Consider the following 144,179-nt stretch of genomic DNA (forward strand, 5'->3'; position numbering starts at 1 on the left):
TGACGACATTTATTGATGACTACACCAGAATGTGTTGGGTTTATTTATTGAAGAACAAATTTGATGCTTTTCAAACATTCAAGAACTTCATGCATGGATTGAAAATGATCCACAATCTCATATTGGCTCTATTTGCACTAATAATGGAAAAGAATTTAGTTCAAATGAATTTGAAAACTATCTTCACCAACATGGGATCAAACATCAAACAATTGTGCCTTATAATCCCCAACAGAATGGTGTAGCTGAAAGAATGAATAGGACAATCTTAAATATGGTGCGCTCCATGATGTTTCTCAAAAATGTAACATTGATGTTTTGGGCTGATGCAGTTCTATGCGCTGTATATATAAAGAATAGATGTCCATCTAATGCTATCATAAACAAGACTCCCTATGAAATGTGGTATTGGCACATTCCCTCGGTAAAGCATCTCAGGGTTTTTGGTTCCACCTATTATGCCTTGATACCAAAGGTACATAGAAACAAACTTGGTGCAAGAAGTCGTAAGTGTGTCTTCCTGGGGTATTCAAACACCTCCAAAGCATACCGTCTCTATGATGAAGTCAATCAAAAGTTTGTTGTATCTAGAAATGTAATCTTTCTTGAAACATCCAAAGCTGACAATGTTGTTGAGCAGCAACTTAATCGCTTGGATAGATTCGCAAATGAAAAATCATTTCAAGAATTTGATAATCAGATTCGACATATTGAAGGGGGGATTCCTATACTAGATCAACCTGTGGAATCTTCTTCTGAAGCACTCTCTCGCCCGCATGAAGCTCCAACAACGGATGATAATTTAAGTGATGTGATTGATAGAATTGGGGGACTCAATCTTGATTCAATCCCAACTCAATCAATGGAGCAGCCTAGACCATCTGAGAAAGGTACCCAAAAGTGGCTGACAAAGACACTTGAAAGTGTTCATCCTGATGAGCTTGGAAAGACAGGAACTAGAAATCCAAAACGGAAAAATGTAGGTGATGTAGATGACTTTGATTCACCTGTTGATATGGATGTTTCTTATGATGGCGAATTGAATTTTTCTACAAATTTTGAACTAAATTCCTTCAAAGAAGTTTCTTCTCATGATGAATGGAAAGAAGCGATGCAAAAGGAGTATGATGCCCTGATAAAGAATGGCACTTGGAAGCTGGTTGATCCTCCATTAGGAACCAAACCAATTGGCTGCAAGTGGGTCTACAAGAACAAGTATAAAGCTGATGGCTCACTTGACCAGTAAAATGGAGGTGATGTAGATGACTCTGATTCACTTGTTGATGTGGATGTTTCTTATGATTGTGAATTGAATTTGTCTACAGATTTCGAACTAACTTCCTTCAAAGAAGTTGCTTCTCATGATGAATGGAAAGAAGCGATGCAAAAGGAGTATGATGCCCTGATAAAGAATGGCACTTGGAAGCTGGTTGATCGTCAATTAGGAACCAAACCAATTGGCTGCAAGTGGGTCTACAAGAACAAGTATAAAGCTGATGGCTCACTTGACAAGCACAAAGCCAGGCTTGTGGCAAAAGGTTTTGCACAGAAGGAAGGGGTTGATTATGAGGATACTTTTTCCCCCACAGCAAAATTGGCTACCATCTAGACAATCTTTGCCCTAGTAGCTCAAAATGGATGGAAAGTCCATCAAATGGATGTAAAAACTACTTTCTTCAATGGAGATCTAAAAGAAAAAAAAATTGTGTCCCAGCTTGAAGGATTTACTATGAAAGCACATGAACATAAAGTATGAAAACTTGTGAAATCCTTGTATGGCCTCAAACAAGCACCGCTAGCCTAGTATGAAAAACTAACTGAGCATCTTTTGAAACTCAATTTTGAACATTATGATCTTGATGATGCAAATATATTTGTCAAGAAAGTTGGCAAAATAGTTGTATATCTTGTGGTATATGTAGATGATCTTTTGATGACAAGGAACAATGAAAGATACATTGCATCCATAAAGAAGGAACTGAAGAAAGGTTTTGAAATGATTGATTTGGGTTATGTTCAATACTATCTTAGTATCAAAGTAACTTAACATCCAAAATCCATATTCCTTTCTCAAAAGAAGTACATTGGAGATCTGTTGAACAGGTTTGGCATGACAGAATTCAATCCTCTTACTACTCCAATGGAACAAAACATAAAGCTCACATCCATTGAAGGAAAAGAATCTAAGGATGCAACAAAATATAGACAGCTTGTAGGAAGTCTCAACTACCTAACTACTACCAAACCAGACATTTCATTTGCTGTTGGAATCCTGTCTAGGTTTATGCAAAAATATTGTGAGGGACATTGGTCTGCTGCAAAAAGAGTTCTAAGGTACTTGAAGGGAACTCAAGACTTTGGAATCAAGTCTACACAGGTGGACGACTTCAGCTTGATTGGATACTCTAATTCGGACTTTGATGGAGACAAAGAAACTGAGGTATCTACTTCATGTTATGATATGAGTCTTGGATCAGGAGATGTCCCTTGGATATCACACAAACAATCAGTTCCAACAGATTCCACAACAGACGTAGAATATGTGGTAGTAGTTGAGGCAACAAAAGAAATTGTGTGGGTCAGTAAAATTCTTGAAGATTTGCAGGTAAAACAAGTACAATTGACTCCACTCATGATTGACAATACCTCGGAAATAAAGTTGGCCAAAGACCCAAAGTTCCATGATCGAATGAAGCACATCAATACTAAATACCATCTGATTCGACATCATGTTGAGGCCAAAAACAATCCATCTCCGCCATTGTTCCACTAATGAGAAAATTTTAGACATCTTCACCAAAGTGCTTGGAAGAGAAAAGCTTGAAAGATTCAGAATGATGCTTGGACTCACCAACATCCCTTCAGATTAAGGGGGGGGAATGTTGACACCTAATCATCAAGATTGGGTGAATAACTGAAATTAATGCAAATAAATAATAGAAAATATGAATAGTCACCGGGAGATGAAATTAACAGTCTCTCCCTCATGTATATAATAAAGACCAACTTGAATGAATATCAATGAATTGATTTGAAGATTTACCTCTTGGTCTAACAATTTCCTTATACATTATTAGATAAATTAATTGAAAAGGATGGGAGAAAATAGTGTTTAATTATCATTTCCCATTGTTAAACCATCTCTGACATAAGCAATTGGTTAACCTTCCATATTTCCTGTTGGAGAACTTGAAGCATATGTCTACTACTGTGAAGGTTTCTTTGGATATAGAAACTTGTGTCACCAATCATGGCCTTATAAAATTAATCATAATGGATGCCTTGGAATGCCAAGGCCGGAGCTGGGAAGAGTTTATGAGTAGAAATACAAGGACTTCACACTAGAAGCAAGCTGAAACCCCCGCTAATGCTCCAAAGGAAGCTAGGGTGATTGAAGAGAAAGGGAAATCCTCTGGAAGCAGAATAAATAAAATGTCATTGGAAAAGCTAATAGGTGGAAGGACACCTAAAGGGAGGGTTAGAGCCAGCACCCAGCCATAGCCCTTGCTTCCATATAGAAAGACGTCAAGCAGGCATGGCTACTAAATTGTGGCATGAATTTAGGAAGTTTATAAGTACCCCTGATATGAGGGAACAATCAACCATCTACAGGATGAGGATTGTAATATTTTACCTCAACCTATTTGCACAGCTAAAGAGTGGAGCTTTGACTGGATTCCTTAAATGTACAGAGGATGGTAGTGCAAGTCTGCAGGAGTGTGACCCTTTTGGGTTACCTAATTTTGTGGTTGTTATTACATGGATTCCATAATATGCTCAGATTGTGAATTCAATGGGAGCCTTCTAGATAGGGTTTAGATTTAAGTATCCATTGATTTGGCTTCTAGTCGAAGAATATCATCCCCATTATCGATTGTGTGATTATGAAGAGGAATCATGGTCGCATCAGTTGATGGCTACTCAAGGCTACATACCAGTTGATGAAGAGACTACTGGTGCTTATAACTTGACAGATTTACAACAATGCTACAACAACAGTACCTGAAGATTCTACATGAGGACATGCATTCGCTTCAGTTTGGGTGCAGTTTTTAAGCATATCTTACACACTTTTTTCCCCGTTTTTTATCATCCTCTCTCTATAAACCTACAAACTTTATGTCCCAATTACCATTTTCCCTAGTTATAAGAGAAATGCTTTCTCAACATATTATTTTTCCACCTTTTGTTAAATATTGAATGAAGTGTTGTCTTTTTGAGATGGTTAAGCAAGGTAATTTTGGAAGAAGTTTTTTGGTTATTTTTCTTTCAAGTGTTGCCTACAGCTAAGGACTAAGGAGGAGAATCCATTGTTGTTGCTCGTTGTTACACTTTGAGGGTTTTTTGCTACATTCCAAATTTTTGTTGTTACACCTCGAATTTTTGTTGTACCACAACTACTAAAGAAGGTGGTAGTTGTCTTCAAAGAGAGTTGTCAAGAATCATGAATTATCTATGGATGGTCAAAGGATCTCAGCGGTTATGATTGTGGAGATGGTGTAACTTGAATTGGCCTTTTATTGGAAAACTTTTTGTAACACTTTCTATCTTTCTCTTAATATTGATCAGCAAGGTAATCATGAAATTCTCATGACTGATCTGTTCCCTAAATTTTGGGGCTTGTAAACTTTATAAAAAGGTTCGGTTCCATGAAAAGGGAATCGAAACACAGGAACAACATCACCATTTTGATCTTGTAATTTCTAGTAATTTTGAATACAAAACACTTCTGGTGATGTTCATACATATCTCGTGTTGAGTTTTTAACTAGTTTCCATTTCATCCCTGCATCCTGCTAGGGAGGAAGGGCCCTCCTCTTTAGCAGGGATTGCAGTAGTAGTAGATTAGTTGTTTGGTTTATCTTTCTTTTTAAGTGTGAATTCATTAATGTTGTTGTATGAATTGTAGTACTTATGGACTTTTGTTTTCAGATTCATTATATGCTATTACACAGGATTTGTTAGAACCATAATTTTTAATCAATTGATACATTTTTATTAATGATGCATGGCGCACCTATCCTTTTAGAAAAACATGAAGTGTGATGAGAGAATTTCAATCCTGTGGAATGTATTTTTAATTTTTGAATGAGTGATTGAAGTTTTGCAATTGTGTCCGACGACATTTTCTTTCATTTCTTTCCATGGATGTTATGTATCAACACAGATAGTGTAGACACCTTTGAAATAAACATACTTACCCGGGTTGACAGTTAAATGCTTCCAGTTCAATCAAATTAAAAAATTGTTAAACTAGCACAACAAGCCGGTGAAAGTGGGTAAATATGAGGGGATGCGTCGTTACAAGGTGGTATTAGAGTGGGTTATATTATCTATGGGAAATTCTAATGTTCTAAAGGTCATTGTCGTCATGCATGGGGTCAGGGTATATTTTTGGTATAGTCATGCATAATGTTATGTGTTGATAATGTTACTTATCCATATATGCTTATGTTTATACATGTACATGCTAATGTGGATTGATCTTGCATATGAGATAAGCCTCCCATGAACAACAATAAGGTATGGAATTTATTTTGGTATCTATTTGGTTTTTCTGACATGATATACTTGTATGAGAAGCACCTGTAACTCTCCTTACATATCAGTTGTGTAGCAAGGAGATGAGAATTCTCCTGGTATGGAAGATACATTGAGGAGCTTGAAGGTTGAAATCAGAAGTTTCAAGGCAGATAATGACAGGTTGGTTGAGGCTCAGGAAAGACTTGCGAGGACTGAGGAAAAGAATATAGAGGTTAACGCATCTGTCCTTCACATCTTGTCATAGTTGCAGAAATAGGGACAGATGAGGATCAGTCAAGAGAAGGAAAAAAAGACCAATGGGGCCTACGGTAGTAGGTCTTAGTCTGAGAACACGAAGCATAGAGAAGACATAGTTAGAGGTGGTAGATCATTAGACACACCTAACAGGAGAAATGGTATGTATGGAATCATTCTAGTTCCTTTTCTAGGAGAAATTACCATAGTCATCAGCATCATCATCCTTACAGGAAGGGTTAGTACTTGTCTGAGGAGTTTAAGAAAGTCAAGCCGCCTACATTTGATGGAGGGATGAATAATTTAGAAGATACTAAGGCATGGTTTCTTGGGTTCAATAAATTCTTAAGATTGCATAGAAATACAGAGAACATGAAAGAAAATATAGCTACTTTCAATCCTAAAGGGAAAGAAGACATATGGTGGGAGGATGTGAAGAATGTTAAAGGTATTTGGGAGGATGACTTCACTTGGAATGAGTTTGAGAGCCTCTCCAAGAAGAAGTATTTGTTAGAAAGGTACTAGGATGTCAAAGCTATGGATTTTTATGAGTTACATATGGGTTCCATGACAGATGATGAGTATACTAGCAAGTCCTTGGAGCTTTTGAGATATGTGCCTTACCTCAAGGAAGATAAGGCCAAGGTTCATAGATTGTTTAGTGGATTTCCAGTAGCATAGACCGACTTGAGTTTGATGAGCCTAGAAAGTTGAAAGCCATTGTTATGAGTAGTCGAAGTGCAAACTTGAGCCTAAGAGTTCCTTTAAAGGAAATGATAAAGTTAAAGGAAAACAACCACCAAATTGGGGAAGACCTTAATATGTAGGTGAGAAAGAAAATGTGGTCCCTTACAAGAGTTTAATATAGTTGAGAAGGGACATTGAGAGCAAGAGATTAGAGTCGATGGTAGAGCACCGTTGTAGTGTTGGATATGTGGAAAGGATCATTGTAAGAGGAATTCTCTATAGTATTAGGGTCGTAGACCCAAAATCTATAGTGCTAAGGAATTTGGGGATGTTGGTCATAGCATTCCTTGGATTTATATAGTTGTGGACAATAGGCAAGCAGATCATCACACATCTATCATTGAGATGGAAGGTAATATTTGTGATCAAGTTGTTTCTATTTTGATTGATCATAGATCTAATAATAGTTGTATTAATTCTGACCTGCTAGATAAGTGTGGTTTAAGAAAAGAAGTGCATGTTGAATCTTGGTTGGTACAGTTGGCTACAGGTACAAAGAAGAGAACTCACCATTGGGTAAGATCTTGTTCATTTGAGTTAAATCATATGCCTACAGCAACACATTTGAATGTATTACCATTGGGATAGTATATCATGCTTTTGGGTATGGATTAGTAGTACCTTCACAGGACCAAAGTCAATTTCTTCGACAAGGACATTGAGTCTCTGGATGATAATGGGGAAAAGAGAATTTTGTAGGGAAAGAAGAAGCCTACATCAGTGAGGATGGTTTCCACTATGCAACCTAAGTGTAGTTGCAGAAAATGTTGTGCGATGTTTGCAGTGCATATATATAGTGACAAGGGTAAAGATGTTAAGGATGCAAAAATATTTAAGAGGTACCTTGTATTGCAGTAGTATCAGGATGTGTTTCCATTAGAGATTCCAGACTTACATCCTCACACAGAAGTGTATTTCTCTATTGATTTGCTACTACGGGTAGCACTAACATCAGAGACACCTTACAGGATCAGTACCCCAAAGCTAGTAGAGCTAAAATTGTAGTTAAAGGAGATGCTTGAAAATTGATACATTGGTCCAAGTGTTTTGGAGTGTAGCACTATTATTTGTAAATAACAAAGATGGCACTCTCAGATTGTGCATTGGTTACATGAAGATGAATAAGGTGACGATCAAGAAAAAGTACCCATTATCAAGGATTGATGATTTGTTTGATTAGTTGAAGGGAGCAGTAGCGTTCTCTAAGATCAACTTGAGATTAGGATATCATCAGGTACGCATGAACGAAGAGGATATCTACAAGACTACCTTCAGGACCAGGTATGGGGATTATGAGTTTTTTTTAGTTCCAATTGGTTTGAATAATGCCCCAAGTACATTTATGTGTTTGATGAATAGTGTGTTTGACCCTTATTTGAACAATTTTTTTATTGCATTCATTTATGACATGCTGATATGCTCCAAGAATGAAGAGGAGCATGCCGAGAATTTAGCAGCAGTGTTGAGATTGCTAAGAGAACATCAATTGTATGACAACCTTAGCAAGTGAAGCTTATTTTAGAGAGAGGTGCATTACTTGGGAGAAGTTATTTCCAAGGAAGACATAGTTGTAGATCCAGAAAAGATAAGGGCCATCATGGAGTGGGCAGCTCCTAATAATGTGGATGAGGTGAGATCATTCATGGGGTTGACAGGTTTCTACAGGAGGTTCATTAGGAACTTCTCACGCATTGCATATCCTATGACATCTTTGTAGAGGAAAGGTAAAAAGTTTGAATGGATAAAAGAATGTGGAGCTAGTTTTGAGCAGTTGAAGCAATTGTTGACCGATGCTCCAGTGCTTAAGATTATAGATCCAGATAAAGAGTTTGTAGCGTGTTTAGATGCATGTAAAATAGGACTTGGTGGAGTCATTATGAATGAGAGATAGGTGGTGTTCTTTGAGTCGAAGAAGTTGGATGAGCATGAGAAGAACTATGTGACTCATGAAATTGAGTTTGCAACTATTATTCACATCTTGAAGATTTGGAGGCATTATCTTCTTGGCAAGAGATTTGTATTGATGAGCGATCACAGTGGGTTGAGATACTTGTTTGACCAGCCAAATCTAAATGCTAGGAAATCTAGATGGTTGGCTACCCTTGGTCAGTTTGATTTCATGATCATATACATTAAGGGAAAGGAGAACCAAGTTGCATATGTACTTAGCAGGAAGGTACAGGTGAATCATATAGTAGCCATAAGTTCTTATGGAATAAATTTAAATGATAGGATCTTGCAGGTAAGATAGAGAGATGATTGGTATATGGAGATTACGCATAAGTTATAGTAGATTACATGTACAGTTATAGGTGATCAAGATGTATACTATCATCTTACAATAGATGGTTTGGTGAGATTCAGGGACAAGATCTACGTGTCAGATTGCAATGAGATCAAGAAGCTTATATTGAGGGTTTCACGTCAAGCCATACTCGGGTCACCTAGGATATCAAAATATGTTGACGGTGGTGAAGAACTTATACTATCGTTCGATCCGAAGAAGGAATTGGCAAAGTTCATTGCTAGATGTTTGGATTATGAGAGGGTAAAGGCAGAATGTAAGCATCAAGGTGGTCTACTATAGCTTATTCCCATTCCAAAATGGAAATGGGAGGTCATTTACATGGATTTCTGATCCAGGTGGATATTGGTGGCCACCCGCCTATTCCACCTAGACCCCCTAGTAAGTTTTATATGTTACTGTGTTCATTTCAACAATTACTATTTTTAGCCATTTTCCGGGTCCTGAACTTCTGGAGCAATTTTGACCCCCTAAATGACGCTTTTTTGGGGCCTTCAACAGGCCCATATCCATAGGCAGGGGCCTATGGTAAAACTTGTAATACTTGGAAAGACCTTTCCAATAAGGTATTGTAGGCGCTAAATAGAGATAATATGACCAAGTTACGCCCCCGAGAATTTGGCTACCTAACTAACCCCAACGGGGCCCACAAACTCTTGGTGTTACATCTCCTGCGGTTAGGGTTTTGGTTTTTAGGTTTTCTCATGTTTTCTAATAATAGATAGGCTCTTGAGACTAATTGTAACACAGTTAAGAGGCATGTAGCTGCCTTCTCAGAGAAAATCTACCATCGCCCGAGCTATCTTATTACCATTTTGTTCATAAGCATAGTTCAGTATTTTTCTATTAATGAAATGAAGTGTTTTTTTGTTGCATCTTTGTGTTTATGATTATATCTGTAAGTTTTTGCATTCCTATTTAATTTTGGATCATTGTTATCATAGTGGTCTTCTCTTTATCTGTTTTTCTTTGCATGTCCCTAATAAGGTCAAGGTATAAGGAGTTGGGGCTTGATCTGGTTGAACCATTGCAAGATCAGCCTTGTAAAACACGAGGACCTCCCATGGCAGAAGAAAAGAAAGAAGAGGGGGTAGGAGATCCTTTCAAAATGTTGCTCGAGGAATCCCTTGAGTGACAGAGGGACACGATGATGGAAAACTTTGCCCAGATCCTTCGATGGCTACCCATAGGCGATGCATCTTCATCGAATAGCCACTCTAGAGGAACGAATCCATTTAAGGTACAAGTTAACTTCGATATTCCCATATTTTAAGGCCTGATAGATGTAAAAGTCGTAGATAAATGGTTAAATCTTTTGGAAGGATATTTTTCAGTTCATGATTTTTCCAATTGGGAAAAGATTAATTTTGCACTTCTCAAAACTGCCCCACACGTCAAATATTGGTGAGAAACCTACTATGAACAAAATGACAAGAGTGAACCCTCATTATTTTTAGCTGCACCCACTCAATGGAATCTTTTCTGAGATGCCATCAAGGAACAATATTACCCTGTCCGGAGCTATGAAGACAAATACATAAAGTGGACCATGCTATGACAAGAAGGGAAAAAAATGTGCCAGTGTTCACAAATATTTTCCATACCCTTTGCATGAAACTGGGTATTAAGGATAAGAGCAACATTTGGTGCTCAAGTATCATGGCTATCTACAAAATTACATCATGACGTGATGGAGTTCCTGTACATTTCCTTGCTCTATGCGGCATATCGGTACATTGTCAAGATTGAACAAAAGTTTAAATAGAAGAAGTGGGACTCTAGATCTGCAAGACCAAAGCAAGGAAAAGGTGCCCCCAAACTACAGAACAAAGGACTAAGACAGGGTGGGGCTACCCAAGATTTCCCGCTGAAGCCGCAAGCAAAGAACAACACCATGAAGATGAAGAAGGACACGAGAAAATGTTGTGAGTTCCATAAGAGCTTCACTCACAAAACAAGTGAGTGTCAGGCCCAGCAGTCACTAGTGGCCGAGTTGAAGGCTTCAGAATTAGATGTAGGTTCTTAACTCTAAATCATAACCTAATAAGGGAAATAATAAAGGGAAGTAGATCATTGATGTAGAGCCAAGTGCCACCATGGGAACCACTAAGATCCATACGATTGAGCCTGAAGATCCAGAGGATGGGGAACACCTCTTCCACTCACAGATGTCGGTGAAGGGTTCTCTGCTGCAGTTCATTATTGATAGCAGGAGCCAAAAGAACCTCATTTTAGCAAAGCTCACGAATTGGCTCGGCCTAAATACTACAACACATCCATAGTTGTACACCATCAGGTGGCTTCCCCAAGGATGATATCTTCATTACATCCAACAATTTCGCCTTCCCTATAGCATGAAGTCCTTCACAGATGAGGTACTGTGCGATGTTGCTCCTCTTGAAGTTTGTGATGTATTGTTAGGAAAACTACACTTGTGGAAGCGACATGATGTATATGAGTCTAGACCTCACTCTATGATTATTACTTTTTCTAATAAGTTGTACAGGATACAGGAGGTAGCCCTACCTACCACCCTCTCTTTGATCATTGCAAAGAAATGCAGTAAGATCATTTCCCAGACTAGGAAATTTATTTTCATTATGATTCACCCCTAGCGAAAGAAGAAGGTTGTGGCCACGACTTCCAGGCAAGGATCGTTTGCATAGCAACAACAAATGGACAAGATCGTGGAGGAGTACAGGGATATTTTCACCTCACCCACAGGGGTACCTCTACACTATCAGATTAAGCACTCCATCAATCTGACTAGCAAGAACCAGTACTGCAGTAATAATGCTGCAACTCCTGGGCTGCCTACTTTACTCTTATCAACCTTGTAGTTCGTAACAAACTTGGAAGCGACGGTGTTGTATGCACAAGTACTAGTTCTTATCGCAAGTTGTCACTTGGTCAGCCAGCGCAAGATCACTAGGAGCTCAAGCCAACTTCTATGGATTCCAGAAGAAGCTCTATATGTGATTAAAGGAAAGAAATACTATTCTACAAATCCTATTCTACTTGCAGAAAGGAAGACTGAAATATAAAGCAAACCAAGTAAATCCTAATTAACCAACTAATCCTACTTTTGCAGAGAGCACTATGAAAACCATGAAAATAATGCCATTATCTATTCAAAGAAGTAAAAAACATCTAAATAAGTTGTTTCTCGAAGTAAATGATCAAAAAACATCTTTTTGAATTTTTATGTATTTTTATGTGAATTTGTCATGCATGTAATTTATTTGTTTGTGAATGTGGCAACGAATAGGTGGTGATGGAGGACAGTTTTTGCACTTGAGAGGATGTAGGATGGTGTGGATGGGACCTAGGAGGTCTCAGATGTCCTTCTGGATGCTTTTCCCAAACTCATCCTTCAAAAAAAAACCTACGGGAAAATCTACAGGAGGACATAGGAAATCTATAGGAGGAAAAAACAACATTCTAGAGGAGGCCTATAGGAGGTGGCCGAGAGCAGTTTTCACCATTTTGAAGGTGTGAGAGTGGGTGGAAAAGGTATATGAAGGTTGGAATGAAGTTTTCGGGCACCTAGGGTCTACCAAGAATCATTAGGAAAGGGAAAGATGATTGGATTTTCCCAAGGAGAGAGGAAGAAATCCTATGGAAAATGCAGGAAACCAAGGTAGAATTAAGGGGAGACTTGGGCGACCTGTAGGGAATGGATCAGATGGAGGATGGAGTGGTTGATAGGCTGGCCTACTACTAGAAGATATTTTCTACATAAACAACTAACAGTCAACCAATGAGATCAAGCAAGCAATGAAATAAGTGCATCTAGAAAAACAAAGTTTTTGCATCAAAATAAACTATGATCTATGAAAGGAAATGCTGATAACCACTACAGGAAAGGAAATCATGAAGGAAGACTATTGTAATTAAGGAAATGAGCATGATGAAGAAGTTCTGAAGCAAAGGAAAACTATATTGTTAACCAACTAAGAAGCTGTAAACACTGGAAGTCCTATGAAGGAGGAAAATCTGTGTTTTTGGGGCAGCAAGAGAGTCTTTGCCTCAAATCATGGTCCCAAAGGGAGGAAGAGTGGCCAACACACTATTTCTAGCCTTTTTAATCTTCCTTTTATCACTACTTAATCTGCTATAGGAAGCACAAATGTAAGCAAACTACTGAATCATCAAAAGCAACCTATTCTTAATCATAAAAGAAATGCATCTAAGAGGAATCTAATCTACAAATTGAAGTGAAACATACAAATACAAGTAAAAAGGAGCTTGGCTTCTTGGATTGGGCCTTAACCCAAGATATTCAAACCTCTGAGGTGACTCAGTGCTAACTCAAAAAGGATTCCATCTTTATTCTCAAAACAATAGCAAGATTACATGAGCTGTCAAGATAATAAGCTCGAAGTTGAGCAGAGTTTACATAAGCAAAACTATAGCAAAAATACAACAAAAATTTGACCAAAATCTGACCCTAGTTAGGCCCTAGGCCTCTCTACTTATACAAATGAAGCTACCAACAACTTCCTTAAAATCAGGGAGGCTTGGCTCTCAAAACTCGAGATAATCATCAGTCATCCTCCACTTGCTTGGCTGCCTGCTAATGCATGACTTCGCTGCTTGTACTCCAAGCTGAATAAAGGGGAATTCGAAGTGAAGAGTAATAAATGGGGGGTATTCCCTCCTATAAGTCCTCTCCTTTTTCCACTTCTAGTTATTGCTGCCATTTGTCCACTAGATCCTTGACTTTGATCTCGAAATTCATAAATAATCTGCATTAAACACATATTAGACCACATGGCATCATAACTAACTCAAATCACTCTATAAGCATAAATATAATCAAAATATCATACAATAAGCTAAGAGAATGGTTGATTTGACTAGTTTAGGAGGTAAAATGAGCCCATATAATTGCCCATTTATGAGGCTCATCATCACCCCCCTACTGAAAGTGTTGCTCATTCTTTGAGAAACTTAGTCCATCTCCTCATCTTTTATGGCCCTGGTGGCCTCCCTAGAATTCGATGCTTCTGATGTGGTATCCTCTTCCTTGTCATAGAATCCTTCCTTCCTATCTATCTCTTCCCACTGCTCCTACTCTTCTTCTTCTCTTCTGCCTTCCAGCATGCCTAGCAGCAGTGGGGGACTCAATTTGAGGCCAATCCAATTGACCTTCAGCCTCTGCATGGAGCACTTGTACATTAACACTCTCCTTAATGCCTCTTTCATCCTCATTGGGGAATGATATTCCTTGATCTGCAGACTGTGTGGTAAGGTGTTCCATCTCCTCATACATGCATGCGCACAGTCATCCCCAAGTAACCTTTCCATATCCTCAAAATGTGCAATGGCTTGTGCCTAATCACTGATATATCTAGGGGTGATCTAAGGATTATTGGTAAGCAGGTTATGTGTGTTGATGAGTGCCATGGGATTTGATGGCTCAGCTCTGATCATTAATGGCTCATTCTGCCCCTTTATCATCAACCTTCTTATTTCTGCTACCCTTAACTCTTCATGGTTCATCCATGAGGCCATGGCCATTAGTTGTAGGTACCCTAACCTAGCATTGGGGTCCCACACATTCATGTCTGTGAGGGCCATGTTATGTAGGTAGAATTATGCCATCTTTGCCTTATCTTTTGATGTGCTTTAGTCACACAGTTCCATAAACTGTTTGTAATCTTGGAAAGGAATTGTGCCTCTTTGTGCCAATGTCCTTATCTGAAATTACAACCATTGGTCCTTGGGATACAAGCCATAGGATTTTGTTAGTGTCCTACATTGCAATGCCTCCATGGACCAGCTGGCCATGCATGCCAGTTGGGTCTCTTTCTCTTGCAGCTGCCTCCTTAGCAATTCATTTTCAGTTTCAAGGTGGCTTCTTGTGATTGCTTCTCTGTGTCTAACAACACTTAACTCTCTACCCATTTCTCTGAGTTTGCTCTCCATATGGCCAATATCCTCAACTCCCTTGGATTTGGCTATTTGCATCCACTTATGGGTCCTTATTCTCTCTTTCTCTAATTCAAAGAATAGTGGAATTGCAAATTTTTGTGGAATTATTCTTCCCCCCTCAAGAAGATTGTAGTAGGAGCCAAGACTGGGCTGGGGATCAGGTTCTTGTAGCTTTGTTTCTTCCTCCTTTCCTTGTGGCTATCCTTCTACCTTTTTCTCAAGCTTTTGGGTCTCCTGTAGCTTTGACAGGGTCTCTTGTAGAATAGTCTATGCCTCCTGTAAGATTGTTTTTGGGTCTTGTAGTTCTACCTTTTCTTTCCATGTAGGAGATCTAGGATTCCCCCTTCCATATGTGATAGGTTCCTCGGAAGGGGATTATTTTCCTTAGGCAGAGGGTGAATCTTCAAGAAGGCTGGGGTTTCCCTAATTTGATTCTTGTGCTCTTCCTAGCCCTAAAATACATTAAGGTCTGCCTCTTCCTCTCTTTTTTTGGCTTAATTGGTGTGCTAAGGGCAGTGAGAGTAGCAGTTGCCTCTCTTTCTAGAGTCTCAGGGGACACTTCTATCTTTTCTACCACTTTTCTCCTCCTATTACTTTCTCTGTCTCTATTTTCTCTATTTCTCCCTGCTCTGTTTCTTCAGCTCTCTCCTCCTCTATTTTGGTTTCATCCTTCTTCCCTTCTTGTTCTTCTAAATCACCAGTTGCTTCACCTTCTCCCCCTTCTGCTCTTCCTTCTCACTACTAGTAGGACTGATATCATAGGTCAGGGTCTTTATGTCATCTTTAGTTGTCATGTTTCGAAATATTTCCCATGCTATAGGGAGTGTAAATGTATGGAGGGCTTCTTCCACTAAAATTTTGATCAACCCATGGTGAGCTAGTTGCTCTGAATTTCCTGCTTTTACTTTAGTACTGGAGTCAATGAGGGACTGTAGGAGGAAGTAGGGGATGTTGAGCTTCTGAGGGGCTGGAGTGTCCATGCCATACCTTAATTCATGAAGGATTCTAAAGTGGTAACCATAGACAATGTTGTACCTCCCCTCACAAGAAATATACTTGATTATTTGGTAGCTAACCTCATCCTAAGGATATGGTATGCTAGACCTTCTTATGCCATTTTTATCTTCTACAGGGGTTTCATTGTTTTGGAAGAAGTTTTTCTTGGTAGCCTGGCCAATTGGTTTTTCATCCTTACTCCAAGGCAACCCAAGAGGAAGGGTAGTGACCCTACTGATAAATTCAGGGGTTATCTCCATGGAAAGGCCTCTAAAGGTGACAATGGTATGTGTTCTGGTGTGAGGGACCAAAGAGTGGGAAAACTCTTTAGAAATTTCCTCATCAAACCCTCAAAATTTCTCAAAAAAGTTCATCCAATTTGCTCTTGTGAATATGTCCATCACTTGGGGATGTGCATGGAGCCCGGAGGAGTTGGTGGGCTCCTTCCTCATAAAACCTCTTGTCATTTTGTTTATGCTTCCTTGGGAAACCAAATGTGGAGATGGAGACAACAATTTTTGAAGAAAAACAGAGAAACAAAGAGACTGTGTTTTTTTTAAGAAATAAGAAAAAATTCTTTTATGTATTTCCTCCACCTAAAGGCTTTATTTCCTCCTCAAAATTAAAGCACTGCTTACATATTTTGATATTCAATGGGGGTATGCATAGAACCTACCTCATCAGCCCAAGAATTTTGCTAAAACCTGTGTTTTCTCCCTTTAAAACACTTCATTGGCCCACCTGTAGAAGACTGTTGTGTCCTCCTATAGAATTCCTGTAGTTGCTCCTGTAGAACCCATAAGTGCTCCCGTAGAGAATGTTGAGAGTAGGAATATGGGAGAGATCAATGGAGAATGATGGTTACGAGGCTTTGGGGGCATGATAAGCTTGCAGGAGAAGAGTTTCGAGGAGAGAATGAAGGAAAAGGTGGTGGGAGTGCTCGGGGAGGAGTACTTATTGCTTTTTATGGATATTTCTGGTAATGGAGGGTGACCTGGCCAAGTGCACGTTGGCCATATTTGGATTGTTGGTCCCCACCTCCCTTTTCATCATGGCCCTTTCCTCATAATCATCCCTCATGATTGCATCGGAGTTCACACTTCCTTCACTACCTATCCTTGACATCTCTCTTGAGTTGACTATGCTTATGTGTGGGTGACATCTGCAGATGAGTGGAGTCAACTAGATGAAGGTGGCCAAGTTAACTAGCCACCTTTCCCTCATTTAAACTCAACCATCTCGTTGTTGTTTCATGCCTTCTAATTACACAAATGCAAACAGAAGAGTGGGTTAGTTACTTACCTGAGATCTGAATGCATTTGCTATGAGGTGTTGTGGCTCTCTCTCTGTTGCATGCCTTCGTTTCTTTTGATGCATGTCGTCTACTTGCTGATGTGTGGCTATGATTTGTACAGGTTCTTCTCTAGCTAGATTTGATCTTCAGGTGTCTTCTTCAACCTTCATATTTTCACCCTCTTGTTGTTGATGGTGGATTTTAATGGGATCAGCTGCTACAAGAATTCCTACAGGAGCAACTATAGTTGCTTCTCCCTTTGAAACTTCAGCTTCTTTCTATGCTTGGAGCTATGAGTATGATGCCGGAAATGTAGATAGAGATGAAAAGGTAATGGGTAGGTTTCAGGTGAGGTGGACGGTGTTGTTTCCTTTCTTTCTTTCTTTTTCCTGAGAAACTTTTTTTCTGTGTTTTTCTTGGACAGGAAGAAGAATGATGCTTGGGATGTGATTCAGGCTTATAAATGATGGCAAGGGGGTTGGAAGACTATAGGAGGGTTTTTAGATCTTTTATGAAGCTTCCCTATCCTTCAAACTGCCTTTTATATCCATTTATGGCTCTTTGTAATTCCTACAGGAGCCTCCTATAGAAAACACAAAGCCTCTTGTAGAAAACACAGTTTTCGAAAAAGAAGCACAGTGAGGTGAAAAAAAATGCCAAGAATGATGGATAAAGGTGTGGGAAAGTAGGATAGGTGTCGATATTGGTTTCAGGGCAGCCTTGGAACCTTCTGCTACATCGTCTAGTCCTCCTGCAAACCTGCAATGCAGCTGGAAATTCAATTTTCTTTTTCTAGATTTTTTTGTTTTTTTTAAAGACAACTAGGGCACCTCATGGGGGTTTTCAACCTAATTGCCTACCCTAGGCACCTCCAAGGGAGGTTTTCACCCAGGGATCTTATTTTTCTCTCTTCCTTTTTTTTGACATCACTGGGCCACCTTAGAAGAGGTTTTCAACCCAATGATGGGACTCAAGCGCCTCATGGAGGTTTTCACTTGAGTCCTTTATTTTTATTTTTTTCTTTTTCTTCAGTGAGTGGGTGAAGTGGAGGCTAAGATATGCTCCACTACCATCACTATCTTATTCAAATCTTCAATGAACTCTCACTTGGAGAGGGGTTTCTTGTATACTTTCAACCAGTGTCCATTGACAAGCATGGGGATGGCTTCATCATCAATGGTTCTAATAAGAATTGAACCGTTGTGACTGCATTTATCCACAGTGTAGGGTCCCAACCATCTTGTCCTCATCTTTCCCGTGAAATATTTGTATCTTGAATCATAGAGTAGTGCCCAATCTCCCTCTTGGAATTACTTTTCCTTGATGTTTCTGTCATGCCATATCTTTCTCTGAAGCTGAACTACCTTTGTATGGAGAAGGGATTGCATTTTGTGTTCATCCAATCCACTGAACTAGAGTAATCTTTCTTTCTGTGCATGGCTGAGGTCTAGGTCCAGCTGAGCTGCCATCCTTAGGGTATTGAATTCAAATTCTATTGACAGCAAAGCCTTCTTCCCATAGACCAGCTCATAGGGTGTGAACCCAGTAGTGGTTTTCCATGTTGTGTTGTAGGCCCAAGTGGCCTCAACCAATATGTCCACTCAGTCTGTCCTGCTGCTGCTCATTAAATTTGTCAAGATCCCTTCCAATGCTCTGTTAGTGACCTCCACCTTCCCATTGGCTTGTGGATAGTAAGGGGTTGAAGTCCTGTGCTTGATTCTATGATGTGTGAGCAGGTCTTCAATCAAATTGGAAGTGAATTGGCTACCTTGATCTATGACCAACTCTCTTGGATACCCAAACTTGTAAAATATGTTTTCTCTCAAAAATTCAGCTACTTTTTCCTCTGTTGCTACCATGATTGCTTTTGTCTCTTCTCACTTTGTCAGGTAATTGGTGTATATAATGATGTATTACTTCTGCTTTGAAGGAGGGCTGATAGGCCCCACAAAGTCCATGCCCCACTTCTCGGATATCTCATAACTCACTTGAGGTTGCATGGGAATTTCATCCTTTGGAGTAGGTTTCCCCATCCTTTGACACTAATCACACTGGCTGGTATATCTCCTCACAACTTGATGAAGAGTGGGCCAATAGTAGCCTGCTTGTAGTATCTTGATGGCAATTCTTTTCGCTGCAAAATGACCTCAATAATGCCTGTCATGACAGGTCAGGAGGATGTCAAAGATCTCCTCCTCCTTGATACATCTTCTCAAGGTCTGATCTGGGCCATGTTTGAAGAGACTGCCCCCAATCTAGGTGAAAGTGGCACTTTTCCTTACTATCTTGCTCTTCTCTTTTGAGGACGGGTGTGGTGGGAACTGTGTTGAAACCAAGTATTTTTCTATATCAACAAACCATGGAGAGAGTACTGACATAGAAAATAGGAGTTCATCTGGCATTTGATCATCCACCATTCCTTCTTCACCTACAGGCAAATTTACTCTAGACAAAAAATCAGCAACAACATTTTCTTTAACATGCTTATCAACAATGGTCAAATCAAACTGTTGTAGTAAAATCAACCATCTAATAATGTGAGCATTTACATTTGGTTTGTTCATTAAATATCTAGTTGCAACATGATCAGTGTGCACAGAGGTTTGATAGCTTGTGATATAATGTCTAAATTTTTTTAAGGAATGCACAACAGCTAGGGGCTCCTTATCGGTCACTGTATAGTTTAACTCCACCTTTGACAAGTTTTTTCTTATAAAGTATATGGCATAAGGCAACTTTTCATAACTTTTTCCCAAGAATGCTCTTATTTCTTTGTTTGAGACATCTATGTGAATGTGGAAACGTAGGGCCCAATTTGGGCCTCTCAAAATTGGGGCAGTCACGGGTTTTCTCTTCAAGGTATCTAGGGCTTCTTGATAGTTTTCCGACCATATTAACTCGACATCTTCACCTAAAAGGCCAAACAACGTAGAGGCTAGCAAGTTGAAATCTTTAATGAATCTTCGATAATACCTAGCTAAGCCTAGGAAACTTTTGACATCTCTCACCTTTTGAGGAGGTGGGACCATTTGGATGATGACAATTTTGTTAGGGTCCACTTTCAGTCCTTGTTGAGATATTGCATGACCTAGCACAATCCCTTCAGTCATAAAAAATTCACATTTTTCCGGACTAAGGGATAGGTTCATCACAATACATTTGTTTAGAATGTTTCCTAGATTAGATAAGGCTTCCTGAAAGTCAGAGCCATAGGAAGTCATCCACGTATATCTCTACTACATCATGAACTAATTCAGAGAATATACTCAATACCACTCTTTGGAAAGTGGTGGTAGAGTTACACAAACCAAAAGGAAGGACCCGGTATGCAAAGGTATCCCATGGACAAGTGAAAGTGGTCTTATCTTGGTCTCCCAGGTTGATTTGAATCTGATTGTACCCACTAAACCCATGTAGGAAAGAGAAAAACCTTTTCCCTGCCAGACCATCTAACACTTGGTCTATGAAAGGTAAAGGAAAATGGTCCTTTTTATTGGCTTTGTTCAATTCCTGATAGTCAACACAGATTCTCCACTTACCGTCTTTCTTTGGCACTAGCACCAAAGGAGAGACCCATTCACTGTCAGAGATGGGATAGATGAATTCTGCATCAAGCAATTTCTACATTTCTTCCTTAAAAATATCTTTAAGTGCTAGATTCATCCTCCTTTGATGTTGCCTGACTGGCTTGCAATCCTCCTTGATGTATATATGATGAGTGCCTACTGAAGGGTGCACTCCCTTCATTTCCTTATAACTCCAAGTGAAGGCATCTAGGTCTTTTCTCATCAAGCTACACAGTTCCTTCTCCTAGGAAGTGGATAGGGATATATTGATTTTCAAGGTTCTTTCTGGGCCAAACTCTATATTCTTAACATGGAGAGAGGTGGATTCGGTCACACAAAGATTAGTTGAGGATTTATTTTGGGTTTCTCTTACTATGTCCTCTAATGCTAATACACTAGGAGGTGGATTCTGAATCAGATTTTCAATCATATCATCCTCATCTTGTTGTTTTTCCCCATGGAAATTCCTAATGTACAAAGGGGTGCAGAATAAACTTCATCCTCATATTCCTCCTCCAACCAGAGAAGTAGATCATGTTCTAATAAGGGTTGGGTAGGCGGATATAGGATTAAATTCTTGGACATATGCCCATTCTTTATGGTCATGTTCCTAGCTCGATAGCTGATGTAGGAATCAACAGTAGCTAACCAGGGTCTTCCCAGAATGAGAGGATACCTAGTGAGCTTTTCCTTTGGCTGGAGAACTAAGAAATCAGCGGGGTACTCCCAAGAATCAATGGAGACCATTACATCTTCCACAATCCCCTCAGGGGTCAAAGTGGAGCGGTCTGCTAACTGTAGCATGGTTATGGTCTTCCTCAAGGAACCCTAGAGGTTGAGTTTGAGCATTGTGTCCTTTGCCATCACATTAATGGCAGCTCCTAGATCAATCAAGGTGTGTGGGATCATGGTGCCATTGATGTGGACATCAACTACTGGGCTTCCAAGGTCCATATATTTTGGATAGATTACCTGCCCCAACATCAGGTCGGACAACTACCCTATGACATTGATGGTTGGGGCATCTCTCTTGTGCCTTCCTGGATGCCTAAAGCACTTCTCTTTGATCAACTTATTATATATAGACGCTTCCTTTATGGCTTGGAGAAGTGGTATCTTCACAAATAGATGTTTCAATTCTCCTAGGAGTTTAGTTTCTTCTGGGGTAGGTTGAATTGTCACAAATAATCTCTTAGGAAAGGGTGGAATTGCTTTAGGTTCACTTTATTCTTTATCCTCTTCAACCTCCCTGGGTGGAGGCTGGCTATCTGGGAGAACTTTCCTAGATCACAAGTTAATTTCCTAACTCTCCACAATGTAAGTTGGGCATGATGGTTCCCCAATATACACTTGTTGAGCCTATCTGTTGTTCGGGCTCGGATTCGGCTGGGCAGGCATTTGGGGTCGATTTGGTGGAGCAGGAGGTAACAGTTGTGGTTGGGTAGGTGGTGGAGGCAAAAGAGTAGGAAGAGAGCTGTATTGGGGCCTCCACCCCTATGAGGTGCATTCCACTGAGGTGGTGGTTGAGCGTGGGATTGAAATGAATGGTTAGCTAGTTGGGCATGATATTGAGATGTGAAGGACCAAGGAGGAGGCATGGACTAGGAAGGATGAGTAGGGGGGCCCCAAGAAGGTATGGAAGTGACTTGGTTGGGGTTGTAGTATGCCTGAGATGTCCCTTGCATCCCCTTCTGGTATGGTCTCGGTCCATGCAGACTTCTTTGGTTTATGTAATAAAGTTGTTCAGTGACTCCCTTAGCCCCTTGATATACAACTTTAAGTCTGGGCAAGGAAGGGCACTTATTTGTAGGATTATTTTATTCTCAAACTGAACAAACCTCTATAGAGTTCAATGGCCATTCATTCTTGGTATGCCTCCTGGTGCATCTAGGGTAAAAAATGGCCAAAGCTCTCTCTGCTTCCTCTTGTTTCCTTTTGATATGCAAGGTATCCATTTGTATGGAAAGAGTCTACAGAATCTAACTCTTGAAGTCTTCCAGCATGATTCCAATTTGTCCTTTAATGGATGAGTTAGAGGAAGAGGTACTGACTATGGGTTGACTCCCCCTACCTTTCTTTCTGGCTGCTCTGGAATGGTTACTAAAAACAGTCTTTAAGTCATTAGATAGTTGGTAGATGTCTCCCCCAGCCAGTAGATCGAGGGTGTCTAAAAGATCTTCTCGAATTCTCGTGAGTAGGACCAGCTTCAGAGACTCAGGGTCAAATGTACACCTAGCCCTTTTGTAACTGACTTAGAACCTTTCCTCATAGTCTTCCAGGGAGTCGTCACTTCCTATAGTCGTTCGGAAAATTTCTTCTTTAGTATCTTTTGACCTACAATAGTCTCGATACTTGTTGTTAAAGGCTTACTGCATCTGAGCCCAAGTTGTGATACTATTGCTAGGTAATCCCATGAACCAGCACAATGCTACATCCTTGAGAGTAGAATGGAACAATTTGAATTTTTTCTCATCTTCTGCATAGTGACTGGTTTGACAGATAACAACAAACTCAAACAAGAAGGTGTTAGGATCTTCTGTAGTCAGACCATGGAAATGAGGTAGGGCAGAAGGTATTATATTCTCCATTTTGGTGTTCCCATTGGTCTCCTAAATGGGAAAGGTACCCTTTATTCTCTCTCCATTCCCCCTAGCATTTTTGTGTTCAGCCATCAGCTCCAAAGGAATGTTTTCTTCTTCTTCTTCCCCTATAGGTTCTTCAAATATTGTTGGCTATTCACCAAAGGGTTCTTCTTGATTGAAGCCACCGAAGAAGAGAGAAGGTTGGATGTGTGAAGCAGTGGGGGTGTTAGGCAAGAATTTTCCTAAATTATCTCTATTCCTACGAGGCATGAAAGGAAACCTTTTTTGTTGGTTTTTCTTTCATTTCCCCCACATTGATAGTACCTGCAACACTGAAATTGATTGAACAAAACAAATTGAAACTAACTGAAATGAACTTGCTGAAATGAAATTTGCAGAATTGAAGAGGAAAGGAAGAAGATGCAGAACTAAAAGAAAGGGAATGACTAATTTACTTTTGCTGAAATGGAAATTGCATAATTGAAAAGGAAAGCAAAAGAAATGCAGAATTGAAAGAAAGGAAATTATTGTTCTACTTTTGTTGAAATAAACTATTAGCAGAATGTTGCAAGAAGAAATAGAAGAAAGCAGTAATCATAGAATACTCTGACGCTTCCCCAGAAATGACACCAAAAATTGGTGACCACCAGTATTGCAGCAATAATGTTGCAACTCTTGGGCTATCTACTTTATTCTTATCAACTAGGTAGTTCGTAACAATCTTGGAAGCGACAGTGTTGTATACACAAGTACTAGTTCTTACTGTAGGTTCTCACTTGGTCAGCCAATGCAATATCACTAGGAGATAAAGCCAACTTCTATGGATTCTAGAAGGAGCTCTATATGTGATGAAAGAAAAGAAAGACTACTCTACAGATGCTATTCTACTTTCAAAAAGGAAGACTGAAATGCAAAGCAAACCAAGTAAATCCTGATTAACCAACTAATACTACTTTTGCAGAGAGAAAACCATGAAAAGAATGCCATTATCTATTCAAAGAGGTAAAAAAACATCTAACTAAGTTATTTCTGGAAGTAAATGATCAAAAAACATCTTTTTGGAATTTTTTGTAATTTTATGTGAATTTGTCATGCATGTAATTTATTTGTTTGTGAATGTGGAAGCGAGTAGGTGGCGATGGAGGGCGGTTTTGGAACTTGAGATGATGTATGATGGTGTGGATGGGTCCTAGGAGGCCTCAGGTGGCCTTCTGGAGGCTTTTCCAAAACTCAAACTTCAAAAGAAAGCTTACAAGAAAATCTACAGGAGGAAAAAATAGTGTTCTACAGGAGGAGGCCGAGAGCCATTTTCACTGTTTTGAAGGTGTGAGAGTGGGTGGAAAAGGTAGATGAAGGTTGGAATGAAGTGTTAGGGCACCTACGGTCTACCAAGAATCATTAGGAGAGAGAGATATGATTGGATTTGCTCCAGGAGAGAGGAAGAAATCTTATAGAAAATGCAAGAAACTAAGGCAGAATTGAGGGGAGACTTGGGCGACCTGTAGGGCATGGATCAGATGGAGGAGGTAGTGGATGATAGGCTGGCCTACTCCTAGAAGATATCTGCTACATAAACAACTGGCAGTCAACCAATGAGATCAAGCAAGCAATGAAATAAGTGCATCTAGAAAAACAGAGTTTTGGCATCAAAATAAACTATGATCTATGAAAGGAAATGCTGATAACCACTGCAGGAAAGGAAATCATGAAGGAATACTATTGTAAATAAGGAAATTAGCATGATGAAGAAGTTCTGAAGTAAAGAAAACTAGACTATTAACCAACTAAGAAGGTGCAAACACTAGAAGTCCTATGAAGGAGGAAAATCTGTGTTTTTGGGGCAGAAAGAGGGTCTTTGCCTCAAATCATGGTCCCAAAGGGAGGAAGAGAGGCCAAGGCACTGTTGCTGGCCTTTTGAATCTTCCTTTTATCACTGCTTAATCTGCTATAGAAAGCACAAATGGAAGAAAACTATTGAATCATCAAAAGCAACCGACTCTTAATCATAAAAGAAATGCATCTAACAACAATCTAATCTACAAATTGAAATGAAACATACAAATAAAATTAAAGAGGACCTTGGCTGCATTGATTAGGCCCTAACCTAAGAGCTTCAGCCCTCTGAGGTGACTCAATGCTAACTCAAAAGGTATTCCATCTTTATTCTCAAAACAATAAGAAGATTACATGAACTGTTAAGATAATAAGCTCGAAGTTGAGCAGAGTTTACATAACCAAACTATAGCAAAAATCCAACAAAAATCTGACCCTAGTGAGGCCCTAGGCCTCTCTACTTATACAAATGAAGCTACCAACTGCTTCCTTAAAATCAAGGAGGCTTGGCTCCCAAAACTCGAGATAATCATCAATCATCCTCCACTTGCTTGATTGCCTGCTAATGCATGACTTGGTTGCTTGTGCTCTAAGCTGAATGAAGGGGAATTCGAAGTGAGGAGAAATAAATGAGGGGGAATCCCTCCTATAAGTCCTCTCCTTTGTCCGCTTCAAGTTATTGCTACCATTTGTCCACTGGATCCTTGACTTTAACCTTGAAATTCATCAATAATATGCATTAAACACATATTAGACCACATGGAATCATAACTAACTCAATGCACTCTATAATCATAAATATAATTATAAAATCATACAATAAGCTAAGAGAATGGTTCATTTGACTAGTTTAGGAGGTAAAATGAGCCCATATAATTACCCATTTATGAGGCTCATGACTGACCCTGGGCACGTTGTTGCCCAATGGACCACACTATCAATGCTCTGTTCTGGAGAATGATGAGAACAAGTGGAAAATTCAGGAACTATTGTAGAAAGGGCACATCAAGAAAAGCTCATCACCTTGTGGGAGCCTGATTATATTGGTACAGAAGAAGGATGGGACTTGGAGCCTCTATATTCACTATCGGGCATTGAACAAGATCACTTTTTAGAATAGATACCCAATCCCATGGATTGATGATCTTCTGGACAAGCTCAAAAGGGCCAAATATTTTAGCAAGATTGACTTGAAGTTAGGTTATCACCAGGTGCCTATCGAACCCTTTGATGTGTGGAAGTCTGGCTTCAAATCAAGGGAAGGCCTTCTTGAATGGTTGGTCATGTCATTTGGATTGATAAATGCCCCTGCAACCTTCATGACGCAGATGAATAACATCTTGTGACCCTTCACCAATGCATTTGTGGTGGTGTATTTATATGAGATCTTGATCTTCAGCCAGAGTTGGGAAGAGAATGTCCACCATATTTGATAGGTCCTTCAAACCCTGCGACAATACAAGTTGTATGCTAAATTGGAGAAATGCACCTTTGGCATCACCCAAGTTCGATATCTAGGATACATCATTGATGATCAGGGTGTACATGTGGACCCATCCAAGATACAAGTCATTCGGGATTGACCTGCCCCAACCACTCTAACAGAGCTCCATAACTTTTTGGGTCTTGCCAATTTCTACCGTAGGTTCGTGTTGGGGTTCACTCATATCACTTTGCCTTTAAGTCAAGTCACCAAGGGCAGAGTGAGAAAAAGGTTTTTTTGGTTGGAAACCCAACAGAAAGAATTCTCTGAGTTGAAGAATTTCCTTTTTTCTATACCAATTCTCACATTACCAGACATGCAACAACGATTCGAGATTGAGACAGATGCCTTCGACTATGCTATTGGTGCAGTTGTTACTAAACATTGGCATCCACTAGCTTACCACAGTGGGACACATTTAGACATAGTCTAAAAGTACCCCACTTATGACAAAGAAATGTATTCCATTGTGCGGGCCTACCATTAGTGGAAGCATTAAATTCTAGGGAAGGAAACGATCATCCACACAGACTACCAACCTATATAGTTCATACAGACACAAAGGAAGCTGCAAAACGATCACCATCAGAAATGGTTCACCTATCTGCTACACTTTCAATTGAACATTAAGTATAAGAAGGGAAGCACCAATAACATCATTGATTGCATCAACCGACCACTAGTCATGGTGCTGATCAATGTGCTTGACTCCTGTTTTCATGAGACATCAAAGTGGCCGCATATTTACAAGAGCGATCTAGAATTCGGTAGCATATATAAGACACTCCTGGAAGGGAAGCGAGTTCCAAATTTTCACCTTCAGGATGCACTGTTATGCCACCTGGGACACATCTGTGGTCCTTCAAGTGAGCGTTCCAAGATGATTTGGTAGGTGCACTATATTTGGGTCGCTAGACATTTCGGAGTAGCGAGAAAAGTGGCAGTATTGTAAAAGTATTTTAATTGGCCGAAACATCGTCAGGATCTTGGGAAGTACATTAGGTCTTGCATGTCTGCACCATTGCCAAACCAACCATGAAGAAGCAAGGCCTATATACTTCTATACCTACTACTAGCCAACCCTGGGAATCTATCTCCATGGATTACATGTTGGGCCTTCCTTCTACTAAGCATGGAAACGATTGTGTTTTCATGGTCGTTGACAGATTCTATAAGATGGCCGTGATGGCAGCCTACAAGAAGAGTATCACAGCGAAGACCACTGCTAAGATTTTCTTTGTGTGAGTGTGGGTACACTTTGGGATCCCACAGTCCACTGTCTCATATCAGGACAATAGATTCTTGACTGCATTTTTCCCGTCTTTGGCTGATTTTGGATACAAAACTTACTAAGTCCATGAATTTCCATCCCTAATCTGATGACCAAATACAAGTTTTCAACAGGATGATCGTACACATTTTGCGCATGTACAACTCAAAGAATCCACCTACATGGGATGAAAGTCTCCCTTATGTCCAACACAGCTATAATAGATCTCTCTAGAACTCAACAGGCCACAACCTTTGTCAGGTAGGGCTGGGATTTCAGCAATTATACCCCATTGATGTGGCCATACCATTTGCAACCACTCAAGTAGATTCAACTCACATTCAGTCCGAAGCTGAAAGGGCTAAAAGCTTCACTGAGTGCATTCAACACATCCATTAATAGGTCCATGATATATTGGATAGATCCAATGCTAAGTACAAGCAACACCATGATCAACATCGAATTCTGCACAAGCTCCAGGTGGGTGACAAATTTTGGCTACATTTGTAGAAGGAGCGCATTGTTGGACCCCATCGCAAGCTTTGCCTGCTCTGATATGGGCCATACACCATCAACAAGGCCGTCGATGACAATGCCTTTGAGCTGAACATCCCAATGTTCCTTGTTCTTTACCCATTGTTTAATGTAGATCGCCTTCAACCATACTTTCCACCATTGTTGGACACATGTAACATTGCAGAACATCTCAAACCATCAGAGCTCAACCCGGACTACATAGAACATGCCACAACTGATTAGATCATGGACACAAAAATCAAGAACACTCTCCAACAAATGATATATTTATATCGAGTTGTCAAAGCAGGCCAACTCCTTCACCAGGGCCAATGGTTCACCAAGGACCAGGTTCAATAGAAATTTCCTCACCTCATGGTGGTTCTACACATAATGGGGACCATTGCTTCATAAGGGGGGAGGAATGATCCATGTGGATATTTGTGGCCACCTACCTATTCCACCTAGACCCCCGAGTAAGTTTCATCTCTTTCCTTGTTGATTTCATCATTTACTATTTTTAGCATTTTATTGGGTCCTAAACTTCTGGAGTAGTTTTGACCCCCTATACGGAAATTTTTTGGGGTCCGTAGCAGGCCCATAGTAGGAGGTATGGGTCTATGAAAAAATATATAGTACTCGATGAGACCTTTCCAACAAGGTATCGTACGCACCAAATGGAGATAATATGACCAAGTTACGACCCAGGGAAGTTGGCTGCCCAACTAACCACAATGGGGCCCACAAACTCTTGGTGTTAGATCTCCTGGGGTTAGGGCTTTGGTTGTTTAGTGTTTTCTCATGTTTTCCAATAATAAATAGGCCCTTGAGCCTCTTTGTAACACAGTTCATAGGCACATAGCTACAACATCTCTTCTCATAGCTATGCTACCATCACCCGAGTTATCTTATTTCCATTATTATTGTAAGAATAATTCAGTATTTTTCAATTAATGAAATGAAGTTTTTTTTTTGCTGCATCTCTGTGTTTATGATTATAAATGTAAGTTTTTGTGTTCATCTTTCATTTCAAATCAATTTCATTGCAGGTCTTCTGAGGACAGTGAGACAACATGATTCTATTATGGTTGTGGTCGATAGGTTTAGCAAGGTAGCTCACTTCATTCCGGTGAATACTACATATTTAGCTAGTGAAGTGGCACCAATTTTCATTAAGGAGATCATGACATTACATAGTGTTCCAAAGAATATTGTGTCAAACAGGGATGTGAATTTCACTTCCAAGTTTTGGAAGGAATTATTTGCAGCTTTGGGTATAGATTTGACCTTCAATGCAACCTATCATACGCAGGCAGATGGATAGACAGAGAGGGTCAACAAGATCTTGGAGGATATGTTGAGGATGTACGTGATGCACCAGCAAAGAAGATGGGAGGAGTATCCTCCATTGGTTGGTTTTCCATACAAAAATGGTTCTCAGGAGTCATTGAGGATGATTTATTTTGAGGCACAGTATGGGTGGAGTTGTAATACTCCCATCAGTTGGAGTGATCTAGTAAACATGGAACTTATTGGAATCGATATGTTGGCAGACATGGAACAAGAAATGTAGTTTATAAAGAAGAATCTAAAGGAAACATAGGATATCCAGAAGAGTTATACAGACTAGCACAGGGCATTCAAGGAGTTTTAGGTTGGGGAGGATCTTTATTTGCGCATCAAGCCCAAGAAGAGCTCTTTGAGGACTAGATCATGTGCCAAGTTTTCACCATGGTATTGTGGGCCTTTTGAGATCCTTGAGAGGATTGGATCGGTGGTCTATCGACTTACACTACGGATGAGTATCATCATTGGGTAATTATATGGGCCTTAATTCACCTCCTAGCTTAGTCAAACCAACTATTCTCATAATGTATTGCATACTTTTGATTATATTTTGTTTATGAGATGAGTTAGAGTTGGATATTTTGCTTTGTGGTCTAATGTGCATGTAATGCATGATTAAAGGATAAAAGCAAGGAATTTTAGCAAAGAACTTCGTCAAAAATCGAATGGGACAAGGGAGAGGAATTATAGGAGGGAAATCCTCCTCATTTACTACCCCCCCATTCAAATTTTCCTCCATCAGCATGGAGTGAAACCAGACAAATCATGAGGACTAGAAGGCAGCAAAGCAAGTGGAATTCAAAGCACCAATTATCTCTAGTTTGGGAGCTGAACCTCCCTAATTTTAAGGAATTCATTGAAGACTTTAGATGCATAAGTAGAGAGGCCTAGGACCTCTGTAGGATTCAAATTTTTGATTGTAAAACTTTACTTTATTTTCAAGCTGCAAGACTTGTGACATTTGTTAATGTAATCCATTTTTTTGATAATAAGAATGAGTTTTGTTTTGAGCCAGCACTAAGTTAAATTAGAGGACTAAAGCTCTTGGGTTAGGGCCCAACCCTCGCAGCTAAGGCTACTCTTTACTGTACATGTAAGCTAGCGTAGATCCATGGTTTAATCATTTATTTACTTAAATAGCTGCATTTCCATTACAGCAGTATAGCATAGAGATTCATGATTTAATCATTCATTTGATTAAGTAGCTACATTTTCATTACAATAGTGTAGAGTAGATTGGTTGTGTTTCAGATTTCTAGTTATCACATGAGCTTTGGAGTTTGTTGTCTGGATTCAGTACTTGGTTCATTTCATCCTTATCGTCTTCAATCAATCTCTTTCTGTAATATATCTCACTCGTATTCTCATTTCCTTTAGCACGAAATACTTAAGTGCGAACCAATAAATCACGTCTTATGCAGATTACACCCATAGATCTCCTTACCGTCCAGTCCACAACAAACCTAACAAATCACCGTTCGATTCATTTCAATGCATGACTTTATGGGCTCCAAATATCCACCGTTGATCTATCTAGCTTGATCAAATGGCTATCGTGTCGTCTCAATACTTTATGCACTCCAAATCTCCACTATTGATCTGTCTAGTTTGATCCAATGGCTATCGCATCATCTCAACACTTTATGCACTCCAAACCTCCACTCTTGATCTGTTTAGCTTGATCTAATGGCTATCACGCAATATCACGCGGATTCTTGCACGATCGATATTCGCTCGAGAGCACGCGAGAAAAGTGGTTTTCTCATGCTACATGTCATCCAATTAGGCTAATTGCACAAAATTCTAGAATTCCACTTACATCCTTGAGGGCACACGAGAAACTGCTTACCACCTACGGAAACCCACTCTATCATTCCGCACATTTTTTACCCTTCTGTTGCCATGTGACTTGATGTGATCCACCCATCTATTCACTTCATCTCCGCGATAAGATCTCCACCATTCATCTCCTGTTTAACCCTGTTTTTCCATCTATTCACTTAACCTATGCGATAAGATCTCTGTCACTCATCTTCCTTTAGTCCTATTCGTTCATCTATTCACTAAATCACCCATGATAAGATCTCTGTCGCTTATCTTTCGGTAACCCTGTTCATTCATCTATTCACTAAATTGCCCATGATAAGATCTCTGCCATTCATCTTCCAATTAGTCTTGTTCATCCATCTCTTGACTTAGCCTCCCGCGATCCGATCTTCGCCATTCATATTTCGTTATTCTTATTCATCTATATATTCACCTAATCTTCTACGATAAGATCTCCACCGCTCATCTCCCATTAATATTGTTCCCAATCGATCCAATGGTTCCTATGCACTTCTTCTTTGTTACGTCCTCCTTTCACTAATTTCGATCTTCTCTTGCTCTTCCACTTGGCTCCTTGCATGCTTGATTTTTCCAAAACAACAAAAATGTGAAAACAGACTTGCTTTAGTTTCCTCACTTACACGTTAGTTTGGTTTGATTATCTTTATTGCTGTAACTTAGATAATAGCATTAGGTTAGTGTTGATTTAGAAATTATGCTTAGTTTATCTATTTAAATGGTTAATTAGGATATGGTGTGATTTAGAATTACATGTTGTTTTCTTCATTATTGTAGTAGAGTAGGCTTTTTTAGAATAGATTTTCTCTTCTTCCATCAAAGAATCAAGCTTCTTCTGAATCTATAGAAGTCTGGTTTGGAATCCCTGGGTCTCTTGCCAGATGAACAAGTGACAATAGGCATGACCTTCACTTCTACTTATGCATATAACATTGGCACCTACGAACCCCGGGTTGATGAGTAAAGCTGGTAGCCCAAGAGTTGTAGCATCCTTGCTACAATACTAGCGCTCATCACTTTTTGGTGTCGGGGAGGTTTCAGAGTAGAATGTGAGTAGTGCTTTCTTTTCTTCTATTTCTATTCTTCTTCCTTTTCTTCTATTTCTAGTCTCCAATCTTCTTCCATTAGTTTATTTCTGCAAAATTAATCTAGTAGCTTCCTTTCTTTCATTTGTCATTATCTGCTTTCCTTTCCATTCTGTAAGTAGAATTTCAATTCAGCAAGTAGTTTCTTTCTGTCAATAGTTTTCATTCAATCAACAATTTCATATCTGCAAAGTACTTTCTTGCTAAAAAAATATTCCAAAAACCAACCCAAAAACATTTCCTTTCATTCCTCATAGGATTAGGGACAACTTAGGAAAATTTTTGCCAAATACCCCCACCACATCCAACAACCAACCTTCTCTCTTCTTATGTGGTTGCGAACTGGAGGAACCCTTAGGGGAGCAACCTGACATATTTGAAGAACCTATGGGGGAAGTAGAATAAGAAGAACCCATTCCTATTGAACCAATGGCTGAGAACCAAAATGGCAAAGGGAATAGAGAGATATTTGAGGGTGTCTTCCCCATCGGGAAAACCAATGGGGACACTAAGATGAAGAATATAAGCCCCTCTGACCTACCTCATTCCCATGACCTAACCACAGAGGACCCTGACACTTTCCTAGTTGAGTTTGTTGTTATATGCCGAACCTATGACTATACAGATGATGAACAAAATTTAAAACTATTTCCATCTACCCTCAAGGATGCAACATTGTTCTGGTTCATGGGTTTACCTGCAGATAGCATCACAACTTGGGTTTAGATGCAACAGGCTTTTAACAAAAAATATAGGGACTACTGTAGGCCAAATGATACTAAATAAGAGATTTTCAGGATGACCATGGGCCAAGATTAATCCTTAGAAGACGATGAAGAAAGGTTCCAGCTCAGTTATAAAAGGGCTAGGTGCACACATGACCCTGAGTCACTAAAATTGGTCCTGCTCAGAGGAGAAAGGGAAGATCCTTTGGATACCTTACATTTTTTAGTAGGAGGAGATATCTGCCAATTACCATATGAGGATATCAAAACTATCTTTAGAAACCATTCTAGGGCAGCTAGGAAAAAGAGTAGGGGTAGTCAACCTATGGCCAATACATCATCTTCCAACTCATCCATTGATCTGATAATAACCCTATGAGTGACCTCAGTTGAAGATTTATTAAACAAAAGGTATTACAAACTCATGTGATGTTGTGTGTGTTCTGTGTTATTTAAGCAACGGATCGATCAGATTGGCAATACACAGAAAATAAGTGGAAAAACAACAGAGAAATACTGTAAGCAACACAAAGACACAAGCAATTTTTAATAAGGAGTTCACCCTATTCTCTAGGGCTACGTATTCGGTCCAGCTTCAGTGGTGGCCTTGTTTTATTGTGTCTTTTAGCAGAGAAATTACAATGCAAGAACTCAATATGAGTTCTCCTAAAGTAGATTTTGCTTTGTAGGGTGGTTCTTGGATTCCCCAAGCCACTCGGAGTACGCAGACTCTTGTTCTTCCTACCAGCTCTGTGACCCTTGGTCTACAGTGGAAAGAGCCAACTACGGGGCTCAATCCGGACAGATTCCTCTATGGGAAGGCTTCAATCTTCAAGCTCTCTAGTGCTCGATGCTGCTGGTGGTCAGCTCAGCCCTTTGTCTCCTCTGCTTGGCTTTACTGCTCTTTGTTCTCAGTCCTCCTCTCAGGGTTCACTATTCACTATCTCTCTTGGTCGCTTGGACTCTTCTCTATTCCTCCTCTCTCTGAATCTCTATTCCTCACTCTCTATTCATGGCTTTAGCCATTCGATCTCCATGCCTGTTTGGTTCCTCTCTCGCCTACGTCGATTCAACTATCGCCTGCGTGCTTGGAGTTCCCTATTCGGCATCAGCATGAATGCTCGGGAATGTTATAGACATTTTTGGGCACTACAAACCCAAGCATGAAATCTCCATAAACCAAGGGCTCCTATGTCCCTAAAAGTGTTGTTCTAACCCTTAAAGGAACAAGGTCAACAGATTACAACTTCTCCCAGAAGTTCTCCATGAAAAATTGCTCAGAATTGGTCAAAACAGGATCATTTCAACTGCTCCACTAGCCAAGTGCATTGCATCTCACCTAAATACACTGTGTGGGTGCGTTGCATTTCAAAAATCCCTTTTATGGGGTGCGATGGGTGAGAAATGACAAATGGCAGTGTCATTCCGCGAGGTGGAGAGGCAATGGAAGCTTCCAGAATATTCTCCAGTGACACTTGCCTCTCTGAATTCTACCGAGGATGAGTAAGAGATCATCAATCTCCAAGTGGATGCAAGAACTATCAGAGGGAAGACACTAATCAAATCATAAGCTGACTCATCTCCATTACAGATATCTATATATGGATCCCTCATCCCAGAGATCCAGGGTGTTACACAGTAATTTGTCACCATCCCTGTTACTCCTCTTGTCATACCTTGGAGGACTCATTCCGGGAGTTATAAGAAGTGACAAGGGCTAAAAACACTTCCATTATGTTCCCCTAAGTATGTACTCCATGTTCCCTGAAGACGCCTTCTGCAGATCGTCCCTAAAAAGTTCTCTTTTTCCATTGGCGCAAGTCCACAGTATCCTACCCGAGCCAATGATGGAGATCCTCAAAAGAGGGCGCGACCATTGGCGCTCTATCTTAGAGCAACAGTCGCGCCAACCAAATTTAGTCGTGCTTTTTGCCTTAATGCACGTCCGACTGTTGTTTCCTTCATTACATGGAGCTTTTCTGAGGATAGAAAATCAGTTTTTTGTCGAGCTTTATCCATCTTTATGGCTTTTGCTAATTCCACGAAAGGTGTCCCGGTTCATCGCATCCTCCTCCCTTCTCCATCTATATAAGCTTGTCATTATGCATTGGACAAGCTAGTGCAAAAGAGAGAGAGTGCAAAATAAAGAGAGTGTTGGTGTTAGTGTTATGCTAGTGATTTGGTGATCGAGTGATAGTAGTGATGATTATTGGTCATGGAGTGTTAGATGTTGAGTTCTTGGAGGAATGCTAGAGAGTGATAGAGAGGTTATGCTACCGGAGAAGAGATGCATGTCAAGACACATATAGTTACTCGCCCAGCCAGGAGAAGGGTCGACGTCAGAACAATGGTTGTAACTTTTCCTGTTTATTAATTGATGAACGACTGCTATTATAGTTCCAATCTCATTATCTATCATGGTGATATGTTGATTTATTTCCTTTCTGACTGAAATATAGTTGTGCCTTGGTAGTTTTTATGTTGGTATCTGTCTCTTCCTTTGCATGTGCAGGTATTCGTTATGATCTGTTGGAGCAAGGTAGCGAGGATATCAACTCTGCTTCAATCATAGCGTTGGACTCCAGGTTAGTCTTCTTGATTCACCTTTGATGCATAACTAGGAACTTGCGTAGCAGCGTGGTTTGTTTGTGGCTAGTTCTGTGATAGGCTAGTGGGATCGCCTCTGTCCGCAGAGGGGATTTACCTTACCAACAAATTGGCGACTCCACTGGGAAGTAACTCTTTGATTTTTTTCTTGCATGTTAATTTTCTTCTGCTTGCTTGAGTGCATGAGCTTCCTGAGTCAGTTTTGAGTTGATTCTTTACTGTTTGACCCATCTGAGCACTGTCAACCCGACCTGAGGTCGTATCTTTTATCTTTTTAGTTGGCAAGCTTAATTGGCGTGGTTATTTCTCTGACAGTCGTGCCAGTTGGCGCACGTTGCTCAAAAGCAAATCGCGCCAATTCTGTGGTAGCGCAAGTTGCAGGCTGACAGTCGCACCAGCTCTGTAAATTTTTCCTGTGTGTGGGTGGAAAGCTCATTCAGTCTCTTTATATATCTCTTTCAGCCTCTGGAACTGTGTTGAACCTCTGCTTGACTGGTTTTAGCCTGTATCCCTCAGCTGTTTGCTTATTTCCAGTGACTTTGTATGTCTAGCCTTCTGTGGGAAGTTTCGGTCTCTTGATCATCCAGTCAGCTTGTTGATTGTTCCACACCTATCCAGTGCTTTGTTAAAGCTTGATCTTCTATACTCTGAATACTTCACTTCTAGCCTCTTTGAAGTTCACTAGTTTTTGTGTTTTTCCTTGCTTGCATGGTTCATTTTGTGTTTTAGAATTGGTTCTATTTCATTGAATGAACTTGGATTGTTTATATCTCTTAGAATTTGTTTACATGCATCATGCCATCTTAAAGGAAAGAAAAACAAAAAATCTCTTGCATTATAGTAGTTAGCATTTATTGTTATTTGTTACTATTGAAAAGAAAAAAGACAAAATTTTGTTTCTTGTTATTAGCTGCATTAGGATTTTTGTTCTTTGTTGAAGTGATCATTTCGTTTGTGAAAAAAGATCTCAACCCTCCTATAGATAGAATTCATCGAATCAAATGATTTAATTTCGGCATATAGTTTGCATGTAAGAAGTTTTCGAGATATCACATACGGTAGGACCAAAAAACTGAAACATAATCAAAGATAAACTTTAAAATGAACTCAATGAACATAACAACGCATTGGAACATAACGCAAACACTCTAGAGGTCTAGGTTAGAGACGTGTTCCGGCGTCGTTAAACCTGGTAGTTTATCGTCGAGTGTTTGGGTGATTCCTCCACGGTGAAACGGTAGCTGCCAATACGGACTGTGCTCCCACGTACCGTCGAGTATATATTGGGAGACCCCTATAGGAATAAAGCCTTTATCCATAGGAATCCGTGTCAGCCGCCCTACGATTCGCAATGCAGTGAACACAGCATTCACGAAGATCGACCACCCGTACCCTAAAAAGTATTCTGTGGTTTTGCGAAAAGTTTGGCACACCCTCTACCTAGAATTCCAGAGCAGTCACTTTTGATCCTTTTCGGACTCCTTAAACGAAAAGGTGCCTGTGAGCGTCTTGTCACTTCGTGCTCATTAAATATTCGAAGGAGACTAGAGTCATCTTTTACCCTTTTCTCGACTCTTAAAAAATGAAAAGGTTAAGTTCAGTGTCTTAAAATTTATTGGCCACGATAACATCTACCCAATTAGCTTTCGTTTGTATCAGTCCGAAGTAGGAAGTTATCTCGATAAAATTCTCAAGTTTCATCCTGGCAGAATTACTAGTTTCGTCTTCTACCGAAACACCGGTGGTGAGTCTTCCTGTGGTTTTAAGTATACAACCACTTAGTTCTCGTGCCCCGGGTGACGAGACTTACCAGTATCATTGGAACCCTACGTGGGAACCTTTTGAGGACGGTATCCCTTTTTGGGGCCATCCTTCCCCTCGTGGGTCAGTCCCACAAGTTTCATCCGACATGGATGAATTATCCCCTACTACAACCGATGAGTCCGTTGCAACGAGCGGTGAAATTCCCACCTCAACGGACCCTATACATGTTAGTAGTACACCTACTACTACAAATTTACCACTGGGTTATAAAGCTTTGAGAGATGCTACGCCTTCTAGAACTCCGTTCACAGGTCCCATGTGGTCATCACACACTTTTCCTGCTACGGAGCCTTTTACTCCACAAAGTCGCGGTCTATCTGTTACCTCCGTCACAACCGCTCCAACGGTATGTGCAACCCCCTTGACTTCTATTTATAGTCGTCCCTCAGCTTCTTTGTTTGGAGTCTTTGACCCCATGACAAATTTCTCAATGCAGGAGCCATATGATCCATATTTGTCATCTCAACCGGTTGTTGAGGTATCGGTCCCATTGTCAATTGATTGGACCTCCACCTCTTTCCATGGTGGTCAAGTTTTATCTGCGCAATCTCCAATACAACCCCCTCAAGACCAACTAGGGCAATCCATTTATGGAAACCCTTTCGTTACTGTTGCTCCTTTTTCCTCTTTGCAACCTTCTGGTGACTCAGGCCAGTCGTCTTTTCAACAAGTCCAACCTGGTATCCAACAAGGTTATCCCGTTGGACAAAGTGGTCAACAAACTGTTAACCCGAACCAATCCAATGTCCAGTATAGTCCAATGTCTGGACAAGGTACTCAACCACTCGGTCAACCTACTGTCCAATATTCACAACCCTCTGGGCAGATTGGTCAGCCCCAAACACAGTTGGGCCAACCAACTGCCCAATCTCCTCAACCATCTAGTCTGCTAGGACAACCTTCAACTGCGCAACAACCATTCCAGCAGGTAGGCCAACCTCAGTATCAGCAGGTCCAACCTTCTGGACAGATTGGCCAACCTCACCATCAACAAGGTTTTCCTTCTGGCCAGATGGCCCAACCTATAGGACAGTTCATTGGTACTGCTCAGTCTGGTCCATGGCCCCAAATGGGACCCCAACACCCATCTGGCCTTCAAATGCAGGCTGGGTCTCAATCACAATCTTTTCATCCAACCCAGCCTGGTCCTTCAGCTCAATTCGGAGCCCCACCACTGTATGGCTACCAACAACCTCAAGGGCAATTTCCGTTTGCCCCGTACCAGAATTACCAACAACCGCAAGCAAACCCCTCACAAAATTACCAACAGCAATACGGCACGCCTGCAGCATCATTTGGTAATCCTTATGCTGGGGGGCACTATACAAATCCTTACGTCCAATCCACTATGGGGCCAAATCCTTCTGGACAAACTCTATGGGGGCAACCACCACCTGGGTCGAACCCTGGTGCTCCACCCTACCAACAGCCCCAGATGCCTTTCAATCCTCAATTACCATTCTTAGTGACTTTAGAATTACCAAATGTATCTAAATTAACCAATGATCCTATCCTTCATAATCCTTATTGGCCTCCGGTTCCAACTAAAATACCTGGTGACTGTCCAAAATTCGATGGTAAAGCCAATGAAGACCCACAAACCCATATTATGACCTATCATTTGTGGTGTTCGTCTAATTCATGGCTTGACGATTCAATTCGGCTTCGCCTTTTTCAAAGGACTATCACTGGCTCTGCCGCTAAGTGGTATATCGAACTTCATCGCGGGTCCTTTCAAGATTTCAATTCCTTGGCTATGGCGTTTCTCACTCACTTCCAGTTGCCCATTCGATACGAAACGGGTACGCACCTCCTCACTTCCTCAAGACAAATGACAGCTACGCATATCTCTGATCATATTCATGAATGGAGACGGCATAGACGTATGATCAAATTTTGGATTCCCGGCCAGCTTCTTACCGATTGGTTTACGACTTCGTTCGTACCTCCAATAGCTCGGGATATCGCCATGGGGGCGTGTGTCACTGAAGAGCAAGCTATTGCTCGAGCTCAGTACCTTGACTTGGTTTATTCTCAGTCAGGTACGTTATATGATTATCTGCCTGATGTCCCAAGACAAGGAACATCTAAAGCCCCGCCAACACCCACTGTTGACGGTATCATCGGTTCGGTTAATTCACCCTCTAAGAAAAATACGAACCCTGCAAAGCAAAAAACATCTGCTTCGAATGGACAACCTTCCCAGGCATCGTCTGGTTCGAATGTTACTTCTGAGGTTAATGCCGTCCAATCTAATACGGCAAGCAAGGCTTCGAAAGAGAAGAAAAGAGGGAAAGCGAAAAATAAGACGGAGCAACCTAAGCAGGAAACCCCAAAACCTCAACCTGAGGACGGCACTAAACGCAAACCCAGATATCCTTGTCTTATTTGCGATGAAAATCACTTTACCAAGGATTGCCCGAGGTGGTCCGAAGTTAGTCGTTTATTAAAAGGCACCTCTGGGACTCCTGTGGTGCTCAAGGAGCCCTTTCCCACCCAACACACTCAAAAAACTCAAATGGTGGCTGACCCTACTCAGCCTCCCTCTTCCTTTGGTTCTCAAGTGTTTATGGCTGGTACAATACCCATTAATATCAGTACTCGAACGAAGGATTATTCGTCATCTGCCGGGAAAGAGCCCGAGGTTCCCCCAAGTGCTCCCCTGTTTAGTTCCGGTCCACTCCACATTGAGAGACCTACCACCGAAACACCTCTTCGACCCCCTCCAAAAGGAGTACTCCGTAAATCCTCGTATAATCCGAATGCTCGTGCTGCACAGCACTACAACATCGTTGAGGACTTAGCACAAACTCCGTCGGCTATGTCCGCTTTAGAGGTTCTCCAGAGCTGCCCTTCTCAGAGGAAGTCCATGCTATCTGCCATTGGTGGCATAGATCCGGCCGATTCGAATTTAATAACTTTTGACTTAGAACGCCACACTCTAAGACTACCTCCTCAAATCGCATTCCTCATACAGGTAATTATTGGTTCCAAGACAATTCATCGTACAGTTATTGATGAAGGTGCCTCAACTTGCATCATGTTCGTTGCCTGTTGGAAAGCGATTGGATCTCCGGCGTTGAGCCAATCTCCCACCACTTTGGAAGCTTTTGATGGAAGAGCGTCCCATCCTTACGGTATACTCCAATGTTTACCAATCTCTTTGGAAGGGAAGACGGTCGAGATGGAAGTTGAAGTTGTTGATGCTACTCTAACCTACAACCTCCTTCTCGGACGTAGCTGGATATACGCAATGCAAGCTGTTGCTTCATCTTTCTTCCGAATTATTCATTTTCCTCATCAAGGGAAGATCGTTACCGTTGACCAGCTCTCCTTTTTTGCTTCTTCTTCCGAAGGCACCATCCCGTTCGTGGACCATACTTCCAAATTACCTAAGACTCTGGGAGCTGGACTTTTCAAAGATCCTGATCTTATGGGTGTTTTTCCACTCCCTCCTATAAATGTCGCCTCTGTCAATATGATCGCTACTGGCTCTGATCCGTGGCTCGTACCCCCTACAGACCAAGTAGATTCCTGGGGCGACCAGATGCCGTTGAGTCTTGCCGAGTTTAATTATGTTGAAATCATTGCTGCCTCGGCTCCCTCTTCTGCGCTTACTCCATCCTCAGGACTTCTAGATGAGGCTTCTTCAGATTCTCTAGGAGAAATATTCCTCTCCGACGAAGCTATTATTGAGACCATGTCTCCAGAGGAACCTCCCTGGTACAGTTCTCACCATCATTCCTCATTTCTCCCTGCCTCGCAGCATTTCCTGACATGCCTCGAGCGGTTCGCTCCTTGTCTCCCATCACAAATCCTTCAAACGCCTATTCAAATTGATCAGGTTTTTTCTGAAGGAAATATGGCAAACATTACACGAACCCAACCCCTCGACATCTCTGTTAAACCCGGGATAGTCGAGAATCTTCATATCGGAGTCACTTTATTCCAGAGGAGATTCAATTTTATTCTGAACTTTTTCGCGAATTTCGTGATGTTTTCGCTTGGTCCTATGAAGAAATGCTTGGCATTGATTCTAGTATAGTGATGCATGAAATAATCAAGTACCCAGATGCTAAGCCTGTTCGTCAACGTCTATGCCCTGTACATCCTAAGAAGGCTGCGGCGATTAAGGCCGAAGTAGAAAAGCTTCTTAACGCCGGTTTTATTTACCCTATTCCTCTTACGGATTGGGTATCTAACATTGTCCCTGTAACTAAAAAACAAGGTACAATCCGGGTTTGTGTCGATTACCGTGATATAAACAAAGCCTGTCCTAAAGATAATTTTCCCACACCATTCATTGATTAGATCATTGATGAGTGTGCCGGCAGTGAAATGTATTCTTTTATGGACGGTTTCTCTGGTTATAACCAGATCAATATTGCTCCTGTTGATCAACACAAAATGGCCTTTATTTGCCCATGGGGGACTTTTGCCTATAAAAAGCTCCCTTTCGGTCTTAAAAATGCCGGTGCTACCTTCCAGCGCGCAATGTCGTATGCATTTCATGACATTCGGCATATTGTGCAACCTTATCTGGATGATCTTCCTGCTCATTCAGCTAAACGTCAGGACCACCCTAAACACCTTCGCAAAATCTTTCTTCGCTGTTGGTACTACCGAATCCGGCTAAATCCCCACAAATGTGTCTTCTGCGTTGAATTTGGCAGACTTCTCGGTTTTATCGTTTCTAAAGAAGGCATCCGTTTGGATCCCCTTAAAGTCGAAGCTATCGTCAATCTCCCTCCCCCAAATTCTTTGCATCAGTTACAAAGTTTGCAGGGGAAAGCCAATTTTTTACGCCGTTTTGTTCCCAACTATGCCGAAGTAGCTAAAGGTTTTACGCGATTACTGAAGCGTGATATCCCTTTCCATTGGGATACCACAACTCAGGAATCTTTTGAATGTCTCAAGAGTTTACTTTTTTCTGCTCCATTGCTTCGTCCTCCGAATTATTATCGCGACTACACCTTGTATTTGGCTGCCGCCGATACCACTATCGACATGGTTCTTGTCCAAACCGATGATGATAACACTGAACATGTTATTTACTATCTCAGTCGCAACCTGTTAGACACGGAAACTCGATATGCTTATATCGAAAAGTTGGCACTAGCCGCAGTTTGTGATGTACAATGCTTCCGTCATTATATTCTTCTGCGTACCACTACTATGATTTCTGATTGCAACCCCATGACATATATATTGTCACGCCAGTTACTAGGGGGAAAATACTCAAAGTGGATTGTTATCCTCCAAGAGTTTGACTTGGAATTTACCACTGCCAAGTCTAAGAAATCTCTTGTGTTCGCTGAGTTAATTTGTTCTTTGCCATCGTCATCCTCAACCTCGCCAGCAGAAGACCAAATACCAGATGAAACCCTGTTCCTAATTAGCACCCTCGATCCATGGTACGGAGATATAATCACATATCTGCAAACGTCCTCCTTCCGTCCGGGTGTGTCTAAAGACGCTCGGCGGAGGATTCGTCATCAATCTCAACCCTACCGTATCATCGGAGATACATTATATCGTCTTGGTGCAGACTCCGTTCTTCGTCGTTGTCTTACTCTAGAGGAAGCTGAACGGGTTCTCAATGACTGCCACGCTGGCGCTTGTGGCGGACATATGTCCGGATATGCTACAGCCCAAAAAATCCTTCGTGCTGGCTATTTTTGGCCCTCTATCTTCAAGGATTACATTCTTGCCGTCCGGTCTTGTCATGAGTGCCAGATATACCAGCGGAAAATGCGAGCGCCTTCTGCTCCGTTGCACCCTGTGGTTTTCGTCGGCCCTTTTGCAAAATGGGGAATTGATTATATGACCTGTAACCCTTGCTCGGCCGGGGGGCATGGGTTTATCATCGTTGCCGTCGATTACTTTACTAAATGGGCCGAGGCGATGCCTACATTAACTGAAGACGGTCACACTACGGTGCAATTTTTATTCAATCATGTTATTTCACGATTCGGTGTCCCTCAAGCCATTGTCACTGATCACGGAAATCATTTCCGTAATCATATGATGTCGGAGTTAACAACCCAGCTAGGCTTGCAACACGATAGTTCAACTCCATACTACCCTCAGTCCAATGGTCAAGTTGAAGCTGTCAATAAAATCTTGGTCACAATGCTTCAACGTATCATTGGTGTGCATAAATCTAACTGGCATTTGATGTTATTCCCTACCTTATGGGCTTACCGAACTGCCATGAAGGATGCCATTGGTTTCACTCCATTTCAACTAGTTTATGGACTAGAGGCTACCCTTCCAATTGAATGTGAAATCCCTTCATTGAAATTAGCCATCGAATTGCTTCCCAACACTACCCTGTTAGAAGAACGCCTTCTTTACCTAGAACGGTTAGATGAGACTCGTCGCCTGGCCTCTTTGGCCATCGAAACACAAAAGAAGCGAGTCAAGACTCACTTCGATCAGACCGTCCATCCGCGTTCTTTTGTTGAGGGAGACTTGGTCCTACTCTATGATCAAGCGAAAGATAAGCTAGGCGCAGGAAAACTCGAGTCTATGTGGCTAGGCCCTTATATTGTCAAGAGAGTCCTGCAGAAAGGGGCCTACGAGCTGATTGATTATGAAGGAAACCCTCTTGGGAAGCCCCGAAATGGGCTTTACTTGAAAAAGTACTATGCGTGATGCTGGTACATTTTATCATGTACATACATGTACTTTGGTGTGTTGTGTGTCGGTTTTCGAGACATAGCTACCACTTATTGTGTTTTTCTCTTCTTGTGCAGATGCCGGATGCACCTTATGTTGGTTTCGCTGATGGTGCCTACCGCAGTACCCGCAGTTTGTCTTCTGCGGCATGGGTAATCTACGATCCTCATAACGAGCTAATAGATTGCCAGGGTGTGTGTTTAGGCCATACTACTAACAATGTTGCCGAATACTGTGCTATAATCGAGTTACTTGCTAGAGCAATTAATTTCGGTATTCACGCATTGATAGTAAACCTGGACTCTCAACTTGTTGTCCACCAGCTCAACAGGCAATATTCCATCAGAAACCATCATATACTAAGGTTGTATTTATGTGTAAGGTTGTTGGAAAGACATTTTGATTTTATTACATATCAACATGTTCCGAGACAATTAAACACATTATCTGATGCATTGGCCAATCATGTATTAGATAGACATCTGCATAATTTGTAATTAAAACATTATGTAAGCAAGCACATGAAAACACAATAATGAACCATGAACATATGTATATATATATACGTGAGTGTCAAAATGTTTGCGCCCCGCGCATTACATAATCCAAAAAATAATACATGTCCAAAACTCATACAGCCGTCGACAACATGTCTCTCAAAAAAAACGTGCAAAAAATGAAACCTAGGCGTCTAATCGCGGTGATGCTCATGATAGCATGTCACCGCCCGCACCACACGTCTCAACAGACGATGGACACGAGTAGACACTCCCACCGTATGCCTCTGGTACACTCTAGGCACGTCCGCCAATCTACCATAATCTGGGATCCCTCGAGTAAGTGCCTCGAGGTTCTGTACTAGGTCATCATCATCACCCTCTACCTGAGGGTCCGCTGCAGGTTGTACTCTCCGTACGTTGTGAGGCAAGTCGGTTGGTCATTCTGCACCAACGTCTGCATACATATATAGATGTTGTAAGGAACAGACATAAAATTATAAAAACTCGAATATGCTAAAGTATTGAAAACATAAAAGGTCCTTACCTAGCTCCTCATCCCAGTCCTCTCCCTCAGGCAACGGGAGGTCTGGATCTCCAGTAAAATCAGTGCCCGCATAGGGCCAGTCCTCCACGACGATCAACTGGTGTTGGAGCCAAATGAAGAACTCGGGCCTCCAGGACATCTGCTGGCCCCCACCTCCTCTGGGCATAAGTGGTGCCCATCGAGCCAATCTCGGCTCCCGTGGCACGGGATCTGTCACTATACCTCCTGGGATCTGGAATATCGGTAGCCGCTCCAGAAAAAATGATACTATGATGGATCCATATCCGAACTGTTTATTGCCATCACGCTTACATTTGGTAAGCTGCCTCTTTATATATGTTGTTACTGCTGTGGCCCAATCAAATAATGTAGGGTGTAGGCACTCAGTTTCCAGCAGCAAATGATTCTTGCTGGCCTCGTGGGGTGCCTGTACCCCAGCCGTCCGAGTGATAGTGAATAGTACCACTCGTAGCACCAAATCTGGGATAGTGACAATTTCCACTTTGGCACTATTGGATCCAAAATGGGCCCCAGGACAAACTTTGGCCATTACCTCCCCCATCTTTTCCCCAGAAGGTCTACTACCGGTCAAGATGGGCCGTGCGCCCCGCCGAGATAGTCCAGTAATAAAATAAACATCAAAGACATCCAACTCCAATGTCTGGTCTTTCAGGCGAAATACCTGATCCTCAATATCCCAGGCATCCACAATAAACCTTAGTAACTCGGGCTGTGCACGTAGATATGAGGTAAGGAAGAATTTTTTCAAACCACAATCTCACAAAGCATCCATGCATGTGCCATCTTCCAATGCCAAAGCATCTATGGCCTCATGTTCCCTTTCTCTCCATTCTATAGCCATTTTGACCAATTCCTGCAACCAAAACACCAAAATGTCATCATAAGATCAATGGTGGAACCAAAAATCAAAGAAAATTGCATTTTCAACAGTCAAAATTATGTGTAAATTGGTTCGCGCAATTGGCACGACTATTTTACAAACAGTCGCGAAAATGGCGCGACCCCTTTTAGAAAAACAGCCCATTGGCGCGAACCCGCGTGGGAAACTCACGCCAATGGGCGCAACCCTATTTTTTGTAATACCCCTTACAGAGGATAATTCTGTGGATAGAAAACTGAAAGAATGGAATAAAAATGAAGCTAAGGATGAGGCCTTTTACCTGTTTCAAACGGCGGCTCGAATGGTCTCCTGGATTGGTCGCAATCAGCAGTTGAAATTTGCACCCAAAACCCTCCAACGGTAAACTCACAAGGTAAAAAGTGAAAAGTAATTTTATTTTTTACTATTTCACTATTTATAACTTCTTTTGGCTTAAAAAAACACATTAAAATCATATTTTTGTGAATATTTTTATGTCAAAGTAGGATTTTACGCTGTTTTTGTGTGTTGACAGGGATTAGTGCCACTCGAGCAACATAATGAACTCTTTTTTTTCGGTTTTTGAGCTCGGTAAAACACGAGAAAAGGTTACTTCAAGGTCCGCTTTCAGCTCTTTCTAACCATTTAAAGAGGAAAAGATTGCCGAGTCCCTCCTCTTGACTCGTTAAATGGTGATAAGGGGCGGTCGTGTTAAGTTCTTTTTGTCGATCGTTAAAACATAAAAAGATTACCGGGTTTTTGTCGTTTCAAACTCGTTAGTGGTTACGAAATGACGTGGTTTTGACCACTTTTTTACTTTTTCAGGTCGAAGTCACTAATCATGAAAAGTACTCCTCGATCGTAATGATCGGGCGGTTCTTTCGGGTATTATTTTATACTTTTTCGGACCCGAGAGACACAACTTTACGAAAAAGGACATCCCTGGAGTTTCCTTTTCTGCTGTCTTTTCAAACTCTCTAAATAAGAAAAGACGTCGAGTTCTTCCTTTGTCAGACTCGTTAAAACTTAATGACATCGGATTTTGTCACAACACAAGCATATGCTATCCCCATCAAGCTTGTTAAAAATAACTGGGGTACTCGCCAGAAATGGTGGGGGAAAATAATTTTTTTTTAACCATAATTGTTACCGTAACGGTAGTATGTCGCTCTTGAACATGGCACTTTTTGCTTTCGTGTCCAGGGTGGGGATATTTCATCTCATATCTTTCACTTGCTTCCATGTATTTGGGTACCCTATTTGACCTCTCATTCACTCATTGCCTCGTCATAATGACCTTTGATACATTGATGTCAAATACTGCCAATTCCGTTAATGTGCCGCCGATATGTTCAAGAGAAGTTGACCTCTGCAAATAAACCACCTCCCGCTGATAGTTCGCACAATCTTGATTCACGACATTATCTCTCTGTCTCGTGTCGATGATGTGGGAAACATTATGGCCCACCTTCGATCAAGGTCACTCCCTGTCGACTTCAGCTCATTATCCAGGAAGTTGACCTAGAGACTCCCTTCCGGTGCCTTGGAGCCTGCATGCCTCAATGGCAGGTTCTTCGCGTTCGACATGAGGTTTTCATCATTGGCCTCCGATCGAATGATTCTACGGGTGTTCGACTTCAGCTCATTAACTCACACGCCGTAGATTGTACCTATAGTACCTTGAGGGCCATTGTCATTATTGGTGGTACCTCTCGCGTCTGTTAACAGTTTCCATTATTGACTGGTAATCAGGCGATGTTCATGCATGTTTGACTTCAGCTCATATATTCACATGCTTGGACTTGTACTCTTGTTCGGGTCGAGATGGAGCGCAAGACCCTGGATTGTGTCTGTTGTAATCCAGGCGTGATTCTTGGTACTTGACTCATTCACTGGATGGCTGCGACCATACCTGAGTCAGTTCATTGATCCTAACCAGATGGTTGCGTCCATACTATGGATCCAGATTATTTATGTACTCTCTTATGGATGGCTGCGACCATGCTAGGTACATCATGTAATTGAACTATCAGTCATGTCTCTTAATACAGCTCCTCGGCGGCAGTAACTATATGTGCTCTTGTGTGCTCTCATGTGCGTTCTGGTAAAGCATTTCACCCCTCTCCACCTCTCGGACTTCATGCTTTAGGGGGCATCTGTTACACAGTAATTTGTCACCATCCCTGTTACTCCTCTTGTCGTACCTTGGAGGACTCATTCCGGGAGTTATAAGAAGTGACAAGGGCTAAAAACACTTGCATTATGTTCCCCTGAGTATGTACTCCATGTTCCCTAAAGACACCTTCTGCAGATCATCCCTAAAAAGTGCTCTTTTTCCATTGGCGCAAGTCCACAGTATCCTACCCGCGCCAATGATGGAGATCCTCAAAAGAGGGCGCGACCATTGGCGCTCTATCTTAGAGCAACAGTCGCGCCAACCAAATTTAGTCGTGCTTTTTGCCTTAATGCACGTCCAACTGTTGTTTCCTTCACTACATGGAGCTTTTCTGAGGATAGAAAATCAGTTTTTTGTCGAGCTTTATCCATCTTAATGGATTTTGCTAATTCCACGAAAGGTGTCCCGGTTCATCGCATCCTCCTCCCTTCTCCATCTATATAAGCTTGTCATTATGCATTGGACAAGCTAGTGCAAAAGAGAGAGAGTGCAAAATAGAGAGAGTGCTGAGGGCTAGTGCTGGAGAGAGTGTTGGTGTTAGTGTTATGCTAGTGATTTGGTGATTGAGTGATAGTAGTGATGATTATTGGTCATGGAGTGTTAGATGTTGAGTTCTTGGAGGAATGCTAGAGAGTGCTAGAGAGGTTATGCTACCGGAGAAGAGATGCATGTCAAGACACATATAGTTACTCGCCCAGCCAGGAGAAGGGTCGACGTCAGAACAATGGTTGTAACTTTTCCTGTTTATTAATTGATGAGCGACTGCTATTATAGTTCCAATCTCATTATCTATCATGGTGATATGTTGATTTATTTCCTTTCTGACTGAAATATAGTTGTGCCTTGGTAGTTTTTATGTTGGTATCTGTCTCTTCCTTTGCATGTGCAGGTATTCGTTATGATCTGTTGGAGCAAGGGAGCGAGGATATCAACTCTGCTTCAATCATAGCGTTGGACTCCAGGTTAGTCTTCTTGATTCACCTTTGATGCATAACTAGGAACTTGCGTAGCAGCGTGGTTTGTTTGTGGCTAATTCTGTGATAGGCTAGTGGGATCGCCTCTGTCCGCAGAGGGGATTTACCTTACCAACACAGGGGCTGGAATTTTGCATATTGTAAGGAATTGTTGTTGGTTTCTTGAGACAAACATCATATTGTTGGGTGATCTAAGATTTGTATGAGGTGAAGAGGGGCTTTCTTGCTGAGAGGTTGATGTTGGGCCAGAACAACTGGTTGTAACTCCTCTTGGCTCTTTCTTGTTTATCAATAAAAGCTATTCAAGTTTTCATCCATGCTCTTGTGTCATTGATGTTTGCTACATTTGTATGGTCAATTTACATCTGATCCTAGATTGTTTATGATTATAGATCCATGTCTTTGTATAGTGCTATGCTACTGTGATCTTACAAGTACTTTGTGAAGTTGGGTGTGCAAGGGAGCAGGTAGCTAAAGACTATCAAAGAAGAGAGGAATCAAATCAGGAGATTAGCGCAAGATAGAGGTTGGTCTTTCTGTTCCTCTCTATCTATAATTCATAAAGGAAAAACAAAATTAGCTTTTCTCTGTTTGTTTCTAAGGCAGCTGTCACACCTTAGTGGGATAGAGAAGTTCTATATAGACACTTTTACCTGTAACAAAATGGTGACTTCGCTGGGGAAGAATTAGTTTGTTTGTTTATCATTGTTTGTTTCCTGTTTCATAAACTTACAGGTAGCATTCGAACTGCATTTGCCATAACAAATGCAAAGTAGATAAATGCTAATTCAATCCATCTACTGGATCTGTTTATGATTTAAACAACTGATTCACAAACTATCTGATTGCCCTTGTGATAGATCTTAGATCCTCCTTAGATCTACCCCTGATTGTTGCATTACTGATTGCTTTTTTCTCGGCCAAAACCCAAGAACTGAACTACAAAATGTGACCCGGAACCCAAACAAAATCTCGTTTCTGGCCCAACGCAGGTACTATTCAGAGAATCTGAAATTCAACGCACTTCCCGAGTGGACAAGGTGCGCTGCATTTCAAATTTTGTGTGTTACAGGTGCGCTGATCAGACTAGGCTCTGTGCAGTTTTGGTTTCTGTGATTCATTCTTTCCAGTTCTATTCCTGAATTTTGCTACCTATGATCAGTATATGTCTGTTTGAAACCCCTTTTCCTTGCTGTTATTCCACCTCCTTTGTACAAAAGAACTATAGATTTTTTTTTGTGTTTGTTGAGTCATTTTCAGTTCTCCTTTGCAAAAGTAGCATAGTCGTACTGTCGTCCTTTGATTTGAAACTGTCGCAACTGTTGATTTCAGTCGTAGGAAAGAGTTTGATTGCTATTGATGGTCAATTATCCTGTTACTATTGTTTTTGGTCCGAATTTTTAATTTTCTAGTGTCAAGAACAAGTATTCATTTCAAAATCGTAAGGTGTTGTGATCGTCTCCATTTTTTATTTCGAAAAGAAACTTGTTGATATTTGTTGCTTGAAAAGAAATTCAGATTTGTGCATCAACTTTCTTTTTAGAATTCATATACTAAGAAAGTTGAAAACAAATACATGCATGTGCATTTGCATATAGACAGTCTGATTGGCTTGATTTAGGAAAGTGCATTTAGAGTGTGCTCTTTGCTCTTTGTGAAAAGATTTTGTCTTTCTTTCCTTAGTAGCTAGGATTTTCATTGCACAAAGAAGATAATTTTTTTTTTTATCATCTTCGATTGCATTTTAGGAATTACATCTACATCTCGCGGTGAACTTGAAAGGAAAACTTCATAAACAAGATCAACTATAAAATAAATCCAATGAATCTAACAACGCTTTGGAACTTAACGCACAACATTTAGAAGTCTAGGCTAGAGACGTATTCTGGCGTAGTAAAGCCTGGTAACTTTTGTTCTCACTGATGGTTGGGTGATTCCTCCACTTTGAGGTGATAAGTGCCAGTATGGACTTGTGCTCCCACGTACCATCGAGTATATTTTGGGAGACCCCAATAGGCTTAATCCTTTATCCATAGGAAGCCGTGTCTGCCGCCCTATCGATCGCAATGCACTGAACACAATATTCGGGAAGATTGATTGTCGTACCGTCAAAAGTATTCTACAGTTTTGCGATTGGTTTGGTAATCCCTCTACCTAGATTTCTAGAGCAGTCCCTTTCGTTCCTTTTCAGACTCCTTAACAGAAAAGGTCCATCTGAGCACTTGTCACTTCAGGCTCATTAAAAATCGAAGGAGACTAGAGCCATCTTTTGTTTTTTCTCGACTCTTAAAAATTGAAAAAACAAGTTGTGTCAAAGCGTCTAAAATTTATTTTAAACGGAATATCCATTACCCCTTTCCTACGTTGATCTTGGGTTGAGAAAATGGAATCCACCAACCAAGGAATCCCCCTTGGAGGAAATCGTAGTCCTTTCTCCTCTTGGGGAGATGTTGGTGCACCCCATATGGCCACATTGTTTCTTCCAGGACTGACAATTGGCTTGCCTGTATGGCTCTTCTCAACCTCTGTCGTTCAGAACACCACAATTCTTGAACAATCGAATTAGCAACTAGATGAGTCCAGAGTTACCCACCAACCTTCTACTTCCTCTAATTCTTCCTCTCCTCCTTCTTCTTCGCTTGATGGGGCTGGTAAAGCCAAAAGTCAAGTACCTGAGAAGAAGAAGGAAAAGAAGAAGAAAGAGAAGAAGAAGAAGGAGCAAAAAGCGAATGGGGGCAAACAAGTGTCATCTAGCAAAAATCCACACACTGCACCGACCAGGCCTAAATCGCCATGTGTCATTTGCAAAGGAGACCACTATCATAGAGATTGTCCTTGTATCCCTCAGATCTTAAGGGACTGGTCTCCTCGTTTGCACAACCCGGTGTCGTCAACCTCTGATGATCATGTTGAAAACACACCGTAAACTAGTGAAAGTGAAGCCCGAGGACAAAAAGGAAAATATATATTTTCTTGTAAACTGTGTGAAGGCGATCATGCCGTCCACTGTTGTCCCTTCTTAGACGAGGCTAAAAGAGTTTTGGACGATCGTCCGGTTTCAATGTTACGACTTCCTCCTGGATATAAAAAACTCTTGCCGAGTCCGTCACTAGTTGAAAATCCAGCTGGCCCACTCAAGTAGTCGGTTGAAGCATCTATCATTGAAGACAAACCATCTGAACCCATACTAGACGAAAGTCAAAAGGTCGAGGCGGCAGTTGACCTGGTCTTGCCTTCAGAGGTTCCATCTTCAGATGATATAGTCACCGAAAAGAACAAGGATGACACCGTCCAAATTCTTTTCATAAGCACAAACTCCAACGAACATGGGGGCAATTTACCCGTTCCTTTACTGCAGGAAGGAAGTTCGTTAGAGTCATACTCGACCGTCTATTCGGTGCCACCTCCAAGCAACCTAGTTGTCTCCTTCGAACTAGGCAGACCCCGTTTACCAGCTAGTATACCATTCCGAATCATTGTTCAAATATATAAAATGGTTATGGCCGGTACCATGATAGATGAAGGGGCTTCTGTGAGTATCCTTTCCTCAACTGCTTGGAAAGCGCTTGGTTCGCCATCACTTTTGCCTGAGATGAGGAATCTTTAATAAAGGAACCAGTCGACCATTAGGGATCCTTCCCAATGTGGCCATAACATTGAGAGGGAAAACTGTTCACATGAACGTGATGGTAGTTCAAGGACCCCTGGATTACAATCTACTCCTTGGATGAGACTATATTTATTGCATCGGAACAATTGTCTCCTCACTCTTTAGAGTAATGTGTTTTCCGCATGAAGGAAGAGTGGTCAAGCTCGTAGAACAGCTTTCATTCCCTGGTTCACGCATAGCAAATAGTCATATACCATCCCTAAATGGTATTTTCACGCAAGAAATGTCTCAATCCCCAGTCCGCCCACCTGATGAGCGCGAGTGATTCGAGGGACATGACTGAAACCCAGGGGGCCTACACCCTGGTCTACTTCGGTAGGAAAACTTCGGGTATAGTGTAGGTTTCCACGAGAGTATATGACCTTCGTACTCCCGTCCGTGATTGGAAGAGGGAGTTGGACTGGAATAAGATCGTCTTGTCAAATTTATGTGAGTTGGCGGGCATCGCCGCTCACCTTTGTTTATCTCGATAGACATCACCGAAGAGGTGTTTTGTTTACGCCGTAAATAGAACAACCTTTGGTAACCTGTAAGAGGTAGGCCTCTCTTGGTAAAACAAATGTTTTAACGGAAGAAAGAAGGGGTAACCTTGAAACTCTGTTTTATACCTGGGGGCATGCAAAGCTTTTGGAGTGCAAGCAAAGAGTGATCATTTATCTGTTTTTTGGATTGGTCGTTTCCTAACCTGCATAAAGAAAGGATGTGGGGAAAAACTCTAAAAATTGCCGTTTTTATATATGAGAAATTCTTATCACACTACTAGATTAAACGAGCAGTGTTACCGCAGGGTTCAAGCTCATTAAAAAATAAACCCGCATCGAGCAGTTTTAGCACATAGTTCAAGTTCGTTAAAAAATAAACATAAGACATGAGCAAATGTTTCCCCCCCGCATTTAAGCTCATTAAAAAATGAACTATTCACCGGTAAATAACCATCATGAATGTAGTACTTCAGCCATTAAAACCTTGGTCATGTTTGCACCATCACCTCCACTTTTGCATTGGCCGATCATTCACCTCCATTTAATTGTTTACACATTTTGAGGAATAGCTGCGAAGATTGATTTCACTAGCCATCCTTGTAACACTGCCATGATTGGAAAATTCCAAACCTTACCTGGAATCAGTTGCTATCCATTTTATCGCTCATTCCTCAAAAGACGAGTCTCCTTTAAGCTCTTTTCAACTGACTCGTAAAATATGAAAAGATTGCGGAGCCATTGGCCTCTCTAGCTCGTTAAAGGGACCGGAAGTGTTATCTCTCCTCTAAATTTTAATATTTTTGGACCTGAGAGATTATTACACAAAAAGATTGAGCGCTTGTTTTGTTCGGCTCATTAAAAGTATCGAAAATTCATCCCTTCTGTATTTTTTTATAATTTTTCAGACTTAAGGGATTAGATGACAAAAAAGGAATTTTGGAGTTACCTTTACATTCCTTTTCAGACTCTCTGAAATTGAGAAGGATCGAGTTATCTTTTTCGTTAAACTCGTTAAAAGTTTAATAGCGACAAACTTGTCTATAGACGAGAACGAGTTTCACTATTTCTAGGCTCGTTAAAACATAGCGATGGGTTTGCTCGAAGGGAAAATTATAGAACAAGCATATGTTATCCTCCTCAAGCTTGACAAAAATAAAGAGGTACTGGTCAGCAATGACTGGGGAAAATTGGGAAGAAAACTTGAAGAAACTTTGTTGGTAGCAAGTCGCTCTTGAACATGACACTTCCACTCCGCGTCCGAGTCGGGTTGGGTTGTCTCATTCACCAGTCACATCACCATGGTCCCATCATACCATCCACATTTGGGGTTAATGCTACCAATCCATCACATCAGTGTCGCTGATATGTTCAAGAGAAGTCATTCAGAGAATTCACCTGTGTCTCACCCACTACCATACATTTATACTCCATTCTTTCATGACCACCACCCTGAACCTTATATCACCAGATCGTTGTCACCTCCATTAAAATCATTTGCTCTGTTCCATGTCATTGATGTGGGATTCATTAAGGCCCTCCTGTGATGGATCACTTCTTGTCGACATCAGCTCATTATCCAAGAAGTTGATCTAGGAACACCCCATTCAGTACTTTGAAGCTTGCATGCCTCAATGGCAAGTTTCTCACTTCCGGCGACAGGTTTACATCAATGGCCTTCAACCGAAAGATTTTGCGTGGTGTTCGACGCCAAGTCCTTTATTCACACGACGTGAATTGTACTGCAGTACCTTGAGGGTCATTATCATTATCGGTGATTCCTCTCGCGCCTGTTAACATCTTACATCATTGGCTGGTAATTAGGTGATGTCTTTCCATGTTCGACTCCAGAACAGCTTTCACATGGATCGACTTGTACTTCGAGTGAAGATCGAACGAGATTGAAGACCCCAGATCTAGTTTCATCCATCCGGGCTGCGATATATATTCAGGGAAATAAAGACATCAAATGTACATCATTGCAACACAGATAATCATCGAATCAAAAGGATGATGGCTCTATCAGAATCATCAGTCTACACTCAGACGATTGTCTGTCCTATGTACATGAAAATGAATTTATAGAGCTGAGCATGGGAATTCCCGCCTCAACTAGATCATGAAAATATTATGAAGATAATGTATTGTATTTTATCTTATTACAGGTCTCCTCCCAGCTCGAAAGAACTTCGGATCCTCATAATAAAGCATTTCACCTGACATTAAAAGATTAGCGACCTCATGCTTTAGCGGGCAACTGTTATAGACATTTTTGGGCACTACAACCCCAAGCATGAAATGTCGATAAACCAAGGGCTCCTAAGTACCTAAAAGTGTTGTTCTAACCCCTAAAGTAACAAGGTCAACAAATTACATCTTCTCCCAGAAGTTCTCCATGAAAAACTACTCAGAATTGGTCAAAACAGGATCATTTCAGCTGCTCCACTAGCCAAGTGTGTTGCATCTCACCTAAATACACTGTGTGGGTGCGTTGCATTTCAAAAATCCCTTCTATGGGGTGTGATGGGTGAGAAATGAAAAATGGAAGTGTCATTCCGCGAGGTGGAGAGGCAATGGAAGCTTCCAGAATCTTCTCCTGTGACACTTGCCTCTCTGAATTTGACCAAGGATGAGTAAGAGATCATCAATCTCCAAGTGGAAGCAAGAACTATCAGAGGGAAGACACTAATCAAATCATAAGCTGACTCATCTCCATTACAGATATCTATATATGGATCCCTCGTCCCAGAGATCCAGGGGCTAGAATTTTGCATATTGTAAGGAATTGTTGTTGGTTTCTTGAGACAAACATCAGATTGTTGGGTGATCTAAGCTTTGTATGAGGTGAAGAGGGGATTTCTTGCTGAGAGGTTGATGCTGCGTCAGAACAACTGGTTGTAACTCCTCTTGGCTCTTTCTTGTTTATCAATAAAAGCTATTCAAGTTTTCCTCCATGCTCTTGTGTCATTGATGTTTGCTACATTTGTATGGTCAATTTACATCTGATCCTAGATTATTTATGATTATAGATCCACGTCTTTGTATAGTGCTATGCTACTGTCATCTTACAGGTACTTTGTGAAGCTGGGCATGCAAGGGAGTAGGTAGCTAAAGACTATCAAAGAAGAGAGGAATCAAATCAGGAGATTAGCGCAAGACAGAGGTTGGTCTTTTTGTTCCTCTCTATCTATAATTCATAAAGGAAAAACGAAAGTAGCTTTTCTCTGTTTGTTTCTAAGGCAGCTGTCACACCTTAGTGGGATAGAGAAGTTCTATATAGACACTTTTCCCTGTAACAGGGAAGTAGCCATGCATCCCCATCGGAACAGCGCCAACCTGCTTGTAGATTAGTTTCTTCGGTTATGTCGTGGATACGTTCTTTCTCCACTATGGCGGTCAATGGATTCCAAATCCCCTTAAGTCGCGGCTTAATTCCCTGTTGATTCCACTTCTGTCTATCGGGCATAATGTCAACCATTCGATCTGGGCTCCTCAAGATCCAATTTCATACACACGTCGAGCACGGTTGACTTGCTCGACTGATAACGTGTGATCACGATGGTTTTTCTCTCACCTCTGCTGCCACACGTCGATCGCTGAGTGGGATCGCTCCGCTCTCCTCTAAAACCTCTTACTGTTCAAGGATGCCTTGATAAAATCACTAGTTTCTAGTTCATGGGTCCCACTATCATACGTTGGCACTTTTCATTTCTTCGCCCACGGTCCTCTGGCTCCCAACGTGACCGAGTGCTTAAAGCCCTTCCATTTCGGCCCTGTTTTCCCAACAATGTGCGATTAGCGCCCATCAAAAATTAGCGCCTTTTCTCGTTTCGAGGCTCCTAGGGGCTACATCGACCTCCTACGCAGTCTCCATGGGCCTCGATCAGTGCGCTTTGACTGAGGTCCTCGTCGTTCCGTGCCGGCTGCCATGGCCACTGGTTCAGGGTGTTTTTGATTGTTGTTTTGGATTCTTCAAGGATTTGTTTCGTCCTGATATAGTCATGGTTCTTTGATAGTCGTTTATGGATCTGATTTGGATCATCCATCAAGGGTGAAATTGGAAATATGATGGAAGATTTCAAAAGTGAGATGCTGCAAACCCTTGCCTTGCAATTGGATACCATGAACATCAAAACGAGGCAAGAGGAAGCAAAGAGAGCCTTGGCCATCTATGCAGCAGGAGGCATCCTAGGAACAAATGTCCATTGAACTGCATTGATATTTACTCAGTCTATGAAGAAACCCAATCCATAGACAAGTTCCCTTCTTTACTCGGACTCAAAGATGTATATCAAGGAGCTAAAGGGTTCATTGAGTAGCTTTGTTACATCAACCAAAGGGGACATCCTAGGCCTAGACCATACTAGCAGGGTATGCAAGGGTCATCCCATGCATATTACAACCCCAACCAAACCACAACTATATGTTCTTAGGGACCCCTTGCTCATCCTTCTTGATTTACACCCCCTCCTTTGTCCTATGCATTCCAGTATCATTCCAAACAAGCCAACCAGTCATTTAAACCTTATGTTTAGCCATAACCTTGGTGGAATATCCCACACCAGTGGTGGAGGCTCCAATACAGCAAATCTCCAGCTCTATTGCCTCCACTACCTACCCAACCACAACTCTTGCACTCTCCTCCACCCAAGCAAACCCAGATGCCTACCCAGCCAAATACGAACAAAAATAATAGGGAGGCTCAACAAGTATACAGTGGAGAGACATCATACCTAACTTATGTTGTAGAGATCCAGGAGATCAGCCTAAGTTCTGGGAGAATTCTCCCAGATAACCAATCTCCCTCTCCACATAGGGAGGTTGAGGAAGAAAGAGAGGAAAGCAACCTTAAACTAAATCCACCCTTTCTTGAGAGACTAGCCCAACAACTCTAGCCTACCCGATAAGAACTTGAACTTCTGGGAGAATTGAAAAATCTATGTGTAAATATCCCCCTTCTCCAAGCAATAAAAGATGTTCCCATTTATAATAAGTTGATTAAGGAGAAATTCTTCAAGCATCCAGGAAGAAGAAAAAGGGATGCCCCTACCATTAATGTCATTGGGAAGTTGTTTGAATTAATGCTCGGGCAGGTAATATGTCCGAAATATTTAGACCCTGGAAGCCCTGTAGTAGATGTGCACATCAATGGCACCATTGTCCCACATACTCTGATCGATCTTGAGGCTGCCATTAATGTGATGACCAAGGACACCATGCTGAAAATCAACCTCCAAGGGTCACTGAGGAAGACCACAATAGTTCTGCAACTTGCAGACCATTCCACAGTCACCCCTGAGGGAATTGTGGAGGATGTGATGGTCTCCATTGACTCCTAGGAATACCTTGTAGATTTCCTAGTTCTCCAACCTAAGTCTAAGCTTACTGGTTACCCTTTCATCCTTTGGAGGCCATGGTTGGACACAAATGATGCTTACGTTAATTGTAGAACTAGGAATATGACCATCAAGAATGGGCATATGTCCAAACAGTTAGTCCTATACCCTCCTGCTCAACCTTCTCTAGAGCATGATTTACCTTTATGGTTGGAGGATGAGGAAGAAGATGAGGTTTATTCAGCCCAACTTTATGCTTTGGAAGCAACCATAGGAGGAGGACAACAAGATGAGGATGACTTAATTGAACACCTACTCCAAAGTCCAACTCCTAGTTCGTTACCATTAGAAGAAGAAGTAAGGGAAACCCGGAACAACCATCCAATTGACTTATGCTTGGCCAATTCCAATCCACTCCATGTCAAAACCATAGAATTTGGGTGATAGAAATCTTTGAAAATTAATCCATCTCTTTCTACTCTTGAAGAGGAGAATCTATGCAACATGTTGAGAGAAAATCTAGAAGCCTTCACTTGGAGTTACAAGGAAATGAAGGGAGTACACCACTCAGTGTGTACTCATCACATATACATCAAAGAAGGTTGCAAGCTAGTCTGACAACCACAAAGGAGGATGAATCTAGCTCTTAAAGATATAGTCAAAGAAGAACTGCAAAAACTACTAGATGCAAGATTCATTTACCCTATCTCTGACAGTGAGTTGGTCTCTCCTTTAGTGTTAGTTCCCCAAAAAAATGGTAAGTGGAGGATTTGTGTCAATTATAAGGAGTTGAACAAAGCCACAAAGAAGGATCATTTTGCCATGCCCTTCATTGACCAAGTGCTAGATGGCCTGGCAGGGAAGAAGTTATTTTCTTCTTAGATGGATTCAATGGGTACAACCAAATCTAAATCTGGCCAAAAGACCAAGATAAGACCACATTCACCTATCCTTTGGGTACTTTTTCCTATAGGGTCCTTCCTTTTGGCCTATGCAATGCTCCTCCCACTCTCTAGAGAGCAGTCTTGAGTATTTTTGTTGAATTATTACATGATGCATTAGAAATCTATATGGATGATTTTACACCTTATGGCTGTGATTTTCAAGAAGCCTTGACTAACCTAGGCAAAGTATTGCACAAATGCATTGAAATGAACCTGTTTCTGAGTTCAGAAAAATGTGAATTCTTAATGATGGAAGGGACTGTTCTAGGTCATTTAATATCCCAGCAAGGACTTCAGGTGGACCCAAACAAAATAGAAATCATCCAAAGGGTCCCACCTCCTCAAAAGTAGAGGGATGTTAGGAGTTTCTTGGGATTAGATGGATACTACCGAAGGTTCATAAAGGACTTCAGCAAGTTGGGCTCCCCTTTATTTGGGTTTCTGGCCAAAGATTCTGAGTTTATATGGTGAAAGGGCTATCAAGAGGCCTTAGACATTTTAAAGGGTAGGTTAACCACTGCACCAATTCTTCGAGGCCCAAATTGGGCCCTCACTTTTCATATTCATGTTGATGCTTCACACAAAGCCATAGGAGCATCCTTAGGTCAGTTAGAGGAGAAATTTCCCTATGCCATATATTTTATCAGTAAGAACCTGTCAAACACTGAGCTAAATTATACTGTGACCGAAAATGAACTCTTGGCTGTTGTGCACTCATTAAACAAATTTAGGCATTACATTACAGGCTATCAAACTTTTGCATACTGACCATGTTGCGATCAAATATTTAATGAAAAAACCATATGTGAATGCTAGAATTATAAGATGGTTGCTTTTATTACATCAGTTTGATCTAACTATTGTTGATAAGCCCCGTAAGGAAAATGTTGTTGCAGACTTTCTATCTAGGATGAATCTACCTGCAAGTGAAGAAGGAATGGTGGATGACCAGTTACCAGACGAGCATTTGTTTGCTATTTAAGTTATCTCCCCATGGTTTGCTAATATAGCAAACTATTTGGTATAAGCATAGTTCCCACCAAACTTTCCCTCCAAAGAAAAGAGCAATATAGTCAAGAAAAGCGCCCCCTTCACCTGGATTGGGGGCAATATTTTCAAACTTGGGCCAAATAAACTCTTGAGAAGGTTACAACATTCAAAGTGTTACAAGCAGGCTATTATTGGCCCACTCTTCATTAAGATGTGAAGAAGTACATTATTTAGTGTGATCGGTGCCAGAGGATGGGAAATCCTACTCGAAGAGATGAAATTCCCCTACAAACTCAAGTGACTTTCGAGCCATTTAACAAGTGGGACACGGACTTCATTAGGCCTATCAACCCTCCTTAAAAGCAAAAACAATACATTATTGTGTGCAATGATTATTTGACTAAGTGGGTTGAAACCAAGGCAATTAAGGCAACAACAGAAGAGAAGGTGGCTCAGTTCCTAAGGGAGAATGTGTTCTACAAATTTGGGTACCCTAGAGAGCTAGTCACAGACCAAGGTAGCTGGTATACCTCCAACATGATTGAAGAATTGCTCAGCCATCACAAAATCAAGCATAGGACCTCCATTCCTGTTATAGACAATTTTGTGCCTTGCAGCATCAGGCATGAATTGTCAATAATCCAAGGGATCCAAAGTCCCTTAACATGATGTTCCTACCCCTAGAGGAACAAGATCAGCAAACCAACAGCTCTCAGATCAGTTCTCCACCTGAAAACACTCAAAAACAAGCAATCTTGAAATCAAAGCAGGTGCTCCACTTGGCTTCTGCGCTAAAACTCAACTCCTCCATGGTGTACCTGCGTTGCAAAGCAGGTAGAACAAAGACCACCTGCGCTGAGCGAGATGGGACAAGTGGCACACTCAGTCATTGCTCTGGAATCTTCCAAAAATGACACTTGGATCAGGGATTTCGCCTTCTGATGAGTCAGAGGCTCTGTTTCTCCAAGTGGAAGCAAGGTTCTCCAAGTGGACTCAAGAACTGAAGATCAACAGAAGAGAGAGAGGACACAAGGCAGCTACACATCAGTTGTAAGCTGACTCATCCTTTCTCAATTCATCTATATATTGAGCTCTCTCCTATGAGCTCAGGAGGCTGGAATTTTGTGCAAAGTAATGATATGCTGTTGGTTTCACTATAGAACTATTGGGTGATTGCTTGAAGGAGGTGAAGAGGAGAAATTCTTTCTGCTGGGAGGTGTTGCTGGATTGGGGCCTTCAATGGTTGTAACACTCTCAGAACTTTACTTCTTCCATTAATAAAAGCTATTGAGGTTCTTCTATATCCACTTGTTTCAATGATGTATTGTGATAATTGTATATTTGATTTATGCTAATCCTTGAATCAGTTATGATTGCATGCTTCTTGTAGTTTCCTTCTTTGTTATTTTGCAGGATCTCATTGTAGCTGGGCCAGCAAAAGAGCAAAGAGCTAAGAGCAAGCAGCAAAGAGAAGAGATTGGAGCAAATATTAAGCGCAAGGCAACGGTTAGTGCATTTCTTCATTCTCTCTTGCTTTCATAAAGAAGTAAACCTTAAGTAGTTTTATTTACAGTTGTTGCTGAGGTACTATCACCCTTAGAGTGGGATAGGGTCATCCGAATCGGATACTTTTCCCTACAACAAACTGGCGACTCCACTGGGGATCGTATCTGTTTGATTGTTTGTAGTATTTTGCTATTCATTTCCTGAACAAAAGAGTACCAAATCGAAAAGCTTTTGACTATATCAAAAGCGAAGTAGAGGGCAGCTACTCTAGCTCATTTCTGAGCATGTTCATGATTTTAAGAGTTGATATAAAAGGATCCTCGTAAGCTCTTAGTGATAGCTTTTCATCTTCCTTGTCATCCCTTAGTGTGTGCTTGACTGATAGCTTCTGATTTGAGAAAAAACTGTGAATTTTTGAGAAAATTGTGACCCGGAAACTGAGAAAACGCAACTTTCGTTTTCCAAAGCAGGTAGTACACAGGCTACCTGCTTTGCAACGCAGGTCCCGAAGGGGCTACCTGCGCTGAGAGCCAGACTGGCTGTGCAGCACCTGCGTTGGCCCAATTTTGCCTTGTGCATTTGGGGTTTCCTCCCTTTTTCTTGCCTGTTTTCACTATAGATTTTGCAGCCAGTTACCAGTCTTGTACCTGTTCTGAAACCAACCTTACTTGCCATCATTCCGCCTCTGTTATATAACGAAATTGTACTTGTTCTTTTGTATTTCTTACATCATTTACAATTTCCCATAACGAAAGTGAACTAGTCTTGCCTTGGCCTCTTAGATCTGAACCTGTGTTAGGCATTTTGCTGGTCTAAAGAGTTAGCTTGTTTGCTGTCCATAGCTGATTAGTCTTTTTACTTTCGTCATTATGGTTTGATTTCATGCATTTCCAGTGTTTAAACAAGTAAATCTTAAGGTGTCTTTTGATTTTGGACTAGCTTGTTTACTTTCGCTTGAAATCGAAATCAAAGTTATATAACAACTTTCTTTTTGTAATACATCAACATTAAGAAAGGGAAAAGAAAATACATGCATTGTTCATTTTGCATTTGACTGTTTGCATACTGATTTAGGAAAAATTGCATTAGTGTGTGCTCTATGATCTGTGTGAAAAGATTTGTCTTTCTTTTCCCTCAGTAGTTAAGATTTTCAAAGTTGAAAGATTGAAAAGTTTGCTTCTCATCTTAGACTGCATTCAGGAATTTGTTACATACATCTCGTGGTGATCCTTAAAGGCAAACTGCTAAACAAGATCAACATTAAAATAAATTCAATTTACATAACAATGCTTTGTAACATAATGCAAACACATAGAGGTCTAGGTAGAGACGTGTTCCGGCGTCGTTAAACATAGTGACTGTCGATCTCTACAAAGGTGGGTGATTCCTCCTGAGAGTCGGTGGCACTAATACGGACTTGTGCTCCCACGTACCGTCGCGTATATATTGGGAGACCCCTATAGGAACAAAGCCTTTATCCATAGGAAGCCGTGTCGGCCGCCCTACTGATCGCGACGCAGTGAACACAGCATTCACGAAGATCGACCACCCGTACCGTAAAACGTATTCTGTGGTTTCGCGAAAAGTTTGGCACACCCTCTGCCTAGAACTCCAGAGAAGTTTCTTTTGGCCTTTTTCAAACTCTATAACTGAAAAAGTCCAGCCGAGCATTTATCACTTCGGGCTCGTTAAAACATCAAAGGAGACTAGAGTCATCTTTAGCTTTTTCTCAACTCTTAAAACATGAAAAAGCAAAGTTGTGTCTAAAGCGTCGTTAATAAAATTTATTTTAATCGGAACATAATCACCTGTTATTCCCACGTTGATCTTTCAGTTGAAAAGTATGGAGCCCACCAACCAAGGAAGTCACCTTGGTGGAAGTCCCAATCCCTTCTCCTCTTGGGGAGATGTTGGTGCACCTCATATGGCCACATTGTCACTTCCAGGATTGACAATTGGCCTACCTGTATGGCTCTTTTCAACTAATGTAGTTTAGATCACCACTAATCCTGAGCAGTCGAATCAACAGTCAGACCAGTCTAGAGCTACCCACCAGCCTTCCACTTCTTACAATTCTTCCTCTGATCCTTCATCTTCGCAAGGTAGAGCCGGCAAAAGTCAGCCTCCCATGGAGAAGAAGGAGAAAAAGAAGAAAGAAAAGAAGCAGAAGGAGCCTAAGGCGAAGGCGACTGGGGGCAAGCAAAAGACATCTGACAAAAATCCACACACTGCACCGACCGGGCCTAAATCGGCATGTGTCATTTGCAAAGGGACCCACTTCCACCGTGACTGTCCTTGTATTCCCCGGATACTAAGGGACTGGTCCCCCAGGTTGCACAATCCGGTAGCATCAACCTCTGATAGACATGTTGATTGCATTCCGTCAACTAGCGAGAGTGAAGGACAAAGAGGGAGACCAAGATCACCCTGCAGATTGTGTGAAGGCGATCACGCCATCCACCGTTGTCCATTCTTAGATGAGGCGAAGAGAGTTTTGGAAGATCGTCCAGTTTCACCGTTACGACTTCCTCCTAGATACCAAAAACTCGTGCCAAGTCCCTCGATAGTTGAAAATCCAGCTGGCCCGATCAAGTGGTCAGCTGAAGTGTCGGTCATTGAGAATGAACCTACTGAATCCAGACCAGACGAAAGTCTAAAGGTCGAAATGGCAGTTGACCCGGTTCTTCCTTCAGAGGTTTCATCCTCAAATGACACCGTCGTTGAAGATTCATCTTCAAATGAAACCCTCACTGAAGAGAACAAGGATGACACCATCCAGATTCTTTTCATCAACACAGACTCTGACGAGCATCAGGGCAATGCGCCCATTCCTTTATCGCAGGAAGGAACATCGTCAGGGTCGTATCCGGCCGTGTATTCGGTCCCACCACCAAGCAACCTGGTTGTGTCCTTTGATTGGAATCAACTAGGCAGACCCCGGTTACCAGCCAGTATCCCATTTAGAATCATCGTCCAAATCTACAGAATGGTGATGGCTGGAACTATCATTGATGAAGGGGCATCTGTGAGTATCCTTTCCTCTATTGCTTGGAAAGCACTGGGTTCCCCGGCGCTTTTACCTGAGATGAGAAATCTATCAGGTTTTGATAAAGGAACCAGTCGCCCGTTAGGGATTTTCCCCAATGTTCCCGTTACATTGAAGGGGAAGACAGTTCATATGAACGTCATGGTCGTCCAGGGACCCTTGGTGTATAACTTACTCCTTGGACGAGACTATATATATTGCATGGAGGCGATAGTGTCCTCACTCTTCAGAGTTATGTGTTTTCCACACGAAGGAAGAATGGTCAAGCTCGTAGACCAACTTTCATTTCCAGGATCACGCATCACAAATAGTCAAATACCATCCCTTAACAGTTTATTCACTCAAGGAATGCCTCCACCCCCGGTTCTACTTCCCGATGAATGCGAGTGATTCGGAAGAAAGAACTGGGACCCAGGGGGCATGCACCCTGGCCTGCCTTGGGCAGAGAAAACCTTGGGTATAAAGTTAATTTCCGCAGAAGAATATGACTAGTCCATACCCCGTCTGGCATGGAAGAGAGGGTTGTTCTAGGATAAAGTTCTTTTGTCAAAGTTATGTGAGTGAGATAATCAGCTTCTCACTCCCCTTGTCTAGGTAAGTAGGATGCCGAGGGAGGAGATCCATTTGTGGCGGCAAGTAGCCACCATCTTTGAAGGCAAGCCTCACCCATTAAAACATATGTTTTGAAGGATAAGTAGGGGCAGCCTACAAAGAAAGAGATGAAATTGCTGCAACAAGTGGTCACCATCTTTAGTAACCTAGTAAAAGACATCGCCGGAAAAAAGAGTTTAGTTTGCGGCAGCGAACAAAACCATTTTTCGGATAATAAGTAAGAGGCAAACCTCCCTCCGTAACGCCAATGTTTTATCTGTTGCGATCTTGCAAAAATCAAAAAGTGAACTGATGGGAAGACAAGTACCGTCGGCACCGAAAAATAACGAGAAGACAAGTATCGTTAAAAATATAGCAAGACGGCAAGTAGAAAAACAGAGGTGGGACAGAGGAGGGGTAGCCTTGAAATTATACTTTATACCTGGGGGCATGCGAACCTTTTGGAGTGCAAGCATGGGACGACTATTTATTTTTTTAAATTTTTAGGTCCTCCCTTTAAACCTATAGGTCTAACCCGTTAAACTCGTAGGATTAGCCGTTTCCATCTTGCATAAAGAAAGGATGTGGGGAAAAAGTTAAAACTTGCCAAATTGGAGTAACTAGTGAGGTATAGCTCCTTAAATATGACTACCTCACCTGAGGCGTTCCTTGTATTAAGACTGGTATAATCGAGCAGTTTTAGCACAGTTCATGCTCGTTAAAAAATAAACGCAAGATCCGAGCAGTTTTAGCACATAGTTCATGCTCGTTAAAAAATAAACATAAGTTGTGAGCAATCTTCCCCTAGAGTTCAAGCTCACCCAGAAAAAATGAACCGGTAAATAACCTTGGTAAATGTAACCTTTGACAGCCATATTAAAGCCCTTGGTCGTGTTCTTGCAGTCTCAGCTCCATCCGTTCATTTGGCCAATCGTTCATCTCCATATGCTTGTTTACCCATTTTGAGGAACAGCTGCGAAGAGTGATTTCACTTAGCCATCCTTGTGACACTACCGTGATTGGAAAATTCCAACCTGTACCTGGAATCTGCTGCTATCCCTGTTTATCACTCGTTCCTCAAAAGACAAGTCTTCTTTGAGCTCTTTTCTCCTGACTCGTAAAATATGAAAAGTTTGCCGAGTTTTGGCCTTCCAGCTCGTTAAACGACCGGAAGAGCTATCCCTCCTCTATATTTTAATCTTTTTGGACCTGAGGGTTTATTGCACAAAAAGATCGAGCGCTTGTTTTGTTCGGCTCGTTAAAGCAATCGAAAATTCATCCCTTCTGTATTGTTTTATACTTTTTCGGACTTAAGGGATTAGATGACGAAAAAGGAATTCTGGAGTTGACTTTATGTACCTTTTCAGACTCTCTAAAAATGAAAAGGAACGAGTTATCCTTGTCGTTAGACTCGTTAAATTCATTAAATAGCGACAAACTTGTCTTCAGACGAGAACGAGTTTCCCTATCGCTAGGCTCGTTAAAACATAGCGATGGGCTTGCCCGAAGGGCAGGTTATAGAAAAAGCATATGTTATCCTCCTCAAGCTTGACAAAAAATAAAGAGGTACTGGTCAGCAATGACTGGGGAAAAATTGGGAGAACCTCACAGCTTTAATGGTAGCAAGTCGGTCTTGAACATGACACTTTTTCCTCCGTATCACATCGGGTTGGGTTGTTTCATTCACCGGTCTCATCACCATGGTCCTTGCCACACCATCCACATTTGGGGTAATGCTACCAATCCATCACATCAGTGTCGTTATATGTTCAAGAGATGTTGTTCTGCAAAGAGTCAACCATGTCCCATCCACTGCCATACATTGTCCTTCATCCATTTCATGACCGCCACCCTGAATCATACATCACAGTTTGTTTTCACCTCATCACAATCACTAGCTCCGTTCCGTGTCACTGATGTGGGATTCATTAAGGCCCTCCTTTGACGGATCGGTCCTTATCGACATCAGCTCATTATCCAAGGAGTTGATATAGGAACAACCCCTTCAGTACTTTGAAGCTTGCATGCCTTAATGGCAAGTTTCTCACTTCCGGCGACAGGTATACATCAATGACCTTCGACCAGAAGATTTTGCATGGTGGTCGACGCCAAGTACTTTATTCCCACCATGTGAATTGTACTGTCGTACCTTGAGGGTCATCATCCTTATCGGTGATTCCTCTCGCGCTTGTTAACGGTTTACATCATTGACCGGTAATCAAGCGATGTTTTTCCATGTTCGACTTCAAGAAATTCTCACATGGATCGACTTGTACATCGAGTGAAGATCGGAAGAGATTGAAGACCCCGGATCTAGTTTCATCCATCCGGGCTGCGATATATATTCAGGATATAAAGACATTTGATATGTACATAATTGCAGCAAATGATCATCCTTCTTAAAGGATGATAATTTCAGCAGAGAATTATCAGTCTATCATCAGACGATCGTCTGTGCTATGTACCAAAATGAATTTATAAAGCTGAGCATGGGAATGCCCGCCTCAGCTAGATCATGAAAAAGTATGAAAAATAATGTATTGTATTGTATCTTATTACAGGACACTTCTCAACAGATTGAATGAACTTCGGATCCTCCTAATAAAGCATTTCACCCGATAAACGACCTCATACTTTAGGGGGCATCTGTTATAGACAATTTTGTGCCTTGCAGCATCAGGCATGAATTGTCAATAATCCAAGGGATCCAAAGTCCCTTAACATGATGTTCCTACCCCTAGAGGAACAAGATCAGCAAACCAACAGCTCTCAGATCAGTTCTCCACCTGAAAACACTAAAAAACAAGCAATCCTGAAATCAAAGCAGGTGCTCCACTAGGCTTTTGCGCTGAAACTCAACTCCTCCATGGTGTACCTGCGTTGCAAAGCAGGTAGAACAAAGACCACCTGCGCTGAGCGAGATGGGACAAGTGGCACACTGAGTCATTGCTCTGGAATCTTCCAAAAATGACACTTGGATCAGGGATTTCGCCTTGTGATGAGTCAGAGGCTCTGTTTCTCCAAGTGGAAGCAAGGTTCTCCAAGTGGACTCAAGAACTGAATATCAACTGAAGAGAGAGAGGACACAAGGCAGCTACACATCAGTTGCAAGCTGACTCATCCTTTCTCAATTCATCTATATATTGAGCTCTCTCCTATGAGCTCAGGAGGCTGGAATTTTGTGCAAAGTAATGATATGCTGTTGGTTTCACTATAGAACTATTGGGTGATTGCTTGAAGGAGGTGAAGAGGAGAAATTCTTTCTGCTGGGAGGTGTTGCTGGATTGGGGCCTTCAATGGTTGTAACACTCTCAGAACTTTACTTCTTCCATTAATAAAAGCTATTGAGGTTCTTCTATATGCACTTGTTTCAATGATGTATTGTGATAATTGTATATTTCATTTATGCTAATCCTTGAATCAGTTATGATTGCATGCTTCTTGTAGTTTCCTTCTTTGTTATTTTGCAGGATCTCATTGTAGCTGGGCCAGCAAAAGAGCAAAGAGCTAGGAGCAAGCAGCAAAGAGAAGAGATTGGAGCAAATATTAAGCGCAAGGCAACGGTTAGTGCATTTCTTCATTCTCTCTTGCTTTCATAAAGAAGTAAACCTTAAGTAGTTTTATTTACGGTTGTTGCTGAGGTACTATCACCCTTAGAGTGGGATAGGGTCATCCGAATCGGATACTTTTCCCTACAACAACTCCTTATCATCCACAAGCTAATGGGCAACTAGAGGTTACCAATATGGCACTGGAGAGCATCTTAACCAAGGTAGTGAGTAGCAGTAAGAGGGATTGGGCAGAGAGACTAATTGAGGTCACCTGGGCCTATAATAGAACATGGAAGACCACCACTGGACTTACACCGTATAAGATGGTCTATGGGAAAAAGGCTTTGTTGTCCATTGAGTTTGAATATAACACATTGAGGATGGAAACCCAACTAGATTTGGATCTCATTTATGCACAGAAATAAATATTGTTCCATTTGAATGGCTTGAATGAATTCAAAATGCAGGCCTTGCTACATACAGATTTAGTTCAACTTTAGAGGAAGATCTGGCATGATAGACATATTAAGGAGAAGCAATTTCAAGAGGGTGATTGGGCATTGTTATATGATTTTAGGTATAAATAATTCAAGAGCAAGCTAAAGACAAGATGGCTCAGACCTTATGTGGTGGAAAGATGCCATGATAATGGTTCAGTGCAAATCAGAACTATACATGAAGAAGCCATTCCATTGCTTGTTAATGGACAATAATTGAAAATGTACAAGAGGCCTTTATCAAAGCAAGAGTTCATTAATGATGGTGGAGCAAGTCCTAGTTCCTCCCTCATCATATCACTTAAAAAAAAAAAGAATAAGGACTCAGGTGAAAAACTCCATGAGGTGCCTGAGTCCCATCTTTGGGTTGAAGATCTCGTGAGCCAGCCCAAGGATGAAAAAAATAAAAAAAAGGAATAAGAAGATCCCTGGGTGAAAACCTTCCTTGAGGAACCTAGGGCAAACATCTAGGGTGAAAACCTCTCTGAGGCAACCTCGGTGTTTTCCAAAAAAAAAGGAAAAAGAAAAAAGAGAAAAAGACATAATTGTTATTTGCAGGTGGGCGAGAAGGACAATAAAGGAGAAAAGAGAAGATCCAAAGGGAACCCTGCCTCACATAATCATCTCCTCCACTCCTCACCATGCATCCCTCCATCATTTCTATCATTTTCCACTCCATTGCTTCTATTTAGGCGAAGATTGTGTTTACTACAAGATCCCTCGAAAACCTACAGGAAGCAATCCGAGGGTGAATGGTAGGTTGTTTAGGTCCTGCAGCAACCTATCCCACAGTATATCAACAATTAGCTATAGGTCTTCACTAGGATGATCCAGATAGTAGACAACAGACAGTAGAGGAGGAAGAATGGCCATGTAGCTAATAAACAATGCAACACCTCCGATATTCGACAACTGTAGCATGCCATCGAGACCACAGGTAAGTATCCCGCTCACTCACTCATATGCATCATATGATCAAAAGTTGTAAGAGTCCCTAGGTACTTGGTTTATAAGTGAAAAGGTGGCTAGTTAACTTTGCCAACTTCATTCAGTCATCACATAAAAAATTGGGTATCCTCTCACACGTGGTTATAGTCAACTCAAAGATAGAGGAGGAGTAGGAAAAGAAGTGGTTAACTACGGATCTATGAGGTGGGAGCTGATTATGAGGAATGGGAGTTGATTATGAGGAATCTAACCATAAAAAGGCATAAAGTGAAACAAAGCATCATTTTCATGCATTCGTACATTCCACCTCCTTGAAACTCCCTCACGCAGATTGCTCTCATAACTCTGACCACCCACCAGAAGCAAGGATCCATTGTTTTACAAGACAATTTCTACAGGAGCATGCACAAGAATTCCTACAAGAACAGTCTACAGGAGAAGTATACAGGATACATAGAGGTAGTCTACAAGATAGGAAAAGAGGGGTTCGAGAGGGAATATCATGATAATTATCCACTGCCACCATTCGAAAGAGGTAGGATCTAAAAATCCATCCCCATTTACAAGCAAATGAACTAGAAATACTCTAAAAAATAGTGGATATAACCACTGTGGGAGGTGAATTACATACATAGGAAACTCTATTTTCTCTTGAATTTAAAATTCTTGTGTCAAACATCTCATTTCCTCCTCAAGCCTCACAAGCAATATGACAAGAGGGTTTAATAGGAGATAACCCACAAATACTGCGAGGATACAAAAACACCCCCAAGTGCTTGAAATCTTTATAAGACACCAATGGATGAGGTTTTTCGGAAAATTCACAGGGTACGATGATGAGGTGGCTAAAGAATTTCCTCATTCCCTCACTCCACATAGCAGAATCCATGCCACTATTATAGTAAGAGGGCTCACTATAGATATCACTCCAAAGCTCATCAGTAGGATCACCACACTTCCCCTAAGAATTCCATGGAGAAAAGAAGAAAAAGTAGACAGTCAGGTGGTAAAATGGAAATTCTATTTAGAAGGCGAAGAACCCACAAAGGATAAAAATGGAGTAAGGAGGGACAGTCTGCCATACCCATGGAGTGAGGTAGGTTACCAACTCATCAAATATATCTCATGTGAGGATAGATACAATGTTGTTTATGGCTACCATTTTAGGATGCTTGAAGAATTAATATTTGGGGTAGAAACACCAGTTCACCAAAGACTCGCCATACCCTATTTCTTGATGCAATCACTCATAGATTCCAACAAAAAAGTAAAGGAAGGAAATTCCCAACAATTGGCTCACCATGGGTTGATCAAGATCCTCATTGAGGATTCCCTCCAAAACCTCAGGATCCCTATAACATGGTCAGTCTTCAGAGACTTACCAACAGAGGATGACATCAAAACCCTCACCTATGATGTTAGTCCTTCTGTCAGTGAGGAGGAGGCAAAACAAAAATAAGAAGATACAGAGCTAGATGGGGATGAGATGGATGAATAAGAAAATAATATAGAGGAACATGATGAAGGAGAAGAGAAGGAGGATTATGCTAAAATAGAGGAGGAAACTAAGGAATAAACTAATGGAGATGAGAAAGAACAACAAGAGGAAGAAGATAAGAAGAGAAAAGAGCTAAGTGGCTTAAGGGATAGAGAAGCAATAATGAGAGATCAACTTGAGAGGGTAAATGCGTGGCTGAGAGGAAAACTACAGGAAAGGGAAAACCAACTAGCATGTATGGCTAGCCTCTCCTTGGAAGCCATCCAATGTAGGATGCCAGCTAAACCCTATGCTCTTTACCTCAGAGAACAATGGCTGTAATTTCAAATTAAAACACTAGCACAAAGGGGAACCATGCCATTTCAGGACTACAAGCAGTTTATTGATCTTTGTGATCAAAGTACACTAGAGGATAGGGCCAAAATGGATTAATTTTACTTGCACAACAAGGCCCTCACAGACAAGAATGTTTGGGATCCTAATGTCGAGCTAGGAGATTTGCAACTAATGGCTTTGGCATCATGGATGAACCATGAGGAGTCAAGGGTTCCAGAGATGAAAAGAATATTGGCCAAAAAGAAGAATGAACCTCTTTTCATCATATCTGAACAATCAAATCCCAAGGCCCTAGTCAGCACCCATAATCTAATTGCAAATGATCCACAGCTAGAACCTAGATATCTTGCTTCCCAAGAGCAAGAAATTTCACATTTTGAGGATATGTTTAGGCTGTTAGGAGATGATAGTATACATACCTACAAGGAGATGGAACACACTACCATAAAGCTTGAATATCAGAGAATATCACTCCCCTCAAAGGTTTAGAGAGGCACTCAACATGACACCTATGTATAAGCATTCAACGCAAAGTATGAAGGTCAATTGTATAGGCCTAACACTTAGTCCACCACTACTACTAGGGATGCTAGAAGGGCGAAAAGAAGAAGAGGAAAAGAGGTTGTGGGTAGAAGTAGAAAGGAACGAAGGCTTCTATGCATAAGAATAAGAGACCACAGCAAAGGCATGGGATGTCAGAGAAGCTACCAGAGCCATGAAGGACATGGACATTGAGTAAGTTGCTCAGAGGATGAGCAACACTTTCAGTAGGGGGGTGATGATGAGCCTCATCATTGGGTAATTATATGGGCATTAATTCACCTCCTAGCTTAGTCAAACCAACTATTCTCACAACTTATTACATACTTTTGATTATATTTTGTTTATGCGATGAGTTAGAGTTGGATATTTTGCTTTGTGGCCTAATGTGCATGTAATGCAGGATTAAAGGATAAAAGCAAGGAATTTTAGCAAAGACCTTGGTAAAAAATCGAATGGGTCAATGGAGAGGAATTATAGGAGGGAAATCCTCCTCATTTACTACCCTCCCCCCCATTTGAATATTCCCCCATCAGCTCGGAGTGCAACCAGTGAAATCATGAGGGCTAGAAGGCAGTCGAGCGAGTGGAAGTCAAAGCACTAGTTTATCTCTAGTTTGGGAGACGAGCCTCCCTAATTTTAAGGAAGTCGTTGGAGACTTCAAATGCATAAGTAGAGAGGCCTAGGACCTCTATAGGATTCAAACTTTTGATTGTAAAATTTACTTTATTTTCGAGCTGCAAGACTTGTGACAATTGTTGATCTAATCCATTGTTTTGATAATAAGAATGAGTTTTGTTTTGAGCCAGCACTGAGTTAACTCAGAGGGCTGAAGCTCTTGGGTTAGGGCCCAACCATAGTAGTTAAGGCTCCCCTTTACTATACATCTAGGCTAGCGTAGATCCATGGTTTAATTGTTCGTTTGCTTAAATAGTTGCATTTCCATTACAAGAATATAACTCAGAGATTCATGGTTTAATCATTCATTTACTTAAGTAGCTGCATTTTCATTACAACAGTGTAGAGTAGATTGGTTTTGTTTCATATTTCTAGTTATCGCATGAGCTTTGGAGTTTGTTGTCATGATTCAGTACTTGGTTCATTTCATCGTTATCGTCTTCAAACACTCTCTTTCTATAACATATCTCACTCATATTCTCATTTCCTTCAACACAAAATACTTAAGCATGAGCCAATAAATCACATCTTAAGTGGATTATACCCACAGATCTCCTTACCGTCTAATCCATAGCAAACTTGACAAATCACCATCTGATTCATTTCAACGCTTGACTTTATGCGCTACAAATCTCCACCGTCGATCTGTCTAGCTTGATCCAACAACTATCGTGTCATCTCAATACTTTATGTGCTCCAAATCTCCATCATCAATCTATCTAGTTTGATCCAATGGCTATCGCATCATCTCAACACTTTATGCGCTCCAAACCTCCACCGTCGATTTGTCTAGCCTGATCCGACGACTATCACGCAATCTCACACAGATTATTGCATGACTAATATCTTCCTGAGAGCATGTGAGAAAAGTGGTTTTCTCATGCTACATATCACCCAGTTAGGCTAATTGCACAAAATTTTGGAATTCCACTTACAACCTTGAGGGCACGCGAGAAATTGCTTACCACCTATAGAAACCTACTCTATCATTCTGCATGTTTTTTACTCTTCAGTCGTCATGTGACTTGATGTGATCCATCCATCTATTCACTTCATCTTCATGATAAGATCTCTACCATTCATCTCACGTTTAACCCTGTTTGTCCATCTATTCACTTAACCTACGCAATAAGGTCTCTTTCACTCATCCTCCTTTAGTCCTATTCGTTCATCTATTCACTAAATCACCCGCGATAAGATCTCCACCACTCATCTTTCATTAGCCCTGTTTGTTCATCTATTCACTAAATCACCCAAGATAAGATCTCTGCCATTCATCTTCTGATTGGTCCTGTTGGTCCATCTCTTGACTTAGCCTTCCACGATAAGATCTCCGTCGTTCTTCTTACATCAGCCTTATTCATCCATCTGTTCACATAATCTTCTGTGATAAGATATCTGCCGCTCATCTCCCATTAATACTGTTCACGGTCGATCCAATGGTTCCTATGCATTTTTGCTTCGCTACGTCCTCCTTTCACTGATTTTGATCTTCGATTTCTCTTCCACATGAATCCTTGCATGCTTGATTTTTCCAAAACACCAAAAATGCGAAAAAAGACTTAGTTTAGTTTCCCCGCTTACACATTAGTTGGCTTTGATGCTCTTTATCTCTGTAACTTAGATAGCATCATTAGGTTAGTGTTGATTTAGCAATTATGCTTAGTTTAGTTGTTTAAATAGTTAATTAGGATATGATATGATTTAGCATTTCGTGTTGTTTTCTTCATTACTACAGTAGAGTAAGCTCTCGTAGAATAGCTTTGCTCTTCTTCCGTCAAAGAATCAAGCTTCTCTTGACTCTATAGAAGTCTAGCTTGGCACCCTGGGGTCTCTTTCCAGATGTACAAGTGACAACTAGCAAGACCTTCACTTCTACTTATGAATATAGCACTGTCACCTCCAAGTTTGTACGAACCCTGGGTTGATAAGTAGAGTTGGTAGCCTAGGAGTTGCAACATCCTTGCTGCAATACTAGCGCTCATCAACTACCTCCAACAATGAAATTCCATGTGGTTTTCCATGTTTCATTCTTTAATAGGTATATAAAGGATGTTTATCATGCTAGTTATTGGTTTGTGTTGAAGGTGGAGCAAGAAGGAGAATTCCAGCTGGAGCCTCAGTGCATATTGCAGCAGAAGCAGGTCATGCTCAGGAACAGAGCCATAGAGGAAGTTAAAGTGTAGTGGAAGTAGTTTGGGCCTGAAGAATCTACATGAGAGATGGTGGATTAGATGTGAGCCATGTATCATTCTTTGTTTTCCAGTGGAGGCAAAGCAGTTTTGGTATGATATTTGGTATAAGTTTTACATATGATTTTCTAATGTTTTGGTATATGTATATATGTATATGGATGTAAATACCACCACGAGCTATGTTATAAAGCTCCAATAAGAGATATGTTTGTTATCTAGTCATGTTGTCATGATGTTTTTCTATTGAGGAGGTCATTCATTGTAAATACTGCAACAAGTTAAGTTATAAAGATTCATGGGCAATATGTTTTCTTTTCAGTGGTTTTTTTCAGGTCTTGGTGTGGTTAACACTAAGGACGGTGTTCACGAACGTGGGTGGGGAAGGGTTTGTAATAGTCCTTGGTTAAAAGTTCATGTATTAAAAGTTAATAAAGGAAAAATAATACCATGGTTAAGGGACACTTATTCCAAGTTGAATTTTGGGAAAACATATCCTAGTGGACATCATTGGATGTGTTTATGGCTAAGGGAAATTGGCAAAGGCACAGGATAAGACATTAAAAAGGGGAAAAAAGGTATTTTGGAACATTTATTTATGAAAATAAATGAAATTTTGAGAAAAGGAAGGTGAAAGGTGATAGGTTGCATGTGAGGAGGAAATGGAAGGAAAATAGTGGAAAATGAATAAAATAGAGGCCTCATTGATAAAAACGATTCTAAGGATCTTTTTGTAACCTTTGGTTAGTTTAGTTTTGGAGCACTCTCATTATTCCATCTCTCTCACAGTCTTGGACACTTAAAGAGTTTCTCTTGGAGAATTATAGCTTTAGGGAATGGAATGGAAAATAAAGCAAAGGAAGGACAAGGAAAATAAAGGCAAGAAAAGAGCAAGCAAGGAAGAGAAGGATCAAGCAGAGTCAACAAGAATACTTGCAAGTAACATATTGCATGTGTGATTTCGTAGCTGGCTTTGACATGTATGGCTTTGGATGTTGGTATTGGGTTCTCTAGCTATTAGTGGCATGGTCTTGCCAGGTTATGATACTGGTTTTCAGCCTTGCCTTTCCTTTCTCCAGATAGCCATGGTATGATTGTATTGTTTCTTGGTTTTGAGCTTTGGAATTTTCAGATCATTTCGAAATTCTAGGTGAAGGTGGTCTCAAGAAAATTCCCAAAGGCCTAGGAATCCCTTGACCAATTTTGGTAGGATGCACGATAAAGCTTGGTGGTGGAGTCTTAGTTTAGGGTGTAGTGATTTGTTGTGGATTGTGGTAAAGCCTGAGAGACAAGGAGGTGGAAAATTCCTCAAGGATAGTGATGGAGTCTAGAGGCATTCTAACATCGTATTAGTTTTGTGATCTTGGGGTCGGTTTTGGTGAGATCACGATTTGGTGAGGGTGGAGGTGGTTTAACCTACGGATTCCCTTGTTTTTTTTTATTGGTTTATCCATGAGATCCCACATTCATGCTTGGAATATGGCACAAGGGTGACTGCATGAAAGAAATATTTGGTCCATTCATGCCTATGGTGAGGGTGTACGTGGAAGTCCCAAACCTAGTTGGCTCTTGCCTATGTTTAATAAAAGCTAAGTTCTCTTGATTTTGTACTTGTTATTATGTGGGCTTAGTGTTTTCTATCTCATTTTTATTTGCATGGTTTGATTCTCATTATAAGCATGGTTATATGATTAGTTATAATCACGGTTATTTCATGTATTTACCTGTAACTGAAAGGATAATGGATGCAATACCTAATTGATGTCAAAATAGTTAAGGGAAGATGGTGGTTATCTTTCTTCTCAAGTCTCATATAAGTTATCAATCATTTATGCTATTTCTTGTATTCATTTCATGTAGATTACATTGATTCCAAGTGTTTCAAAGAATGTCACTCCCAATTGTGGATGGTCAGGCCTAGTCTTGGAGATAGTTTTTGGCTTGAAATTCTTGTTGTCATGTAAATTATGGATTTTGAAAGACATAGGGGTTTCTAGGTAGCGACCTAAATTCTAGGCTTGAAAAGTGGCACAAATCTCGAAGTCGCATGCACGGGACTATGGAGAAAAGTCCCCAATCGCACCCATGCCTTCCTCTGGGAGTGACTCTAGCCTCCCAGTCACACCCTTGTCCATATCAAGGGAGTGTATAGGGGTTGGATAAATTAAAAATGTACTGGGATTGAGGGAATAGTAATGGGGATGATTAGGAAGGCTTTTGGGAGTCCTGTAGCAGGTATAAAATGTTTGTATTGTGGGTTTCCGTCGATTCCACTTCCTTAAGATGACCTAGGAGGTCAAGTCTTATCATAATAACACCTCATCATATGCTTACCCTAGGTAAGCTTGTGAAAGTGGGTAGATATGAGGGGAGGCTTTGTTACAACTATAACTCTTTTTATACCTTCTTTCCTGAACCAATATCCTCAAAACTATAGTGTGTGTTTCTTCTTCTTCTTATTATTGTTGTTCTGTAGAGTCAGGTTCTTCATTCGCCATTTGAAACTCTATCTTCCATGGCTCCTTTTCCATTGCTATGCCTATTTTGTAAAATAATTCACTTTCCTAAATACAACATCTTGACTATAAACTACCTCCTTTATTTTTGGGTTCAAAATCTTACAACCTTTTAAACCATCTTTATACCTGATAAAAATGCACCTTTCAAACTTACTATCCAACTTAGTCCTTTTCTCTTTTATAACATGTACATATGCATCACAACCAAATACCTTGAGATGTGTGAGAGAGCGTTTATTACCATTCCATAACTCATGTGGAGTCCTATCCTCTGATGCTAATGAAGGTGATCTATTAAAAAAGTAACATCGAGTATCTAATACCTCTTTCCATAATACCTCCCTAATCCACTGCTACTGAACATTATTCTTGCCTTTTCCATCAACATATTTCTCATCCTTTATACAACTCCATTTTGTTGAGGTCTATATGAAGTATTATTCTGTTGTGTTATAACACACCTCTTACAAAATTCTTCAAATTCCTTCCATAGCTCACCACCATTATCCATCCTCACCACCTTCATCTTCTTCTTTGTATGTTATTCCATTAGAGCTTTCAATTACTTAAACCTATCCAAGACTTAAAATTTATTCGTGAGGAAATATATCAATATATTCCATGATAATTCATTTATAAACAAGACATAGTACATATATTTCTCCATTCTTGGAATTGACACAGGTTCTAACACATCACCATGCACATCCTCTAAAATTCCTTCTATCCTGTTAGAACTAGAAGGAAAATGCACCCGATTCCACTTCCCATATACACAATATTCATAGAAATCAAAGTTTAGATAAAAATTAGATATACTTTCTACCATACCATTACCATTTCGAAGGCCCTTCTCTCCAGTATGTCTAAGTATTTGATGCTAGAGCATACTCTTTTCACCAGAGACTACAATAATTTTTAATTCACTTTTAAGAACCACAAAACTTTTGCACCCATAAATATCATTACTACCCAAAAAAATTTACAAGGTTATGATCTGAAATCCCCTCATCAATACCATTTCTCCTTGAACCATCTTGCAGGTATCTTTCTTGAAAACTATCTTTACACCTACATCATCCATTTTTCTTACATCAATTATATTTATGGCCGATTTTGGAATGCACAAAACACTGGGAAGTGTTTTAATCCTTCAACCTATCAGATTAAACTTGAATTTTCCTTGTCCTATGATTTTGGTTTTCTCGTCATCATCTAGGAACACATAACCACTATCATATTTCTCATATTCCTAAATACCCTCCATATGGGGAGTCATATGAAAGGATACACTTAATTCAACAACCATGCCTCATGATCTATGTGTGTACTTGAAGAAGAAAAGTACACATATCCACCTTCATTTGAGGTTGTTTTCAACTCTACAAGAGGAGCATCATCAGATCCTTTCCTTTCTCAGGATATTTAGATACATAATTTTTCTTGTAGTGCCCTTCTTTTCCACATTTCCAACATACCTTTATATATTTTCCTTGCAATTTATATCTCCATCTAGATTTAGATCTCCCACTTGAGGACATATTTCTATTTCTTTTCTAGGACCTCCCTCTTATAGAAAAAGAATCTCCATTCTATCTGCACATGCTTTTCCACCTGATCTCCTTTGATAACAATGATGAAACTATTTCATCAAATTTCAAGGTAGTTATATCGATACATATGGGAACAACTAGACTATCCCATGAGTTTGGTAAAGAATACAAGACACTGATGAACTTATCTTCATATGAAAATTTAATATAAATAGCTAATAAATGACCTACAATAGCATTGAAGGAATTAAAATCATATGTCACTGATTCTACATCCGTCAACCTCTAGTTATACAACATATTATGTAGGAAAAAATTATTCACCAGGGACTTGGACTGATACAAAGTCCCTAACTTGTCCCAAAAATCTTTTGTTGTAGCTTCTCCTAAAACATTAAGTAAAAATAGATCTAAGACACACCAACAATGTTGTCATTTTTTCCTTCCAATCCAGCTTAGCTCAGTCCTTTGTCAACATTGTTGTTGGTTTAGTACCTGGATGTACCACAATCCACTAATCTTTATCCTCCAACAGATCATCCATCTTTAGCTTACAAAACTCTCAACTCCAATCGTTTAATTTATAAATAATTATCTTTCAATTGTTCACCATTTCCTTTCACTACAAGATTCAATCCTTCAAATATCCCACTGTAACATGGTCCTCCATAGGCCTAAGAAAAATTTCTCAACTACAAAGGCATCCCCTTGAAGCCAAAACTACTCTAATACTAAATGAGGTTTTTTAACCTTGTACAAAGATTACTTGAAAATGAGTTATTAAAAAACAAAAAATATACAATGGCAAGAACAAAAAATATAAACAAATATTTTTCTTCTAGAACCTAAAAATAGGAAAACCATATTGACTTTTCATTATGTTCCTATCAATGTTACAATATATTATATACGTGTGGAAGCATTCATAAACCCCCAATCCATTAATGTTGGATTAGAGCATAATCATAATTCCCTTCATTAAATCTACAAAAAACCATGGGTAAATCCATCATGCCCAAAAATATGCACAAAAATCATGCTCGAAACCATGTGAGGTTCCACCCACCATCATTGGGTTCCCCTGCCAGCCTTGTGTCTACATGCTAGTCATGAAAATAATATAACACATACCCAAAAGGTTTTGTAGAAATTTATTAATCAATTTATCTTCATCAATTTGCTTGATTCTAGTGGTAGTTTCTAATGTGCATATATTGTAGGAAGATCATAGCATAGAGTCCTCTTCTTCCTCTACCCAAGAAAGAAACTCATCCTAAACAAGAGGTTGAGTTGGTGGATATAATACTAGTTTTGTTGTTCATTGCCCATTGTGATGGTCATGTTCTCATCTGTACAATGAATGTATGCATCAATAGTGGCTAACCAAGGTCTTCCTAAGATGAACTGGTAACCATTAAACTTTTTCTTGGAATCAAGGATAATGAAACTGGTGGGATACTCCCAAGAATCAATAGAGACCATTACATCATCCATGATACATTAGGGTCTACCATGGATCTATCAACAAGTTCTAAGACCAGAGAGGTCTTTCTTAGAGATCCTTGGAGGTTAAGTTTAAGCATGCTTTCCTTTGTATTTACATTGATTACAACTCCAAAATAATTGACAGTGATTAGAACTATAATGTCATTGACGTGCACATCTACAACTAGAATTCTAGGATCTAGGTACTTGGGGATGATTATTATCCCAAGCATAAGATTAGCTAACTACCCTATGACATTAATAGTAGGGGAATCATTTTTATTTCCCCTGAGCCTTCTAAGACATTCCTCTTTAATGATGTTATTTTTGGACCCCATATATGTTATAAAATTTTCTATCCAAACCTTCCATTTACAAGCCATATTCATACCCTTACAACATATTTCGTAACTATTATATTACAATTTTTCACTAAATGCATTCATTTTACCTTGTGGTTAATTATTAATGATTTCTTGTATTTTTAATGATTAAATGAGTTTTTAATATGATTTTATCAATGATGATTTACTAATGTGGTTATGTGGCCAAGAAACACGTTCCACTATGGAAATTTCTATCTCTGTATCAGTTCAACAGTTCAATAATTAATTCTGCACTTGCACGAATGGAGGCAACAAAGTAAAAAATTATTAAATATGTTTTTATTTCTCAAAACATGGTAAATTAGGTTCCACATGAGCTTAATGTGTTGGTAAGCCTTGGAATATACCCAACCCACACATGTGGGATCCTAGCACATGACTTAAGCTACAACCAAAAATAGGTAACAATTTTGAATTGTCATGTTCTTCCTCTATTTTTGTGCATATGGTGGAAAATATAAAAAATCCAAACAATGGGTTTTTGTAAAACATAGAAATTTACCTAGATCTCAAACTATTCTAAAAATTCTGCAAGGTTTAAAAGTTACAATTGGTTATTCGAAGCATATTTATCCAAAATTTCTTAAAAACCCAAATTGGCAAAAGTATTTAAATAACCAACTTCAAGCACGATTTTTGAGGCCATGGAATTAAATAAGGAAATTCCAAGAGAGGATTTTGTTTATAATATGAAAAATTAGGCTCCATAGAAACAAATCCCTAAAAAATATCATGGTATAGTAGATATGGCTAGTTCTTTAACACTGATTTGTACAAAAATGCACAAAAAACATATTTCTTAGATTTTTCTCTAAAGTTGTAAAAACAAATTGAGTTTAGGGGATTGAATCTTAACCTTCATCAATGGATTTTATGTATAAATAAATCCTCAAAGGGCTGACGAATGAGGTTTTCATTATTGTAATAGAGGAGATTGATGATTATTTTTTGAGAGATTTAGAGAGTTGATTTGCAACAAAGTTTTTGGTGTGAATAAAGAATTGATGGTTGTTGAATTATGGTACATCTTCTTAGCTTGATCTGATCTTTCCTAGCAACATTGACCACCTGAGAAGGGCCCCTTAGTGTGGGTAAGTGTTTCTATATTTAATTTATTCAATTGTTAGTATTGTATTGTGTATTTTAATTTGATTTCCTCTCTCCTTCATTTGTGTGGTTGTATAGTTTCATATTTTCTATTGTTTATATGTGTGATAAGATACATCATTTATATGACTGATAGTGTTTTGTCTCTCATTGTTTCCATTTGTTATACATAGGTTTGTTTGTGTTCACACATAATAAACCTAAGATTTGCATTGTGGTTTGGGGTCTAATTCCATTCAACCTCTTCATCATAACCCTATTGTTATTAGTAATTTCAATCTTGAATTTGTGTTTACTTGAAAATTGAAATATCTCATTTTGGGTTTGATATAGATTAGGTTTGAGAAAAGGTATCTACTCTTCCATACTCAACGTTTTATACTTTGAATCTGATAAGGTATTTCAGGGCCATACAAGAATAATATTACTATCATTGACAACATATTAAAGCTTATAACAAGACCTTCATTTGACCTTTGATAATACATACTTGTGAACAAGCCTCAGATCTCATTTGTGAAAGTATTTTTCTTTTGAACAAAGCTTTGATATCTTGGTATGATAGTACAAGGTGTGAGTTACTCATTGAAGATATTACTTTGAATCCTGTGATATATCTTGAATATAATATGAATGGATAATGATACTTGGAATGTTATGGCTATGTAATGATTTTTTTGCAAGTATTTTGATCTCACTAATTGGTGTGAATCTCATTTGGTTGCATATATGTAAAGAAGTCATGGATTAAAAACAATGTTTAGACTTAGGCTAGTTTCCTTGCTCGAGCATTTAGCAATTAGTCGCTAGCAATCTGTACTTCATTGCTTAGTATAGTTTTTGAATGAAATTTCCTTTCAAGAATTTACTTTACATGCCTTGTTTTTCCTTTCAACATTTGGTTTTAACAAGTTTTGGGACTAGAACTAGAACCTCTTTACTAGTTGATCCAACCTGAATTGAACACTTGAACACCTTCCATGAATAGTGAAAGATAGTAGTTTCGGAGCCAAACCAGGGGATCAAGGGTACAAGATAGATTAGACAAGCCTAAAACTCATCGACATTTCTATTCAGGCTTTCAAAGTTTGTTTTGTATTCTCAAATATATTAACATAGGCTCTAATTATGCTTTTCATGTGCTTTCATATCTAAATCTTATGATCCCAAATTTGATAATTAAATGTTTGAATTAGAATACATCTAATTCCAACAACAATTATTATAGATAAGAACATCCTTGATGGATTGAAGGAGATGGTTTTGACATAGATTGTTTATTTCCCATACAATTTCAGCTTCTTCTAGGGTGGGTACTTTGTGGGTTTTCAACCTTTTAGGATAGGGAGCATTTGGTTGGATGATTTGAGGCATAGGTTCTTCCTTCTCTTCCTCAATATTTTCTATTAGAGGAGGTGGATGAACCTCTAGAAGGAGTTTCCAAATCTTGAGGTTGATTTCATGGATTTCTGTAGCATAATTTTGGTAAGTGTTTTATCCACTTTATATTGGTTGAGCCCAGTGATTATTATTTGGATTATGATTTGGTTGGGTAGGAATTTGTGGTTGGTTTCGAGGAATATTTTTGGGTGCTTTATATTTATGGGGATTAGGCATTAGAGTAGTTTTTTTTTCCATTGAAAACCTTCATCCTTGTGATGGATTACCCCATTAAGGATTTTGAAGAGGGTATTGATAGAAGGGAGGAGTAACATTTTGAGGAGGTTATGGCCAAGGAGTGGTCGTAGGCTAGGGTGAAGGTTTAGGAGGAAACAAATTTTGATAATGTGCATTATAGTTAGCATTGAAAGGATAGGGGTAGTTCATACTTTCTTGAAACTACCAAGGGGATTGTGGCTCTCTTGGTTAAAAACAAAATAACTTCTCCATGCTCCCTTATGCCCTCTATTATACAACTTTCAAACACTACAAATATGGGAAGTTATCAGTGGAATGATTCTCCTCACATATAGAACATATTTCTATGACATTTAAAGGGCATTCATTCCAAATATGTCTTTTAATGCACTGAGGATATAATATGGATAATACCTTTTATGTTTCCTCCTATTTTATCTTGATTTGTAAGAAGTCCATATACATGGAAAATGTATGTAAGATTTTAGTATTCATGTCCTATAACATACCCCCTATCTCGTTTTTACTAATCAAGGAGGAGAAAGATGGACCTACCAAAATTTTTGTTTGCTCTACCTCCTATTCAAGTATCCCTTATAATATTCTTGAATAAATTTTTGATATCATCATAAGTAATCTCATGTGTGTCTCCATTGGCTAGTAGGTTGAGTGTTTCCATCAATTATTCCATGACTCCTTGTAGCAGTACTAACTTTAAGGAGTCTGGATACAAGGTGCAATTATGTGCCCTTCTATGAATCAACTAAAAGCTTCCTTAAATTATTCCAAAGACTCATTTTCTCCTTGGACTATTATGAATATCTCATCTCTAGTATCCCTTTATCTACAATAATCATGGTACTTGTTATTGAAGGCTTGTTTCTTTTGTTCCCATGAAGTTATTTTGTCTCCTTTTAGGATCATGAACCATCATGGTTGCATCTTTAATATTGGAAGGGAACAATTTGAGCTTCTGCTCATAAGTTGTATAGTAATAAGTCCTACACACTACAAAAAAATCAAACATGAAAGGATCAATATATTCTAAAATCAACCAGGAATAATGTGGTAGGTTAGAGGCATTAATGTTTTTCATTTCATCTTCTCCATCTATTTCTTTAATAGGAAATGTGAACACCTTTGGTTTCCTATCTTTAGCAATGATTTTGGTGGGCTGTGAAATTTTTTCTCCTTCTACAAGATCCTCCTAGATCCTTTATTGCTCACCAAAAAGGGCATAAAGGGTTCTTATTGACATGGAAGAAGACTTGCATTTAGCTGAAAAGGGTTTACTTCTAGTGAGAGTGGGGATTTTTAGTAATAATTCTCTTATTCTCTCCCTAACTCTTCGACGCATAAAAGAAAGAAATGTATTTTATCTATTTATTTATTTTTCCAAAAATGAAAATGATAATATTTATTTTTTCCTTTTGCATGAGATGAAATGAAATGAAGATTATACAAACTAAAGAAAAACACGATTTATACTTTGACACCTCCCTGGTAACAATGCCAAAAAGTCATGGCCCTCAATATTGCAGGAACAATGTTGCAAATCTCAAAGGTATTAACTTCAATTCTAAACCTGGGATTCATACAAACTTTATAGGTACCAACACTATATGTGCAACATGCATTATTTGTTCCCTTCTCTAAAATTTATGTAGGTGGAATTACTGAGATGAAATCTAGTTGTACAATGACAAATCAAATTATTTTATGCTACTCAAAAAAATAAATTGCAGGAAATGACTAGTAGAAAGAGATATAACACACACACCTAGGCTATTTGTATTAAATTAAGTAAAACTATTCTATATTCAATGAACTAAAAGAACACCTACTCTATCTTTCAATAAAAGCTAACACATTGTTCAAATAAAAAACTTACAAACAATAAAAATTAATTCGTGAAGAAAGAATCAATTTATACATCAATTTAAACAAATGAATATACACAGTCTCTATACTTCCAAGTTTTGTTCTCATGGTTACATGAGTGTTTTAATACATTGAAGAAGGAAACTCATGAGTTGGGTGTAAATCTGAGTGAGTTTGATAGGTAAGTTGCAAACTGCTACATGAGTCACTTTTTTCCACAGGAGAGAATCCAACGAGCATAAGAGTATGAGAAATGTAGGGTTGGAAGGAAAAAGAGGTTAATGAAAAAATATAAAAGATAAATTTCAAATTTCCAAGGCATCACATCATCTTTTGGCAGGGTTAATCTCCCGAGTTGTAAGGTTGTAGGGTTTCTTGTAGCTGCAAAACAAGGGACTATGCATAAACAACAAAAAATGACTAACCAATATCAAATAAACAGAAGTAAAGAAAGTGAACCAAACGTATAAAAAATAATTTTATTTGAAAAATGTAACCAATAAAAATTTCATCACCTAATGTTAAGATAATGTGCAAGGAAAGATTGCTCACAAAGTATCAAGATAACCATGCATAAAAGTAATGTTTAGAAATAAGTTGCAAAGATAAAAAAAATGCACGAAAATAAATGTTACAGGAAGGACCTTGAACATGTAGGGTGGGTTGTAACACAAGGAAGCGTAGAACCCTTAAGATAAATCCATACTAAGAGTTTAAATCCAATATCCATTCCATTAACTGAAAAATTATTTGTACATGGAAAACATTACAAAACTTGAACTCTAAACTTATCCTAATTCTCTATTAAATTATTACATCACTCCCACTTGTCCTCTTTGGCTAATCTGGCCCTTTATTTGTACAATATGGGTAGGGGGAGCATCGTCCTTGTGTAGAGGACTGATTTCCCTCTAAATTCCCTAAAAAACTAGATCATGTTTCCCAGATCACCACGTAGTCTTCAACCAGCCAAGATGGGAGTCTTATGTTGTAGGGAGAAGGCCCCATGAATATATTTTGTTTAGTATCCTCAAAATATGTGAAAAAGCCATATAAAATATTGCACGATTCTCATGAAAGGAACATAAAGTATAAAAAAATATTTGACACTTCGAAGAACTCATTAAGCTAGGAAAGTGTTTTTAAGTGCAAAAAGTAAGGTTTAATGTAGCCATCATGTACCTAGTAGTGGTTACATGGGCCTTATGTTTTACCTGTTTGGGTGGATCATCACTTATGCATGCATGTATGTCCACACACACACATATCTCTCTCTCTCTCTATATATGTGTGTGTGTGTGTGTGTGTGGTTTATTGTATGTTTTCTTTATATATCCAATTATATGTTGTTTAATTTTTTCACACTTTGGTAGCACTCACCCCACCCCTACAAATGCAGAAATGCCAGTTTTGACTACAAATGTTGCAATGGATGTTACATACTCATTTGGTACATCGCACACTGAATTAACGATGAATTAAAATTATCCATCATTGCAAAAAAAATTAAATGTTTTTAGTCCATATTATATATTATTTTATTTTAAGTATAATTCTCGTGTTCATTTAATGTTTCTATTGATTTCAATGATTATAAACAGGAAGCCAGGCAACCTGATACATACATGTCAAATCCTTCTCATGTATCATGTTTGAAGTTAAAATTTGTTTAAATATTTATTTCTTTATCTTATTTTTGTTTAATAAATAAAAAAATTATAAATGTGGGTCAAGGGACATAGAACCTGATACATACATGTCAAATCCTTCTCATGTATCATGCTTCAAATTAAAATTTGTTTAAATATTTATTTCATTATCTTATTTTTGTTAAATAAATAAAAAATTATAAATGTGGGTCAAGGGACATAGAGTAGATGGTGACAGGGTGCTCTATTAAGACACTCTGTGGTGTAAAGGTCATTGGTTTGAAACTGTATGGGAGAAAACCCATCCATGCTAAGTGATGGTGTGGCTTAGGTTGGGTGTGATTGTAATAACCCTAGTGAAAATTCATGTAATAAAAGTTAATAAAGGCAAAATAAGACCACACGCAAAGGACACATATTCCAAGATGAATGTTGGGAAAATATATCCTAATGGGCATCACTGGATGTGTGTTTTGGCTAAGGAAATTGGCAAAGGCTAAGGCATTAAAAGTCAAAAAGGCATTTTTAGCACATTTATTTATGAAAATAAAGAAAAATAGGATAAGAGGAAGGTAAAATGTCACAATTTGCATATGAGGAGGAAATTGAAGGAAAATAATGGAAAATGAAGAAAATAGAGTCATCATCAATAAAAAGGCTTCTGAGGATCATTTGGAAAGCTCTTGGCTCAAGATTTTGTCACTTAAACCTTTTCTCAATTCAAGTTTGGAGCTCTCTCATTACTCTCTCTCTCTCACTCACTCTCTTGGTCACTTACAATTTTCTTGGAGCACTCTGGTTTGGAGCAAGGAAAGAAAAGAAATCAAAGGAAAGGAAAGCAGGATCAAGTAGCTTCAGCAGGAGTACTTGTGGGTAACCTTTTGCATGTGTGATTTCCTAGATGGTTTGGACATGCATGGCTTTGCATGTTGGTGTATGGATCTCCTGCTATTGATGGCATGGTTTTGTCAGGTTATGAGAGTGGATTACAAACTAGCCTAACATTTTTTGTAGATGCCATGGTATGTTGGGATGTTTGTTTCATTTTTTGAGCTTTGGTTTGCGATAAGGATTTCAGAATAAGGGGCGGAGGTGGTCTCAAGTTTCATTCCCAAAGGCCTGGGAATCCCTTGATTGGTTTTGGTGGGATAGATGGTAAATCCTGAGGGAGCATTATTGGTTTAGGTCCTAGTGATCCAGGTTTGGATTGTAGTAAAGCCTAAGAGACAAGGAGACAGAGAATTCCTCAAGGATAGTGATGGATTCCAGATTGCATTCCAAGTTGTGTTCGGTTGTGATCGGAGTAATCGTTTTGGTGTGATCATGATTTGATGAGGGTGGAGGTGGTTTAAATTCTTGATTCCCTTGGTTGTTCATGGATTGATTGTTCTATGAGATCCCACAATCATGATTGGAATATGGCATGGGGGTGACTAACTAAAAGAGAGATTTTTTTGAGCTATGTCTATGGTCAATTGGTATGTGGAAGTCTCGAACCTGGTCGGATTTGCCTATGACTAATAAAAGCTAAGTTCTCCTACGTTTTCACTAATTTATATGTGCATTTAATGGCTATCATATCTATGATATTTATATGCTTTTATGCTAGTTATAAGCATGGTTGAATGATTGTTTCATTTCATTGTTATTTCATATATTTACTTGTAAATGTTAAAAGGATGGATGCAAGACCTAATTGATGATGTAGTAGTTCAATGGAGAAGGAGGTGATCCTATTGGTTATGTTTTATAAGTTCTTTCAAACATTTATGCTTTGTCTTGTATCCTAGACCTGCAGGGTGCATTGATGCCAAGTATTTGACATAATGTCAGTCCCTGTTGGGGATGCTCAGGCCTAGTCCTAAGGGTGAATTTTGATTGATAAGAATTGTTATCATGTTTTTAATGAATTATGGAAGTTACAATAAGCTTTGAGCAAAGGCCACGATTATGGGCTAGAAAAGTGGCTTAAACCATGGGGTCGCTAGAACAAAACTAGCAATTAAGGACCATAGTCACTGGCAAGCAGGTCTGTGAGAGCGACTTTGGGTTGCAGGTCGCTCCCTTGCCCATAGCATGAGAGTGACTATTGACTAAGAGTTGCAGAATAGCAGTGGGACCTAGGGACAGGCTGTCTGAGTGGTTGACTTGTCTCCTGAGGGTTTTGATGATGATTTTGGATGACTATATGTGATGTTCCATTGATTCCACTTCCCTAAGGTGACATAGGAGGTCAAATCTGATTGTAGTAGCATCTCTCCTCATGTTTTGATCCAGGTGGATATTGGTGGCCACCTGCCAAATTCCACCTGGACCCCCACCATTATTTCTCTCAGCATTTTCAGTTTCCTTAATTGTAGCACAACTTACTATTTTTAGCAGTTTTTCAGGTCCTGAACTTATGGAGCCGTTTTGACGCCCTAAACGACGTTTTTTGGGAAATCTGGGGGCAACATGGGTCCATGGACCGATGTTGCCCTTCCCAAAGTGGTAGTGCTTGGATAGATCTTTCTAACAAGCTATTGTATGCATCAAACAAAGATCGTATGCCACAGTTACGACCTCGGGAAGTTGATGTACCAATTTACCCAAACGGGGCCCACAGTTTGGCGTTTCATCTCCTAGGGTTTGGTTTTGGAATTTTAAGGGCTTTCCATTGTTTCTCAACAATAAATAGGCCTTCCAACCTCATTGTAACATAGTTTAGACACAGGAAGCCACCACATCTCTTCTAAGAGATAAGCTACCATCGCCCTAGCTGGTTTATTTCCGTTTCTAGTTGCAAGCATATTTCAGTATTTTCCATTAATGAAATGAAGTATTATTTCCGCTGCATCTTTGTGTATATGGTTATCTCTGTAATTTGTTGCGTTCTTGTTTAAATCCGGATCAGTGGTATCAGAGCAGTCTACTTTTTCTCTGTTTTTCTTTGCATGTCCCCAACAAGGTCAAGATATAAGGAGTTAAGGCTTGAACTGGTTGAACCTTTGCAAGACCAGCCTCGCAAATCCCGACGGCCTCCCATGGTGGATGAGAAGAAACACGAGGGGGCAGGAAATCCCATCAAAATCTTGCTCGAAAATGCCCTCGAGCAACAACGGAACGCAATGATGGACAACTTTGCCCAGATCATTCAGCGGCTACCCAGAAGTGACGCAACGGCTTCCAGCAGCTACTTTGGAAATGCCACGCCCTTTAAGGTACAAGTTAATTTTGAAATCCCCATATTCGAGGGTCAGATAGACGCAGATGCCGTAGATAAATGGTTAAATCTGCTAGAGGGTTATTTTTCTGTTCATGAATTTTCAAGTCGGGAAAAGATTGTTTTCGCTCTTCTCAAAGAAGCCCCCCATGTCAAGGACTGGTGGGAAACCTACTGCGAGCAGAAGGATGAAAGTACTAGCTCACTATTTTCAGCTGCACCCACCTGGAATTCATTCCGGGATGCCATCAAGGAGTAGTACTACCCAGTCGGAAGCTATGAGGATGAATACATAAAGTGGACCATGCTGCAGCAGGGAAGGGACCAAGACGTGCCGGAGTTCACCAATATTTTCCATACCCTTCGCACAAAGTTGGGTATCAAAGATTCAGAGCAACATTTGATACTCAAATACTGTGGCTGCTTGCACAAGTACATCCAGGAAGAAATACAATTCATGAACATCTCCTCGCTCGGCACAGCATACTGATATGCCGTCAAGGTCGAGAAAAAGTTTAAACAAAAGAAGCGAGACTTTGGATCTGCGAATCCAAATCAGCGGAAAGGTGCCCCTAAAACACAGAACAAAGGACAAAGCCAAGGCGGGACAACCCAAGACAACGCGCCGAAGCTGCAAGAAAAGAACAGTGTTGCGAAGTCGAAAAAGGACACTGGAAAATGGTGTGAGTTCCATAAGAGCTCCACTCACAGCACAAGTGAGTGTCGGGCCAAGCAGTCACTGGTGGATGAGCTAAAGGTTTCAGAATCAGATGCACGTTTCGACTCTGAGTCAGAACCCGATAAGGGGAATGAAAAAGGGAAGCAGATCATTGATGCGGATCCCAATGCCACCGTTGCTACCGCCAAGATCCAGAAAAATGAACTCGAAGATCTAGAGGAGGAGGATCGTCTCTTCCACTCCCAGATGTGGGTAAAGGGCTCCCCGATACAGTTCATTGTTGATAGTGGGAGTCAAAAGAACCTCATTTCGGCAGAGGTCGTGAAGTGGTTGGGCTTACCGACCACAGCACATCCACAACCATACACCATTGGGTGGCTTCACCAAGGACGAGATCTTCGCATGAGCCAGCAGTGTCGCCTTCCATACAACATCAAGCCCTTCACGGATGAGGTATTGTGTGACATTGCTCCCCTTGAAGTTTGTGATGTATTATTAGGACAGCCATACTTATGGAAGCGACATGTTGTGCATGAATCAAGGCCCGTGCTGTTATTATTACATTGGGAAATAAGTTGTACAGGATACCAGAGGTAGCACCACCTACCGCCATCTCTTTGATTACTGCAAAACAATGCAGTAAGATCATTTCCAAAACTAGGAAATTTGTTTTCGTGATGATACACCCTCAAGGAAAGAAGAAGACGGTGGTCGCGGCCTCCAGACGGGGTCCCTCTGCACGACAACTACAGATGGACAAGGTTGTGGAGAAGTACGAGGACATCTTCACCTCCCCTGTAGGGGTTCCTCTGCATTGTCAGGTCAAGCACTCCATCGATCTGACCCCAAGTGCGCCACTACCCAATGGACCAATTTATCGGCGCTCCGTTCTGGAGAACAATGAAATCAAGAGGCAGATTTAGGAGCTCCTGCAGAAAAGTCACATCCGTTTGAGTTCATCGCCTTATGGGAGCCCGATCGTGTTGGTACAGAAGAAGGATGGGACATGGAGACTCTGTATTGACTATCAGGCGTTGAACAAGATCACTGTCCATAATAGGTACCTGATCCCCCAGATTGATGACCTCCTGGACCAACTAAAGGGGGTGAAATATTTCAGCAAGATCGGTCTGAAGTCAGGATATCACCAGGTACCAATAGAACCCTATGATGTGTGGAAGACTACCTTCAAATCCAAGGAGGGCCTTTTCGAATGGTTGGTTATGCCTTTCGGATTGACGAATGCTCTTGCAACCTTCATGAGGCTAATGGATGACATCTTGCGGCCATTCATCAACTCCTTTCTAGTAGTATACTTGGATGACATTTTGATCTTCAGCCAGAGTTGGGAAGAGCACCTCCACCACATCCGACAGGTTCTCCAAACATTGCGGCAACACAAGCTATGTGCCAATTTGGAGAAATGCACTTTTGGCATGACCCAGGTTTAGTATCTGGGATACATCATTGATGAACAGGGGGTGCATGTCGATCCATCCAAGATCCAATTCATTCAGGACTGGCCATCTCCAACCACTCTAATAGAGCTTCGCAGCTTTCTAGGTCTTGCCAACTTCTACCCAGGGAAAATTTTAAGAACCCCCGCTAAATTTACATGTATAATAAATGGGCGAATCTCCATGGTATATAGGAAAAATGGAAGTGATATGTATATATAATTTTTTGGAGAATCTGTCACCAGGCATGGCGAATATTTTACTCAATTATAAAATCTTGTGTTTATTGAATACACAAATGAAATCATTGCATTTCTTTAAAATATCTTTTGAAATCAAAATTACTGAAATTACATATCGATAACCTAGTGGGTGTAGGATAAAATTCACCCGTGCCATTCACAGAAAGCATGAGAAAAAACCTAATACTATATATAAAACCAAGAAAAAATCAAATTCATCACTTCTAGGGACCTCGTAACCACCCTGCCAATACACAAGTATGTTCTTGTTTGCAATTAGAAAAATTACCCAATTACAATCTGTTTACTCCACTTCTAGGGACCTCGTAACCACCCTGCCAATACACAAGTATGTTCCCATTTGCAATTATAAAAATTAACCAAATTACAATCTGTTTACTCCATCATATGTTGGAAAGTTATAGAAGGATTATTAGTGCAATCAATCCATTCCTTTTAGCCCTAGATTTGTTTTAGTTTAAAACAGAAGTATACAAATATACTTGTCCAATGTCTATGCTTTAACCATTCACCTTAAGATGTTTTCACAATATAATTTCCTAAGTCTATTTAATATCTTCATTATCATAAAAACCAACCTATATCCATCTTAACTCCACATCTACCACTCTTAGGGATGATTTGATACCTCTCGGGGGGTTAGTAGATCCAGAGTAAAGATGGATCTATGCTGGATTAATTCCCCCATTTAAATAGGCTACATTCCAAGTGAATACCATGGGTCAATACCATGTGCCATTTTGGTGAATACCATGGGTCAATACCATGTGCCATTTTTATTTTTATTAATACTAATATTAGGGTTAATAATGTTTTTTTGCATGGTATTAATAACAATCTAGTCCATACTTGTCTAAATTATAATTATGATGAATGATGAAATAGTTACCTGAGGATGCGAGCGCAGAGAATTTGCAAACCGAGGGTTTCTGAGCAACTGTAACTGTTTTAGAGCTGGAAGTGCATAGACCACGGATAGAAGCACTGTTAAGCAGGGGACAAGAGCTGACCATCCAGATGGGTGCAGAGGGGTCCATTGGGACCCCTACCTATAAACAAATAATCATGCAGAAACAGAGGCAGCAAGCGAAGGAGGGAGTCAGAATCTCGGGGAATGACAGGTTCAAGCAGAGTGGCGGGAAAAACAAGGAGAAAACACAAGTGGAAGACAATGAACCAAGCAGTAACACAATAGTCAAAGGAAAAGAAGATGAGGGTTTGGAAGATAATGAAGACAGAAACGCTTCAGGACAAAATCTGACAGAAAACAAGGAAAATAGGGAGCCCACAGACAGCAGGCGGGGGAATAAAGAGAAGGAAGGGGACACAAGCTCGAACCCCAACAAAAACTCAACAACAAACAGTATTTGTAAACCAAGAAAAGTTGAAAGTCTTAGAGTTGTAATAACGGATCCAGAGATTCAAGCCTATAGAGAGCACATGGCAGAACATGCAGTCATATGCAAGTTCATGGGAATGTGGCCAACTGAAAGAGCCTTATGTCAGTGGATCAGACAGCATTGGAAGCCCAGAGGAGATGTTAAACTGCACTTGGGAGCCAAAGGATTCTTCACAGTTGTGTTTACTAACCTGGAAGACAAGGACAAGATTTTCGATGGAGGCCCATATTTCATGGCCTCAGCTAGTCTATACATGTGTCCATGGAAACCAAACTTCGTTCCAGAAAAAGAATCTTTTACTCAGGTTCCAGTGTGGATCCGCTTGTTCTCTCTCCCGATAGACTATTGGGGTCTGAATGCTCTAAAACAAATTGGAGATCAGTTGGGAACTTTTATCAAAGCCTCAGAGGCAACATTGCAGAAGAAATACACTTCATACGCAAGAATATGCGTGCAAATGGATGTATCAGGAGCACTGTATGAGGGGCTATGGCTCGAATATAGGGATGAGGATTATTTTCAGGCAATAGACTATGATCAGATCCCATTTCGATGCCATAAATGTCATGAACACGGACATTTAATAAGGGAATGTCCCATGAACAAGAAGGAGGAAGATACTAAAACAGAACAAGCAAATAAAGGCAAAGATAACTTTATAACACCAAAGTCAAGGCAGAGAGCCAACAGAAGAAGGGCATACAAAGCATGAACAGATAGAAACAACAACATCAATACCTTTGAAATCTTGGATTTGGAAACAGACTCAGAGGAGACACAGAAAACCCTAACAGCAGATAAGGGGCTAAGAGACGAGGAAGAACAAACCAGGAAAGAAGAGGAAGAGGACAAAAGCAACAACGAAATCCAAATGAGGGAGCGACCAGAAGTGCCGGAGGAGGATGCAGACATGCTGACCAGTGATGGAGGAAGCGAGGACATCGAGCTAGAGGAAGCTTTAGCTCGGGAAGGGATGAATCTACCCGTCATAGTGGAGAACTAGAAAACTCAAGGTATAGAAACTGCATCGAAAGAAGAAATCAAAAAAATCAATGATATGTTCACAGCAAGGCAGAATAGGAAGCTAGGCATAGCACGAGGAAATGGTATCCACCCAAAGAGTCTTCTCTGGAACTCATCAAGCTCAAGGCAAAAGAAGAAAAGGGGCCGAAAGACAAGCAATGAAGCTTTGCAGGAGCTAGGAATGATATTGATCAACTCAGGGAAGATGAAGGCTCTTAGCACCTTCCCGTCCTATCAATAATACCACAAGTTAGTCATGAAGATTTTATCCTGGAATGTAAGAGGGCTAAACAGCCAAGCAAAGCACAGATTACTGAAACGCAAATTCCAGAAATATAGACCGGAAATCATGTTCTTACAGGAAACCAAATGTAGCAGCTCCAGTATGGCAAGGATTACCAAGAAGATCGGAAGGCACATAAACTTTCTTGAAGTCGAAATTCAGCGCAGAGAAGGAGGCCTAGCAATACTATGGGACACAAGAGAGATTCAGATACTATCTGCAGAAGTGAACAAGCACTTCATTGCTGTGGAAGCTCAACCCACAGGTAATTCTGAATCTTTTTTATGTGTAAATGTTTATGGACCACAGAAGATAGAAGATAAAATAAGTTTTCTGAACTCCTTAAATAGACTTATTATTAGGCATCCAATGTCCAAGTGTATTTTGGGGGGTGATTTCAACATGATAACAACCCTTCTAGAGAAGAAAGGGGGTCTAAGGAAACTTAACAGGGATGCGGAGTCTTTCACCAGTTTTATTGAGAACGCCAAATTGGTAGACATTCATACCAAGAGTGGCAATTTTACTTGGAATAACAGAAGAGGGGGAAATAGAATGATAGCCTCTCGCTTGGACAGATTTTTGATTTCTGAAAGCATCATAATGGATGGTATCCTTGTAGAGTTAGACATCCTTCCAAGTGGAGGATCGGACCATTGGCCAATATCGCTCATAGTTGTTGTTCATGGCACACCAAGGAATAAACCCTTCAGATTTGAAAAATTTTGGTTGGATCATCCCAACTTCCTTCAGCTGGTAGAGAACTGGTGGTTAGAACCTCTGGAAGGTAAAGGTTCTAAAATGTTCAATCTGCAGAGGAAATTAAGACTCATCAAAAATAAGATAAAAGAGTGGAATAGAACGGTTTTTGGAGATATCTTCAAGGAGAAAACCCTTATAGAAGATAAATTGGAACAAATTCATAGAGAGTGGGCAGCTGGGCAAAACAGTGAGGAATCTATCGAACAGGAAAAAACTCTAACTCAACAGTGGCACAGTCGATGTCGGCAGGAAGAAATTCTCTGGAGGCAAAAATCAAGAATCCAGTGGCTAAAAGAGGGAGAGCAGAATACCAAATTTTTTCACAGATCTGCTCTAGATTACAGAAGCACAAACAAAATTCTTGAGATGAGAAATGAAAATGGGGAGTCAGTGAAGAACCACCATGACATATCAGAGTTGCTCTCAGCTCATTTCAGATCCATAGCACAGGAACCGCAGATAAATAGAGAGGAAGCCATTAGGGAACTTCTAAAAGCCATTCCTAAATCTGTTACCTCTGAGCAGAACTGGGCCCTCAGTAGGGAAATCACATTGGAAGAGGTGGAGGAAGCTGTTAGAAGCATGCCAAACGATAAAGCCCCTGGGCCGGATGGGTTTACAATCAATTTTTACAAGGCTTGCTGGAACATTGTGAAGCAGGATGTTTGGGATGTTGTAGAGGACTCTAGACGCTCTGGAACAATTCTCAAATCCATTAATTCAACCTTTATAGCGCTAATCCCAAAGGTAGAGGAAGCCAACACTCCTGAAAAGTTCAGACCTATTGCTCTCTGCAATGTCATCTATAAAATAATATCAAAAGTTATTGCCAATAGGCTGAAGCCCATTCTTCCGGGCATCATCTCTGAAGAGAAATCGGGCTATATAGAGGGAAGGCAGATATTAGACAATATTATTCTTGCTCAAGAGATGATCCACACTCTCCATTCAAGGAAAGAAGCAGGGATGTTAATGCAGCTTGATCTATCAAAAGCTTATGACAAGGTGAGCTGGAAATACCTTGAAGCTATTTTGGACGCTTTCGGATTCTGTAGGCAATGGGTTAACTGGATTCTGGCCCTCATCAAATCATCAAGGTTCTCGATCTTAGTTAATGGAGCCCCCTCTGAACCATTCTCACCATCGCGAGGAATAAGACAGGGTGATCCTCTATCCCCTTTCCTATTCGTTATCCTCATGGAGGGTCTCAGCAGAATCATAGCCAAAAAGAAAGCTGAAGGGGTAATTAAGGGTCTTCAACCGATCCATTCTATACCTGCTACCACCCATCAGCAGTTTGTGGATGACACAATGTTACACGGCATCCCCACAGTGAAAGAGGCCTTGGCATTCAAGGAAATCTTAGATCTCTTTAGCAGGGCTTCAGGAATGGAAATCAGTTTTTCCAAATCAACGATTTTCTTCTTCAACACTCATCATGCTATTCAGGCTCACCTTTCTCAACTTCTAGGTTTCCGGATAGGTGGTTTACCTTTGAGATATTTAGGAGCTCCCCTTACTCTCCGACCTTGGAAGAAAGTGCACTGGGAGAAGATCATAGCCAACATGGAAAATAAATGCAAACACTGGACACAGAGGGCGCTCAACTTTGTCGGAAGATTAATCCTCACCAAGCTTGTGTTACAGGCTATACCGCAGTACTTATTATCCATGCTACCGGCTCCTAAGGGGATACTTCAACAAATCAGAGCCATACAGAGATCCTTTTTATGGAATGGAAATGGGGACAAGAGAAAATGGACGCTCGTAACCTGGAACAAATTATGCAAGCCGAAATCTATGGGGGGACTAAATTTAGTGGATCCTTCAGTCGTCAACATGACTTGTGGTGCAAAGCTATGGTGGAGATGGATTAAAGAGCCCAATTTTCCATGGGCCAGACACCGGAAAGAAAAATACATCCCAAAATACAATTATCAGGATCTCATAAGACTGCAGGAGGTTCCGGAGGACTCGCCCATATGGAACCTTGCAAGACAAAACCGTAGCTTAGTGCAGGAGAATAGCTTCTGGGAAATACGCAATGGAAGGTTGGCCCTGTTTTGGGAAGATGCTTGGCAGCAACTCCCAAAATTGGACACCCCAGAGCTAATTTCTCTCAAATAGATCAGCCAGAATGAAGGTAAAAACAGAGTCTGCCACTACTGGAATCAGAGCAACAGAGATTCAAATTGGAGAGAATGGATACATCTCAACATTGACAACAACATTGAGGGAAATGAAAGCACAAAGCAATTCAACGGTCAGATTCTTAAAAAAAAGATAAGGAAAACAGAGGAAGATGATCAGATAAGGTGGGGTATGACAGGAAGTGGCAATTTCTCACTAAAAGAAGCAAGGGAAGTGATAGAAAAGGCAGAACAGGAGGAAGCAGTGCCCTGGTGCAACAAAGTGTGGGACAACTTATTTTGGCCGAAAATCAAAACATTCCTATGGCTACTAATGCGGAACAAAACCCTGACATGGGACAATCTGCGCAGAAAAGGGTTCGGTGGACCATCCAGATGCCCAATGTGCTTAGGAGAAGAAGAAACTATAAACCACCTATTTAATTCTTGTGACTGGGCAAACCATTTATGGAACTGGATGGAGGGAATTCTACGAAAATCAAACTGTGACAGAGATTCCATCCGAAATACTATTCTAAATTGGCAAAACAATTTTTCCAAAAACCAGAGAGTCAATAGCATCTGGAAAGCCATGCCAGGCTTCTTATTGTGGACAATATGGAAAGAGCGCAACAGGAGAATATTTCAGGATGAATACAGAAATACAGAGCAATCAAAAGTAACTATACTAACAAACATTAAACAATTAATTCAGACAAAATGCAAGGTGGATCCCAATGAGAAGCCATTTGTTCGGGACTTACATATATTGAAGTGCTTTCAATTGGAAGCCAACCACAACATATCGACGCCGAGACACCAGCAACAACCAAATTCGGAGGCCAACAGATGGAATTGTCTGCCAGAGGGAGGTCTGAAGTTGAATTTTGATGGTGCATTCAGAGGTAACCCCGGGACGGCTGGCATAGGAGGTGTTATCAGAAACCAGGAAGGAGAAATTCTTCATATTTACTGCAGGGCGCTGGGAGAAGGCACGAACAATGAGATGGAGTTCGCGGCGTTAGAACAAGGGCTGAGAATTCTAAAGAATTTACAGAATAGCAATGCAGTGGTGGAAGGCGACTCGTCCCTGGTCATCTCAGTCGCAAAGAAAATCTAGGGAGGCACTCAGGCTTGCAAAGCCACGAAACACTGGAGGCTAGCTAAGGTGATGGAGAACATTGCATAGTTAATTGGCGGAATGAAAGGATTAGTCTTTCAGACGGTGAGGCGTAAGGCAAATGGGCTGGCGGATTACTTGGAAAATTACAGCATTGACAACCAAGACAGGGGATGGGACAGCTGTTGGCAGCAAGTGGACAGTCCGAGCCTTAAGGAGAGATGCTTACAGCTGGCAAAAGAGGACTTGGGCAATACAAACCGGGCTTAACCGGAAAACGGTAGAGTATTACGGCACCACAAAATGGAACACACTGGAGACGATATGAGTTGTGAAAGTTGGCACAGGACGAAAGGACAGGTTCGGCGGAAGCATTTATGGCAACAGAAGGCGCACACAGATTATATCTATAATATGATACATCGAAGGGACTACTGCCGCTGCCTCTTTAGCAGGATGGACACTTGGCACGAACACATTCATGAAGGCATAAGAAACATTTATTTTCAGATCTGGAGGCATCACGTTGCATTCACGGCCATCTACAAAAACTATGATGATAGTACTCCCACGTCGTTTCGGAAGGTGAGGCTCATCATGGGAAACTTCAAGGAGAAAGGCTATTTAACAAATAGTCGTAGCAACGAATCCATCACTCTTTCTAAGGGCATTACTCTGGGTTACTATATTTCTTGGTTCCGAGCTGGTCATCAAGAAACGGATAACAGGGGCAACATGGATACTGGAAGCTGTCGAAGCATAAATGCAAACCAGGAGCTTCATACTGCGAGGAGCATGTATGAGACCCGAACGACAACGAGAAATAAACGAAGGATTGCTGATATGGAAGCTTCGGTTAAGGAGGAGGAACGGACGCGCACAGAGGAGGACATAGCAAGGGAGGTCGACTGGTTGATGGACCCGGGCACTGCCTCCAGGCGAGCTACGCAATTCGTGCGTACTCAAGCGGAAAGCTGGAGGATTAAAACCCTGTTGGCGAGAGCTTTGGAATCCAGGGATGAAGGGAACCAGCATTCTCAAGGGGAGAACTTCATCTCTGAGGCCCAACTGAAAGGTCTGTTTGAGATCTATGAGGCATTAGACCACAAAATCTCGGCAGTGCATGATGTTGCGGAATCTGTTAACAAAAAGTTAACTTTTCTTATTAGACTTCTACGGCAGACGCTGAGTTCGGATCCCTTGAGCTCTGATGGTCAGCAGCAGGCACCGCTGAAGGAAATTCATAATTATCATTCCTTGCAGGAGAGAGTGGACAAGCACATCCTGGAACAGGGTTTGGACACAGCAAGTAGATTCGGGATGCCCCCGCAGTAAGTCGGGGCTGTCTGTTCCACCTCTTTTGTTTTTGCAGACTGTTTCGGTGGACTTCTTGGACTGTAACTCTGTCATTTCCTGAAAGTATTTTTGTTACAGTGGCGTAGTTTAAGGTTAGCTTGTGTTAACGCTATGCGCAGTAGATAAATGGCCATGCCACCCTGCGTGGTGTGCAGTTAGCATTTTGAACTTTTAGAGTATTTTGATGTCTTAGTGCTTGTGTCTTGTGTCTATGGACCTGTCTTCCTCAGGTCTCGATCTGCAACATCAGATTTTTTGTACAATATTTTGTTTTATAATATATCTATCTGACTTACACAAAAAAATAACAATCTAGTCCATGGTATTTGTCCCATAGTATAAATATAAGGTGACTTATGGAGTAAATATAAAAAAATGTTTTATTTGTTTACCATACCTCTCGTTTATTTATATTTTTATTATTTTTATTAATTTACCATACCATTCATAAATACAAGGTGACTTATGGAGTAAATATAAAAAAATGTTTTATTTGTTTACCATACCTCTAGCTTATTTATATTTTTATTAATTTACCACACCTCTTTTACAAATATGGTATTTGGCCCATAGGATTCACTTAAATAAAACCTCTTTCTTGAGCCTTCATAAATAGAACAAGGGTTATGGACTAAATATAAAAAGAGGTTTTATTTATTTACCATGCGTCTAGTTTATTTATATTTTTATTTATTTACCATACCTTTTGAGTAAGTATAAAAAGACGTTTTATTTATTTACCATGCCTCCACTTTACTTATATTTTTATTTGTTTACACCCTTGCATGTATATAAGGTGACTTATGGAGTAAATATAAAAAATGATTTATTTATTTACCATACCTCTCATTTATTTATATTTTTATTAATTTACCATACCTCTTTTATAAATATGGTATTTGGGCATTTGGCCCATAGGATTCACTTAAATAAAACCTATTCTTGAAAATGGGTGAATGGAAGGTTGTAACTCCTAATTTCAAGGGCTAAGTTTACCTTTTTTACCCTCTCCCTTAAAATAAGGTGGGCTATTTGAGGTGATTTGTAAAAATGTACTATGATACAAAATATTCGCCCACTAAAAATTTAAAACCCCTTAATTTCGCCAAAGGGTGAACATTCGCCCCTAAAATCACCCCTACTTCTACCGCAGGTTCCTGTTGGGGTTTTCTCATATTACTTGGCCCTTGAGTCAAGTCACCAAGGGAGGGGCGAAAGCAAAATTCTTTTGGTTTGAATCTCAACATAAGGCATTCATGGAGTTGAAGGATCGCCTCTGCATAGCACCAGTGCTCGCGTTACCAGATTTACAACAACCATTTGAGGTCGAGACAGATGCCTCTGACTATGCTATTGGGGCAGTCCTTACTCAACATGGACATCCAGTGGCATATCACAGTGAAACACTTTTAGACACAGTCCAGAAGTACCCCACTTATGATAAAGAGATGTATTCCATTGTACAGGCCTGCCGAGAATGGAAGCATTACATTTTGGCGAAGGAAACGGCCATCCACACAGATCACCGACCCCTGTAGTTCATACAAACCCAAGGGAAATTGTAGAATGATCGCCATCAGAAGTGGTCTACATACCCGCAACAGTTCCACTTGAATATCAAGTATAAGAAGGGCAACACCAATAATGTTGCAGATTGCCTCAGTCGACCACCGATCATGGCGTTAACCATCGTGCTCAACTCTTGTGGGCACGAGACTTCTAATTGGCCACTTCTCTACAAAAGCGACCTAGAATTCGGCCACACATACCAGACACTCTTGGAGGTTCGGCATGTTCCAGATTTTCACCTCCAGGATGCCTTGTTATGCCACCTGGGTCACCTTTGTGTTCCTTCAAGCGAGCGTGCCAAGATGATTTGGGAAGCACACTACAGTCAGGATGCTGGGCATTTCAAGGTCGAGAAAACAGTGGCAGTACTGCAAAATTATTTCTATTGGCCGAATCTTCGACAAGATGTTGGGAAGTACATCAGACCATGTACTGCCTATGCCATTGCCAAACCAACCATTAAGAAGCACGGCCTCTATACCCCGTTGCCTACCCCTAGTCGACCTTGGGAATCCATCTCCATGGATTCCATGTCAGGCCTTCCATCCACTAAGCATGGAAATGACTGTGTTTTTGTGGTCGTCGACAGGTTCTCGAAGATGGCCATTATGGCGGCCTGCAAGAAGAATATCACAACAAAAGCCACTGCTAAAATCTTCTTTGAACGAGTGTGGGTGAACTTTGGGATACCACAGTCTATCATCTCAGATTGGGATAGTCGGTTTCTCAGCACATTTTGGTCCAATCTCTAGTCAATGCTGGACACCAAACTCACAAAATCCACAGCCTTCCATCCTCAAACTGATGGCCAGATAGAGGTTGTCAATAGGATGATTGTGCACATTCTACGCATGTATAACTCAAAGCATCCACACACATGGGACGAGAGCCTCCCCTATGTTCAACACAGCTACAACCGATCTCTTCAGCTCCACTGGACATAGCCCTTTTCAGGTGGGTTTGGGATTCCAGCCACTATGCCCCATTGATGTGGCCATGCCACTTGCAGCTACTCACATAAATTCAGCTCATGTCCAGTCCGAAACAGATAAGGCCACCAGCTTCATTGAGCGCATCCAACATATTCGCCAGCAGGTCCATGAAATTCTTGAGAAATCAAATGCCAAGTACAAGCAACGACATGATCAACATCGGGTGCCACACAAGTTTCAGGTGGGCGACAAAGTCTAGTTGCATTTGCAAAAGGAACGCCTTACTGGAGCCTATCAGAAATTGAGACCACTACAATATGGTCCTTACAACATTACTAAGGCTATGGGAGACAATGCATTTGAGCTCAGCATTCCCCCATTCCTTGGCCTGCGCCCAGTATTCATTGTGGACTGCCTTCGGCCATACTTTCCACCATTGCTAGACACATCCGACATTGCAGAACAGCTCAAACCCACAGAATTAAATCCAGATTGCATGGAACAAGCTGCAACTGATCGGATCATGGACACACAGATCAAGAACAATCGCCAACAGAATATCCAACTGTATCGATTTTTCAAAGCAGGCCAACTCCTTTAGCAGGGCAAGTGGCTCACCAGGGAACAAGTTCAACAAAATTTTCCTCATCTCATGGAGGAACTCAACGCAATGGGGACCATTGCTTCCTAAGGGGGGAGGAATGGTCCAGGTGGATATTGGTGGCCACCTGCCAAGTCCACCTGTACCCCCACCATTGTTTCTCTCAGCATTTTCAGTTTCCTTAATTGTAGCACAACTTACTATTTTTAGCAGTTTTTCGGGTCCTGAACTTCTGGAGCTGTTTTGACACCCTAAACGACGTTTTTTTGGGAAATTTGGGGGCAACATGGGTCCATGGATCGATGTTGCCCTTCCCAAAGTGGTGGTGCTCGGATAGATCTTTCTAACGAGCTATTGTACGCATCAAACGGAGATCGTATGCCAAAGTTACGACCCCGGGAAGTTGATCTACCAATTTACCCAAACAGGGGCCACAGTTTGGCGTTTCATCTCCTAGGGTTAGGTTTTGGAATGTTAAGGGTTTTCCATTGTTTCTCAACAATAAATAGGCCTTTGAGCCTCATTGTAACATAGTTCAGAGGCAGGCAGCCACCACATCTCTTCTCAGAGATAAGCTACCATCTCCCTAGCTGGTTTATTTCCATTTCTGGTTGTAAGCATATTTCAGTATTTTCCATTAATGAAATGAAGTATTATTTCCACTGCATCGTTGTGTATATGGTTATCTCTGTAATTTGTTGCGTTCCTGTTTCAATCCGAATCATGTTTACCCTAATTGGCATGATTACTTTGGGTAGACTTGGGAGGGCGTGTTGCAGATTGGTATCAGAGTACGGTTGCACTCTCCTTGGGTGAATGTGTTGGTCATGCATGCATGTGAGTTACATGTGTGTCTCTTACACTTTCATTCGATGTGCTTGTTGCATTTACGTGATGATTGATTATGGTTGAAATAAGGTTTTCATGGAGAATTCGATTTTGATTTTGTGGAATCCATCATCAGGAGTATATGATTGGTCACATGAGTATATGCAGCTTGATTACATCATTGTGTGTTGGGTTTCCTTCTTCGTTATTTGATTACATGCATCAATCTTGTAAGTTGATTACAAGAATTGATCACTTATGCTCAACTACATGCAGTTATGTGTATGTGTAGTTGATTAAGCATTGGTTATGCATGCTGATAGTTGCATGAGGTAATGTATGTAATGGAGTAATGGTTGTGGTCATGCATATATGGTCTTAGCTATAGTTATGCAAGAATAGTAGGTCAAACATGCCTTGTGAAGTCATGGTATGCAATTTAGGTTATCAGGGTGATATTGGTATGTTATGATGCTAATGTGTTGGCTGAGATAGAGCAGGAGATGCAGAGCATCATAATGAGGTTGCAACATTAGACATTGGGGTAAGAGTGGATCGTCATACAGGTATTGTATGTTTGGCATGCAGGTATGTAAGTCAATGATTGTTATATTCATTAGGTTTATGTACATTAGGGTTATGCACATGTATTTTGATGTTATGGTTACATTCATCATAGATGTTAGTTGATTAGTGTAGTTATATGGACATGTATTGGATAGTCAGGAATGATAGTAACTTGTAGTTGTATGCATTGTTATCTTTTATTTATATTAGATAACTTGATGATTATGTTATATGTTGTTGATGAGTATGTTATAGGTTAACTTGTTCTTGTTATATCACAGCTAACTTGATGATTAGGTTATATGTCGCTAATGAGAATGAATATTAGCTTGATGATTAGGGTTATAGAATTTATACCTTGATGTTATATGTATCATGCTAAATTGGATTGGAATATGTAGATGGTTACGGTTAGGATATTCAGGTATGAGCCGACATATTTGTGATATGGTGTTGTACTAATCTAGATTGACTTTGCATATGGATGAATGAAAATTGTGTATGAGTTCTGATGTAAACATGCTAGCTGGTGACTATTCTGGATATCATGAGGCACAATACAGTACATGTTTGCTTATGTTCTATATTTGGTGCTTGATTGTTTGACTACGTTGTCAAGTTGATTTATTTAACATGGTATGTTGCAAGTTGGTTGAACTTTTTAATGAATTGCATAATATGAGTATGTGTTCAAATGATCTTGTTTTAAGATGATTGTGTTAATACATATGAGTTGAGATAACTGACATGTACTTGAGTTGGATAGGTGATAGTTGTAGCATTATCTATTATGACTGATGACTATGAGTTGATTATGGGTTATGACATGATTGTTAGTCCTAGTAAAGGTTGATTTGAATTGATATATATGATTGTCTTGATATTTGGAATATGTGGTTTACATGTGTGAGAAGTCGCAGGAAATATTCTTGGTATTAGTGTGATAAGGTAATAGTTTATGTGTTTATATAACTAATAGTTGGGTGATGTGACAATGCATAGTAAGCCTCGATTGCAACAAGGAAAAAGGTAAAATCAAGGAATTGGGAAATAATTTCTTTGGCTAGGTTTGGAAACCCTAATTCCAAACAAATGAGTGATTTGCATACACAGAGTCTTATTAACCTTGATTTTGTTTAACGTTATGTGGATATGTGCTAGATTCATGAACATGTACTTGATAGGTATATTAGCTTATCTCTAGTTAGAAGTGGATCTGTCAAGACAATTGGAGTCCCTTGAGAGATGGCGTGGATGTGTTCAATTGCAAGGAAACAATCTTGGCATGACAAGATAAGGTAACTGATGTATTTTTATGTTTATTTATACACTGAAATTATGCGTTTATGGAAGTATAATGTAGGGAGCTGCATGGCAAGAGATATTTCCTTGAATCTTGAAGAAGGCTTAAGATGAGATTTCCTTTGGAAGCACTGACAACCATGGGGATTTAGTGATGGTGTCTATTGATTAGTCTTGTGCTTTTGGTATTTTGTGATTGTTGCACTTGATTTGCAATTTTGCGTGTGTCTGGTGTATAGCTATGCTACTTTTTTGTGGCGTCGTATTGTTGTTATGGCTTTTCATGATCTTCTTATTCTTTGTTTCTTGGGTTTCCTTTTATGTTTTGAGTCTTGGGAATTGGTTGGGAAAGAGGGAAGTTAGTGGAGCTTGGGGAGAGGCATATGGTACCCAAAAAGTAAGGTAAGATTCAAATGAAACTTTGTGCATGAGTAAGCGCAGTGGAAGGTAAGACTATGACAGTAAGTTGGACTGGTTGGTACATAGTGGTAAATGGATGATGGAATTACAAACATCTGAAAGGAAACTAGAAAAGGTAAATTAAATGGATCTGAGGTGTTGGATGCCTTGGCGATGTTGGGAACAATTTTTCTCAATGTTGTACATGTTGTGCATGAATAAAGGAATTTCTCTTAACTTAGACCTTATGTTATCTGGTAATTATGTCATGAACATGATTACGATAATGTTTATATATGTATGCATGTATGTATGTATGTCGTTTTCTAACAGGATGATGATTCTTTTATGATAATTATTATATATGTATGTATGTATGTTGTCACTATCTAAAAGGGTTATCAGGGGTTGTTCTTGTGGACGAATGATTTCTTATGTAGGTGAATGGCATGAGGAGGTTACAAGTTCATGAAGAATCAAGTGGAGGAGTAGTCACGAAAAATATATGAGGTTAGTATCATGTTGATATGAATTGATATTGTATACTTATATTATGCCTATGTTTATGATAGCTAATGTCGAATGATACAACAGTGAAGTGAAAGTAGTGGGGTCTGCCACATGCTGAGACAAGCATAGATGAGACACTAGGAGCAAGGTTTCTTGGTAGATACAATGTGCTTTTGGATGTGAGCTACTATTGTTATGCTATGTTGTACATGTTGCATCTATGATGTTCTGTGCATGTGGTGTTGTGTATACATAGAGTGTGTACATGTTGTTTAAGCAATGTTATCTACATGATGGTAGATATAGTGTTGTGTGAATATTGTATATGTAGTGTTGGGTATAGATGATGCTATGTACATGATCGATATGCAGTGTTGTGTGTATGTTGGATATGAAATGTTATGTACATATGGTGTTGTATTCATGATTGTACAAGTGGTGCTATGAGCATGGGTGTCATGTAGATGTTGTACATGTAGTTCTATGTGCATGTGGTGTTGTGTACATGTCATGCATGTGATGTTATGTACATGTGGTGTCTTGCACATGTTGTGCATGTGATGATGTATACATTTGGTATTGTGTACATGTATAGTGGTGCAGTGTACATATGGCGTTGTGTACACGTTGTGCAGGTGGTGTTGTGTACATGTGATGATGTGCACATGTTGTGAAGGTGGTTGCAGTGTACAAGTGGTACATATGGTAATGGTGTAGATGCATGTATTGCATGGTGTTGTATGACGTGTGTATTTGTATGTGTGTAATGCACACTATGTGTATGTGCACCTGGTTGAGGAGAAGGCATTAGGTGTTTTCCTGTTGTGACAACCAATGTAGAATGCATACAGAATAAAGAAAAACATAGAAGCTAAGGATTGATGAAAGGATAAGTATCAACATTTTATTTCAGTTTTATTATGCATGTGATTTATGACTATGGTATATGATGCGTATATGTGATCTATGATTCTGGTTTATAATGGTTACATTTGATTTATGATGTTGTTTTATGATGGTTGTGTTTCGAGCTAACTAGATGTGATATGTTTATACATGTTGTTTTCATCAAACAATTTGTTTGACTTGTTTTGATAGGAAGAAAAAAGGATTGCAAGTGTACCTTATTGAAAAACCACCAATGAGGTATGATTGTTATTTCAATTTATTTGAATCTAATAGAAATTATGTGCTTGGAACAAGAATGCATGAACATGCCCGATTGGGTGGTTGAAATTGACTGCAATAATGGGAAACAAGAACAAAAGAAATTGGAACATACAATAGTATGTTGGTAGAGTACTTCGGGAGCAGGGCCATTATGGTATACTGGTACCCAATAATGTCAATTGATTGCCATGAGCATGATACGACTGGTATGATGATTTTGAGGCATGTATATGGCTTGGTTTTGTATCTTCCAATGTGAGGAAGCCTTGCCAAGGGATGGATCACTCGAGTTAGGGGATTCTGAGGAACTTGTAAGGTGTGTGACTGCAAGGAAGGGGGTGACTGATTTCTCAAGGGATTGTGTAGCAGAGAAGGGAAGGTCACTGATATATTGGTTTTGGTCACTAGCATTTCCAGATGGAATCATATGCACATTGGGTGTGCACCCTAGAAAAATGAGTCAACAACTATTAAATGAGAGGAAAAGTGACACAGGATTGCAGTGCTGGACATTAGATGCAGCTTTGATTATGGGAGTGGATTCTGGACTTCCTGGGAAGGAGGTGAATCATGGTATTACTTTGAGGGTGCAAGTGTGATCCTCTAGATTCCCATGTTAATTGATATAGGCATCGCATCTTTTTATTTTCTTGTTTAGAAAATGTGCATATGTGTATATGTGGTTATTGTAAAATACCATAATGAGTTGTGTTATAAAGCTCCAGTATGTGGTATGATTTTTATGTTGTCATGTTGTCATGATGTTTTACTTTTGAGCAGGTCTTTCATTGTAAATACTATAATGAGCTAAGTTGTAAATCTCCATGGTTAGCATGTTTTATTTTCAAAAAAAAATTGAAGGTCTTGGTGTGGTTTAATACCAAGGATAGTGTTCTCCAAGGGGGAGGGTTATGTAACAACCCTAGTGAAAAGTTCATGTAATAAAAGTTAATAAAGGAAAAATAAGACCATGGGTAAGGGACACATATTCCAAGTTGAATGTTGGGAAAATATATCCTAGTGGGCATCACTACATTTGTGTTTTGGCTAAGGAAATTGGCAAAGGCTAAGGCAAAGGGATTAAAAGGGAGAAAAACGTTTTTGGCACATTTATTTATGAAAATAAAGGAAAATATGAGAAAAAGAAGGTAAAAGGTCACAGGATACGTGTGAGGAAGAAATTGACAGAAAATGATGGAAAATGAAGAAAATAGAGGCCTCATCAATAAAAAAGCTTATGAGGATCAATTGCCAAGCTTTTGTCAACTCAAGTTTGGAGCTCTCTCATTACTCCATCTTTCTCTCTCACTCTCTTGGTCACTTAGAATTTTCTTGGAGCACTCTAGTTTGGAGCAAGGAAAGGAAAGAAAGCAAAGCAAAGGAAAATAAAGCAAGGATCAAGGAAAGGAAAGCAAGATCAAGGAGCTTCAGTGGGAATAATTGCAGGTAACCTTTTGCATGTGTGATTTCCTAGCTGGTTTGGACATGCATGGCTTTGCATGTTGGTGTATCATTCTCCTGTTATTGGTGGCATGGTTTTGTCAGGTTATCACAGCGGATTTCAGCCTAGCCTAGCCTTTTTCCATATGCCATGATATGTTGGGATGTTTGTTTCTGTTTTTGAGATTTGGTTTGTCGAATGGATTTCAGAATCCAAGGCAGAGGTGGTATGAAGGTTCATTCCCAAAGGCCTAGGAATAACTTGACTGATTTTGGCGGGATATACGGTAAAGCCTAAGGGAACATTCTTGGTTTAGGGCCTAGTGATTTGGGTTTGGATTGCGGTAAATCCTAAGAGACAACGAGATGGAAAATTCCTCAAGGATACTAATGGATTCCGGATGGTATTCCAATTCTGTTCGATTGTGATTGGAGCACCAATTTTGGTATGATCACGGTTTGATGAGGGTGGAGGTGGTTTAACCTCTGGATTCCCTTAGTTGTTCTATGAGATGCCACATTCATGCTTCGAATATGACACGGGGGTGATTGGATGAAAAAGAGATTTGGTTTCACCATGTTTATGGTTAGGTGGTACATGGAAGTCCCAAACCTAGTCAAATTTTCCTATGATTAATAAAATCTAAGTTATGTTACTTTTGCACTAATTTATATGTGGATTTAATGGTTTCCATATCTTTGATATTTATATGGTTTTATGTTGGTTATAAGCATGGTTGAATGACTGGTTTATGCCATGGTTATTTCATATATTTACTTGTAAATATTAAATGGATGGATCCACGACCTAATTGATGATGTAGTAATTCAATAGAGAAGGAGGTGATCCTTTTGGTTATGTTTCATATGTTCTTTCAGTTTTTTATGCTATGTCTTGTATCCTAGACCTGTAGGGTGCATTGATTCCAAGTATTTGACAGAATGTTAGTCACGGTTGGGGATGCTCAGGCCTAGTCCTGAGGGTGAATTTTGATTGATCAACATTGCTATCATGTTTTTAATGAATTCTGGAATTTACAACAAGCTATGGGCAGAGGCCAAGATTCTGGGCTAGAATAGTGGCTTAAATCCCGGGGTCGCTGGCATAGAACTAGCAATTCTGGTCCACATTCACTGGTAGGTAGGTCTGTGAGAGTGACTTTGGGTTGTAAGTCACTCCATTCCCAATAGCATGAGAGTGACTATGGCCTAAGAGTTGTAGAATAGCATTGGGATTTAGGGACAAGTTGTTTCAGTGGCTGACTTGTCTCCTGAGGGTTCTGTTGATGACGTTGGATGACTATATGTGATGTTCCATCGATTCCACTTCCCTAAGGTGACATAGGATGTCGAGCTTGATTGTAGTAGCATCTCTCCTCATGTTTAACCTAGTTGGCGTGGTTAATTTGGGTAGACCTAGGAGGGGGTGTTACAGTGATCCATAGGTGATGTTGATGTATTAGACGCCCCTATGTCATAGCTACTCAAGCCATGAGAGGGAGGGAGAGGGAGAGAGAGTGGGGGGGGGGGGGGGGAGAGAGGGAGAGAGGGAGAGGGAGAGAGGGGGGGAGAGAGAGAGAGAGAGAGAGGGAGAGAGAGTGGGAGAGAGACATAGAGAGATATTATAGACACATAGAGAGAGGGATGGAGGGAGAGGGGGAGAGGGGGAGAGAGAGTGGGGTGGGAGAGAGAGAGAGAGAAAGAGGGAGAGAGAGAGAGATCGGGGAGAGAGAGAGTGAGAGAGAGAGAGGGGGAGTGAGAGAGAGAGAGAGGGAGAGAGAGAGAGAGAGAGAGAGAGAGAGGAGAGGGAGGGGGAGAGAGAGAGAGAGAGTGGGAGATAGAGAGAGGGGGGAGGGAGACAAAGGGAGAGAGAGAGAGAGAGAGAGAGAGAGAGCATGGGAGAGATAGCGTGAGAGAGAGAGGAGGGGGAGAGAGAGAGAGAGGAGAGAGAGAGAGAGAGAGAGAGAGAGAGAGAGAGAGAGAGAGAGAGAGAGAGAGAGAGAGAGAGAGAGAGAGAGAGAGAGAGAGAGAGAGAGAGAGAGAGAGAGAGAGAGGCGAGGGAGGGGGAGAGAGAGAGAGGGGGAGATAGAGAGAGGGGGGAGGGAGACAAAGTGAGAGAGAGAGAGAGAGAGAGAGCATGGGAGAGAGAGCATGGGAGAGATAGCGTGAGAGAGAGAGGGGGGGGAGAGAGAGAGAGAGAGAGAGAGAGAGAGAGAGAGAGAGAGAGAGAGAGAGAGAGAGAGAGAGAGAGAGAGAGAGATGGAGGGAGGGAGGGATGGAGGGAGAGAGCGGGAGAGCAGGAGAGAGAGAGAGAGAGTGACAAAGAGAGCGAGAGAGAGAGAGAGAGAGAGAGAGAGAGAGAGAGAGGAGAGAGAGAGAGAGAGAGAGAGGGATGGAGGGAGGGAGGGAGAGAGCGGGAGAGTAGGAGAGAGAGAGAGAGAGAGAGCGAGAGAGAGAGAGAGAGCAATGGAGAGAGGGGGAGAGAGAGAGAGGGAGGGATAGCGCGGGAGAGAGAGATAGGGAGAGAGAGAGAGAGAGAGAGAGAGAGAGAGAGAGAGAGAGAGAGAGGGATGGAGGGAAGGAGGGATGGAGGGAGAGAGCGGGAGAGTAGGAGAGAGAGAGAGAGAGTGACAGAGAGAGCGAGAGAGAGAGAGAGAGAGAGCAACAGAGAGAGGGGGAGAGAGAGAGAGGGAGGGAGAGCGTGGGAGAGAGAGACGGAGAGAGAGAGAGAGAGAGAGAGAGAGAGAGAGAGAGAGAGAGAGAGAGAGAGAGAGAGAGAGAGAGAGAGAGGAGGGGAGAGGGAGGGGGGGAGGGAAGGAGAGAGAGAGAGAGAGAGAGAGAGAGAGAGAGAGAGAGAGAGAGGGATGGAGGGAGAGAGCGGGAGAGCAGGAGAGAGAGAGAGAGAGTGACAGAGAGAGCGAGAGAGAGAGAGAGAGCAACAGAGAGAGGGGGAGAGAGAGAGAGGGAGGGAGAGCGTGGGAGAGAGAGAGAGGGAGAGAGAGAGAGAGAGAGAGAGAGAGAGAGAGAGAGAGAGAGGGAGAGAGGGAGAGGGAGGAGAGAGGGGGGGAGGGAAGGAGAGAGGGAGAGGGAGAGAGAAGGGGAGAGGGAGAGAGCGAGAGAGGGAGAGAGAGAGAGAGGGAGGGAGGGAGATTGGGAGAGAGGGAGAGAGAGGGAGAGAGGGGGAGAGAGAGAGAGTAGAGAGAGAGAGAGGGGGGAAGAGGGAGGGAGAGGGAGAGAGAGAGGGAGAGGGAGAGAGAGAAGGGGAGTAGGAAAGGGAGAGAGAGAGAGAGAGAGAGAGAGAGAGAGAGAGAGAGAGAGAGGGAGAGAGGGAGAGAGGGAGAGAGCGGGAGAGAGGGAGAGAATGGGAGAGAATGGGAGAGGGAGAAAGGGGTAGATGGGGAGAGAGGGATAGAGGGAGAGAGTGAAAGAAAGGGGGAGAGGGAGAGAGGGAGAGAGACAGAGAGGGGGAGAGAGGGAGAGAGAGAGAGAGAGGAAGAGAGGGAGAGAGGGAGAGAGCAAGAGAGAGAGGGGGGGCTAGAGAGGGGGAGAGAGAGGGCTAGAGAGGGAGAGAGAGAGAGGGATAGAGAGAGAGAGGGGACAGAGAGGGCTAGAGAGAGAGAGAGGGGAGAAAGAGAGAGAGAGAGTGAAAGAGAGAGCGGGAGAGAAAGTGAGAGAGGGAGAGCGAGAGAGGGAGAGCAAGAGAGGGAGAGAGAGCGCTAGAGAGAGAGAGGGATAGAGGGATAGAGGGCTAGAGAGGGAGAGAGAGGAGGGGGGCTAGAGAGAGGGCTAGAGAGAGAGAGAGAGGGAGAAACGGAGAGGGAGTGGGAGAGAAGGAGAGAGAGGGAGAGAGAGAGGGAGGGAGAGAGAGACAAAGAGGGGTAAAGAGGGAGAGAGAGAGGGGGGACTAGAGAGAGAGAGAGAGAGATAACTTGTAAGATAAATACTATTAATTATTGCATTCTCCACCTAAGTTGATAATGATTTAGGATGGATATGAAACATTTGAATGCTCAAAAGTTTGGAGAGAGAGAGGGGGGAAGAGAGCGAAGGAGTGAGAGGGAGAGGGAGAGAGAGAGAGAGAGAGAGAGAGAGAGAGAGAGAGAGAGAGAGAGGGGGGGGGGGGGGAGAGAGAGAAGGCTAGAGAGAGAGAGAGAGAGAGAGAGAGGCTAACTTGTGGGATAGATACTATTAATTATTGCATTCTCGACCTATATTGATTTGGGAGGCAAAGTTGATGATGATTCAGGATGGATATGAAACATTTGAATGCTCAAAAGTTTGAGGAATCGATCGATAGAGAGAGAGAGAGAGAGAGAGAGAGAGAGAGAGCTAACTTGTGAGATAGATACTATTAATTATTGCATTCTCCACCTATATTGATTTGGGAGGCAAAGTTGATGATGATTTAGGATGGATATGAAACATTTGAATGCTGAAAAGTTTGAAGAGAGAGAGAGAGAGAGAGAGAGAAGGCTAACTTGTGAGATAGATGTTATTAATTATTGCATTCTCCACCTATATTTATTTGGAAGGCAAAGTTGATGATTATGTAGGATTGTATATGAAACATTTGAATTCTCAAAAGCTTGAAGAGAGAGAGAGAGAGAAGGTTACTTGTGAGATACATATTATTAATTATTGCATTCTCCACCTTTATTGATTTGGGAGGCAAACTTGATGATGATTTAGGATGGATATGGAACATTTGAATGCTCAAAAGTTTGAGGAATCTAGAGAGAGAGAGAGAGAGAGGGCTAACTTGTGGGATAGATACTATTAATTATTGCATTCTCGACCTATATTGATTTGGGAGGCAAAGTTGATGATGATTCAGGATGGATATGAAACATTTGAATGCTCAAAAGTTTGAGGAATCGATAGAGAGAGAGAGAGAGAGAGAGAGAGAGAGAGAGAGAGAGAGAGAGGGAGAGAGAGCTAACTTGTGAGATAGATACTATTAATTATTGCATTCTCCACCTATATTGATTTGGGAGGCAAAGTTGATGATGATTTAGGATGGATATGAAACATTTGAATGCTAAAAAGTTTGAAGAGAGAGAGAGAGAGAGAAGGCTAACTTGTGAGATAGATGTTATTAATTATTGCATTCTCCACCTATATTTATTTGGAAGGCAAAGTTGATGATTATGTAGGATTGTATATGAAACATTTGAATGCTCAAAAGCTTGAAGAGAGAGAGAGAGAGAAGGTTAACTTGTGAGATACATATTATTAATTATTGCACTCTCCACCTTTATTGATTTGGGAGGCAAACTTGATGATGATTTAGGATGGATATGAAACATTTGAATGCTCAAAAGTTTGAGGAATCTAGAGAGAGAGAGAGAGAGAGAGAGAGAGAGAGAGAGAGAAGGCTAGAGAGAGAGAGAGGGAGGGCTAGAGAGAGAGAGAGAGAGAGAGTATTGCATTCTCCACCTTTATTGATTTGGGAGGCAAACTTGATGATGATTTAGGATGGATATGAAACATTTGAATGCTCAAAAGTTTGAGGAATCTAGAGAGAGAGAGAGAGAGAGAGAGAGAGAGAGAGAGAGAGAGAGAGAGAGAGAGAGAGAGAGAGAGAGAGAGAGAGAGAGAGAGAGAGAGAGAGAGAGAGAGAGCTAGAGAGAGAGAGAGAGAGAGAGAGAGAGAGAGAGAGGGCTAACTTGTGGGATAGATACTATTAATTATTGCATTCTCGACCTATATTGATTTGGGAGGCAAAGTTGATGATGATTCAGGATGGATATGAAACATTTGAATGCTCAAAAGTTTGAGGAATCGAGAGAGAGAGAGAGAGAGAGAGAGAGAGAGAGAGAGAGAGAGAGAAGGCTAACTTGTGAGATAGATATTATTAATTATTGCATTCTCCACCTTTATTGATTTGGGAGGAAAAGTTGATGATGATTTAGGATGGAGAGAGAGAGAGAGAGAGAGAGAGAGAGAGAGAGAGAAGGCTAACTTGTGAGATAGATATTATTAATTATTGCATTCTCCACCTTTATTGATTTGGGAGGAAAAGTTGATGATGATTTAGGATGGATATGGAACATTTAAATGCTCAAAAGTTTGAGGAATCTAGAGAGAGAGAGTGGGCTAACTTGTGAGATAGATACTATTAATTATTGCATTCTCCACCTATATTGATTTGGGAGGCAAAGTCGATGATGATTTAGGATGGATATGAAACATTTGAATGCTCAAAAGTTTGAAGAGAGAGAGAGAGAGAGGGAAGGCTAACTTGTGAGATAGATATTATTAATTATTGCATTCTCCACCTTTATTGATTTGGGAGGCAAAGTTGATGATGATTTAGGATGGATATGAAACATTTGAATGCTCAAAAGTTTGAGGAATCTAGGGAGAGAGAGAGAGAGAGAGAGAGAGAGAGAGAGAGGGGGCTAACTTGTGAGAGAGATGGATAACTTGTGAGATAGATACTATTAATTACTGCATTCTCCACCTATATTGATTTGGGAGGCAAAGTTGTTGATGATTTAGAATGGATATGAAACATTTGAATGTTCAAAAGTTTGAAGAGATAGAGAGACAAAGAAGGTTAAATTGTAAGATAGATACTATTAATTATTGCATTCTCCACCTATATTAATTTGAGAGGAAAATTTGATGGTGATTTAGGATGGATATAAAACATTTGAATGCTCTAAAGTTTGAGGAATCTACATAGAGAGAGAGAGAGAGAGAGAGAGAGAGAGAGAGAGAGAGAGAGAGAGAGGGGGTATAGAAGGAAATCATGACATAGAGGGAGAAGGTGAGGAGGGTATGGAGGTGGGTAAAGAAGGAGAGGTAGCCAGATAAGGGAAGAGAGAGAGAGAGAGCAATAGGAGAAAATATTGTAGAGTGTGATAAATATGGATAAAGTGAGAGGAAGATAGCAGTATAGTGGGGGAGAAAGTGTGATATGGAGAGGTAAATACAGGGAAAGAGGAGAGAAAGGTATAGAGGGAGACATGGAGATATATCTAAAGAGGGAAAGAGAGGTGAATAAATCAATCAATTATCTATGAGAGAAAGGGAAATATAGGGGAGAGGGAGGGAGAAATAAAGTGGAAGAATTAGAGAAAGAGAGATAGGGAGAGTGCAAGAGAGAATGAGTAAGTAAGGAATATGAGGGGTGAGAGAGAGAGAGAGACTTGTGGTGGAGACATGGGAAAATATACAAGGAGAGAGGGGTTGAGAGAGATAGAGAGAGACAGAATAGGTTATGGAAAGACAAATGGAGGGAGGAAGAGAGAATGTGAAAATGGGAGGGGACCAAGGGAGGGAAAGAAAAGGAAATAGAGAGACGGATCAAGGGATGGAGGGAGGAATAGAATATGAGGTATATGTAGGGATATTTGGGAGAGATTGGATTAGAGAGATATAAATATGGATGGGGAGAGAGAGAGATGTAGTGAGAGGGATAGAGGGGAAACAAAGTAGAGAAGGGAGAAAGGGGTATAGAGGGATAGAGATAGAGAGTGGGAGACATCATGTCAGAGAAAAAATGAGAGTGAAAGTCTAGGGGAGAAAGGAAGGGAGGTAGACATGCAAAGAGAGAGTGTGGGAGAGATACAGAGAGAGGGTGATGTATGGGAATAGTGAGAGAGAAAGGGAGAGAGGGGAGGGAAAGGGGGAAGAGAGAGGAAGATTGAGAAAGAAACAAATGCTAAGTGAGAGAAGGTGATATGAAGTGAGAAGGAGAGAGGGCTAGATGTGGGAGAGAGGGAGAGGTGTGGAATGAGAAAAAGGGAGAAGGGGGGAGAGAGAGGTAATGTGGTATGGGGGACTATGGAAGAGAATGAGAGGAAAACATGGATGGATGTAGATAGATTCATCATGCGGAAATGGAAGGGAAAGAGATTGAGGGAGAAAGAGGGGCAAGAGAGAGGGGGGAGAAGGAGGGAGAGAGGTTTGAAAGGGAGGGATAGAGGGGTAAATGAGTTAGAGAGAGATAGGGGAGAGAAGGGGGAGAGGTAAGGAGGAGAGAGGGAAATATGGAAGGTAAGAGAGAGGGGAAATAAAAGTGGGAGAGTAAAAGAGTTGAAGGAGATAAAGAGAAATTAAGGGATGGAGAGACAAAGGAAAACAAAGTGGGGGAGTGAGGGAGGGATAGATAAAGAGAGATAGAGAATTACAAGGAGGGAGGTGGAAGAAGGTTTAAGGAAAGGATAAAAAGTGACTGGAGCAGAGAGTGATGGGTAAAAGGAGATAAAGGGGAACAACTGGGGGAGGGAGGGTGAAGGAATGAGAGCGAGGAAGTGGGATACATGAGGAGAGGAAGAGGGATATAAAGATAGAGGGGAAGAGGTGGTAGAGAGAGAGGGGGAGAGGGTGAGATGGGGACCGGGGTTTATAAAGAGATAGAGTAGTTGGAGAGAAAGAGAGAGGATAAGATAGAGGGAGGGATAGAAACATGGCAAGACAAACAAAGAGAGAAAGGGGATGGGGGATATAAAGACAAATATGTAGGGTTGGAGGTTTGAGGCTTGTGTTTTCTCCCTCAACCATTTTCCAAGTGATAAGGATCATACATAGATTTCGAAACCTTCTAATAGTGCACATATCCAAAATAAAAGGGAGAAGATACTCTTAAATCATTAGATATCATTATTAAAGGTTTTGATCTTATAGTTGAGTTCCTTGAAGCTTACTTTAGGTACTAATGCTCAATTTTCTTCCCTTGACCATATTTCATTCCCCAACATCCATAGTAAGTGTTAAAAACCTTCCAATGGTGTTTGCATTATGACTTGAAGGACACATATTCCAAACATATCATCTATGGTGCCTTGAGAAGTCATTGATTAATCCATAGCCCTAGAGTCCACATTTTTTGCCTGATAAGGATGTTTCATCACTTGATCTTGGGAAAAATCCTAAGATCAACACCTACTTCTCCAAAAACCCCAATGATGCCAATATGGATAGGCCTAGGAGGTTATGCATGTGGATTCAAGGTGTTTTTTCTAGTTCAATATTTTCTATAAATTCAAGCTATTATTTGTTTCCTATCCTACAGTTCTTGTTCATAATATATATTAGGTTCATTGAAATATATATATATATATCAATGGACCTAACGGTTAAGAGAATATGTTTCCACATAAGACATCACATATTCAAATCCAATGTGGGGTAGAGTATGTACACCTTCATAGACTTTAACAATCAAATTACTACACCAAGGTGGGTACCTTGTCCCACAAACAAAGGGGTATCATGAACCAATTTTGTGTCTAGCTTCACTCTCGCCTTCAAAATTGATTATTATTTTTATTAGCATATGTTATAATATTCCACTCTTTAATTTTTTGAAGTGAAATATATTTTATAGTAATAACAAAATATAATTTAAATTAGTCCTTAGATCACCTAAATTGGTTGATGGTTGTGTTACGAAGTATTATGTAAAGTATGAGATTTGATGTTTAAACCTCCCTAATTTATGTGTGTTTAAGGTATGGGTTTATATTGGACCATAGAGGTTATAGGGGTAGCAGACAAAATAGACAACAATTTATGGTGCGACCTTGGTGCATGACAACTCTACAGAGACATACTCTACCCCTTTGGATTTAAACTAATGACCTCTGATAAGGAAGAACATGTTCTTAAACATTAGCCCCACTCAAACTTTTTGAGCTTTATATATTATATTCATTTATTAAATTATTTATTTTTATTATTTTACATTAGTAACCTTTTATGATAATCCCTAATTGTTATTCATAATATTCTTATAGAAATGCTTAGAAATGACTAATCAATTAGATTTATTTCTTAAATTAGTATAAGAGAATAATCAATTCCCACCAATAAAATAATAAACTTTAATGTAATAACTTTAAACTTTATTATTAAAAATAAATAGTCCCTTAGAAATCTAGAACATCTTGAATCTTAGAATTGAGAATGAACAATCTCTTGAAAATCTAGAACATGTATATTATGTAAATCTTATTGTCGAGAAAAAATAATCTCTTAAAAACCTAGAACATACCTCTTCCTTGTGTAAAATGTATTTTCCGCATGAAGAAAGACTTAAAAATAACTTATTATTTACTGAATCCTATATAAGTCTTCTGTAATTATAATCTGACTTCCTCTGAGGTTGCTTTAGAAGGTCCTCTGAGGTTGCTTTAGAAGGTCACTCTCGCATATTGTTATATCGTATGACGTTGCTTTAACCTAGACTCATATGGGAGGTATTTATTTGCTTTTTGACCCAAACTAATGGCTTACATTTATGCATGGTTTAACACGTTTTAACTTTTGGGTAAAATCTTGGCTTGTATTAGCCAGACCATAGTTTTCCACATGAAGTGTCCTTCCTTCACCTTTCCTTTTTTTAGGGTTAGACAACTGCACTTTCGCGTTATCAACGAAAAAATTCGTGATGTAATTATCCAGAAGCTTAGACTGGTTCGGCGTCCCATCCAAAAAAAAGTAATTTACTACCGACATTGCAGGGTCCAGCTATAGCCAACGAGAATGCGATTTGATTCTTCAAGGGTCCAGCTATAGCCAACAAGAATGCGATTTGATTCTTCAAGGTCTGGAAACTATACAATATGAGCACGATTCAAATCAAACACTCCAGTCACATGGGTTGCCACTGTTCTAAAGTGGAACACGCGATTCAGAGTGTTTACAGCCCTGGAAAAGTATGCCATATCAGTACGATTCAATTCAAACTCTCCGTAGTCACTGACTGTCACTGTTCTTCGAAGAAAATAGACTATAGTCTGCAAAAAGCATGATGGTTTTTTCCTTATAAATATGGAGGCACACCATGCAAATACATACAATTTGATCTCTATATGATTATTTGTGGAAGTGTGGTAGATACATAGACAGAAAGCGTTGATCAGATCGTCGTGGAGCATAGGAGGCGGTGCTGTGTTTCTGGCGCAGAAGAGTTGACACTGTAGCCAAATGTCCTGATCATTCACTAAATTTGAGATGAAGGATTAAACATATGGAGGCCGTGTCATCTCTGTGCGCCTGAAACCTCCCGTTCCTATATACCTAGTATATTTATTGTTTCTGTTGCGAAGCACCGATTATATTTATTATTTATGTTAACAGTCTTGTTATTCATAAAGCTAACACTATATTTCCTATTCTTTGGATTCTCTGACTGAATATTTTCTGAGCACTTGTAAAACAGATATGCTAGGTTTATTGCTTTGGTATTCTTGCTTCTGATTCTTACTATATTTCCTAGTGTTTGGATTCGCTGACTGAAGATTTTTCTGAGCAGCTGCAAAACAGATATGCTAGGTATGGTGCTTTGATATTCTTGCTTCTGATTCTTACTGAAGTATGTGGTAGTTGTGAAGCTCGACTATTGTTTTAATGCAAATTCCAATTTGTGTTTTATAGGCAACTGCACATATCTCTTTCGCTTTCGCTTTCGCTTTCGCTTTTTGAAAAGGTGCAAATAAATGCTGAAAATCACATCCAATATTGGATGTTATCTGTTTTGTAACTGGTAGATTAGATTTAGTATGTTGTATTTTGTTCCAGGTTAAATTTTAATTCAACATTGTGCAAGGTGGAATAATATGATTTTTTTTGTAAAGTGCAATATAGTAAAAAATATGTGTTTAGCATGATTATAGAGTAAGTTATAAGTACAAAAAGCAGTTGTCTATAATGTGACTTTTTGGAAGTTTTTCTGGTGGGTTTTCTGGTCAAAATCTGGCAGCAATTTATTGGAATCGCAAGTTTGATAGCTAGTTTCTGCACAATCAAAGGGTCCCAGGGGTTTTTCAGGGTGCTCAATCCAAATATGCAATTAAAAAACCATTTAAACTGCAACAAATCAAGATTTAACCTCAATTTCTTCGAATTCCGTCACCGAAATCTCCAAAAAATCTCATTATAGACAACTCCTTACAAAAATACTTCTCTAAATATTAGTAGTCAAATAATTGTATAAGGCTGATGCTCATACATCAAATTGTTTCCTAGCTTAACTATAAATTTAAAATTAAATTACTATTAAACCGGATGGAAAAAAGGCTAATGATTAAAAATATATAGTTTCTCTTAAAAACTCGCAAATTGAAATTCATGTAGATTAGCTGTTTAAAAGTGTTATACAGAATATCCGGTTCCTTTATGTGCCAATCATTTAATTTTCATCTACTGTTAATAATAAACTTTTTCTTCGTACCGTTCATATGTATGGTTTTTCTGCCGTTTCTTCAGAAAAATGCTTATTTCCAGCGTTGGTGGCGATGTATTATGGTTATTTCTGAGCTACTTATGGCTTTGATCGTATAAATTTTGTTGTCATTTGATTTCTTATAAAGTGTCTTTTGTTCACAATTCATAGTTGAGGAAACACAACGTTTAATAACTATTTCAAAGGCATTGACAAGCTCGCTATACTTAGATCTCATGATGCCTATGCTGTTATTGGATCCAACAATTGACTACCAGAATTCCTCCATCTGTGGTGAGTCTGTTAAGAGAAGAGAATGAATATGCAACGATCAAAGAAAGAAAAGTATTTTAACCAGAACGAAACGGGCGATAGACCACTAGAAAATAGCAGAAATTTAGCGTAATCAGATTGTAGGTCAATCTGCACTAAAAACAGACATATAAAATACCATAGCTTCTGAATGTGATTCTATTTCCCCAAAATGGTTCTAAAAATATTCAGTTGAATCGCTGTAATACATTATTTGTATGATTGAACTGGATGCATTGAGAAAGCTAGTCAATTTGCATAACAGTTGGAAGGCGTCTGTTTGTTCGTTCAAGTTTGTCATAACTGCAAGACTGACCACACAGAAGAAAAAATGGAAAGGATAAAGGTGAGGACACAAGCAATGTTCATAGTCGCAAGTCTAACAAATCAGAAGAAAAAATGATGGAGAAAAAGGCTACAACCCAAGCAATGTTCATGATCTCAGCTCTGACCAATAAAAAGAAGAAAATGACGAAGAGAAGGCGAGGACACTAGGCCTGACAATGACGAAGAGATTTTGGTTACATTTTGGTCTATTGCTGTCTCATAAAATATATGGTTGATTGAATTTGATTTATATAATGTTGCTTTTTTGGTTTAATTTGGTTAAGTTTAACAATGGAATGTCTTATATACGAGGTTTTGTGGCTTTCTCTCATTCTGAATCTCCAATTTTTGTAGACGAGTAAATTTTGATTGGGTGCTTGACTATTGTGGTTCGGTCCGTTCAATCAGACGTCTCTTGCATGGTGATGGGATCTGGTCAGTTCACACATTCTTTATATTCTTTAGATTTTGTCAGGAGACAACTCTAGCTAGGTGCTGGTTGTGGTTGCTAGGTATCGAACCCCTCTTACCCACCATGTCTCTCAAGCAATGTATGCAATGCAGGAGGGGGAAGGCAGCTATAGCAGATAACACAGGAAATGTAGAGCTTGACTCTTTGCTCAAGCCTCACTTGCAACAAATGTCAATGCAATTCCTCTTGAGACATGGCAATCCTCTTGAGACATGGTGCCAGATAAGGAAATTGAAAAATCAGGGGGAGCGGAGAGGCAATCCCGCTCTAAGCTAATTAGTGAGATCTAATGCAAGGTTCCAGACTTGAGTTACAAAGGGAGATGAAAGAAGCAATATCTCAATTATGTGGAAATTACATGAAGAATTTGTTTGGTTTGGTGTTGAAGGATAAGCATATTGATACTTCTATATGGATAGACTCAATTCAAGATTGTCCCTTGAAGAAAAACATTTGTTATATGAATCTGATAATATTATATCTGGTGATTCAAGTGTCAAGGGCCCAAGTCCCATTTCTCTTTCTCACTCTTAATAGCTACTATGGCTACTAATATTTCTGGTTTTCTATTTAATCTTGTAATGATTAGACATAATGTTTATTTTTGAAATAAACCTACAGGACTTAAAAGAATCATAGTCAATGTTTTTTGTAAATTTGATAGAGAGAGTTGTAACTCCATATTGCAATCGATGTAATACATTTTTATTTTGATGACAATATGATAATATAAGGCATTTATATATATATGAATGATAATGTTTTTTGTTTAGTAAGTTTGATAAGTTAGATATAGAGGCATTTTAGAGATAATGTAGTTTAACAAAATAAAATATTAATTTTATTAAAACATTAAAAAATATTAATAAAAAAAAAAAAATTTAATGTTAATAATAAATAAAGGATTCTAATTTTTACCATAGATAAATAATTATATCAACATTATATATAGAAATAGATTATTATATAAGTTTTATAATAGAAGTAAAGTAATTGATGTTTAAAAGTTCTATTTTCATTTACAAGTTTTTTTTATTTCATATATATAGACACACAACAAAAATAAAAAGGGATCAATTAGAAAGTTTCTATTCCATATGTACTTGTTTTGTAATTCCCAATATAAGAGAGAGTTTATCTAGAAATAATTTAAAATTAATTAGGTACATGTTATATAAAGTAACTAAAAAAGATGTAGAGTTTATATATGTATGTATGGAGTATAGATCCATCTCAGGTCATATTTATCAAGGATAGAAAGAAATGAAAACTCTTTAGGTACAATATTTTTCTTTAGTTTTAGACTCTAAAAGGTATTTGCACTTACAAAATTTACTACCTCTAAATATTTTGTAAATTGAATCTAAAATGTATCTATACTAATTTTTTTAACGATTATATAAAGTTTAGCATTAAAATTATAATTAAATTTAAAGAAATAATTTCATATTTTAATAAGAAATTAAACTTTAAATAAATACAATTTTATAAATATTAAATAGTTACCGTAATCTCCATTTACCTAAGTATTATGTAATCTTTATTAATAATAAAAATTTACAATAAAAGTAAAAATTATAGTTTATAATTTTAAAATTATAAATATATATTAAGAAAGGGATGACAAAATCATCTTAAAAATTATAGGTATATTTGATACCTTTTCCAAGGTGTTTTTTGCTAGGAGGAATCTCTTTTGAGGAATAATTTTTTTGAATATGTCATTCCCAAGCTGGACATAAGATCTTTTATGGCTCCTCAAGATAAAGGTATCTTGAAGGAGGGATGATTAATAAGTAAATTGACAAGGATTTTTCCTTGTCATAGTCCTATCATTGTCCTAGAATGGATTGGTAAACATGGAGTCATCATTATAGCGTTGCAATGTTTTACAGTGGTAAATTATTTTTACATGGAAATCACTTTATCCCATGTATAGGTTAGAAATACACATTTCCCCATTTTTTTTTGAGCGAGGACACCTTCAAAGAAATCATAAACAAGTTGAGTTGTTATATAATCCATGTTTTACCGTGGTAAATTATTTTTACATGGAAATCACTTTATCCCATGTATGGGTTACAAATACACATTTCCCCATTTTCTTTTGAGCGATGACACCTTCAGAGAAATGATAAACAAGTTGAGTTGTTATATAATCCATGCACAACCTGAAAGTGGTACTCCCATGGGTGCTAGAATATGCCTGGAAATCACTATAGATAAGTAAAATTATGTTATGAGAAGTAAATAATTTTGGATAATTATGTTATTCTCATTATGTTGTAAAATTATGAAAATTTTTAAGGAAATAATATTCTTTAAATTTAGAATAAAATGGGGAAAATAAAAATAAAAATTATAGTTTATAATTTTAAAGTTATATATATATATATATATATATATATATATATATAGAAAGGGATGACAGAATTTTTTAAGGAAACAATATTCTTTAAATTTAGAATAAAATGGGGAAAATAAAAATAAAAATTATAGTTTATAAATTTCTAACTATATATATATAGAGAGAGAGAGAAAGGGATGAGAGAAATCATCTTATAAATTATAGGTATATTTGATACCTTTTCCAAGGTGTCTTTTTACTAGGAGGAATCTCTTTTGAGGAATCCTTTTTTTGAATATGTCATTCCCAAGTTGGACATAAGATCTTTTATGGCTCCTCAAGATAAAGGTATCTTGAAGGAGGGATGATTAATAAGTTAATTGACAAGGATTTTTCCTAGTCATAGTCCTATCATTTTCCTAGAATGGATTGTTAAACATGGGGTCATTATCATACCATTGCAATGTTTTACAGTGGTAAATTATTTTTACATGGAAATCACTTTATCCCATGTATAGGTTAGAAATACACATTTCCCCATTTTCTTTTGAGCGAGGACACCTTCAAAGAAATCATAAACATGTTGAGTTGTTATATAATCCATGTTTTACAATGGTAAATTATTTTTACATGGAAATCACTTTATCCCATGTATGGGTTAGAAATACACATTTCCCCATTTTCTTTTGAGCTACGACACCTTCAAAGAAATGATAAACAAGTTGAGTTGTTATATAATCCATGCACAACCTGAAAGTGGTACTCCCATGGGTGCTAGAATATGCATGGAAATCAATATAGATAAGTAAAATTATGTTATGAGAAGTAAATAATTTTGGATAATTATGTTATTCTCATTATGTTGTAAAATTATGAAAATTTTTAAGGAAACAATATTCTTTAAATTTAGAATAAAATGGGGGAAATAAAAATAAAAATTATAGTTTATAATTTTCTCTCTCTCTCTCTCTCTCTCTCTCTCTCTCTCTCTATCTATATATATATATATATATATATATATATATATATAAGAAAAGGATGACGGAAATCATCTTATAAATTATAGGTATATTTGATACCTTTTCCAAGGTGTTTTTTTGCCAGGAGGAATCTCTTTTGAGGAATCCTTTTTTTTAATATGTCATTCCCAAGCTGGACATAAGATCTTTTATGGCTCCTCAAGATAAAGGTATCTTGAAGGAGGGATGATTAATAAGTAAATTGACAAGGATTTTTCCTAGCCATAGTCCTATCATTGTCCTAGAATGGATTGTTAAACATGGGGTCATCATCATACCATTGCAATGTTTTACAGTGGTAAATTATTTTTACATGGAAATTACTTTATCCCATGTATCGGTTAGAAATACACATTTCCCCATTTTCTTTTGAGCGAGGACACCTTCAAAGAAATCATAAACATGTTGAGTTGTTATATAATCCATGTTTTACAATGGTAAATTATTTTTACATGGAAATCACTTTATCCCATGTATGGGTTAGAAATACACATTTCCCCATTTTCTTTTGAGCGACGACATTTTCAAAGAAATGATAAACAAGTTGAGTTGTTATATAATCCATGCACAACCTGAAAGTTGTACTCCCATGGGTGCTAGAATATGCATGGAAATCAATATAGATAAGTAAAATTATGTTATGATTAATAAGTAAATTGACAAGGATTTTTCCTAGTCCTATCATTGTCCTAGAATGGATTGCTAAACATGGGGTCATCATCATACTGTTGCAATGCTTTATAGTGGTAAATTATTTTTACATGGAAATCACTTTATCCCATGTATAGGTTAGAAATACACATTTCCCCATTTTCTTTTGAGCGAGGACACCTTCAAAGAAATCATAAACAAGTTGAGTTGTTATATAATCCATGTTTTACAATAAGTGGTACTCCCATGGGTGCTAGAATATGCATGGAAATCAATATAGATAAGTAAAATTATGTTATGATTAATAAGTAAATTGACAAGGATTTTTCCTAGTCCTAGAATGGATTGCTAAACATGGGGTCATCATCATACTGTTGCAATGTTTTATAGTGGTAAATTATTTTTACATGGAAATCACTTTATCCCATGTATAGGTTAGAAATACACATTTCCCCATTTTCTTTTGAGCGAGGACACCTTCAAAGAATTCATAAACAAGTTGAGTTGTTATATAAAGAATTCATAAACAAGTTGAGTTGTTATATAATCCATGCACAACCTGAAAGTGGTACTCCCATGGGTGCTAGAATATGCATGGAAATCAATATAGATAAGTAATTTCCTAATGTGATCTTATTAGATCTAGAGAGATGGAGTCGTACTCCCATGGGTGCTAGAATATGCATGGAAATCAATATAGATAAGTAATTTCCTAATGTGATCTTATTAGATCTAGAGGGATGGAGTCATCTTCAATCTCTTTGATTATAAGTGGTTTCTTCTAAAGGTAAAACTTTCCATGAGTATGGGAACTTTGTATAAAGTTGTCCAATAATAAAAAATTATTTGTCACATTACAAGGTGAATCCAACTTTGAACAATAAAGAACAAATTTTAACCAAGTTTAAAAAAAATAAAGAATAAAGTTTAAGAAAAAGTAGAGACACCTAAAAAATAGGAAATAGAAAGAAATTAACAATGCACATGCAAGAAAAAGATATTGAGATAGAAGGTTATAACGGTCCCTCCCCTCCACCCTTTTGAGAAGTTTTAAAAAAAATCACGTACTCCTGCCTTTGACAAGAGGTAAGAAAGAGCACAAAGAAATAAATTCTAGCTTTTTTCTTGGTTTTACTAGAAGGTAAATTTTAATGTTCATTTTTAATTTGCAAGTAATTTGGAAAAATCTACTATCATGAAATAGTAAAATAAGGTTTAAATTTAATTTTTATCTTTTTCCAAATTACTTATCATCCATCTTTTCAAAAAAATTGTGAAACAAACAAATTAATTAATCAATTAATTTAATAAAAAATACTACCTGTAATTACTTTAACACAAAGAAAACTAACTTTACATTCAAAGTAAGTGTAAATATGTTTACTGAATATGATTTGATTATTTTTATTTAATATATAATAGAAACATGGCTAACATGAAAGAGAATGTTTTCTGAGTCGTTTCTGGAATTCCAATGAAAATCATTTTTTTAACATAAAACGTAAAATAAATATGCCTCTTTAGTTGAACCATTATAAAATGAAAAACAAAATAACTTTATGGATTGGGTTTAAAATTGTTATCAAATTTAAATGAATAAATGGAAATATAATGAAAAAATAAATAATTAAAAAAAATTAAAATATATTATAAAAAGATTATTATTTTTAATTTTAAAAATATAACTTATTGGCCAGCAGAATAATAAAGAATATCTTTAAAGAAGCCATTAGTGTTTTGAATGATTTATAACTACCAGGGAAAGTATGTGTTGGGGGACTTGGTTGTTTTATAGCTTGGATAACTTCTTCTTTTTTTCTTTTTTTTCCTGGTTGATAGAAATCTAGGGGACGTTCACAAGAAATAATAAGAGATCAAAACATAGCAGTGAATCAAATGTTGGGTACAATAAAAATAATAAGATAGTCTGTCACATGCCCCGGTAACCTCGCATGTAAAAGTAGGGAGTTAGAGTTTTTTTTTTACAATTTCCACAAGTAAATAACCAATTCACAACTCCACAAATCATTATTACCATTAGATATAATATTCATTAATACATCAAGTAAATTGCCATCAAGACAGTAAGTTTCATAACCATTGCATAACCTTTCATAACCATTGCATAACCATTAACCATCACTGTAATAACATAAACTGTCTCATGAATCCATGCATCCATTTCTTGATATCCTTAACCATGTTAGATAATCATGTACTAAGACATTATGGTTGTCACATCAAATAAAGAACCATCATCATTAAGGACCCATCATTATCAACAGACACATAAGGCAATCACATCAGTCACACCATAGAACACGGATATACCCTAGAAACCCCGTAGGGTGAAAACCAGCAAACGTTTAATCTTATTATTAAACGCTCGTGAGGGTTTTCACCCCTCACTCAATGGTTTATAAGGGATTCCATCCCTTAACCATTGTCTTAAAATCTTTACAATGAATTATCATTAAGCTGTCACATAACTAGCTAAAAGCTAATACAATTTACATGTAATCTTTTATTTACATACCGCCGCATGCAACATTCCTTGTGGCATAATTGTTCTAGCAATGGACAATACTGCAGCTTGACTTCATCTGCATGGACGAATAGTCCTTTTTCCTGCCATATTGTTAAACATCACTTTCCTTGGCACCATCTGCCATCATTTCCTGTCAATGCAGTCAACAACAATCTTGGAAACAAGATTAGTTACAATATTATTTAAACAATAATCAACATCTAAAGAGATCTTTTAACATCTACTCATATGCATGAGCATGCATAACATACTAGCTAACTAGCATATATATACCCAAATCATATTGTTTGACCAATTCACAATGTTTACTAATGCATAACTCTCTTTAAGAGTTCTAACTCGTTAACTCATGTAAAACCGAGGAAAAGAATCAACCAGATTCCTATTTTCCAAGATAAGTCTCCGTAAAGAGCAGCAAAAGAGTGAATAACCTGGTTGTTCTTGTATATTAAACTGCATTCTACAACCACGTCTGAAATTAATACCTGAACACGGGTATTCCCATGGTCTTGCAAACAGAACCATAAAAACATAAATACATGGTCTTGCAAACGGATCTATAACAACATAAATACATGAACAACTACATGCATGTGTTTTCGGGCTAAGCTTCTGTTACTTTTTCGAAGAACCTCCTTACAGGAGTAGCCATAGATCAGATTAAAAGAGCAGGTAATCAAGACCATTGTTCAAGTAAACAAGCATAAGCAAATAATTTCAACTATAAATATGATAACAATCATAGGAGAAGTCGTGGCAATCACATTGTAAAAGAAAAGCATTCGACAATAATGGGTAGTGTAGTCGTAAAGGGGCAGTCACCCAATATAACAAGCAATCTTCATCTATCAACAAGCAACCATATTCCAACCCTGGAAATTGGCACCAGGTATCGAAACCCTGTGCGGTGACTCAAAAGCAAAAAGAAACACAATCTTTCCGCATCCAGCTAGGAATGTCAAATTATGCAGACTAAATCGAACCATATGAAACTAATAGCATAATGATAATCTTTCACCGCATGCAATATCGTATGCTTTCTTCACCAAGAAGAATATATCAAATAATCATTTCTATCTGCATGCATTAACAAGTTTTCTACTAAGAGAACATATAATCTAAACATTCTTTTACAGCACATACACAAAGAATATTTCGTGAGGTCAACTTATCTCTCGTTCCTTCGACTTCTTCGTCGTCGTCTCCCATTGTAAACCTTCTAGTGGGTTGGGTTGCAACGAAAGCCAGTTGGGCTATTGCATTGTTAGGCGCGCTGAGATCTTCAGCGTTTCTGAGAATGACCATCATCGAAACACACAGTTTACGATGGCCAGTTTCCACTCCAAATTTTGTTCCAGTCTATCCAGCGCCCAAAGGCATCTTCACTTCTTTCCCCGCCCCTCGCTTGTCGCAGAATGTAGAGCCCCTCTCTATTGCAACACGTACGCATTATATACTCGTAGTAGATGATGTGAGTTGTCAGCTCACCGAAAATCCCCGTGGCAATCCTCCATAAACATTTGGATTCCGCCAAAACTGCCCGACAAAATCCGCCGAGGAATCATCTGCATCGTTTTCATTTTTCGAGCAAGGAACCTTGAAGCTTATCTTCCATACAATGGAAGCTTGAAAGCCACAGGAATTGGATTCTCCTTTTATCTCCAGGTTCTCATTTTTCCCTTCCTCATACTGCAATTGCTTTCTTTTGATCTGCATGCTCTCGCATCCCACGGTACCAGACGATCACAAATACAATTAACTGAATTGTTTTCTTGCTGCCACCTATCCCTAAAACCTCGCAGTCATTCTTGCGATGTCCGCCATACCTCAAAAGATCAGCTATCTATTTATTGAAGGGTGCGGTGGTTGGAGGGTAAGCTATCCGAGGCTTCCTTCCATTATCCCAGCTTTTACGCAAATCAAGAATCCGTTCCGCATAGTAACTGTTAGCTATTCACAACTGTTGGTTTACGTTGAGTACTACAGACCTTCAGTTACAACCAACCCGTAAATGACTCATACCGTTTATTATGACGCGGTAGGGATGTTACATACTCCCCCCCTTAACAGGAACACCGTCCTCGGTGTTCATCTTTCATTGAGAACTTGAGATTTTACTCATGGTACTACCATCGAATCCACACCAAATAGTAATGATATAATCATAAGAAATATCATTAGTTATAAGCATCAATAGTCATAAGCGTTGCATAATTACAAAATATGCAACTTCTAATCGCCACCACTTGGCCCTTATTCATTCATAATAAACAATTCTCTATGTCAACTTACCATTACTTACCATCTATTCTTGGAAATCATGAATACTTTCATGTAAGCCTTTTAATAGTGGTTGGACAATTCTTCAACCCTCCATGGTAAGTAATTCCTGTAATATATGACTAACAAATTCAATCACATTAGTCACTATATTTTGAGTCAAATGAAATACGTTTGACTATCAATCAATTGTGCAATGCTAGATGATTTCTAATCACAGTACTTTTACAAGTACTTAAAGAGCACTAACACTAATCAACAAATGATAAATCACTGCTCACGTGCATGCTGAATGAATTCTTACGAAAGACATCAGCAAAGTACTTCTAAAAGTACCAAAAGAGCACCTAGCTCTCTAATCATCAAAACAGTCAATCACTGCATCAAGCAAAAACTGTCTTAGCTCCCACTAAGATGTTCACAAAATTAATAATACCATAAAGGAATTAAAATTTCCAATTACTCCTTATTGAGCACTAAGCTCATTTCTTGTTAAATGTGCATAACATATTTTATACAACTATATGTAAAATTCATTTCTAGCATTACATATAGCTGATTAGTTAATTCCTTTAGCCATGAGACCACAATGGAATAAAGAATTCCCAATCCATGGGAACTAGTTTCCACAACCAGATCGAGTAATTTTCACATCTAGACAGTTTCTTTGATAGAGACCTTACCAAGTCTAACATAGAATTCCACTGGCCAACCAGCTCAAGAATTCTAGGGAGAGGAAATCTAGGCAGACAAGTACCATCAACCCCTCTGGGCAGATAACTGCCACCAACCCAAGGCATTCCAACCTTTCACAATCCAGGCAGACAAGTACCATCAACCCCTCCGGGTAGGTAACTGTCATCAACCCAAGGCATTCAAGCCTTTCACAATCCGGGCAGACAAGTACCATCAACCCCTCCGGGTAGGTAACTGTCATCAACCCAAGGCATTCAAGCCTTTCACAATCCGGGCAGACAAGTACCATCAACCCCTCCGGGCAGGTAACCGTCATTAACCCAACTATCCACAACTGTCTGGCATGTTAAATTTCTCTTTTATTACTCTTTCTCAAAGTAATTTACACAATGAACCTTATGAACATTATCATTAGCATAAAAAACATGCATGTATACCATGCATTTACACTTAACCCCCAACATGGGTCGACAACATCAAGTTTGATGGGAAACATATCCATCATACACATTGTATGCATGCAAATTTTCCAATTAACATAATTCATGCATATCATATAACATCATTCTTTCTCATTTATAATTGCTTTTCACATTGCAGCAATTTATGTGATGAGTTTTCTTGTTGCCATTAAGCTACCACTACTTAATCCCATCAGCAACGTTAGTTATAAATATGCATCAGTTAACACGTATTCCATTTCCAAGAATGTTCATGCATACAATATTGTCATGTATAAAAGCATATGCAAATACTCATTAATGTATAAATGTCAACAACAGTTGAGTTAATACTCTCAGCATTCCCAATTTTGCCATAGTTTGTTGTTCCAATTCAAATCATCATTAATGGAGTATTATCTCACGTTTACTATGGCTAGCTTGGGTCATGCATTGTTAATGTAATTAAACATAATCTCTCTAACATACAAAGATCATAACTCTATATCATAATGACTAATCTTTGTGCATACCATTGCTTATCATATAAGCCTTTCACTAGCATATTACCATCATCTCATACAACAAACTACATACCTCTTTCTTAAGAAAGTCATTTTAACCTCATTCTTCTATCTTCCGATGTGAGGGTTTCTCAAGATTCCCTTTCAAGAAATTATTAAAGATATCTATCTTTAGGCATAAAAATCAAGATACAAAAACAAGGTTTACTTATCCTTTATGTATCAAAATCAAGCAATCAACACAACTTATCTAGCAAGACAATCTCTTCAAAAGATTGTTGTCTTCAAGAAAGTTAACATGATCACTTCCTCTATGTACACACAGAGTCATAATTCCAAAGTCACAATAGCTACCAATATGCAACATGTGTTCTCCTAACACAACTACTTTACTTCAATGCACAGAGTTCTTTTCATGAAACAAGTAAGGATTTTGGTTCTTGTATGAACACTATTCTAATGTGTCTTTAAGGAAAGAACCTCTATTTTTATTTTCAAGAAAAATTCTCATAAAATCCTTCATCTTCATACATGAAGTATGCACACTCTTCTAGAATGAGACTATATTTAAGTATATATATAATACACTCTTTCTTCAAGAACGTTAAAAATGAATATCTATGTGCCTAGAAGCACATCTTTAGCTATCTTTATTGTGCATGTAATGCATAATCATTTCACTGGAACTTAGAAACTAACTAGAATCATAATGCAATTAGCATATATATATATATATTTTCCAAGAAGCTTTTATCAAATAAAGATACATATTTTAATTCAAGCAAACTTGGCCACCTTCCATACTATGTCCTCAGGACATTTATATACCTCATCCTCTTTTCTCAAGAAGATACTTTGGCTATATTTAGCAAGGATTTTATAGACAAGAGACAAGCATTTCACACACATGACTCACGTGGAGTCTTTCTAATAGGAACTACCCATTTTCTTTACCAAGAAAACATATAAAATAATCAATCTTTAACTGCATGCCTTAACACATTTCCTTTACCAAGAAAATCTATAAAAGAACCATTCTTTTATTGCATGCATTCAAATACTTTCTCTACTAAGAAATCATATAAAACATTCATACGTGTTCTTCAAGAAAGTGAGCAAGATACTTATCTTCTCCTTGGATCAACATGCATAACTAACAAATTAACCCACCCTTACCAGGAGCAATTACTCTACTTATGCATTTAGAAGCATAATCTCCTAAGTGTCACACATGCACCAGAGTTACCACTTGATGCTAGATGCAACAACTATCATAATTCTATTATGTGACCATTTCAGAATAACGAGTTCAAGGGGACATTACGAGAATCATTAACACCAACACACTATAGTTATCATTTTCCAACTCCTTAAGCATGGTCAAAGGAATACTCATATGCACCTCGAGCGCTATCTAGTCAACCCCACACTTAGCATCTTCTGCAAGATTCTGACACTCAAAGCTTGCGCTATCTGGTCACCACTAGACTTAGCGATTTCTTTTTTCCTATCTCCGTCTGTCCCTACAGCACGGTCTTCTTCCTTCTCCTTGCTTCCATTTCCTTTGGAAGCATCTATAGTTGGGGAAGGTAGTTAATGTTTACTTACAACTGTATTAACACAGGTAGTCTATTTATGTATAATTATCACATGTAATTATACCATGAATGGGTCTTAGAAATGTTACCCACTGAACATGCCTCTCCAATTAAGTTCACACTGGAATGCAACATGCATAAGAAATCCATCATTCCCGTAGTAGAGATAAATTCAACCATCATTAAATCGAGGCTCTAATGGTTTTTATCTCTCAAAAAGTAATGATAAACACATACCATGCTAATGGATTTCACTTAATTAGAGGGTAATCATCATTAAATCTATTAAGACATAAGCATATACTATTCATCATGCATTCTCATGGTGAATAAAATTAAGAACTCTTCTCATGAACAACTGGACTATAGCACAGAGAGGGTAAAAATCTTCATACACACATTCCATGCATGTGACATCAATCAACCTTCACTTGTTTACGAATTGTAACAATCTTAGTCCAATTGAATTAATGCATATAAGTTCTATGGGTTAGTCATACAACACTAACCAATCTCAACTACCAATCGTCTTCATGCATCCATGACAAGACTGAATCAAAAGTTAGTTATGACAATCAAGTCTCGCTGCTTGACTCATTGCATGTTTTCAATATCTAAAGGGGTTCTTCTAATGTCCTTTTTAAAACAATTTTTCATCCTATTCAAGGATGTTCCCCTAATTTATATTCATGCATTGGCTCATTAAGTTTTGTTCATTGTAACTTCAATTTTGTTCATTAAATGCATCATTGTTATTGCCATATTTGCAAATCAAACTTGGTAGTTGATTGTCACTTCACTCAATGAGTGTTCAATATTGTTCATGAATGTAATGAATACTCAATATTGTTCTTAGGTGTGACAAAAGTTTCATTGTCTTTTATCCTCATCAGGAATTTAACGTTATGAACGTAGTTATGCAACGACTTATTACTTACTACTTAAAGCAGTTATAAACATGAATCACACCTATCATGCCAAAAGTAGTGTACTACATAAATGAATATGTGAATGATTAAACTCGTACCTGAGTTAATGCCTATTGATGGCGTACCTCAATATCCTTTCCGCTTACCAATTCCCAAAGGCGCCAGTACTGCAACCTTTAGCTCTGATACCACTTGTCACATGCCCTGGTAACCTTGCATGTAAAAGTAGGGAGTTAGAGTTTTTTTTTTACAATTTCCACAAGTAAATAACCAATTCACAACTCCACAAATCATCATTACCATTAGATATAATATTCATTAATACATCAGTAAATTTCCATCAAGACAGTAAGTTTCATAACCATTGCATAACCTTTAACCATCACTGTAATAACATAAACTGTCTCATGAATCCATGCATCCATTTCTTGATATCCTTAACCATGTTAGATAATCATGTACTAAGACATTATGGTTGTCACATCAAATAAAGAACCATCATCATTAAGGACCCATCATTATCAACAGACACATAAGGCAATCACATCAATCACACCATAGAACACGGATATACCCTGGAAACACTGTAGGGTGAAAACCAACAAACGTTTAATCTTATTATTAAACGCTCGTGAGGGTTTTCACCCCTCACTCAATGGTTTATAAGGGATTCCATCCCTTAACCATTGTCTTAAAATCTTTACAATGAATTATCATTAAGCTGTCACATAACTAGCTAAAAGCTAATACAATTTACATGTAATCTTTTATTTACATACCGCCACATGCAACATTCCTTGTGGCATAATTGTTCTAGCAATGGACAATACTGCAGCTTGACTTCATCTGCATGGACGAATAGTCCTTTTTCCTGCCATATTGTTAAACATCACTTTCCTTGGCACCATCTGCCATCGTTTCCTGTCAATGCAGTCAACAACAATCTTGGCAACAAGATTAGTTACAATATTATTCAAACAATAATCAACATCTAAAGAGATCTTTTAACATCTACTCATATGCATGAGCACGCATAACATACTAGCTAACTAGCATATATATACCCAAATCATATTGTTTGACCAATTCACAATGTTTACTAATGCATAACTCTCTTTAAGAGTTCTAACTCGTTAACTCATGTAAAACCGAGGAAAAGAATCAACCAGATTCCTATTTTCCAAGATAAGTCTCCGTAAAGAGCAGCAAAAGAGTGATTAACCTGGTTGTTCTTGTATATTAAACTGCATTCTACAACCACGTCTGAAATTAATACCTGAACACGGGTATTCCCATGGTCTCGCAAACAGAACCATAACAACATAAATATGTGGTCTTGCAAACGGATCTATAACAACATAAATACATGAACAACTACATGCATGTGTTTTCGGGCTAAGCTTCTGTTACTTTTCCGAAGCACCTCCTTACAGGAGTAGCCATAGATCAGATTAAAAGATCAGGGAATCAAGACCATTGTTCAAGTAAACAAGCATAAGCAAATAATTTCAACTATAAATATGATAACAATCATAGGAGAAGTCGTGGCAATCACATTGTAAAATAAAAGCATTCGACAATAATGGGTAGTGTAGTCGTAAAGGGGCAGTCACCCAATATAACAAGCAATATTCATCTATCAACAAGCAACCATATTCCAACCCTGGAAATTGGCACCAGGTATTGAAACCCTGCGCGGTGACTCAAAAGCAAAAAGAAACACAATCTTTCCGCATCCAGCTAGGAATGTCAAATTATGCAGACTAAATCGAACCATATGAAACTAATAGCATAATGATAATCTTTCACCGCATGCAATATCGTATGCTTTCTTCACCAAGAAGAATATATCAAATAATCATTTCTATCTGCATGCATTAACAAGTTTTCTACTAAGAGAACATATAACCTAAACATTCTTTTACAGCACATACACAAAGAATATTTCATGAGGTCAACTTATCTCTCATTCCTTCGACTTCTTCGTCGTCGTCTCCCATTGTAAACCTTCTAGTGGGTTGGGTTGCAACGAAAGCCAGTTGGGCTATTGCATTTTTAGGCGCGCTGAGATCTTCAACATTTCTGAGAATGACCGTCATCGAAACACACAGTTTACGATGGCCAGTTTCCACTCCAAATTTTGTTCCAGTCTATCCAGCGCCCAAAGGCATCTTCACTTCTTTCCCCGCCCCTCGCCTGTCGCAGAATGTAGAGCCCCTCTCTATTGCAACGCGTAAGCATTATATACTCGTAGTAGATGATGTGAGTTGTCAGCTCACCGAAAACCCCCGCGGCAATCCTCCATAAACATTTGGACTCCGCCCAAAACCGCCCGGCAAAATCCACCGAGGAATCATCTGCATCGTTTGCATTTTTCGAGCAAGGAACCTTGAAGCTTATCTTCCATACAACGGAAGCTTGAAAGCCACAGGAATTGGATTCTCCTTTTATCTCCAGGTTCTCGTTCTGCCCTTCCTCATACTGCAATCGCTTTCTTTTAATTTGCATGCTCTCGCATCCCACGGTACCAGACGATCACAAATACAATTAACTGAATTGTTTTCTTGCTGCCACCTATCCCTAAAACCTCGCAGTCATTCTTGCAATGTCCGCCATACCTCAAAAGATCAGCTATCTATTTATTGAAGGGTGCGGTGGTTGGAGGGTAAGCTATCTGAGGCTTCCTTCCATTATCCCAGCTTTTACGCAAATCAAGAATTTGTTCCGCATAGTAACTGTTAACTATTCACAACTATTGGTTTACGTTGAGTACTACAGACCTTCAGTTACAACCAACCCGTAAATGACTCATACCATTTATTATGACGCGGTAGGGATGTTACATAGTCAAAACGCAATACCCAATAAAAATAATAAGATAGTCAAAACGCCATTGCGTCTTGTTCATGCCATATGTAATGATTTGTCGAATTTAGCAATGACTTGTCGAATTTCTTTGCTAATAAAATCTCTTCCCTGAAATTAGAAACAAGGGCATGACTCTTAAAAGTCTCGCAACAAAGTGAAATATGAAGAAGAAACCTCCATAAGCTTCCTTCCAGACAATGGGCATAGTGGGTCAACATGTTGGACAAAAGATAAGTACTTTTGAAAGAATAATAGATTGCATTTGAATGTTTTACCCATGTTCTGGAAAGAAAATAAAATTGTATATCAATCGTTGCATAAACGATTGGCCACTTTTTTTTGGAGAGATATCATGGCAAAGGACACATTCACTATGCTAGTGTTTTGGAAAAATAATCCATGTCATTCCTAGAAAGAATGCAAGGATTTGTGTGTGACAAGATAAATTATTTTTCTTTGGGAATATTGGCATGAATTCTTATGCGTTAGAATTTTGAAAAAGAATATGTTTTTACATATCCATAAAAGAATAGTTATTATGTGTTTGATTTTTTGGAAAAGAAACATGTATTTGAATGCATGAAACAATAGCTATTATCCTTTTGATTCCTTGAAGAAGAAATGTGTTTGTAGGTATGAAAGAATATCTATTAACATTTAATTTTCTTGAAAAAGAAACATGTGTTTGCATGCATGAAAGAATAGCTATTATGATTTTGGTTTCTTGAAGAACAAATGTGTGTTTTGCTACATGAAGGAATAACTATTATGCATTTGATCTCTTGGAAAAGAAACATGTGTTTGCATTCATGAAATAATAGCTACTATGCTTTTGATTTCTTGGAAAAGAACTATGTGTTTTTACATGAATGGAAAGAATGATTATTGTGTTAGACTTCTTGAAAATAATATGTTATTATTTTTATATAGTTTGTTGAAAAGAATATGTGCGTATATGTACATAAATAACAATTATTTTTCTAATTCCTTGGAAAAGAATGTGTTGGGGTGCACAAAACAATAGTATTATGTTAATTACTCTTAAGACAATACATGTTTATGTACATAAAAAGATTAGCTATTATGTTAGTGTTCTTGAAAAAAAACATGTGTTTATATGCATAGAGATAAATGGTTGTTGTGTTAGATTTCTTTGGAAAGAAAAATATATAGCGTGCACAAGATAATAATTAGTGTTAGAAAGATAAGTATTTATAAGCACAAGGACAATGGTTGCTAGCCTAATTTATTTTGAAAAAGATTATGAATTTTCATGCACAAACACCATCGTTAATGTCTTAGTTTCTTTTAAAATGCGGTAGTTGCGTTGATTGTTCATTTTGAAAAGAATTTCTCTTGTGAAAAAAATTATAGTTAGTGTGGTGTTTAACTTTGGAAAAAAATTCCCTCTTCTTATGCGAAGAGGTAGTGATACCCATGGAGGTTCTTGAAAATATTATCGTAACCTTATGGGTAGAAGTAGAATGTAGTTGTTTCATTTTCACATTATACATGCAAAGTAGGGCTACATGAGCATTCTTCAATAATACTTATGTATTCACCTTACGCATGTGTGTTGTGGATGGACCGATAAGTTTCATAACCATACATATGTAAAGAGAAACAAACATGCTTTGGTAGTTATATGTTTTTAATTAATGCCTATAAAATGTTAATAAAGAGGCATCACACAATACTTCGTATGCATTTTAATTATACCCATGAAAAGATGCTTGAAGCATAACTCACTACAACAAAAAGGGTCATTGGTGAGGGTCATGAATGTGACAGATCTTTAAGGTTCATCACCAATTTTGCATATCCTGATGGACCTTAAAAAATCGTGATTGTAAGTGCATATAGTGAGGGTCGTTTAAGGTTTGTCACCAAAGTCATTTTCAATGGCACTTTTGGTGATCTTTGTTAAAGGCCCATCAATATTTCTCTCCTTGGTGACACTTATAGTGGTGATATTTTATTGGCCCTCACCAATGCTCTTTTTTGTTACTTTTGATGACAGTCAAAAAATATTCATCGTCATTGATCATTCCAATGAGTTTTTGATGATGCTATGTGATTGTTGCTATATTTATTTCAAAAGATAATGATTTAGGACCATTGTTATGCAGACTTTTTCATTATGTATCCAAAGATATAGTTGTTAGAGTAAATCAATTTGTTAAAAAGTAATTAGTGTGCATGATTTTCCTCAAATACTGAGAATATAATTTTCTTATGAATCAAAACATGATTCATATCTATTAGGTTTATTATCTAGAACCTTTTTTTTAAATGACGTTCCACTAGTCGATGTAGGAACATTTTTTTTTAACACCCCCACCCCACATTTACCTACTTTTACAAGCGTTGTCAAGTAAACATGAGTTAAGAGTTACTATGACATGACCTGAAAACCAAGTTCTAGTTATGGAAGTGGGTTTTACTAATGGAAAAATTACAACAACCTCATGGAGATACCTGATTACCTAGATGTCAAACAATAACCCCTACCGACCTTCCCCTACGTTGGAGCTTTATTTTTGCCTGACTTCATTGTCCAACTGCATGCATGTGGGATAGAAGGCTTTAGCCTCACACACAAGCCTTCCTCCATGTAGCCTACAGTCAAGATTTCTCAGTTAAGAGATTGTGTCCAAAAGCCCTATTCTGAATTTTCATGGCTAGCTACAAACCAACTACCTAATGATTATACGTCTGTATATTAAATAATAAGGTTAAGATCTTGCCCAAACTCTCCAAACACATTATAAACATTTTTTCAAACACATGATAAATATAGTAACTACATGTCATGAATGCATATCCATTCATTGTTTCTTTAGCTTCATCAGATAATTATCAAGAAGGATCAATGCCCTCTCAATCTAGCTACCTCAAACACTAGTTAGCCCATTCATTCACATAACATTCAATAATTTATTGATCCATAAGAAAGATCCATAACAAGATCACATTATACAATAAGAATATGCCATGCTTATAACCAAAATTTAAACAAAATGAATCCAAGAAAAGCTAGTCATAAAATCCACACAATAAACAATACATGTGCTCATTGATCTCAATGAGAACTAACACATAATAACATATGCATAAATTCAACCAAGTCAAGGACTTCAATGTACCACTTGACCATAGATTGGGCTGAACGAAATATTCTTTCAGCCAATCATCCCCATGTCATATTCCAAGCATGAATGTGGGATCACAAGGGATAAACCAAAGCAAATCCAACTAGGGAATCCAGAGGCTAAACCACGTCTACCCTCAACCATAGTGATTTCACCTAAAGCGGTCCAGAAATCACTAACACCAAAACAAGCTTGGATGCCTCCGAATTTCTTCACCATACCCAGAGGAATTTTCATATCTCCACCCATCTGGTAAAACTTCTAGGAGAAATACCATCTCCACTCTTGGCCCTTGGGAAATTTCCTAAAACCACCTCAACTAAGATCTAAAATAT

At 39.4% G+C, this 144,179-nt stretch overlaps 1 protein-coding gene across 1 annotated transcript; it reads left to right on the forward strand.

Annotated features, from left to right (window-relative positions):
* Positions 1-100,304: 100,304 nt before the first annotated feature.
* Positions 100,305-100,832, forward strand: LOC149217293 (uncharacterized). The gene has a single exon (XM_089390180.1). It carries the CDS (start codon positions 100,305-100,307, stop codon positions 100,830-100,832), a length of 528 nt encoding a protein of 175 aa, XP_089246306.1.
* The last annotated feature ends 43,347 nt before the right edge of the window (positions 100,833-144,179 follow it).

The sequence above is a fragment of the Pinus tabuliformis genome, chromosome 1_1 (genome assembly GCF_031772625.1).
Source record: "Pinus tabuliformis cultivar Carrire ecotype Pingquan chromosome 1_1, CPIR1, whole genome shotgun sequence".
Classification (NCBI taxonomy): domain Eukaryota; kingdom Viridiplantae; phylum Streptophyta; class Pinopsida; order Pinales; family Pinaceae; genus Pinus; species Pinus tabuliformis.

Excerpts from the sequence above, each read along its gene's own strand:
- LOC149217293 (XM_089390180.1), top strand. The coding sequence starts at position 100,305 with ATGCCAGGCTTCTTATTGTGGACAATATGGAAAGAGCGCAACAGGAGA.